General features: G+C 43.0%; 7 protein-coding genes and 1 long non-coding RNA gene across 18 annotated transcripts; 4 read left to right on the forward strand and 4 right to left on the reverse strand.

Annotated features, from left to right (window-relative positions):
* Positions 1 to 21893: 21893 nt before the first annotated feature.
* Positions 21894 to 26860, reverse strand: CDNF (cerebral dopamine neurotrophic factor). The gene is made up of 4 exons (XM_068931193.1): positions 26818 to 26860; positions 25461 to 25600; positions 24393 to 24495; positions 21894 to 22090 (listed from the first exon to the last, which is right to left on the reverse strand). The coding sequence occupies exons 1-4, from the start codon at positions 26858 to 26860 to the stop codon at positions 21894 to 21896; spliced, it is 483 nt and encodes a 160-aa protein (XP_068787294.1).
* Positions 26861 to 27141: 281 nt separating this feature from the next.
* On the reverse strand, positions 27142 to 31658 carry LOC138062087 (uncharacterized). Its single transcript, XR_011136101.1, has 3 exons — positions 31402 to 31658; positions 28979 to 29053; positions 27142 to 27320 (listed from the first exon to the last, which is right to left on the reverse strand). It is a non-coding gene; the product is annotated as an uncharacterized lncRNA (long non-coding RNA).
* Positions 31659 to 31927: 269 nt separating this feature from the next.
* Positions 31928 to 47228, forward strand: HSPA14 (heat shock protein family A (Hsp70) member 14). Of its 2 annotated transcripts, none has more exons than XM_068918135.1 (14): positions 31928 to 32087; positions 32216 to 32296; positions 32383 to 32465; positions 33508 to 33556; positions 34477 to 34570; positions 34687 to 34777; positions 36139 to 36243; positions 37047 to 37208; positions 38256 to 38411; positions 39719 to 39821; positions 42195 to 42410; positions 42832 to 43005; positions 44011 to 44081; positions 46505 to 47228. In XM_068918135.1, exons 1-14 carry the CDS (start codon positions 32031 to 32033, stop codon positions 46581 to 46583), a joined length of 1521 nt encoding a protein of 506 aa, XP_068774236.1. In that variant the 5' UTR covers positions 31928 to 32030; the 3' UTR covers positions 46584 to 47228. The 2 variants fall into 2 exon arrangements, 1 of the variants encoding a protein (XP_068774236.1); XR_011136130.1 differs by having other exon boundaries at positions 31940 to 32087; positions 42881 to 43005.
* Positions 47229 to 48503: 1275 nt separating this feature from the next.
* Positions 48504 to 59831, forward strand: SUV39H2 (SUV39H2 histone lysine methyltransferase). Of its 2 annotated transcripts, XM_068918354.1 has the most exons (7): positions 48504 to 48615; positions 50007 to 50152; positions 51153 to 51824; positions 53713 to 53859; positions 55489 to 55618; positions 56730 to 56845; positions 58851 to 59831. In XM_068918354.1, the coding sequence occupies exons 1-6, from the start codon at positions 48597 to 48599 to the stop codon at positions 56837 to 56839; spliced, it is 1224 nt and encodes a 407-aa protein (XP_068774455.1). In that variant the 5' UTR covers positions 48504 to 48596; the 3' UTR covers positions 56840 to 56845; positions 58851 to 59831. The 2 variants fall into 2 exon arrangements, with proteins under 2 accessions (XP_068774455.1, XP_068774381.1); XM_068918280.1 differs by having other exon boundaries at positions 56730 to 59831.
* Positions 59832 to 61091: 1260 nt separating this feature from the next.
* Positions 61092 to 75611, reverse strand: DCLRE1C (DNA cross-link repair 1C). Its single transcript, XM_068918025.1, has 14 exons — positions 75265 to 75611; positions 74738 to 74789; positions 73145 to 73229; positions 70671 to 70730; positions 69991 to 70046; positions 69268 to 69369; positions 68969 to 69041; positions 68665 to 68805; positions 67935 to 68036; positions 67192 to 67328; positions 66971 to 67025; positions 65358 to 65446; positions 64389 to 64489; positions 61092 to 62560 (listed from the first exon to the last, which is right to left on the reverse strand). The coding sequence occupies exons 1-14, from the start codon at positions 75563 to 75565 to the stop codon at positions 61566 to 61568; spliced, it is 2349 nt and encodes a 782-aa protein (XP_068774126.1). The 5' UTR covers positions 75566 to 75611; the 3' UTR covers positions 61092 to 61565.
* On the forward strand, positions 75542 to 84277 carry MEIG1 (meiosis/spermiogenesis associated 1). Of its 8 annotated transcripts, none has more exons than XM_068918768.1 (6): positions 75542 to 75600; positions 77758 to 77855; positions 78590 to 78722; positions 80633 to 80795; positions 82174 to 82281; positions 83486 to 84277. In XM_068918768.1, the coding sequence occupies exons 3-6, from the start codon at positions 78619 to 78621 to the stop codon at positions 83552 to 83554; spliced, it is 444 nt and encodes a 147-aa protein (XP_068774869.1). In that variant the 5' UTR covers positions 75542 to 75600; positions 77758 to 77855; positions 78590 to 78618; the 3' UTR covers positions 83555 to 84277. The 8 variants fall into 8 exon arrangements, with proteins under 8 accessions (XP_068774869.1, XP_068774792.1, XP_068774954.1 ...); XM_068918691.1 differs by having other exon boundaries at positions 75561 to 75649; XM_068918853.1 differs by having other exon boundaries at positions 75577 to 75649; positions 77765 to 77855.
* A 13149-nt stretch (positions 84278 to 97426) lies between these two features.
* Positions 97427 to 108534, forward strand: TMEM243 (transmembrane protein 243). Its single transcript, XM_068919305.1, has 4 exons — positions 97427 to 97612; positions 105578 to 105628; positions 106988 to 107092; positions 107865 to 108534. Exons 1-4 carry the CDS (start codon positions 97535 to 97537, stop codon positions 107985 to 107987), a joined length of 357 nt encoding a protein of 118 aa, XP_068775406.1. The 5' UTR covers positions 97427 to 97534; the 3' UTR covers positions 107988 to 108534.
* On the reverse strand, positions 108353 to 139138 carry DMTF1 (cyclin D binding myb like transcription factor 1). 2 transcript variants are annotated; one of them, XM_068919132.1, is made up of 17 exons: positions 138922 to 139138; positions 131354 to 131470; positions 130719 to 130838; positions 129645 to 129739; positions 128766 to 128880; positions 126091 to 126167; positions 124503 to 124660; positions 123515 to 123547; positions 122258 to 122367; positions 121274 to 121502; positions 119449 to 119600; positions 117733 to 117948; positions 115925 to 116010; positions 114687 to 114845; positions 113569 to 113955; positions 110602 to 110749; positions 108353 to 109730 (listed from the first exon to the last, which is right to left on the reverse strand). In XM_068919132.1, exons 2-17 carry the CDS (start codon positions 131460 to 131462, stop codon positions 109621 to 109623), a joined length of 2304 nt encoding a protein of 767 aa, XP_068775233.1. In that variant the 5' UTR covers positions 131463 to 131470; positions 138922 to 139138; the 3' UTR covers positions 108353 to 109620. The 2 variants fall into 2 exon arrangements, with proteins under 2 accessions (XP_068775233.1, XP_068775311.1); XM_068919210.1 differs by lacking the exon at positions 129645 to 129739 and having other exon boundaries at positions 138922 to 139077.
* Between the last annotated feature and the right edge of the window lie 1934 nt (positions 139139 to 141072).

A 141072-nucleotide genomic window follows, 5' to 3' on the forward strand; every position in this document is an offset into this window, starting at 1 on the left:
TTCTGCAGGTGCTAAACTCAGCGAGAGCAAAAAACTTAGACTGAGTGCGAACGGGATGCCAGTGATTCCTTACATAGTAGTATCCCAGGACCCTCACGCTCATCCCAAGAATAAGAGGGGTATGAACTCTCCAGTGAACCCGGGCTGTTCTGTGTTGGTGATGAAACTCAAAACCTGTCAAGTTTCATGTGGTCTCCAGTTTCCTAGTGGAGGTTTCAAAGTGCTCTTGTTACATTACCTTGTTTTCAGAAGTACTTTTCATGAAACTTTACAAATTCTCCTCCTTAATCCCCTTTAAATGAGACTCTTGTGACTTCCAAGAACTCCCTGAAAGCTTTACTATTTCTCTTATTATTGTTGGCACACAGGATGTTCATTACTACCAAGAACTGCTGGAATACGTTCCCGAGTGAGACAGGGCATGAAGAAAGCTCGTAGGCTGTCCCTCATCCCTAGTGCATGCAGAAGCTGTCACAGAACAGCAGCTGAAAGCTGCACGACCTGTCTGCAAAAGTAACTCAGCCGATAGAAGCTGAGAAATGAGGGGGTAGGGGCTAGATTTAAAAAAAGAAAAAAAAAAATCTTGTTAAATAGAGGAAACTGCAGAATTTTGACCAGGGTCACATCTGGAGTACTTATGCATCAACCAAAGCAATTTTGCTCTAAAGATGAAAGGGAAGATGGCTGGATGGGGAATCCTGCAGACAAGAGAGGAACGGTGACGGTCTTCAGTGTGTGCAGAGACTTACAAACCTGGAGATAGCAATGCTGTTGGGCAACAGCCAAGCAAAGGAAATCAGGTCTCTTTGATCAGAACTTTCTATTTCTATTAGGAAGATGAATTTTATTTTGTGCATGTGCAGGCCATGATAACAGGAACACTGGTGGAAGTAAAGGAGTTGTGCGTTGGACAGGATGAAAGGCTCCGGGCCGCGCAGTGCCGTTACCTCCGTATTTATGTGGGAGTGAAAAGCAAAGAAAAAATGTAATGAGAAAGTCTGGTTTCATTTAGGTGTTGTTTATACTCAGAGTCAAGAACTCTCAGCCCACACACACTCTTCCCAGACAGCTGCCAGCTAAAGAATAAAGATTAAGAGGAAGAGATGAAGGGAAAACGTTACAGTAGCATATGCTACTAAGAGAGGGTTTGGTGGCAAAGCACAAGGAAGTGGATTCAAAAAAACTGAATCCTGTCCAAGGACTTTCTCAAGCTTCTTGGAGGACTTTGGCCAAGTCACCAAGGCCATAATCTCCTATCTGAATTTGCCAAAGTGTTAACACTTAAATGCCATTTAATTTACGACAACATGTTTTGAGGTGCTGAGCTCTTGCAAATACTGCAGAAGGAAAGGGTGTTAATGGTTCTCTGGCAATCAGAGTGCATAGCTGAGTGCCCAGTTTGAGCACTTTGAAGGGACTAGTCTTACCCTTTGGATTTAATTTGCTTTCATTTGAACTAGAGTCAGTCTGGAGAAAATAAAGGTAGATTTTCCTTGGTGTACTGTAGAGAAGATTGTCTGCATGCAATTTCCACGGTATCATTGATAAAGTGACTGTAATACTCTTCTTCTGAGGGGTGGGGGAAAACGGATTTGTCAAGGTAGTTAAAGGAAACATTTTAGTACCAATTAGTTGCTATCACCAAGTAATGCTAGCCATTTCCTGCTAATTTTTAGCTGTCAAGTAGTTGTAAAAATATTTAACTGCTTCCAAAGTTTTTGAATGTGTACTTGAAACGCATCATTCAGCAGTCGCATGCTCAGGCCTGTGGGATCATCCAGCGTCCAGGGGAGACTTGAATGCAAATACTCTTGGCCGTTTTCCTAAGAGAGCATCAACAGTGCTATGAATCTGGCCCTGTGAACTCCGGATGACTGCGTCCATTGGTGCTGGTAGTACAAAACCATGAGTACGTGCAAGTTTGACTGTAAGAAGTCCCATTATTTTCAACAGGCTGCTCACATTCACCATGTACTTATAATGTTCATTCAGTCCGTGGGGTATAACATCAATGCAGGGCTTCACCTACACACCTACTGGTACGTATCCTGCTCCTCAGCTGTCCTGATCTCTTGCAGTTATATATCTCCATGAAATGAACACTTTTCCTCTGCTGTAAACGTGTGACAAGTTGTGATCAGGTTCTGTTTTACAATGGAGCCGCACGTGTATAAACAGCTGCGCAAAGTGACAAGCAAGGAAGAATCAAGCTCTTGAATCCTCTATGCAATGCATTACTTGAACTCCTCAGATAAACAGCATAGCTACGAATTAGTCATCGAAAGATTCATGGAACAAAGAGTGGACAATAATCTTCTTCTGTGTGGGGAGGGATATTCATGACATTTCTTTCCAGTTTCCTAGATAGCTGCAGTTATAGCTTTGAACTTTGGGATCTGCTGTCCATTATCATCATTTTGCCAATTAAATCAATTCTGATCCTTGGGGAAGTAAGTGTGAATCAATATGGTATTCATAGCCTTTCCACTGACTTCTAAAGACCTGAAATGAGGCTGATTTAGTCAAATCCGCTCTCTCGGTTCTCTAGCCAAATAACTAGCCAGGGAATCAAAAAGAACCAGGAGAGAAAAACCAGGTAAAGTTACACATTCAAAGTCTGAAAGTAGCCATGAGGTCCTCTAATAAGGTCTACACACCCTAAAGGTATGACTGATGTTTATAGGAAATCACGGGTGAGAGCATTTGACTTCACTGAGGCTCCGCAGCTTGCTTCATCAGATGTATGTCTCAAGCTGTCTCATTTAAGATCTCAGCTCCTGAGCTGCTGGAGCTCCAAACAGCTTGAAGGCGGAGAAATGATTCCATGATGCACTGGAAGATATTTGGGTTTCTTTTGTTTCAGGAAAAACAAGACGACCCCTGAAGGTCAGTGGAGTTCCAGTCGGGTGAATGACATTGTTAGTTAGAAAGGATACTAATATGCTTTTGTTAGCATGAAACATTTATTGCAGTCATAGTACTGTTGTTGGTTCAGAAGAATAAAGCCTTCTCCTAAGTTCCCTCCCCAGGAGTTTACTAGTGGATAAAACAGGACTTGGAAATAAAAGAGGGGAACATTTTTAATGTTATAGCTGGGGTGGAGATACTAAGCAAGCAAGTTCCAGTGCATAGTTCTGGCAGTTTTGATTTATGGCCTTGTAAAGACCGATAAAGACCCTCCAGGCAGCACACAAAACACAACAGAATCAATTCATTATATGTCAGCATCAGGACAAAGATGCTACATGTACAGAACTGCACTGACATTTAGTCATCTCTTATTGCCTAGACAATCTCGAAATATTAAAATGATGGTAAGTTATGTATAAACACATTGCTGCCACGAAGAAATTTGTAACCAAACAAGTCTAACTCAATCTCTTCGGTAATTATCTAACTTCTGTTGGGATCATGTTTATATTGAATTTAAGGTTGGCTCCATCTGGAGCAGATGCAGTCTTCTTGTAAAAGTAATAATTGGTCAAATTCGGGATTTGGTTCCATGAATGCAAATCCTTTGTATTCCAAAATGTGTGAGTACATGTCCCAGTGGGGAGGGTCAGCTGGAAGAACTCATCAATTAGAATTTTACTCTGCTATTAGTTGAAAAATGGACTGATCTTCTTCTTGAAAAGGATTATGCTGACAGGTAGACAGCAGGTCTCTTGGTGATGGAAGTTTTTAGAATATTTGTTGCTAGCCCTTTTGCTGATGTCATTTTGAAAATGAAAGAGACAAAACATATGCTTGTTTGATCCTGTTTTCTCATGGCAACATACATACACCGAAACCCCTACAGCACAGAATCACAGAAACGTTGGTTGGAAGGAACCTCTCTAGGCCTCTGGTCCAACCATCTGCTCAAAGGAGGACTGTTGCCGACGCTACCTCAAGTCGGCCGTGACTTTGTCTAGCCAAGTCTTGAAACCCTCCAAGCACAGCACCTCCGTCCCTTCTGGGTGACCTGCTCCTGCTGCACCACCCTCCTGGTGGGAAAGTTTTTCCTAACATCCAACCTCGTTATATCATTTGGCACTACTGAGAAGAGTTTGGCTCCATCTACTCTGTAAATGCCCTTCTAACAGTTTTCAGCTGCTGCTCCTAGTGCTTGTGCCTGTGCCCTGAAGAAGCCCAGCCTCTCTTCACAGGGCATCACAAGTGACACTGCAGAAATGCATTGTGACCTTGATATCACTTACTTTGGCTCCTTGAACTAAATAAGCTTAGGACTAAATTCCTAAGTCCATCCCCAGAAAATGGTCAGCTAGCTGTTCTTCAGAATCTCCTATACAAGACAGAGCCTTCATAGTCAGCCTTCTCTTTTACACTGAAAAAAATTATTGCTCTGCCAGGCAGCTCCAGTTGTTCCTTATATTCTACAGAGGGGCTGTGGGGTGTGGCAACAGGACTGAAATAGTGGTCTACAGAGCCCTTAGTTCTGGTGAGAGCGTTATGACCCAGCCGGGAACCCAGTAGCTCACCTGATTCCATAAATTCTCTTAATTCCAGCAGCTGTATCTATTTCATTAAACCTTTTTCTAACACTTCTTCTACAAGAAGGACAGATATCTTTTCCAAACACGGTGTTATACCTGACCCTGAAGGGGAAGTGAGGAGAGGCAGTCTGTATAAATGTGATTTGGCAGGGAAACTGGTGCAGGAACAAACTACTAAAATAAAAGCTGTGGCATAAAAAAGTTGAGTCACACATGTGGCTTCTGTTCCTCAGCGTTCATCAGGAGGAAAAAAGTATGTAATCTCCAGCTACCTAACCAAGAGAAAATGAGAACAGTGCTATTTGCCTATTACTATTCATGATTTTAATAGTACCAACAGCAAAGTATGCAACATTGTGACCTTCTTATTCATGCGAGAAGCGGAAGTCACTGAGACTGTAGTCAAAACCTTACTATTGCCTCCAAGAACATAAAAGCTAAAATTAAGATGGAAAAAGGGTTCTATAGTCAGTAGTGCCACGGCCTTGAGATACCTGGCTAAAGTACTGCAGAGTACACTCAAGTCAGTGGTAAAAATGCGGCTCGACTTCAGATTTTGGATCGGATCCAAAATAAATCAGCTCCAAAATTGTGAGGATCACAAAAGATAGGAAGAAGTTTATGAAAGAAAAATACTATGAAAGTATTCTTATGCCCAGTATTATAACAAACTTCCCCGAAGGCTTCTGATAATAGTGCAGAAAAGCAATAGCTGTCATATTGTATTATTTAAGTAAGAATAGCCATTACTCCTGTCTTGACTACATTCCGATCAATATAAGATAAATGGTCCTATGGACTTTTTCCCTTTTTTTTGTTCTTTACTTTATTAAAGAGAAGCACTTCTCTTATCTTATTGCATAACAGCTTCTAGAGCACTCACCTTTGGCACGCTGATGATGGACGGTCTGGGGATGTGAGTACAGACTGCAAGAGCATCATGGCTCAGATGGCTCAGCTCGTTAGCAGAAAACCTTGATGACTCTGTAGCAGTAGATGCTGACTGAGCAGCAATATGATTACTAGAATTGCTGTTTGCACGGCTGTGTTTTTCAGAGCTTCTACTAGCTTTGAACGTTTCTTCGCTGGCCTTCTCTCCCTGGTGGCTGATGTCGCCAGCTGCTTTTGCAGATGGCTGCAGACACACTGTTGAGGTCATCTCAGTCTTTTGCTCCTCCATGGCTAAAGGGTTTGCGTTGGGCTGGTCGAAAGAAGTGTTTTCGCGTGCATTTCCGAAGCAGGTGAGCAGGGCTGAACAAGGGAAAGGATGCATCTTGGATGACAGGTTATCGGATCCGCTTAGCCTCCTTTCCACATCAGCATAATAAGCAGACTGCACTCACATCTAGAAGAGAGCAGAAAACGAAAGCCCAAGCATCATGTCATTCCAGCCTTCGTAGAAAGAGCATCCTCCTTCCTGAAGTTGAGAGCGTTCCCAAGTGCGGTACTGCACATTCCCCTCCGCCCTCTGCAGAAGCCAGCCTGTTACCTCCTCACCTCCGCCCACTCCTATTGTCTGGAAGTCAAAGCAGTGCAGACACAAAGAAAATGTTTGCAACAGTTGCATGCTCTTCTTCAGAGCTGTCAGCAGTTAAACAAAGCCCTCACAATACCCCCATAACCACAGCAGGCTATGTTTACGGAAGGAGACGCTACAGCATTAGGCAGTGCTAAGTCAATAGTGCTGTGGCCTCAAGTTACCTGGTGAAAGAGGCAAAAAGATAATGTAGCCTGAGCTCACCAGCCATAATAGCATCAACATGTGTATCAGTGACATCATAACAATAGTATGACTGGCTCCGATTACGCAGCTCAGATATTTATAAGCTGTAAAACCTGAAATCGGTTCTCTCTCTCTGACTTAGATCAAAAATGTACTTTCAAGCTGGGGCTGGGTTGTTCTTTGTTGTTAAGAAGAAAAGTGAGTGGCAGCTTTTGCCAGGGAAGAGAAGATGAGGTCCTGTATGAGCACCCCATGCTCAGGTGCTCAGACGCTCAGAAGTATCTTCGCAGACCTACTCCTTCAGCATGGGCATGCAGGAGCCTGACCCTACAAGTCCTCCTTCTATGCAGGGGAGCAACGGATGATGGATCGCTTGCTCCCCACCACTGATGCATCTTCTCTCCCAACTCCACTCTGAAAGCATCCACTGCTCTTCCTGGCCCTCCACTCTCTGGGGAAAATTAGGGAAATGTTGCACTAAAATTCAGCTGCCATAAGGCGGGTGTAAGGGGAAATGTTTCCTTTTTCGGTGTGCAGCAGCTTGAAGTTGGCTGCTAAAACAAAAATATGTGGGAAGGAAGGAAGGAGGGAGAGTTTGTGGTTAAAGCATCTGCTTCTAGAAAATCTGAGTTCTTTTGTTTGTGTTGCCACAGACTTCCTGTATGATAGTGGAGATGTTATTTGATCTCTATCTCCATCTGTAAAAAAGTAGGAGAGTAATCACTTCTTTTTCCACGCGCTATACATATCCTGTCTCTTTTAAAAAGGTTGTAAACTCTTGAGAGGAAGAGCTTGCTCTTATTTGTTTTTAGACTGCTGGTATAAACAATCTCCAAATTCACATGTGAAATCTACCTGCTAATAGCATCCAAATAAAAATCATGAGTTTCAGTCTTTCTCAACAAGCCCATATTCTTCCATTTACTTTTCTAGGCTGTTTTGCTGTTAGCTTGTTAGATGCTTCATACAGCTGTGCCTTTGATCTTACCGTAAGGCTTGACGTTGAGAAAAATATGATATACTAACCCACATTTCCAGGAACTGATCTACAGAAATTTGAGTATGAAATTCCCACATGCTTCAAATATGGGTTAATATGTCAATTGTCAGTGCCTGAAGTTCCCAGAGCAGCAAAACAATCTCAGGTCCCTCACTGAGCAGGTTGTCTTCACCCATTAACCTGGCCTGCTTTCCTTGCTCCCTTATCACACAACATTAGTTCCAGCTTTTTGAATTAAAGAGCTGATTGCCACTAAAGAGCTGATACTCAGATGCTAACAGAGCTCCTGGAAACCAGCTGCACTAGACACCTACATACAACTGTTGGGAGAGAAATGGGCAGAAATGTGAATCTTGGCATCATGTTTCCATTTGATAACTGCATTTGCGCTGCCCTCTTAGGCGGTACCATTCTCTTTGTACCCTTTCCAAACCAGCACTTTTTGTACGTCAGCTGGTCTAAATGTCTGATGCTTGGTTACGTGAAGGCCCAAAGTGGTCTCCACTTTCAGTTGTATTGTATTTTGAGCTGCAGGGACTCCTGCTGTTTTATATCTTACTCCTTGATTTGTAAATATTACCAGGTGGGGTGAACAGAGTGCAGTCCCTGGAGTGAGATACCTATACTTGGTGACCCAAAAAGACCAAGTCCTGAAAGCTAAAAGTATTAGGAGAGGATCTGATGAGAGGAAAGCAGACAAGGGGGAAAATGTGCCTGCAAACCGGAAATTCTTTAAGAGTATTAACTTCTGACACGCAAAGTATTATAGTCAAGGAAGAGGACGATTTTCGTTGCGGGTGCATCTAGTTTTACTCGTGAGGTGAAAGCGGCAGCATCATCTCAGTATTTCCTTTTAGCGAGTGCTAGGCAACAAAAGACTGTCTGTGCCCATGCGCACAACCCAACTTCCCCCTGTTTTGCACCCACTGGGATGCAAATGGATCTATCTGGAAATGGATCTATTGCAGATGGATCCCTTTTGCACCCATTTGGATGCCACACTCTTCTGCACCGAACTGTAGGTAACTGTAGGCACAGGATTCCGTTTTGGACAGCAGGTAGATAAAAGTTCAATATTTTTTTCTCTTAACTTTCAAGTCACTTCAGTCCTTTACTAGATATGACCTTGGATGTGTCTATCATCTGTTAAGGTCTGTTCCTGTCAAGGTAGATAATAGTACTTATCTATCTCAGAGAAGTAAAACATTAAACAGCGTGAGCTGTTTAAATATTACAGCCCTGGAAGCCTGATAAGATCAATCTCTCATATCAGGGAACTTCAGAAGTCAAGGAAGTAGCCAGGAGTCTGGGTATTACTTGAGTTTTACAGGCATGTGGAGGATACGAGGCTGGCCCTCCACCAAAAAAACAAACTTTCTCATGGGATTTATTCTGCCTCTATTCAGTCTTAGACCTCTGCAGGACAAAGGGCACAGGTAAAATATTTTTAGAAGCTACTGAAATATTCAGAACCTCAGAAGAAGATCAGTTTGAGTCTAGATATAAGCAAAAGTGTGGAAACTTCCTTATTTCTTGTAAAGTAGGTCCCCTATAAGTACATTTCCCTTTACTAATCCTTAGGTTTCATAAACACGTTTGAGATGAATTCGTAAAATCCTTTAGGAGGTTTTTCTGTGTTATCTTATAAACTTAGTTCTACATTTTTGAATGTTTGCACATTGCCCTCTAATTGGGCTAGAGATGGTACTGTTTGGGTACTTGATGTCTTGGCAAATGAGAATATTGATAAAGATCAACATTTTACTCAGATTGTATTAAGCAAGGGAGCTCAGGTATAGATATACGCCAAATCCTGTTCTCACATAAAAGCACACATTTGGTGTTTAGACGCAAATAGTGATTTCCAAGCGATGGACAGCTAAGACTTTGGATGACCTGACACATCTTTAATGACACGGTAAGATGTCCCTGGAATTAAAATAATTATTCCAGCATGTCAGCTAACCAACAAGTTACATTCGATTCTTTCCAGCTCTTTAATTGGCCCTAGGAGCCTTTCTTCAGCTCTTTCTAAGATGCTTGTGAGTTCCTGAGGATACTCATCTACGTGAAGGCTAGCTGCACGAGAGTCATGATCACATAAAGTCCACCATGTAGCATAGGCGCATGTCTGTGTGAAGGGTGTTGTTTTAAAAATAATATGTCTGCCTATATTATCACTAAGTATTGAGGATATTAATTGCCCACTTTCTGTGAAGACCATTGTAGATGCTTTTCGGTCAACAAAAAGGGCTAAATTGTCAATTGTTGTTACTGTAGGAAGAGTCATCAGGACAAGGATAATTAACCTGTGTCTCATCCTGAATTTCAAAAGAACATGAGAAATTGCCATGAGCTGAGCACTACCAAAACAAACTGCTGGTGACATCAAATAGGTGACAGCCACGAGCCACAGCATAGACCAAATCTCCTCACAGCTTGGGGATATTTGGTTTGGGCTTGGGCCCACAGATCTAGCTGACCTTAAAGATGTGATTCAAAGTTTATTTCTCTCAAGTAGATCTCCTTGCACCAATCAATCAAGCGTGCTAATCCCATTTTTATGTGAGCTGAGATGTTATTAGGACAAGTGACAAGACTGGCTTTACTCCTCATGAATTTGTTCATAAATTAATGATGAGCTAAAATGTACTGGCTTAATACCTCAGCAGGCTGGACATTCTGAGTAAATGGAGAAGGTGAATGTCAGCCAACTCTTGACTTGTCTTAAGTATCATTTCTTCAGGAGAAAATTTTCCTTCACGTGGCTTATATTATACTCTCTTCTGAGCAGGAGACGCTGGGTCAGATTTAGCTCGGCATCCCTTGCTTACACCAAGGACTAAATCTAGCTGGTTCTGTTAACTTTGGAGGAGCCGGATTAAAAGCATGTTGTCGTGCTTGCATGTTTATATGTCGCCCCTTCTTTCCCCACCGTTGCGTTCTTACAGTAGTGCTGATTCTCCAAACATCTCCCAACCCAACGTCTGTCTGCTGAGGGCTGTCTGTAGCACGGCGCTCCCCGGCCACTCCTCTTCCTCCTCCTGCTCTGAGTTGCGCTCTTAGGGTGTGCCATCATAGGGAGTCCTAGCCTGCGTCTACCTAGTATTAGGTGTCATTAAAGATAGGTTAGAGGGACCATTAGAGTTATCCAGTTACAGCAGTTCCTGTGTTTCTAGCTGGGAACATCTTACTTACAAGCTAGTTTTAAAAAATGCACAGGACACCTGCTGAGGCTTTGTTTTTACTAATTTTCTGAATTTTACAAATGTTTTGACATTTTAAAAACTGAATTACAAATCTGAGACATGACGAATTCCAACCAACTCTACAGCTCAAGCTGCAAAAAAACGCCCCTTTTTGTCCAAAAAGACCCCGTTCTCTTGGAAATCTAAATTCTGAAAGTCCTGAGCAGACTTGTTTAGTAAGTTCCAAAAATATCATTCCTGAGAGGCCAAGTAAAAACTTCCTTCCTTAGAATACTTAAAATGCAACAGGACTAAACGATCAACTGAAGGTAGGGACGACATATGCCCTCTCCTGGGAAGGGCTGTCATTTTGAGGGGTAATGAAAATGCTTATCTTGAAAAAAGAAGCTGATTTATTGCGGTCCCTGAGTAGCTGGGAAAAAAGCCATTAAAAAGTAAACCCAGCTGGTAAGATCATAGAAGGCTACAGAAGCACTAAATTTAAGTCCTCTTCAACAAATCATGCAGTCCTACTGTAGCATTTCTGAACAAAAACCAGGATGACTCCCAAACAGCTTGATGGATGCATGCAAGCACTCTTAATAACAAAAGAGAGTTTGTGTTCAGATTTTCTATTTTTGGTCAAATAAATATTTATATCAATCCAAATCAAAGTCTTGGGCCTAGGAACCAGATGTTCTTGTAAACCGACTCTTGATTCTGCTGCTGAAACGGGTATAAAAGAGATGATACTGTTTACCTAGCTGTCTTCCAGTGAGGCAGTTTACTTCCCTCAGTGAAGGCTTGTATCTGAAGGCTGCTTTACATATATATATATATTTTTATCATAAGCACTCATAGTTTCTGAGTTGGATTTAGGAGCTTTGTTCTTATAGTGATCTCTGTAAATCCAGCTGCTTACCAGCAACTGAAATGAAATTTCTGTCTGAGCACAAGTTGTCCTTGAGACAAGAGGAGAATCTCTTTTGTCAGTAGTTTAAAGCATTCAAAACCATATTATTGTTTTTAAATGTCTTTTCATGCACTAGTGACCGACTCTTGAAGCTCCCGAGCTTAAAGGACATTTTAATGTAATTGACATTTTGTAACTGATCAGGTTCATTTACTTTCTGCACTTTCTTCAATAACACAACCAGCCTTCACCACTTTATGCGTTTATAGCAATTTTCCATTTTTTACTATCACCCACTAATATTAATACGGTGTGACTGAGACAGCAGTACTTCAGAGCATTGTATAGAAAATAAAATGCTTAACAACAAAATACTTCCTTAGCTTCAATGATTTTATTTCATGAAAAGATTTCTTTTGAATTTACAAAGAAACACGCTAGACTCGGTGCAGCCCTTTTTCTTTTCAAATAACGTAGGCCTCACTCTTGGCTAGTTTTTAGCAATTGCCTCAAAATGCAGGGACCTTCAAGGAATGAAAGAAAGGGCTTTCTCTTGTTTGCAACTTTTCCAGGGTGGGAAAGTATCCTAGGTGCACCTGGCACACATCTCTGGATCCCCACGGCCTGATTCAGTGTCTACTCACTTCACAACAGGTCGTGCCTTGACTCTTGGCAAGCATTGGCTCAGGATCTACAGAAACAAATAGTCCTGCAGAGACTGCCCCTGTCAGTGCAAGGCAGATGGCCCTGGGGCTGGCCTCTGGCCTCCCAGCTGGGTAGAGGGGACTGTGCCACTTGCACAGGTTGGCACAGGGATGCAGCACATTGCCAGGAGCCCTTCCGGAAACGTACATGCTGAAGGCCACTTTCCCAATGGGGAATTTTCTCAAACTGCTCTGACTTCTCTGGCTTCCGCACCATCAGTGCGTGAAAGGGAAATCTCATCCTTTCCGTAGCTGGTCTGCAGCTGTGTTAAATATTCCCAGCAGCAATGGGCAGGCTCCGCTACTGTGTAAACAGAAATGCCGACCAAACTGAATTCGGGGGAATCATCCTCCGGCTGTCCCTACACTGCTCTGCTGGCTGAGCCAAAACACCCTTCCAGTTGCACACCACAGATGGCTAATTAGGACCGTGGCGAGAGGAAACCTGCTCTGCGGCCTTCTCTGCTGGGAATGGGCTCTCCGTTATGCAGAGGATATCCATCACTGCCTCACTCATTTCGCCTTTCCCTCACTTGATAGTATGCAAATACAACCAAATGGGAAGAGCCCGCACGTGTTGCCTCCCTTCGAGAGCTGGGTTATAGCCGGAGAACAGCACAGTGCAGACGGCTACAGCACAATCTGGCCTGCAGGGACTAAGAATCTGGGTGCAGACAGTGCAGAGAAGTGGGGCATGCAAAAGAAGGGAATGATGTCTGGGAGCATCTTCTTCTTGGGGGGCACTGAGGGAGATAGCGTGGAGGACATCAAGGCACTAGCATTTCTCTCTGGAGTTCACTTTAAGGCTGCACCTCTCTGCCTCTCTTCCGCTTTCCTCTTGTTCCTCAATTCCTGATGTCCATCAGAGGTTTTCCTCCGGCAGAAGGGGTTTGTTTCTTCTCTGAAAAACTCCAGTTTTGGAATTCTCCTTGGATTTAGCCTCAGGATCCAGGATTTAGCCTCAGGATCCAGGATTTTTTCTTCTCACTGAACTCTTTTTTTCTGAATCCTACTTATAGTGCCATATCCCCCCTAAAAAATGTCATTAATACTGTTTTAACTTCAAGGCATTGCCACTTATGCAAGACTTACAATAGTCTTTTAATGTTTAACTATGCTAATTACAGCATGACAATTACTTGTCAGTATAAAATGACCCAACCCCTTTGGCTTTGACTGTCCTAAGCCTACCAAGTTTAAGTGGCTAATAGAAGGCTCTGTATCTCAAAGCCATGAGGAACCATACCAGTTACACTGTCTGACATATAGGCTACGAAAAGGCAGTCTGAAAACTCTGAAGTACTTGTATTTCTTTCTTCCCTCACTTACGCTTGAAAAGACATCATCATATAGGATTTAAATCATATATTGTTCTTAGCCTTTTGCATGTCCACTGAACAAAATCTGATCTTCATCTTAACAGAGTAGCGATTGGTAAATAATAAAAGTAGAACTCAATTTTAAAGGACAGTGTAGTGAGATACTTGGAAGATGCATCATTGCATTATTTTTTAATATTTGCCACGGAAACTTTAGGGCATTTTATAGGAACATGACAAAAATGCTAACAATTAATTTATATGAAGAAAAGCACTTTATCTTTTCCCTCTGTATAAAGGAGTCACCTTTCTGGCTTAACATTTTATTAATAAAAGAATCTACCAAAGCTAGTATCATCTCATAAAATGATTACTTTGGTGAATGATCTTTCCTTTTTTTTTTTTTAAGAAGGAGGAGTAGAATTTTGGGACAGTGTATTTTCTAAAAGCTCTAAATAAAAGCCGCATTCATGACGGCCTTGACTGGAGCTGCTTGATCAATCCAAACAGGATCTGCACTCTTTTTCGTACTTTTGATTTCATTTTGGCTATGTCTGCGTACCACTTTGCTTTGCTTATTTTACAGCATTCTTTCATGATACTTGGGAAAATGGATAGCGGTGGCTGCAGCTAGATTCTGTATTTAAGCAAGAAACAAGATTCAGTTCATGGCTGCATAAAATTCATTTCTAGTAGAAACGGGTGACTTACAAACTTCATTCATCTAGTCCAGGAAGTACAGCAATCAACCGTCAGATTGATAGCCTCAATTCCAATAGCAAAACTGGGATACCAATCGCCGGATCCAAATCAGCGTGGGCGACTCGTGGAGCGGGGTGCCCTTCGACACAGTGCTGCCTGCCTGCACGCATATGCAATACAGGCAGTTTCTGACCGACAGACTGTAATACCTGCGTGTATTTACGCAACGCACTTGTTTAACGTTTGCTTACAGTGTCTGAACCAAACACAGATGGTAGAGTTTATCACTGCCTCTCCACAATGGCTCTGCAGGCATTTAGCTGACTCAGTTCCTTGTTTAACCCTCACAGGCAAAAATCCAAAGGCATCATGGTAATATTCATAAAAAGTAATTGTCCAGAACTTTAGATGGTGGTAACAGTAACCAGGCTACACAAGTGTTCATAGATGGTTGTAACTTTTACAGGCATTCAGAAATGTTCCTAAGCATGGATGGCTCCTCACCGCGACACGCTGAATCCTTTCGTAGCTCAGCTTGCAGGACAGCCCGTGACTGAGCTATTGCCATTAACCTCAACACCACTTCCACATTTTAGCTTTCATTCCTTTGATTGAGTTCCATTATTTAGACTTCCTTTTTATCTTCTGAACGAAACAACGGGCACATACACAGCTGGCAGGTGCAGCTTTCCACCACTCAACTTGCATGGGTCGGTTTTGCTGGCTGCAGCTGGCTGCCTGATTAAACAGGCAGGAATTCCCATGTCAGTGCCCAAAATGCATCTAACAGCTGTCTTGCTCTCACAGACTGTTCTGATTTCTATTTAAATGGTTTGAAATAGCTGTTTTCCCCTCACACCCACCCTTCAACTTCACGGCGATGTAATCAGGTCATGATAAAGCACAGTGTGGGTGTGTTTTACTATACCTTCAAGAACAAATATTTGGCATGAACAAAAGTCACTGGCACATTCAAGATACTTCAGGCTTGGAAAATCTGCCCATTTATTTATGTGCCTCAAATATGGAATTAACAGCCAAATTAAAGCAACAGCTTTGTAAATCTTATTGCAGCAAACTGTCTTCTGAAGAGGAGGGGCAGCACCAATCAAGAGTGTGATTTAGATGCGAAAAAGCTGAGTCAAGCAGTTATAAGGTTGTTCAAGGCTGGATGAAGGAGCTGGTACTGCTGTGATTAAAACTCCTGGTTCCCAGAGGCATGCGAAAATGTTAGAATCTCAGATTCCACTTTTAAAATGTTTATCTCCAGCCTGGGGTTGTGAAAGAGAGTCTGAAGGCTTATCCTGGACCTTCTAGCAAGCAAAAAAGATGTTAAACTTAGCTGGCCTGAAAGCTGCCCAGTCCTGGGTCCTCCTACCCTCCTGCTCCTGCCCTCCTCTCCCCAGGATAGTATTTAATTTAGGACAGCTATCAATCAACCTCATAGCTGCATTTTGAGAGGAGTGGTAACTGCCCAAGTTGCGGAGATCCCACGGTGGAAAGACTGAAGGAAAGTATCGTTAGTGTTTCCGAGACAGACACGGATCCCTGCATCAGTACTAACAACGTTTTTCACTTCCGAGGAGTTCTTGGCTCGCTTCAGCACTCAGACCAATGCTCCCTGCTAGAAACTGCTTCACCTATTTTCAGTAGCCTTGAGGGAAGGTCAGATCGCAGCCTGTGTCCTTTTGGCAGAATCCTCCTTTATGGCTCACTTGCCAACAACAGTAACTCGTGCTTCACAACTTCCTCCTTTGCCACTAGCTCTATTATAGGCGGACAAAAGGCCTTCTCCTGTCACGTGGCATTGGGAGAGAGAAGGTTCCTCTTTTGCCAGGATCTATGAACTGGTGGTCTCAGCAGTAGGGAAAAAATGGCTTTTTGGGCTGCTGAGTTTGTTGGCATCAGCAAATGTAGACTCTTACGGAGTGAGACAGATCCAAAACGCTGCAGGCTGATGGCAGCTATTTCTGCACCAGTGAACTGGGTGCGGGAGTCCCACCTGGTACACAAAACGCTTCCACTCCTATATTTTGTCCACAGTGAGTATTTTCCTTCCACCTGATTTTAAAACTGCTACTTAACCATGTATGTGACTTGAGTGCCTTTCTCCCTGATCCATTTTGCACAGGAACCCCCAGCAAGCCATGGGATGATGTAAACAGTTTGTGCTCTGCTGAGTTTATTTGACTCACGACAACTACAACCCCATCCTTACGGGCACACCTGGCTCTGTGGTCACTCCATGGGCAAATGCAGACATGGCTGAGCAAACAAGATATCTTGAATCAAGATCTAAATACCTACCCAATAATAAATACATGTTGTCGGGCACAAGGAAAACTCTGGTACTTTGCAAACCTTAGGCAAACATAATTTAATCCATTTACTGAAACGCTTTGGCAACGAAATACATTTTTACACCTCATCGCAAAATGACAAAGTAGTTTAGGATAGGAAATGCAGAATATCTTATCCGGATGAACCTGGGAGAAAAACGAAGGTACATAGAAAAGTTTCAAGTAAGGTGTGTTTTGCCCCCAAAGTTAATACTCTGCTCTTTTATGAATTCTCAGAGAATCGTGAAAAGCTGGAAGTGCAGAGGAACGTGGATTTACCTTCTATGACAGCACAGATCCAAAAGACAAGGGACATTAACACCCAAAGAGGTCCTTTATTCATTACGGATGTGGAAGGAGTAATGCCTCTCTGAAATTATCGTTACCAGAATGAAGACAGAATTACATGTTTTGGCTGATATTGAACTTCCACTCCATCTCCTCCAAAATGTGACTATCAGAATTATTGTCATGGGGTTGCACTGCCGTTTTTTTGGAAGAGGTGAGCAACAGAGCGCTCACACAGTAGATGGCTGAGCACCATCTCAGCCTTCTTCAGCACAATACCTCCAGGGCATAACCCGGCCACCACCACATGGCCTTCTGCAAAACGGGAGATCTCAATCCTAACTGAAGGTCTTTGATACCACAGCAGAGATTAAGAGCCAGCCACCCTAAACCATAGATTTTAAACACTGGGCCATAAATCTTACTTCTTCTTGCGAATGAGCTGCTGCAAGACAGAACCCACCCAAAGTCGCGTGCCCCTGACCAGATAGTGTAACAGGTACTCCGCTGAACAGGGAAAGGTGGTGGCAAATTTCATCAGGTTGATGGCTGAACTGATAACTGACGCCTCTCTGTAGTTCTGCTCCTCACTTTTCTTTGCTTGAGACTACCCAGGACTGAAAGTTGTGTGTTACACGAAAGACGGCTTCCTTTGTCCCTTTCTCAGAGAGGAGAAAACTGCATTTCTAATTTCCTTTCAGTTCAATAGACAATCTAAAAAGTCACTTGCTCATATTTTCATAACAGTTTTGATATTTTCTAGGCCCAGGTTAGCTTGCTAGATGTGAAAGGATAAAAGACCAGAGGAGACTCCTCATCAGGAGAACAATGTTAAGTAGATTTCAAATGCGGAGCTCCAAGTGAATTCAATGAAACCAAGAGAGAAATGAGTTGCTGCCGAAGTCAACAGAATTACATAAACAGAGACTACAGCTTCAAGGATCCAGATTTTCTGATGGCCCATGATAATGTAACTCCTGACGTCCATAAACTTCCTCTCCCATCTGTGAGATCAGACTGTTGTGTCTGCATATTTATGTTCTTTCTGTCACACAGGAACTGCACTGGTGGACAGACGGATGTAGCCCTCCAGTAAGCTAAGGATAAGCCAGCCAGTTTGTAATAAAAACATAGCACGTTACAGTAAAAACTATTAGATTATTTACCTGCTCATCAGAGCACTTCAACCACTTTTGACAGATTAATTTTCATACAGTTCTGCACTTCCTTGCTTAAAGCAGATGTACCCAAATAACTTACAAATCTATCTATCTATCTATCTATCTATCGTAATCTATCCATCTAGCTATGTTCGTGGCAGGAAATACAGAAAACTTACTGAGAAACCAAACAAAATATATTTGAATCAGTTGCCTCAACACATGCATCTAGAATTGGAAATTCTCAAGGCTGAGACATCCACCCAATGCTGGCAGATGAGACACGGGACTGTGAGGATACGCACACCATTCCAGGGAGCTGGAAGTCAGACAGGATATCTTAAGAGTATCTCAAATGTCACTAGACATGTATGCTCAGGCAAGTGACTCAAATCCAGATTTTCCAGACAACATAAGGCTGCCAAGCTTCATATTTTAGCTTTTAGGTATTTATTGATTTGTAGGACGTTGGCAGTATGCTCATTACTACTGGGAACACAAGCAAGACTCTTTTTTTCCCCCTGCTAGTTATGCTTCAGACATGCACCCTGATTCTCTTCTCATCCCTGTTTCCACTCGTGGATCTCTGCCAATCTCAGTGACTTTGTCCTTGAGTTACACCTAAGAGAAAACAGGATCCTGTTGCTATTTCGTCCATCGTCCCAAGAAACCACAACTGCAAAGCCTGTTTAGTGGGATATTCAGCAGGGACTGCTGCTGTGTCTGATGAAAATTATGGCCTCGCAAACAGGTCATTAACCCAAATGTTCTGACAAACATAAAACGTGCCACGAGTTACTGCTCCACTTTAACTAAATGCAGTCGGAGTCCTTTTTCTATTGCTGTTTAGCGTGAGAATGACCTACAGAAATATCAGCATACTTCAAGGGCTTCCAATGCATGTAAGAGCTGCGTCAAGTATATGAGCTTCTTTCCTGTAACAGTGCACCTCTCTCTGCTCTGCTGCTCTGGCCAGCAGAAGGTAGGTCTCTCGCTTTCCCAGGGATGGGTCAAGTTACTAGGGGAAGGTTTGTTGCTGCCATTAAGGGATCTGCTGCCTGACTAAGGCTTTGGGGCCAGCGCAGGTCCTGCCCATAGAGGCTGAAGCTGTTCCCTGGGATAGGATTGAGGGAATCCCATCCCTTTGCCACCCACACCCTTCGTGGTGTAGGTGCTGGCTGGGCAGCGTAGAAGAGGGTGGAAGATGCCAGTGTCGCTTCTGGTAGGGGTGAAAGGGATTGTGTTGACTCCAGCAGGGATACAGAGGCTTTCTGAGGTAGAAACACAATAAGATAGCACTCTAGTTTCCTTTTATGAGTGGCACCATGACTTTCCACCGATCTTTCTGTGCCTTCCTTTTCTGTACTTAAAATCAAGCAAATACTTTTCTAGATCAGGCTCTGCCTGTGTATCGGTCAAATAACGCCTTTAAACAAGTAAAATGTCCTGGAATAGTGGAGTTTTCTGGTTGTGTTGCCATCCATTGTACAAATCTGTAACCGCAAGGATTTTTAAGAACATCAAAAAAAAAAAAAAGAGAGAGAGAGAGAGAGGCCCAAAGATTTCTCAAACTAGAGTAAGTGAGTTGAGAGCTCAAATTCTATTGAAATCGTTTGAAAACTTCATCTTAGCAGAGTAAAATGAGATAGTGAAGCCCTTGGACATCTACAGGCACTGGAAAAACATAATTTATCAAGGAGGGAACAAATGCGTTCAGAATAGGTCAAAAAAGTGGTAAGCTTTTATTTCCGATAGCTTCTAAAATGAACTAGACAGAGCATTTGTGGCAAGCTGCTGCAATGACAACAAGCTAGCTGTCTAGCTAGCTACTAGAAAAGGTAGGCTAGTTCAATTATTCCCAAAAGTTTATGATCTATCAATTATGGAATAATCCCACACGGGAAATCACAGAAAGAGATCAGACAAGGCACTCGAGAATAGCAAAGAACAATCTGACAATCCTGAAATAGCAAGAGCAATTCACTAAATCAAAAAGGTCCTCCCCTTCCTCAAACTGGTCTGTACTTATGCTATGTATCTGCAGAATATATCAAGTCATCATTCTAACATTTGGAAACTTCTATTTAAATTACAGCATAATATATATTTACGCCATAACAACCCTCCTACCCATTATATGATAATAGATGCAAAGTGAAATACTTTACTTCTGTCCTTGTTCACTACAACTCGATTTTTAAAAACACACTCTCAAGCTGTTTCTTCCAGCACTCTGCCTTCTTCAGTAATGCATAAAGGACAGGGTTATCTGCAGGAATCCTGCCTCCTTCCTTCACTGCTGAGGTGAAAGATGAGTGGCTTTCAGGAAAGCTACGATGCATTTGTAGCCAAGGAGCTGCCTATGGAAGTTGCAGCTGGTGTCAAATACCTCTGTATGAGATTATAATCTGATGTGCTTTCCAGCTGCAGCTGATCAGGGTTTATAGCTAGTGCTTAGCCTACCTTTTTCTGCTTGTCCATGCTCTCCCTACCCTGCCTGGCCAAAGATCATCTCCCCATCTGCTAACAGTTGCACGCACAGATCCTTCCTAGCCCTGGTAATACAACCTCCACAAATAAGATTTTTTGTTAAACTTAAGTTTTTTGATATAGCTGCATTTGGAAGCTGCTACGTGTTTTGTCAAGGGACATCGCACATCACTAACCATCAGCAGACTGGGAACGCATCACTGGAAACCCCCCTCCAACTCCCAGCCATAAACTTAGCACAGCTCGGATGCAGCTTGTACAGTGTGGCCAGAGTGATTTAAAACAGCCTTACATCAATATATATCGTGCTTGTAAATTACAAACTCCAGCAGTGTCAGGCACACTTAGGATCGATGCAGAACTTAATCTCCGCTCCGGTTGCGTATTGATTTAACTACATTGGCTTAAATTCAGATATAGTAAATCAATAGAGCTCCCTAGCATTGACACAAAACTCTGGTTAAAGGTACTTCTATCAGTGCAGCTTGTCCTAAGAAAAAAAAATGTAGCAGGATTAATTTTTTGCCCAGGTCTCCCTGCGGATATGGTTGGACAATCACAAGCAGCTCAGTCAGTTCTTTAAGATATTTGTTAAGTTAGTTAAGACATTTAAGAGAACAATAACATTGTTGAAAGGAAGAACTCTCCAGAAAACGGTGAGAAAACAGCTAAACCCATCCCTGTTTGCTAGTTGCATGAGCATAACTGGGCATGCGAATCCTGCCAGTCTTCTGACAAAGTAAAACAGACTAACTTCACCCATTTTCGCCAGTGGTCTGATGTCAGAGCCAACTGAATTAAGCCGTTATGGGGTTGGGTTTAAATCGTACCACTGCTCGTGGAGAGAACTGGATTCTCTGCCAGTTTCTACCAGAAATGTCTTACTTGGTATGAGGTAGCGAATAAGAAGAAAATCAGAAAAGTGGATGCACAGGAATGGTGGTAATGCGTAGTAAGAGGCAGATCGTTTCCTAGCAACACTTGCTTTAGGCCGGTTAGTTTTGATCAGCGTTCTGTAGCTAATAAGCTGCAATTTTTTATCTGTACTGCCTCTCTCTTATCTACCTGTGCTGAAAGGGAGATTAAAAACATTAGAGAACATAGGATAGTGTCTAACTCTCCTAAACTATCCATCTGAAAGTGAGATATCTGAGTACACCTCCACCACGTTTTGACACTTCCCTATCTCCATCCTCTCATGTGCTCCAGGAATACCCCACGGCTAATTCTGCTCTCAGTATCATCAGTGAGAGACCTTTAATTTCACTGGCAATAGGACAAAGCTCTTAGATTTTACTTCTTTATAGATTTCTTTTGTGTCTTTATTTCACATCATGTCACTAGAGAATAAGCTAAGAGCCACGTTCTGTGCATGTGTGTAAATGTGTGCATGTGTCTTGGCATATTGGGACTGAGGCCTCTGCTCACCTATTGCAATGAAAATAATTAATGAGCCCAGAAACATTAGTAACCCTTTCTGAAGGTGTTTGGAAAATGTCTTGCACCTCTAGGGTGCTACAAAAGCAGCTCCTACTGAAACCTTCAACATTCCCTTTAGACAGCATGTGTGATCAGTACGTGCTGCTTTGTACAGTGTCTGATCTAAGATTTCCGCATGCATGCTTAGGGACCAGCACCTTCATCAGGCTCCCAAGCTCTGTTTTCTCCATGCAGGCTCTGTTCACTTCTCCCCAGCTTGACAGTAACTTCCAAAGCTCAGCCTCTCTCATCTTGGAGAGCTCCACGGATTTTAAGTCCAGTTTCCTTTCTGCAAGGGGAAAGAATGTGAGACATGCTTTACAGAGCACGTAAGTTTTCATGTTGTCCTCAACTCCTCTGCGCTGCCAGAGGGGGAAAAAATCATCCAGTTCATGCAAATGCTGCAGAGGGACTTCTGTAATTTAGGGGGTAGTGGAGTCAGGGACAGCAGTTGCTATGCCGACTGACACAGGCTTGCAGGCTTGTGCCATCCACAGCGATCCATCTGCCACTCAAACTATTTAAAGACAGTGATCAGTGCTTTGCCAGTCTATGATGCCTCTAGAGTTGCTAGCACCAGCTCCTCTGTCTCACTTTTTCCCCCACGCTTAGGGATTTTCATGGCCTTCCTCTCCCCACGAGAAAGAGTGTGGAATGAGTCTACACCAGAGAAACCACACAGGAGAGCGAACCACAAAAAGTGCCCAGGCGTGGGAAAAGCTTGCGCCAGCCCTTGCACTTTGTTAGGACAAGAGAAACAGATCAACCACAAGATACGAAACCATTCAAAATGAGGCTTCTTTCATTCCACGGGACTGTCTGCTCACTTCCGACATTCAGTTTTTATTTGCCATAAAAAACTCTCTGGGTAAGGGGAGAGCAAGCATGTTTTTGACACAGAAAGAAAGCAAGGACTGATTAACTGAAGAGAGAGAAGAGATTTAATTTATTCAAGTTATTTAAAACTCTGCAGTCTTTGTTAACAGCTGCTTACTTGAATAACCAACCTCTCTCCGAAGGATCCAGCACTGCTCCTCCTTCACTGAAGAGCTGGGAAAGTGCCCATCTGCCTGTGTGAGTCATCCAGACTGGCCTGCAACAAAGACTGCTCTGGCTAGGATGAAAATATAAGCCCCAAACTTGTTACTTTTTCTGGCCTATTCCGTAAGCAGATGAGAACAGGGAGGGAGAGAGTACAGAACTATTTATTTCTCTTTCTATTTACATTTAGAAAGGCTAAAGAATTGAAAGAGTCTGTGAGCAGGGACCCAGAGGGATAAATGAATATGAGTAAACACCAAGGCTCCAAAGCCCAACGATTTGCTTTAGAACCTGGACCGACCACATCCGTGCTCACTGAACCGAATATCTGTGTTCTTAAGCTTTTCACAGACGCTTGGCACGGGCGCATGGGCACCCACAGGGCAACTGACTTCAGCAGTGATTTCTGTGCATGCATTACCGGTGCCTCCGCAGTAACAGCACCAAAACATACGGGACAGGGAGCTAATACCAAGGGAAAAGAGCACATTGCTGAGGGGATCCTGAAAAGGGAGGCATGCTTTTAGCACTCTTTGAGGCCCCCGGGAGTGGAGGGCGCACAGGCACCCAAACGTCAGGGGCGTTGACTCCCACAAGCCACTTGCTATGACCATGGAACATCCCGTTCCATGTGGGTAAAACAGTTAACTCCAGTAAAGCAGACAGCGTATTTGCCAGCGATCTGGATAAAAGACGTTGATAACATGTAAACAATGTACCGATAACATGCGAATAGTGGATTCTCCTTTTCTGGCTGAAAAGTGGTTTTGAATGATGTTATAACTATTTCGCGATATTTTGTTTAATTCTGTACCTAAAATAAATCCTGAAGGTAATCTGTGCATTACATCAGTCTGTCATGAACATAATGAATGTGCAATTAAATGAATTAGTGAATAAATTGATACACCAATGAAGCACTGCTCTTTCATTGTAAAGTGCATCATATTGAAAGCAATGAAGATTTTTCAACAGGGAGAAGACAAACAGACCACCTGCGGTTTTAAATTACGGATGAAATTCTTCTCTTTACTCAATCTGTCCTACCAAGACCCATGGTGAATAAGCTCTCTTCAGCACAGGAGTATGGAGGAGGCTGGTCTGCTGAAACCTCTGCTTATAATCTGGCCAGATTGAGTCTCTGTTTCTTTGCACCCTGGGGAACTCCTGTTGATCTGACTGGCATCTTCATTTTTCGCTTTTACTATGATTGTAAATTATTCGTGGCAGAGCTTGTCCTTTTGTTCTGTGGTTGAACAGAACTCAGAGGAATAATGTCCGGGCGTGAGAACAGTGCAGGAAAATCCCCAAATGATAACCTGGGAAAATCAGAAGCTGAAAATTCAGTAAATCTATTTTTGCAATAGGTAGGTCCATGAGAGTGGTGCTGCACCTATCTGTCTCCTCCGCTGGAAGAGACAAGCCAGAATCACATGCAACTGTGTTAAGGTAGCGCTGCACCTGAGCTAACACACTAATTCTCAGCGGCGGCCATTAGCCCAAGCACATCGCTGCACTCATGTGAGCGTGTCCCTTCCGGGCTGCCTTACTCGTGTCCTTGTGGTTGGCTGTGCCCACTGCTGTAAACATATCTAAAGGTTTTCTCAGTGAAGTGCCACAAAAAAGGGTGACCAGCCTCAGCAGCGCATTGACCTTGAGGCAAAAAGGTGCAGAATTCAGAAAACAAAAGCAGAGCAGAGCTAAAGACAGCACAGTTCTCATGTAGGGCAGGATTTCTCCCTTGTGAGATAGCAGAAAGCTCGAGTCTTCCGCAGCAGCTCTTCTGCGAGGGCCCCAGAGATTCCCTTCGAACTCCTCACAAGAAAAACGTCTGCTTATCAGAGCTGGGAGAGGAAGGAAAGTTATTTCTTTCTCCAAAGAGCACTAGGAAAGAAGCGAGGAGTCCCTGCAGCATGACTGATTGACATCAGAGCACGGAGAGATTTTACAACGTAAAGCCTGTGATTGCAAGAAGGTCCTTTGGTAGGATCAGCTGATATACTGCGTCCTAACTGCAAGGACCCTAGGTCTGCCCTGAAACAGAAGTCTCCTTCAGTCTCCAAAAATTTTAGACAACAATGATAGATATTCTCTTATATTCAGTTATCTGGACCCAGATCAATACTACCAGAAGACACAAAAACATTGGGTGCCTGAAATACCTCAGCCCTAAGTTTCCTCTATAAAGGGAAAACAGTGCAGTTGTCTGTTTATAGGCAGTGCAGCCTCCCTCCTCTGCAGCCCTTGCCTCTCCAAGATTTAATCTGGAAAGGTAAAAGGGGATTTCAGTATATCTATTCAGTCCTCAGCTGCTGCACTGCCAACAACTGTGCTAATTTTCCCCTATTGTAACGGGCTGTTTAGGGTCCCAGCCAATGACCAGGGAAGCTGCTGGAAAGAATCCCACTGATTTCAATGGCTGTCTAACAACATGGATCCATATACACTGAAAATTAACTCCAAACTCATTTCATACAGGCCACAGGACTGTCCTCTGTTACTTGTAATTATCAGTTATTATTGTGAACACTGGATTTGAATTAATGCCCAAGAGTGCAGATGGACAGATATTTTTACCTAACAAAAAACCTACCATTTAACTAGGACTTTCTTAGAACAAAAGAGAATGGTTCCAGATGCTGTCCTTTTCCTTTTGCATCCTCACAGCTGCTGACCAGCTCTTTCTCTATGGTGTCCACAGCAAAATCTGAATCTCTTTTTAGTGAACTGTAAAATCTGTCCAAAAATTCTTTACATGCTGCAGCAAGAAAATAAAATCCTTAAGCTGAACAGCAGAAAGCTGCTGGCAAAGCTGCCAAAGGAATGTTAACAAGTTAGCTAAAGACAGGGATCATCAACAATTAAAAAAAAAAAAAAGGCTGCTGTGGAGTTTAAAAAAAGAACTTTAATTTGATCTTTTAGCTTTATAGATAATGGTGGCTCTGTCTGTGGGAAAGGAATTCATTCCGTCAGTTCTGTATGGATGCCATCAAAACTTTTTTTAATAAAAGGAGCTCAAGATATATCGCCACTTTGATCTCAGTTCAATAAAGCCAATCTTAAGAGTTGGTTTTAGCCTGGACCTTTAATTGTGTTTAATCACTTTTCCCAAAAATCAATGTAGTTGACATGATACTGACCGAGACCGGTCAGCAGAGATAAGGAAGAGCTATGGTCTAGCTACATCGTCCAATCACAATCACCTCTAAGGAGGCAACTAATGATTGTAGTTATCCTCACAACACCTTTGGGAGGAAGGGAAAAGGCTACTGTGCTTTCTTTCAGATGAAAAACTCAAGAAACAGTAAAATTACATTACTTGCTCATGATCACACAGTAAATCGCTAACCGAACACAAAATTAACTCCTTGTTTCAAGCTAGCACCCTCCCCCGTAAATCAGATCTTATGCCTAGTATAAGACATCCATCACTAACTGACCTCCTGTTGACCATGACCGATTTTGGTGTAGTCAGCTCTGGGTCACTCATTCAATTCTTAAACTGCTAATTTAGGCGCTGGTCAGTTTTCTATTGAAGTCATGCCACAGAGTGTAAAATTCATCCCAGTTCTCAATGAACACAGGGCTTTCCTCTACAAGTGCAAAAGTGAATTTCATGCGTATATCTCAATGCAACCTGCTTGGAAGGCTCTGGGCGTTCATCATTGCACCCTTTGTAATGTCATAACTTAGGTCTGCATTATTAATGCAAACATTTCATATTTACAAGGCATCTTCCAGCTACAGATCTCAGAACGCTTCCTATCTATTACTACAACCTTTCAACATCCCTGTAAAGTGATTTTGGCATCATTTAGGAGATGGAAAAACTGGAACATGGAGAGGAAAAAGGCCAAAATTTTGAAAGGAAGTTTTTTGAAGCTTTTTCTGTTATTGTTCTTGGGAAAAAGCTCACTTGAATGTATGTTTAAAAGTTCTCAGATTTGACATGAGCAATAAAATTGTTCAGCCAACCATGACCATCATAGATGCGACTAGAGATGCGAGCGCCTAGCATGCTCTACAGCAATTCCCGAAATAGCAATGAGGCTAATGCATATTTCTGATTTTAGTCACTTAAACTGTATGTGCAATTATGTGTAATGCGTGCTTAATCTTACTCTAAAGAAAATCATACCTATTTGACTTTCGTAACGGACTACAAAGCCTTCTCAAAGGTGACTTCTGTGAGTTCGCAATTCTACCGGTATGTCTGCTGTGTCTAATTAGCCATTAGTGCCTCCTTAGCTCTATCAAGAATAATCTGCAGTTGGGAGAATGGAGCCAGAAGAGAATTGTATCAGAGTAACTTGGAACAGGTTGGTTTATTCAGGTCAATGCTGTTTTCAGACTGAGTTAGCGGAAAAAGTCCAAGTCTTTGGCCAGCTCCCTCAGGACACCTCAGTGCGGGTCAGCAGCTCTTCTAGTGAACGATGGTCACTGTCTCATGTACGGGTTGATGTTTTGGTTGTCTCAGGCTGCAAAGCAACAGAATTTTTGCTACTTCATGACTCAGGCTTGTGACACGGAGTGGAATAAAGGATGGGCTATTTTGCCAGTAATCAAAGCTTTTCCAATAAAAGAGAGTAAGAAAATTAACAGTCTTGACTTCCAACTAAGAGCAGATTTTTAATATGCTTTGTGTCATTTAGAATACAAAAATATTTTGAGGTATTCTCTAATAAGCACTCTGGTGTAAGAAAAAAGAAATCTGGCTTCAGCTTTACTGTAAACCTACTGAGCTGCCAAACAGACTCAACGTTGCAGATTTGTAAGGCGCTGCAATTGCATGTTGCATTTATGCCACCTACAGGCAGTAACATCAACCTTTCAGCAGATTTGCCTGCCAGGCTTGCTGAGTACTCTTGGACTGCACTGGGAAAAGACTCCAAAGCAGTCAGCCCAACCCTCTACTCATAAAAAGCACTCAGTTCAGCTTATTAAAACTTAACACAAATATTTAATTAATCTGAGCCACTAATATGAACTTGCCTTTTCCATGTCACTTAGTTACTGGTACAGCGAAGCAATGAGAATACTGAAATCCACTTTTGTCAAGCGTGCTTTGAAATGTGCGGCAAGCCTTATGGCATACTCCGAAAAGGCTTTCATTCTCCACTGAAATCCAGTGCCTTTGGGGGTGATATACAGACAGACCTCCCAACAACACGAGACAGGGAAATGTATTCCTGTGCCCAAAATAAGTGATGCAAAAAATAATGATGATGTAATTACTGCTTGGGATTTAGGCAAGGAGTTTGAGGAGCCTCTTTCTATGCAAAAAAATCCCATGGAAGCTTTTACGAGCATAAGCGATGGGGCGGAAATTGTACATCATTAGGAAGTTAGCACCTCCAATAGGACTGTACAGTCTCATGCTGTCTCAGGGAACCGGCTGCGTTCAAAACCGGGGGGAAGTGCCACCTGGTGGACTGTTGTCCAGATCCCACTGCAGCTGGCTTCTCCCTAGAGCCTATTTACATCCCAAGGCCAGAGAAGATCAAAGGGCATGGTATTGCAACCGCCATCTTTAGCTTCCTTAGAGCTTAATTTCCTCAGAATTAACTCAGAATATGCATGAGATAATTAAAAGAAGTTCTCTTATCCTTCTTCCCTCACCCCAGAGGACATTTAAGAGCATATACTATTTGCTGGACATGAAAAAGTCTTGTTCAACAGACACACTTGCTTGCACTCAAAATACTTAGCAGATGTTACTGCCTTACTTGCAGAAATCTCCACGATTCTCCGGCAGTCACCTTACTTTGGACAGCGTCAGGGGAATCCATTTCTGCATCCAAGCTTCTCAGCTGACTGCGAGCTCTCAGTGCAAAAAAGCTTGAGCTTTTGCACAGGTTCATTTTATACTGTGCTAACAGTTGGTCTTACTGTGGCAAGTCTGGTTTTTGGATTGGCTGAGAGATCTGCCACGGAGTGGGAGAGACTGGGGTGCTCAGAAATCCTGCTTTAGTCTCACTGTGAAGGCTTGTGCTACCAGCCAGTCAGCTGGGAAATATTACTAACAGGTTTCAGCAGAGTACCTGGCTAAATCAGAGGTGGATTTTTGGCAGGGGGAGTTAAGAAATCCCTCTCTGAGCACACCTGAGCATGGTGAGTCTGCTAATGATGTATGTACCTGTGAATGTACAGGTCTCTCATCAGACTGCGGCCACCTCTCTCTCTTGCCTCTGGCTCAAAGGGACGGCTCCTCCTGGAGGTGTAAAGATGTATATGTCAGTTGCCTGAGTCCACACTGCTGCTGGCTTCAGTACTCTGCTCCTCAGCCCTACCCTTAATCAACAGCAAGAACATTAAGGTTTGCACTTACTTACAGAACTGTTATTGCAGGCAGGGCAGCCTTTTACATTTTATTTAGAAGTGGGTTGCTCACTCACGTCTCAGCCAACCCAGACGCAGTGGCAGCTCCAGAGCTTCCCACTAGCTATGGGGCAGACAAGCTCTTCTCGGTCCTAAACAACTACTACTGGCTGCATAAATCAGCTGCCATAATTCTCCGCCAGGGTGTTTCTTGTCTGCTTCCATGCAGGTTTGCTTGAACTTGGAAGGAGTACTAACCGCTTTAGTTAAAATAACCAGAACTTGTTTGTGTCTATCCTGATATGTCCATGGCATTACAATATCTGTAAAACAACCATGCATGCGCATAGCAGAATCATGAAGTAAACGGTGTGCATTTGTGTAGCAGAGACTTTGGCAGTGTGGCCACAAGCGCTTTTTGACACACAAATTACACACGCAGTTTTAGATTCTAATCCCAACACCTGTTTATCAGCAAAAAATGATGCAATTGGAATTAAGATTTCAGGGAAAACATCAGAAAGTTACTCTGGGAGGGTTCTGGTACTAGGGGCTTCTTTTCTCCTTTACCCTCCTAACTTCACTGTCCTCCATCTTAACCTTTGTCAAAGACACCCTCCTCCTTATTGCTTTCTCTCCTGAGATACCCTTCTATAATACTTTCTCCAGTCCCTCCAGGTCTCCCCTGTTCACCTCTACACTTCTTCCCTTGCCATTCCTCTGTCTATAAAGGGAGGCAGGAAAGGAGCTACAATTTGAAAACACTTTAAAGGTACTGTTTTCAGTTGTACAAGGTTTGCCTTTATCAGCCCCGGTATCATCTCACGCACATGGACTCCTCACAATTTGAGCTCCAGCCAGGCTTCCCCTTGGTCAGACTTCAGGCAGCTCAGTTGTTCCCAAAGAGATGGTCCTGTGACTAGAATACTTAGGAAACCCAGGAAAAGTTTTGTGACACAAAATTCCTCTATGACCTAGGTTAACTCCTTTAACCCTTACGTAATCTTCATTTGCTCCTTTAAGCCTTCTGCGTACCATATAAAGCAAGGATAAGGACAATTTTTACTGCTGGTTGATGCAGTAAGTCGGAACCATATTGCATTTAGTCTCCTTACAAAAATGAGAGCCAAATAAGCACCGTGAGTTATTACAGAAGCACTGTGATATTTACAGTGAGAGGGCACAAAAGTTGCGCTTTTTAGTGCAAAGACTCTGCTGTCTTTTAAGGTGCATGGAGAAACTGGCTGCATCCAAAACCTGCTCTCTGAGTGTTCCTCAAAAGGGATCTGTGGGCACGTGTCACTAAAACTGCGCTGGATATTGGTTTGTGACGTCTTTCTTCCGTGCGTTAGCTCAAATATAATAGTTAAAAAAATATTCTCCCACTTTCTTTTCCCAAACTGATTTAAGATCTACTGCTGCTAAGTCCGTTATCTTCCCCTTTTCACTATAGACCCTCTCAGCCTGTTTACCAACTGTGCTTGATTATTGTAATACATATTTGAATATGCCGCATAAAGCCAAAGGCAGAAGTTTTTGTTATTAAATGCAGCCTGTCTATTGTAATATACCTAAACTTGACGTGGGGGGAAGGTAGCCAACTTTCCTTTGCTGTCCCTAAAGCAGGCTGTTGCCTGAAGTACACCTGAGAAACACAAAGGTCCAAGGTTTTCTGGGACCAAAAAGACTACCCCACAACAGCTCTGTGTTCGTCATCAGGCCATGTGAAACGTGAGCAGCCTTCAACACGGCAAAACCGGTTTTGTCTGGAAGAAGTGAGCTCTGTATGATATTAAATTTCTCCAAATCATGACTTGACTTAAAAAGGACATGGGCTGGAAGTCTTTTTTTTTTCTTTCCGTGTAATAACGGTGAGATGGACTTCACCGGTGTCACTGTAGCATAAGAAGATACCGAGCTTTACTTGCAGACACCGGCCATGCACAGTTAAGACTACGGAAAGCTTGACTGGCAACAATTATGATACTTGGATGCAAATATCTACACCTTCTCCATGTGCTTCAGTGTCTGCAAATAACCCGAGAGAGAAAACTTTGGCATAAAGCAACCCCCCACCCCAAAATTACATGCATGAAATAGCTTCATTCACCTTCCTCTCTTTCAATCCCTATTTTCCTAGTGATTGTGTCACCTGGGGTTAAATCAAACGTTTGGAAAAAGAGTCTGACCCTAGCCCCTAGCTAGGCTGAAGTTTTAGTTGCGGTTCCACTTTCGGTTTACCCGTCACCAGCGGCAGGTTTCTGTGACAGAGAGGGGCGGCGACCGCGGCCTCCATCTCCGGTGCGACCCGCAGGCCCAGGGCCGAGGCCCCTGCGGGGCCAGGCAGCAAGCCTCCTACCCTGCCGTCACGCCTGGGGTTTCCGGGGGCTCGCCCGCAAGGGAAAGGGTGTTTGGGGACTGTTTCTAGAAGGAAGTAAAGACATTTGCATTCCTTGCGCACTTTTTTTACACAAGGCCCGATAGGCGCCGCGAGGACCGCGCTCCTAACGGCCGCTACCGCCAAAGCCGCCGCCCCCTCCCGCGGCACCTCTGCCTCGTTACTATGCGCGATGACGCCCGTCTCCTGATTTTTCTGATTGGCCGCTCGGCCGATTGACGACGCTGCCAAGCCGCGCCGAGCGCAGCGGCGCGGAGAAGGGAGGGAGGAGAGGGGGAACAGGAGGGGAACCTTGCGCTTCTCTGTGATTGGTTTGAGTGGGAGGGCGGTGCGGGCTCTGATTGGCGGGCGAGGAGAAGCGGGCAGCGGGATTGGTTCCGTGGGAGGGTAGGGGGGCGCGACCGGAGAGAGGGAGGGCGCCGTGCATTGTGGGGGAGGAGAGGGGGTAGCGCGCGTGGAGCGTGAGGGGTTAATGGCGGCCATCGGCGTCCACCTGGGCGCTACCTGTGCCTGCGCCGCCGTCTACAAGGTGCGGGGCCGGGGGCGGTGGGCCGGGACCGGGACCGGGACCGGGACCGGGACCGGGACCGGGACCGAGGCGGGGTGGGAGCTGGCTGCGGGCTGCGGGCGGCTCACGGGCGGCGCCTCTCTCCTCAGGATGGCCGCGCGGACGTGGTGGCCAACGACGCCGGGGACCGGGTGACTCCCGCCGTGGTGGCGTTCTCGGAAAGCGAGGAGGTGGGTGAGGCGGCCGGCTGCGGCCCTGGCTCGGGGGAGAGGGCAGCTCAGCCCGGCCCTTACCGTCCGCTCTCTCTCTCGTGCAGGTGGTTGGCTTGGCCGCGAAGCAGAGCAGGATCAGAAACGTTTCCAGCACTGTGGTGAAAGTAAAGCAGATCCTTGGGCGAAGGTAAGAGAATAGGTGCGATGTGAGACTCGAGGAGTTTAGTGTTCCCCGTCGAAGCTCGTCAGTGCGATGCGGCTTCAGCACTGGTCTGCTGAAGGTATTTTGTATGGAAGATATTTTATGCTTAAGCAGTAGCGGTTAGGTTAACCTGACTTTGACCGGAGTGTAAGTAAGTATGTTGTTGCTTTAAAACTTACCCTATGTTTCATTACAGGTGTGAAGAGAGGTATAGTATTTTGTACCAGAATTTGCTTCCATATTCAAATTTCAACAGGAATTTAATAATAAGTAGAACATTTGATAGGTGCTTAAGTTCCTTAACTAAAAAAACATGTTTTTTTATCTGCAAATCTTAGTGAGGCTAAAATCAACTCTGGCTAAGTTCATTTAAAATTTGGTATCACAGTTATTACAGTGATGAAATGCAAATGCATCTTGTTATTCTTCAGTTAGGGGACCTGTGACGATTTGCAGTGACAGTTGCAATGACTTTTAAACTAAACTTGGTGGCTCAGGTTTGACAATAGAGATTCCGTAAAACATTTTGGTGGTAATCTAGTTGTATGGTACGGTTCTTTAACTGAAATGAGTTGACTAGAAGCTATCTGTTCTGATGTTTTTCTTAGCATTTTTTTCAGAGCCTTATCTTTCTGCAGTCAGTGGAAGTTTAAAGAGGGTTAGCTTGTTGCTGCCATGTTATTTCGGTCAGTGCAATAAAAGTGATACAAAAATCTTTTATAACTGATTACTGAGGCTAGCATTAAGTTAAAGCAGGGTTTTTTTTCTCCTTTTAATGTTATGTGCTGTTTATCTTAACTTTCAAATATCTATTTCTTTCTTAGTTTGGGGGAAGGAGGTTGAAAGATACCAGCAGTCAGAGCCATTTCTTCTTCTTCTCCTGTATAGATGTATCCATAGTGAGAACAGGAATTTTGGGGGAAGTGTAGTTTCATATACTACAGACTTTACTAGGAACACCAGCGAGATGAATCTTTGAAATTTATTTATAAGGATTTGTTCTGCTGTTCCGAATTTGTCTTGATAGCTCTGGTGACCCACAAGCTGAGAAATACATTACGGAAAGCAAGTGTTCGGTGAGTATGATCTAATTCTTCTTGCTCTCAGAATAGCTTGTATCATTCTGTAGTTGTTTTTTTTTTTTATTGTATTGTTTGTGCCACACCATGCTTGTGTTCTTTAGTGATCAGCTCCCGTTATATGAGGTCTATATGATGCTGTGTAGAACGTGGGTCTGTTTCCACAAGGTGGAAGCTTCGCCATGTCCTGAAATCTCCCATTTTGGCATAGGCCAAAAGAAAAACTATCTGTGTCTCTGGGGCGTTCTCAAAAGGGATGGTGCTTCAATATATTCAGATAATAGCACCGTACTGTTTCTTAGTGCTGGTAGAAGACCCTCAGGGTAGGGCATTTGTGATTGCAAAAGCTTAACCACTCGACTTAATCAAGTTATTTAATTTGGCTAATACTGTGCTCGTTCCTGGAAATCTTCTGGCAAAGCAAGAGAAAAACTACCCTAAATCATACAAAAAGTCACTCTTTCCCTCACGTTCTTTTGAATCTGTAACTATGTGAGTACCACTTAGTAAGTTGTATCCGGGCTTTGACTTATCCCTAAGGGGAATGAGTTTTTTCACTGGTCTTTGACTCTTTGTATTGATAAGCTTATGTAGTCAACTGTTATTGAATATAAGCAAGTAAATACTCTTGCTCTGAAATTTCCTTTTGTACTAAGGAAAACCCCTTAATTGTAAAAGGAGGTCAGGAGCCTTTAACTCCATATCAATGTCACTATCCTATTTACTGGATAATGCAAGATTTCTTTGTGATCTGTCTTTGATAAATGTTTTGGAAGTGTTTATTCCCTAGCGAAATACTAACAGAGAGACTGTAAAGTCCAGTGCTTTTGACTTCAAATGGAAATTAAAGTAAACATTGCTGTTTCATTAATAACCAAATTAGACGTCTTAGGAAAGTGTGTTGGTTTTGCTTACAGATAATTGAGAAGAATGGAAAACTTCACTATGAAATAGATAATAAACTTATTAATCCAGAAGATGTCGCAAAACTCATTTTCAGTAAAATGAAAGGTATATAGTAACTAAAATCATAAGATAATTTGTTTAAAGCTGTCCTCATGTTTTTAAGATGTGGTGTGTTGGTTTTTTGCTTTTAATCAACATATTCTGCCTATGTTTATAAACAGAAACTGCTCAGTCTGCATTGGGTTCAGATGTAAATGACGTTGTTATCACTGTACCATTTGATTTTGGAGAGAATCAGAAAAATGCCCTTGGGTAAGAGGATTAAGATTTTTCTGTTATTTAACATGCCTAAAGCAGACCGGCTGGCAGATCAGCAACGGGAAGTCTCCTGCTGGACTTTGGTTTTCAGCTGTCAGTTGAGAAGTTGGAATGCTCTTTTGAATAGCGAAAATGCAATAATCAGGAAATAAAATCCTGACTCTGAACTCCATAAAGAGTTTACTACTGTGTCATAAGCAGTCAAATTCTGAATCCATTAAAGTGAGAGGGAGTTGTGATAACATCAGAGAGAGAATTTCATTTCAGAAGTATTATCTCTCATGGCCCTTCAGTGTCCTCTTAGGAATGTATGCAGTTTGTCTCTGTCTTCCTCAATGGTTTCCCACCCCTTTACACAGCAAAACTCGCCAACCCAAGTGGCTTTGCATGATATCGTTGAGGACTTTTTTTTTTGGTCAAAGAGGTGATACTGAATACATACAAAGACAGAAATCCTGTTATTGGGTATGTGGTTTCTTGGCCAAGTTTAAGAGAACCTTGCAGGGCAGCATAGGATACCCTGTACTCCTGTTGCTTCTGTTCTTGGAACGTACTCCGGGGGTGTCGGTCGCTCTCCCTTTTCATCAAAAATGACTGAAGTAAAATGAAGTTCTGCTTGGAAGTGCAGCTGCGAAAGTTTCTGCATGTGAAAAGATGAGCAGACTTTTGACATGTCAAAAGTCTAATCTGTGCATAATCAGCAGCATATCTTACTAGTTTCTGGTATTTGGAAGCTGTTAAGAGCCCTCCTGAAATATTGAAGGCATGCGTAGTTAGTCATAGAATGTAAGGGAGCTGGGTATTTGCAATATGTATAATGAATAAAAAAAACCAATTTTTCTAGCATACAAGTATCAAAGTAACTTCAGAATGGAGAAAATGAATTGTAGGACAGTTCCAAAGACACTGAACTTCCAACGCAATGTTTAAAGTAAGCCGTGGCAACTTGAATTGGAAGTAAAAGCATATTTTCCTCACGTAACATCTGATGAAATGACATACCAAACTTTTAATGCCATACACCTGGGAATAAGTTACCACAATTGCTTGGGTGTGGGTTTTTTGACTTTTCTGTTGAGGGGGCTGTTTTTTTAATTTTTTTAAAATGTGTAAGACTGATTGTCAAGGAAAACGCTGATGTATAAGTGCAGAACAGAACCAGCTACTTGAAGAGCAGAGTAGGAACTGAAGTTGTTCACAATTTTTCTTTTCCAGTTGCTTTACAGCTTGATATTAACAAAGTAACCAAGTTCTGAATTGGTGACGTATCTAGTTCTGATGAAGTCTTAATAGTGTGCATAACTCTAATGAAATCATTAAATGCTGTTATGAAATGCTGCTATGCCTTATCACAGGGAAGCAGCTGCGGCTGCTGGATTTAATGTTATGAGGTTAATCCATGAGCCATCTGCAGCTCTCCTGGCTTACGGAATTGGCCAAGATTCACCCACTGGGAAAAGGTAGAATTTTAATACTTAAATTTAAGCTACCATAGTTAAATCCATAGGAGTTTAACAAGTCAAGTTCTATCCTGAGAAATCTTAAATGGGGGGGGGGGGGGGAATGCTGTCTTGCTGTAACAGTAAATATAAAATTAATAATTTGAAGCTCCGTCTTCTCTTTTTTTCTGTAAAGCTGTTTGCCAGTAGCCCATAATGTTTCAAAACCCTTTGTAGTTCTGGTGTTGTTTTTTTAAGATACGTTTGTCTCCAGATTCTGTCTTGCTCTTTCATGAGCAGACTGGCTTCAAGGAAGATGTATCCCTTTACTTGCATAGGTTTAGGTGAAGCTGATTTATAATTGTGGGAGTCCTTGTCATTTTACAGACCATAGAATAACTAAAGCTGAGTTCCTAGACGCAGCAGGTGGACTTGGTTTCCCTAATATGACTATTCAGATAATTTGCAAGGTTTTCAAAATAACAAAGACCACCCACAAGGCAAACAGATGTTTTATTTTTTCTTGGTGTTTTTTTTTACCCTCTTATAATTGCATTGTATGATGTTAAACGTAATATCGAGTACTGATTTGTTTTGTAGGGTAAACATTGGCTACTCTTCCTGTATTTGTATCTTGTCCTTTAGGGAACCTTATAACTTAGTTGCTGGTACCCCAGATGCATTAAATTCAAACAGCCCGAATCAGGTTCTCTTTACAAAGAACTGATCAAAACCTGAAATGTATTACGATGATGATCTTTTGGAAAGACAAAACAAACACAATTGTAGATGGTTTTAATACTCTTTTTTTCCCCCTATGGCAGCAATGTGTTGGTTTATAAACTTGGTGGAACATCACTCTCTATCACAGTCATAGAAGTAAACAGTGGAATATACCGTGTTCTGGCTACAAACACAGATGATAGCATAGGTGGAGTTTGCTTCACAGAGGCTTTAGCGCAACACTTAGCGTCTGAATTTCAGAGGTAGGTTTTGAATTCCAAGTATGTATGTTGTTAGCACACAAACTTCATTGTCTAATGTTCACGTTCAAACAAAAAAAAAAAAAAAAAAGGATGTTACTTTGTTCTGGCAGATCTAGCAGGCTGTCCATGACTGAAATGACTCAGAAATATTAAAGAAACAGTTAGCTGTTGGTGGGAGGGAGGAAGGGGAAAGATGTTGGTTTTGGGTAGGCGTTGTCTGAATTCAGTGCTGGAATTTTTTTTTTTTTTTTTTTTTGGTGCTGTGCTACAAACTTCTGTTTGGAGTGATGCGTGTGACCACTGACTGCATATATCCTTTCAATTAAAAGCTCTCAGGGGGCACGGATTTAGCTTGCTGCTGTGTTTGTGTATTTGTGTGTGTGTGCATGCATGCGCTTGTTGGCATGAAAGACCATGGAGAGGCCTGGGTTATCGTTTCACACTATGATGATGAAAAACAACCAATATATTATAAGTTAGGTTTTCTTGATGACAGTTCTTTTGAGTTTCCTTTGTTAATACAAAGGAATAAGCCTGAAAATATTAGTGTTTTCATATACTTCTAAAGCCTTTAAATATTCTAATCCTCTGAGAGCTGCTTTTTAGAGACTGTTTTGAGGTGGCCAACTGAGTACTATCACACAGTGAGACTTTTTGGACGAAACGTTATTTTGTTAACACGTCTTACGTTCCGTGTTTGATTGCTTACGATAACCTCGGTGGTTACAGATAATTTGCAGCGTTTTCTTGCTGTTTCTTGAGTTACTTACAGGATTCATTCGGAGGAGAAATCTCTCTGTATGAGACTTGAGAAATCTCTGTCTGATAAACACTAGTGTCTGAGTTCACAGGAGTGCCTCTACCCAATGTTCTGTAGTTGAATTTGAAATACTTTTATTTTTCTTGATAAACTTTCAATAGGGCAGTATGGGCAGTACTGAAACGTATGGTGGAAATTGTTCAATAGCTTTAACCTCTTTTTCCTTTCAGAAAGTTAGCATATCACTCAAATGTGTGCTTTCCTGAATACCTTTCTGTTTAACGTAGGTCTTGTAAACATGATATCAGAGGAAATCCCAGAGCCATGATGAAGTTAATGAACAGCGCTGATCTTGCAAAGCACTCGCTATCAACCCTGGGAAGTGCAAACTGTTTTGTAGATTCACTATATGATGGCTTGGATTTTGATTGTAATGTGTCCAGGTAAAACAACTCTGGAAGTTACTTCTCCTATATTGTTTTGTGCTTTAATTTTTTTTCTGCTTCATTTTTAGGTTGTTCAATAAAATTTTACATTGGTGACATTAATTTTAGAAATAACTAGGCTGAAAGAAAGCAAATTTTTGTCTTTTATCTTTGTTTCGTGTTAATGGTTCTGTTATGAGGAAGATCTTCAGTAGTTGGGCAGTAGCACTACACAATGTTGCCATAATGGTTTGAAGATAAACTGAAAAAAGATACAGGGAGGCCCCATGTTTAGAACCTGTTTGATTGAAAGGAGAATCAGTGCTGGAATTATTCAAGGCGCTTTTATTCTCTTAATAGACTTCTTAAAAAGGAAAAGGCTTTTAGTCTCTTTTCACCGAAATGAGCTCCAGAAGAACAGGAGCCGGGGAAACTTTGTCTCTCTTTTTGACAGCTGGGAGTGGAGAAATGCTTTCTGTCTATTTATGGGAGTTCTTTTGTTTATACTGCTGTGTCCTCCTGAAAGCTTTTTCTCTCCTGGGGTGGTCTCTTAATGAAATATTTTGCTGACCTTTAGTTGCTCTTCCAGTCAGCAACTTTGGCAAAATGAAATAGATTTTTTTTTAAAAAAAAAAAATCAGAACTGTGCATGTGTTGTTGCACCAGTTGGATTTGGTGAGATAAGGCACGGTATGTCTGCCGATCCAAGAAGTTCTGCTGTACAACATCTGTTTGGCTCGGCTTGGATTAGGATTCTAGTCCTGTGAACTACAGTGTTGCAGAATTTGATTCTGTGCTCGTGCAGAGTGAAGCTTGTTCTTCAGGCTCTTTCAAGCCTGGAAACATACAAAAGTTATGATTTTTGTATGTTTAAGTAACCTACTCCTGTGTATATGCAGGAGACAATTTGCCTCTGAAAATTCAGCTGGCATGTTTCAGTCTCTGTGTCCCTTTGTGTCAGCTTGAAGCTGATAGAATGGTTCCAGGATTTTTGCTTCTTAATTGTCATGACTTGTATGTGAAAAATGAGTGAGAAGGGGTGTTTTTCTAGAGTGCACTTTAAAAAAAAAAAAAAAAATCAGTCTGCACAGGTGTTAGTAATAGAAGCAATAGTACAGCTATTTTCACAGTAAAATCACTTCTTTGGGATTAATGGTTAAGGGGGAAAAAAGACTTTATCTACTTGAAAAAAAATTTATTTAATGTGAAGATTAGCTAAGGAAGTTAAGTATATTCTAAAAATGATCGTTCTTCCATTTCAAGTGTTTACTCTTCTAGTGGTTGAGACAGTATTTCTTATTTTTATTCTTTTTTTCTTTTTTTAGGGCCAGGTTTGAACTTATTTGTTCTCCACTTTTTAGTAAGTGTATAGAAGCAATTAAAAAACTATTGCAGCAAGTTGGGTTTACAGCAGATGATATTAATAAGGTAATAATGGAAATAATTTTTGTCTCTAGTATGCTTTTTAACTCCACAAGAAAAATTTGAGACCCGTTTTCCTTACGGACTGTAATAAGATTATTTCCCGATGTGTTTAAGCATTTTGGATCGGGTTCAACAAAGTATGTAGGCTCAGGCTCTTAGAGCTCCTGTCCTTGCTTTAATGTCAGTTTTTTGAAGTTAAGCAGAAGTTAGTTTCAGAGTCTGGAGTGTGTTTTGCAGCTACTTATTCACTAAACGATAAAGTATTCATCTGAATTCTGTGTATAACTCGCAGTAGAGCTGAGGATTATTTTCTTCAAGTTCAGTCAGTAGACTTTTTCCTCTACCTTCACTGAGCTTTGGATTGGGTTTGCTGACACTTGTGAAGATATTATTGGACTTGGCCTGTCCTATGAGTTGAACAGATCCCTTAATGTCTGCTTGGCGCCCATGTTCAGCCGCCCTTCGTTTCCCTTGTTAACCTAAAAACTTATGATTTGGCATCGGATGTGTTTATACCTTTTTAAGGAGTAAGGTAGCAAATATCACTTCGTTTCATTCAAATGTCTGCAGCTTGGTACAAGAGTAATTTTATCTCAGCTGCTGTATGCCTGTGTCTGGAAAATAATGCTGTACTGTTGCGTGCGAAATCCACCAGTAGCAAGTATTCTACAGCAAAAGTTAGCCAGCACTTCCAGTGATATGGACTGCCACTTCAGACTCTTAATTACTGTTCACTCTGATTTTTGAATTCTAGAAGTAGACTAGTGAAGTATCCTAGGCCATTGTTCGCAATGTCTTTTGTTTTCTGGTGGCAATACATCAAGTGGCCCACTGTGCCCCCAGGCTTTAATAATCCTGTTAAATAAATGCAACTGTAGTAAAAAACAAGTGAGCCTAACTAATGGTTTCTGAGTTATGCTTTACACGACTAAAACTGGGAGTTAGCTTGATTTCCATATCTGGTTGATCTCGAGTAAGTTACTGTAAGAAATAAAAGGTTTATAAGGGCTCTTTTCCTAAGCAAGAGGACCAAGCAGCACAAAGTCCAGCAGCTGGGTACCAGTGGCGTTCTCAGGGTTTGATACTGAGGCCAAGATTGTTTAATATCTTTATTAAGAACCTGAATGACGGGGTAGTATGCGTTCTCAGCAAGTTTGCAGGCAGTACCAAATTGAGGGAAGCAGTTGTTACACTGGAAGGCTGGGCTGCTATTCAGAGGAACTCAAAAGGTAAGACAAACGGACCGACAGAAGCATCGTGAAGTTCCGTGAGAGGCCAATGTAGAGTCCTGCATTTGGGATGCAGTAATCCCATGCAGCAGGATAGGCTGGGGGTTGATTAGCTAGAAAGCACCTTTTGGAAAAAAAGATCTGGGGCTCTTGGTCAACAAGTTAAAACAAGAGTTGGCAGAGTACTATTGCAGCAAGGAAGGCCAGTTGCCTGCTGGCTTGTAATAAGCGTAGCCAGTAGGTGTAGGAAAGAGATTGTTTCCCTACCTGGCGCTTGATGAGACTGCGTATAGGCTCTGTCCAGTTTGGGGCTTCCTGTAGAAGAAAGGAGACTGACATACTGGAATGAGTCCAGTTGGAGGGCTCCCAGGAGGGTTTGGGGCTGGAGCGTATGGCTTGCAAGGAAAGACCGAGAGAATTGGGGTCTGTTCGGCCTTAAGAAGAGAAGGCTCAGGGAAGATGTTGTTGCCGTCTACCGCTGTATAACGGGAAGGCGTAGGCGAGGCAACACGAGACTCTTCTGAGAAGTACATGATGGAAGGATGGGTGGCAATGGACACAAGTTGCAACATGGAAATTCTAGATAAAAATAAAAGAATTTTTACTGTGTGGGTGGTCAGACTCTGTAACAGGGGCCCAAGGGAGGCTGTGGATTCTCTATCTTCAGAGATAAGGTCCTGGGCCGTTTTTTCTAACTGGGCCTGTCCTGAGCAGGAGGTTGGACTTGACGGACTCTGGAGGTTCCTTCCAAACAAACATGGCTTTATGTTGGATTCCTAGATTTTAAAAATGTCACTTCATCTAGCTGATGCTCCCTATAAGAGGCACTTCATCAATATACTACTTCAAGCTTGCCTTAATTTCAAATGCAGAAAACCCAGAAGTCAACATAACAATTTTTCTAACAGTTACAGATGATAAAATATCCCAGAGCAGTTTGTGCCTCTGTACTGAAAGTTGGAGCGTGTCTCACTTTATAATTCTGAAGAAAGATTTGAAGTCATTGATGCATATTTCCTAGGTAGTTCTGTGTGGTGGGTCTGCTCGAGTGCCAAAGCTACAGCGGCTGACGCATATTTCCTAGGTAGTTCTGTGTGGTGGGTCTGCTCGAATCCCAAAGCTACAGCGGCTGACGCATATTTTCTAGGTAGTTCTGTGTGGTGGGTCTGCTCGAATCCCAAAGCTACAGCAGCTGATCAAAGACATTTTTCCAACTGTGGAGTTGCTGAACTCTATTCCTCCGGATGAAGTAATTCCCATTGGTGCAGCCATAGAGGCAGGAATTCTACTGGGGAAAGAAAATCCCTCTTTAGAAGAGGAAGCACTCTTAATTGAGTGTTCTGCCAAAGATATTCTACTTAAGGTAAGGCTAAAATTGTTTAACTTTTGAACACTTTACTATTGTGATGAATACACAGTACTGCTTCTGTGGTACTGATGTTAGAGGTGTGGTATTGCTAGAGGTGTGGTATTGCTTTAGTATTGGTCTTACAGATAAGTTATCGGTCGGCTCTAAGTGTTGATTTAAGCTTTTCAGAACTGGTAGAGAAACTCCTCTTGACTTCAGTGGGGGTTAGATTTGGTCCTTGCTATGTTACGCTGGCTGGATTGATCATGTATTTATAGTTATTTCAATCTTTGGAATTGCTGTGATGGTAAATAACCTTCAGCAGAAGGTCTGAATCTTGAGGTTTTTATTTTTTTGCATGGCACACTGTTTTATAGCTTCCAGCTCACTGAAGCGTAGAGAAAGGCATGAACTTTTTTTTTTTTTCTTTTTTAAGGGAGTAGACGAGTCAGGGGCTGACAAATTCACAGTGCTATTTCCATCAGGGACACCATTACCAGCTCGAAGGCAGCACACCTTGCGTGCTCCTGGAAGTGCTGCTTCTGTGTGCCTTGAGCTATATGAGTCATTAGGGAAAAGTCCTTTGAATGAAGATGACAAATTTGCACAGGTGAGTATGCACATTCCTATACATTTTTATGCGAATTATTTTTTTTGCAGACCCACCTGATTTCCAAATAAAATAAAACCAAAATTAACCCCACCCCTACCAAACCTCTCGTTGCAAAATTAGAATGACATGCATCTTTTTGGAAGTTATCCTTAAACATACTTTATAGCACGTTTGTGGAAGAATTTAAGCACTCTTTAAAGAAACTTTAACTCTTCCTCTTAAATTTCTGAATGCCTGTCTGGTTTTCACGTATGGCTCTATGGCAGTGCAGCTGATCTGGGATGAAAGTTCATAACCAATCATCTCGGTAGTATGCAGGTCTCCAAAAAGTTTAAAAATAAAATTACTGGAGGTAACGAGGCGGCCAGTGTATGTACTATTATACTTTTTAATAGTCCTAGATTGGACGAGATCTTAGCATTAAATACCACTCTGAAAATCAAGTGTGGTAAGATGAGATAATTAAATCTTCATCTGGCATGAAGGTATTACTGATGAGTCATTCCATTAAGAGAACACAGCTTGCTTTAAACAGTATGATGTACTTAGTTTTCCTTCAGTTCCCCTGACTTATGGAGGCGAGTGCAGGGAACGTGTGGCTGGAAATGGACACCATGCTTGAGGAGAGTTTCACTCCACCGTAGGGTTGCCCAAAGGTCTGTGAGGGGATAGGTCATTGTGCAGTAATTATAAAACTGATCCTAGATAAAGGAGCATGTTCACCTTTTACTCCAGTCCATGAGAGTTGTAGGCTCTCCAGCCATCTTGATAATAGACTCGGAAACATGAAAACAGGTATGTAAATAGCTAAACGCATATAGAATTGCACTACACCTGTATGAAATCCACTAAGGTATGCTAAGGTATGCTTTGATGTTAAATTATTAATAGCAGATGCTAAACAAAATGAATTGTGCACCTTATCACTTGTATTGCTGTTGTCTTTCCGTTAAACTCCTGTGCAAAGATCTAGAGAATTTATATTTTATCTTTTTTTAATAGATTGTGCTCCAGGATTTAGATAAAAAGGAGGATGGTCTACATGATATACTAACTGTCCTCACTATGAAGAGGTACCCAAAATATTTCTTGTTCTGCTCTTGAACTTGCTGTGTGGTGCTTCTGAGATTCTTCCGAGTCTCTCTCTCGCTCTCTTTTTTTTTTTTCTTCATCCTTGTTACAAGAACGTTTAGTTTTACTTTAAGAAATGTCAGCGTTTCGTTGTTGGGCTGTGTCTTCACAGGGACAAATTCTGTAAGAAAGCATGTTTTTCATACAGTAACTTCTGTGCTTTCATTGGTCAACAGTAGCAAAGCCTGAGAAATGCTTTAATTTTCCCCAGAGGACCTTTCCTAACCTGGCCACTCTCTGATTCTGTGATACTGACTAATAAGAAAGGACAACCCTTTTTTGCCTCTCTTAGTTTCTTGACATCTTTATCAGAAAAATTACTGAATGTTTGACTGGAGGTTAAAAGAAAAAAAAAAAAAAAACAAACACAGTGCAACTTTGGATTGACATTAGAGTTATTGGAGATGTGATGCTATGTGCATGAGGTTCTTTACTGGGCTTTTGGGACAAAACTAAAGGCTCTTAAACCAATAAGTTTTTTTGCTAGCCGTAGTTTTAGTAAAAATGGAGTTGAGACATAAATGTCAGTGTTGGCCACAGTCTCCTTTTTGCATCTCTGGAAAACTCATGGCAGAGATGAGTACACTGACACAAAATTCATTGGGACTAGTTTTGCAAACAAGTTCAACAGCTTGATGGGCAGAGAGTTTGATAGTTCATCCATGAAAAACTTAAAAATGGGCAGATAAGTGATAACTACCCAAATCTTAAAGAAACTATTCAGATCAAGTCAGTTGAATTATTACTGATCGTTTACCCATTGGTTCAACTGTTGTCGTCTTCCATTAATGCAGCAACTTGATGGCACTGTTTCGGTGGCATCATCAATTCACAAATAACGTATTCATATAGATGTGGCAGAGCCTTACAGCTTTATTTTACCTCTGGAATTATACAGCTGTCTGTTTTGACTCCTACGGGAATAAAACTTAATGCAGTTGTGTAGAGAACTCTTTAGGTAACTCTTGAACTGCTGAGTAGTTTAACTATGCTTGACAGTAGTCAAGATCTCAAATTCCCTGTGAAGTAGGGGTAAGGAAATTTCTGTGTGTGTGTTGTTTTTGTGGTGGTGGTGGTGTTTTGTTTTTTTTTTTTTTTTAATGTCCACACTCTCGGGAAAAACTGAGGTGGGTTCTGTCTTCATTAGTTGTAATGGATCCATGAAGGACTTCATACATATGCTGCGTTTGTGATGAAAACCTGTGTTCTTACCCTTTTAGAAACAGCATTGTTAAGCATGAGAAACAATGCTGCAGGAAATCATGCTTCCTAAATCTACCTTTTACACTAGATTAAGTGGAGAAGATCTCTTATTTCGCATTTAAAAACAAGAAAGAGAAAGTTATTTGAAGGGATTTCTCTGGACCTGCTTAGGCCTTAATAGTAGGGGTTGGATCATTTGGAATAAAATTTCACTTTCTGCTACCTTCATACATTACTTAGACTAAGTAGTTAAAACATTTGGTGGTCTTCTGAGGATTGCCATGAAGTTCACATCACTTTTCTAAATAAGAAAGTTTTCTAGATGTTGCTAAGATACTACTTGCTGTTTGAGTACACAATACTTTTTTTTTTGTTGTTCTTGACTACCAGATGTATTAATGCTCTATTCATAGACTTCACCAGAAATACCTTGTTAGTCATACAGAGGTTTGCACTTAAGCTGTGTTTTCCTTGTCAACCTTTATATAAGCAACTGTATATTGCAGAGAACTTGCAGTATGTTAAAGGGTTTTTTTGATAGTATTTAGGTTAAAAGCTCAGTGAAGAGTTCACTGGAAACCATCATCTATTTCTCCTAAATCTTAGGCATGACTACTTCATATTATGTCTAGATGAAGTAGGATTTGATGCTACCTCCAATTCTTTGACTTAAAATTGATGCTTTCTTCTTTAAAGCTTGCTTGTTATTTAAAAGAATATTTCTGCTTTTCTAAAGGAGAACTGTCATGCTTTCAGAAGACCTCTTTATCTGTTGGTTGCTGTTACTCAGAGTTTCCAAGATAGATATTTTGAATGATGTTACTACATATCTGTTTACAAACTCCTATTAAAGGAACTTAGTTACAATACAATAAACATATAAATATGTAATCATGTTCCAGAGTCTCTTCCATTATGAAGAAGACAGAAGCTTTAATGGAGAGCAAGAAGTGCATATCTAACTACTCAGCACAGTAAACTAAACTTCATAAATCAATTTAATCTGTGGTGAAGCTTGTTCTCCACTGGTTTGTGATGTTACTCTTTTTTTCTCTTCGTCTGCATGAAGAATATCGCTGTTAATCCTCTCTGAAACATGCAGTAACATATTAATAAGATGTATGTTGCGATAGTCCTAAACGTACCTTTTTATTTTATCTAGGGATGGGTCCTTGCATGTTACCTGCACAGATCAAGATACAGGAAAATGTGAAGTCATCACTGTTGAAGTGGCATCATAGTCCCATTTGAAAGGAAGCATTTTTCTGAGCTGTTTTTGTCTCTTGTTGGCTTGTCCTCCAAAGTGATGACTATCTCTCAAGTGTCTTTAATTATTCGTAGAAGACTGTAATAAACTGAAGTAAAACCTTAGTTTGCCACCAAGTCTGTTTGGAGTGGGAAATACAGAATGTTGATCTAGACATGCAGACAGATGAGCGTTGAATTATCGGCAGCACTTTTTTTTAAGAAAAATAAAAAAAGGTCCAAAAGGCAAATCGTCAGGGCTATGATTCAGGAACAAGCATATTACATAATCTGTAATATTTGTGATTTGATTCGAAAAGGATTTTTCTGTAGACTAAGCAAGACCTATACCCATGTGACCAGTATATTTGCAGTTTCGACAGCAAAACAAGAACTAACAAAAAGCAGTCTTGTAAGTATCTACTCTCAAACAACTGTACCAGATTGTACTAAAATCCTGTATAGCCTTGAAAAGGTTACCTGGAACCCCAGAGGTGATGCCCATTTGAGCTGGGCTCTTGAGAATTGGATTTTTCTGTGGAACTATTGTAAGACGTTTTTGTGATGCTACCTGAAAAATGTGTTTAAGGGGTATATGTGCTTATTTATGTGTTGTTAATAAAATACTTTTTTATACAGTTGCTGACATATTGTGGCACTCTTCTAATTTCTAGCCAGACAAATTGATATATGTAGTGACTTATAAACTGATAGCCTTTTTTTCATTTTAGGTGCAGGATTAATAAAAAGGAGATGGAGCAGGCCAGTGTACTTACAGGATGTGGGGATCTCAGCCTAATGTGTAGGTAACAGGGACATCAGTTAAATCTGCCATAGGACCATGTGTTATCTTGCCAAATATTTAATATATATTAAATTACCTTACAATTAAGAGGCATAAGCAGACACCAGAGAAGGGGATGCCAGTTTGGGATTTAGGAGACTTGGATCCAATTATCTGCTCTTCTATAGATTTCAAATGCTTAAATCTTCTCTTTCTCAGTTATGCATCCTAGAAAATGTATTGTAGTATTCTTTCTCCCTCTCAAAAGAATTAGATTCTATAATAGCAGAGTTATAAAACTTAGTGCACTCCAAACGTGTTTTATCAGATGAAACACCGGAAGTGTAAGGCTGTCTTAACTAAGGTGCTGTGTAAGTTCTGCCTCCCCTGGCTCTGCTGCTTTGATCCCTTTAAAAACAGGTAAACAGTTCGGGAACTCCTGTGTGAAAACTTGTAAACGGAGGCTTGGGAAAGCCCATGTCTTGTGCCTTGCGGCAGGGAAGCCCTACAGCCCTTACCCAGAAATGGGTGCACTTTTCTTCGCTGTGACAGAAATCCAAGTGAAGAGACACTTGGCGCTAACTAGCGTCCAGACGTACATCCCGTCAGCCTGTTTTGCTCTATGTAACTTTTAATGGTACAAATTCAGGGGGGTTGTGGGATTTTGAAAGGTATGTTAAGAGCAAGAACCTCTTCCGAGACCTGAATTGTGAGGAGAGCCTAAGTAAGGCTTCCCTCGGCTTTTCTGTCTCGCAGCTCTGCCTTTCCGCCTGCTGCTGCGGTGCCCTCAGCTTCGGGGGCTCTCTACACCGCTTCCTTCCCTGTGGGGAAGGCCGGGTGCTGACGGGGGGAGCGGCCAGAAAGGGAGCCTCAGCCGGAGGAGGGGTTCGGGCAGCTAGAAGGGGGCCGCAGCCCTTCCCTCCCTTCCCCTCAGGCCAGGCGGGGAAGGGGCCGGGCCGGGCCGGGGGTGCCGCCCGCCGCCTCACAACGGCGGCAGCGCCGCTGCCAGCCGGGGCGGCCGTTACCGCCGCTTGCCGCCAAAGCCCCTCGGTCGCCGCGGGGGCGGGGCGAGCCGCGCGCGTGCGCGCTGGCACGGCGGCGCCACTCCCGCCCCACAGCCCGGCCGCCCCGCGCCGCGCCCCGCCCTTTTCCGGCGGGGGCGGAGCCGCGCGCGGGCCCTCGACCCGCGCCTCGCGCCTCCGGCCTGAGCGCGGCCCCCTCCAAGATGGAGGGCTGGCGAGGAGGTGAGGTGGCGCCGGCCGCCGCGGCGACTCGGCCCGTGGCGGGGGCTGGGGTTGGGGCCGGGGCCGCTCGGAGCGCCTCTCCCGAGCCTTTCCCCCTCACCCTCCTCCTCCTCCTTCTTCTCCTCCTCCTCCTCACGCTGGGCGGGTCGAGAGGGAGGGCGAAGGGAGGCCTCCCGTCCGCCCTCAGGGACGGGGGAGCCGCCGCCGGCCCGCCCCCCCTTCCCCCCCCCCCGGCGGGGCTCCGTGAGGACGGTTCCCCCCCCCCCCGCCGCCGCCGCCGCCTCAGCGCGGCCGGCCGGGGTGGGGGCCCGGCGCCTTGGCGGGCTCTGCCCGGTGCGGCGAGGGGCTGAGCGTGGGGGCGGGGAGGGGGCCGGTGCCTGAGGTAGATCGGGATGGGGATGGCGGGGGGGGGGGGGAAAGGCAGGGAGAGGAGCGGGGGGGCGCCCGGGGCCGCTGCCGGCGGGGGGTGGGGGAGGAGGAGGGCGTCTAGGGGAGCGCCTGGGGCCACCGCCGCCCCCTCGGCGGCTTCCCAAAGTTTTGGCGGCGCGCCGCGGAGGCGGACTGCTTGCCGGGGAGGCGGGGGGCGGCCGCGCCGGCCCTTTCCCGGCAGCGGTTGGGAGCCGGGGCCGCGATAAGGCTCGGCGGGAAGCGGGGGGAGCGGTGCCGCCTGCGGGCCTTTCCTGGTGCCGCCCGGGAGCTGACGCAGGAGAGCGGCCGCCGCGCTAGTCACCTTGGCTCCGCCGCAGCGTGTGGCTCCGGCCCTAAACTTCATCTAACACCCACCTCCCCCTTCCCACCCCCAGCAGTGTTTTCTCGATTCTCGCACGACTTGGCACTCTTCCGTAGTCGCTCGGTAGTCTGTGGAGCGTAGCGTCCCTTTAAATCTTCCTACCTGACAAGACATCGGCGATCCTTCTCGAAGAGTGCTTTGGATCTGTCTTGCTCATCCAGTCACCATGGTTGCATCGCAAGTGCTTGGTTTCCCCTTGGCTAACTGCACATACCCGCGGTCTTGCGAAAGAATGAAGGTTTCTTTGTAGTTCAGTTCTGGGATGCTTCATAGGCAAATTACTTAATTCTTAGTATAGTTTTCACTCGTGAAGGGCTGCTGCAGCGTCTGCCCTCTAAAAGGTTTTGTTGCTACTAATAAATATACATGTTGTCACGTGGAATGAAGGTTCAGGTAGGGAGTCACTGACCTGTTTCACTTTCTGCACTACAGTAGGATTAAGTTTGACTTTCTGAAACGCTGTAGTTGTGAAAAAGACTTATGGACTGCTATTACAAATGATAATCTGGGGACTTTGGGATAAGGCAAAAAATCAAGTGCATAATGATTTCAATTTAGCTGAGACATTAAATAGGATTCTTTACCAATTTTCTTATTGTAGCTTGGTATGTGCCATGTCTAGCTTCACTTGAGACCCTCCAAGAATTATGTAGGAAGGAAAATCTCAGATGTAAATCCATTGGAATCACCAACAGGAATCTAAAGAGTTATGAGGTGGAATATTTGTGTGACTACAAGGTAGACGAGGTAAGAGAAATCCAGACCAATTTGATCACTCTTTCAGCTGAAGTTTGGAAGCAAGCAAAAGGTAGTTTTGCTGATGATATAAAGTTGTAGGCTCTTAGGACAAAGCTCTCACTGACATCAAACAAAATATCTTTTTAACTTTGAACTGTAAACAGAAAGTGGTATACTTACCACTTTCAATATGTTGAAGGAAGGTCTTTTTTGAAACGATGGAGATGTTGGAATAAAAAAATGTTACACCCTTATGTATCCGGAGGTAAAGGAAAATGCTGATGCCTTTAGGTTGTAGCTTGGTATCTATTATGCTTCTCCTTTGTTTGCAGGTAACAGTCTGTTTTTCTCTTGAATGTTGTTCTTTGAAGAGTCAGGGCCATGTGCTGCAACTGGGTTTGTTTGGCTTGATCTTGCCAGTGAAATTCAGTTTCAGGATTTGGCCTTGTTACAGTTACTACAGTTACTTGGTCTTTTTTTAAAAAAGTACAAAATGTATGCCTGTTGACTGTAAATACAGTGTTAAGTGTTTTGAATAGCTTGTTCCTTTAGGATGATGGTTGATATAACAAAGAGGGGGCTGGGGTTTTTTGAGATTTGTTGGGTAAGTTTAGATTTTCTTTTCTGTATGTGATGTCACTGTATTCTGCTTGTGCATACAAGATACGCAACTTAATGTAACTGCTTTAACAAGCTAGCCTCCTGCTGGTGTAACATTGGTGATTTGAGTTCTTCTTTCCAGCTGTGTTTTTTTTTTTTTTTTTTGCCCCTAGAGGTGATACGCAGAGTATGCAAAGTTGTGCCATCTGTTAACTTGCAAATGGAAAACTTGGTTTTCTTTTACCTTTCTCCCCAATCCTAACTGTTATGGGGAAATCAAGACCTTCTTCAGTGTTTGCCATTACTTAACTCCAGTGACTCTTTTGTATTTGTCTGTATGCTCTCTGATGCTAGATTTCAGTAGATTGTCTGAGTTTGGCTAAATCTGTATGTGTTTCTGTATTTCAAGGGCACAGAATACTATCTTGTCAAATGGAAAGGATGGCCAGAATCTTCAAATACTTGGGAACCTTTGAAAAATCTGAAATGCCCATTGCTTCTTCAAAACTTTCTCAGTGACAAGAATGAATATTTATCTCGAGTAAAAGAAGGCAAAGCACTGAAAGTGAAAAACCATGTTAAAGCTTTGAAACCTGCAGTTGCAGATTACATTGTAAAGAAGGCTAAGCAAAGAATAGCTCTGCAGAGATGGAAAGAAGAACTCAACAGGAAAAAGAATCATAAAGGAATGATTCTTGTGGAGAACACTGTGGATCTTGAAGGCCCCCCTTTAGACTTCTACTACATTAACGAGTATAAACCTGCTCCGGGAATAAATGTAATAAATGGAATAACAACTGGCTGTGAATGCTCAGACTGCCCTGCTGAGAAATGCTGTCCAAAAGAGGCTGGATTTCTTTTGGCTTACAATAAACGAAAGAAGTTGAAAATCCAGCCCGGCTTGCCAATTTATGAATGCAATTCATATTGTAGGTGTGGTCCTGACTGCCCTAATAGGATAGTACAGAAAGGTACACCATATTCTCTCTGCATCTTCAGAACTAACAATGGCCGTGGTTGGGGAGTCAAAACTCTCCAGAAAATTAAAACCAACAGTTTTGTGATGGAGTATGTTGGAGAGGTATGTATTTACCTCATATGGATAAATTATTTGTAATGGAAGAAATAGGAAAATAGCTTGATAAGCTTCCTCCCTGTTCTAACGCTTCTTGGCTTTTGCTATATAACAGATAAGTATATTTTTGAGTGCCGGGGTACACTAAACGGATATTGAAGTTGGCGGTAAAATTGTATTGTGTTGCTCAAAAGCTCCTCCGTTCCAGAGCAATTGTAAAAGGTTGAACATGAAGAGGATACTGTTGCTGAAGGATTATTTTAGCTGTGGTCCCTGACAGTATTTTTAAAGACAAATCCTTCTTTTCTTTTCATATCAGTTGTAGTCTTTATCCTTTCTGATCATCAACTTGGATTATTGTAGCTTTTGCTTCCAGGGCCCTTTCAATACTGAACGCTTCCCAGGCACAGTTGCTGTCATACCCTCCACCTAGTCTATCGGACCATTTTTTGTTTTGTGTGAACTTCTAAAATAGTAATTCCAAATATATTTGTTACTTTTGATGAACATCGGGAGCAAGACTTAGAATATGGACATGAGAAGTAAAGTTCTGTTTGAAATTGTGTGAGATAAAGTAAACGGATTGTTCTTGAGATTTTTGTACTGTGCTGTGTTATCTGGTTTAACCTCTGCTCTGCTTCAGGGGTCTTGCATCAGTAGCTCCTGGCAACCTTTCTGATTCCATCTATTGTATTTCTGCCCCATCATCTGCCTTGCTACTAAGGCCAGTCCAAATAATTTCTTTTGTCCTTTCCTACTGTACTTACTATCAACTTTACTCTATTTCATGCATGTTTCCTGTCTCGAACCTTCTGACTTGTCGTATTCATACCCTTTTTTATAAAATCTTGCAAACATGCAAGCGAAGTTACTCAGAATATCTCCAGTGACGATTTAATGCAGACGCATGGTTAAGTTATTTTATTGCTTAAAGCAAAGAGTGTATATGTACCCTCACACCTGAGTGTACTGATTCCCTACAGGCAAATAAGTTTGCAAATCCGGTTTGTCAGAAGGATTTAAGAGATTTCTCTTTTTGTGAAATTTTACTATATGTCGTATCGCTCTTGTTGCCAAATCGGGATTTCTTTGCTGAGTCTGCAGAGCCGAATACACTTGAAGTAACAGGCTGCAGATAAAGTTGCTTGAGCTGTTGCTTCTGTCAAAAGTGACTAGTTCTTTTGCTTCTTTGGAGAGCTTCTAGATTGCTCCTGTATGCTAGTATACGCTAGCCTAATTGCATAGCTCTAGCTTTGTGCAGTGGTTGTATCTGTCTAAGTTGTTGTGAAATCAGGAATTCCACAGTGGCGTTAAGGGTTTCCATTACAGTAAAACAGCAGGAAGAGATGCTTCTAGGGAGAGAAGAGATGAGTGCAGGATGATAAACGTGACTGAGTTGCTGAGATGGATATATGTTATATTTTCATCTGTACAAAGGGGGAGAGAGAGAGAGATGAAACTTTTTTTTTTTTTTTTTTTTTAAAGTAATCAGGCTTTTGGGGGTCTAAATGAAAAATTATGTGGATAGAAACTTCAAGTAGAAACAATTGATTGTACGTTTCATCACTAAACACTTAACAGACGGTAGTGGTATTTTTTCCCTGAGACAAGGTAGTACCGTGCATCATGGGCAATTATGAACAGGATATAGGCAAATTATGTCCAAAGCAGTCTTAGTTACTAACTAATTAGTTTAACTAGCTGTATTTGTGCATTCTTTATTCATTGTAGACAGAACACTATCTTATCAAAACAGTGAATGTGCTGGGTCTTTTTACTAAATAAAAGTAAGATTTTTCCATCTCAACTGTGATTTTTTTTTGTTTGTTTTAATTAAGTAATAGTTAATAATATGATACAGTTTTTTCTTTTTTTTTCTTTTTTTCTTTTTTAGGTGATTACAAGTGAGGAAGCAGAGAGACGAGGCCAGCTTTATGACAACCAGGGAAATACATACTTGTTTGATTTGGACTATGACTCAGATGAATTTACAGTAGATGCAGCTCGATATGGGAATGTGTCCCACTTTGTGAATCACAGTGTAAGACCATGTTTTGTATACTAAGAACTTGGGGAATTATTCTAATTGCACCAGAAACAACATCTCCTATTATAAATATTTTCTTATCATAATCACAGCTTTTTCCGGAGTAATTTATTTCGTGCCAACGCAGTTCAGTTAGTTAAATAATACAATATAATGCAATGCATAGACTGGAACGCTTGCCCTTTACTCAGAGTCAGAGTAAGACAACTGATGACAAAATGTGCAAATGACAGGTTACCTGAACTGGACAGCTGGTAGGACTGGAATTGTCACTGAATTTCCAGCACATCAGGTACTGGTTCTAGATAACCAAAATGGTTTTTTCTTTTTAAAGTGACTGAAAGGCCTAATGTAGGAAAAATATTTAATAAAATCAGTAAAGGGGCAAAGATGATAGGAACCGTTGGATTCTTTGTGACTAGGTGGAGCGAGGATTATTAAATGTCAACCGTCAAAAATTGGGAAGGGAAAGAACATTTTCTTTCTTTTCTTTGATATTTTTCACCTGTAGATACCATTCCCCCCGTCCACTACCAAATCTAAACTTGGCAGAGAATTTGGAAGTAAGTTCTAAACAGGATATTTTTATAATATTTTATGTCCTATTCCACTGTTATACCTAAGACAAGAAGGCTGAACTGCATTTATAGAGTGAATTATAATAACTCTGAGTTCAGGAATGATTTACTTCTTACTGATTTAGTGTTTGTGACGCATACAATTGATGTTCAACAAATACAGTAAATTCATGTGTTTTCTTCATATTTGGGAGCTGCTGACAAAATTCATATTTTATGTAGGCTTGTTAAGGAGAAAGCTGAGAAAGAGTTTTAGCTAATCCCAATTGCTCTTCACTTTTGAGAGTTGAACCAAAGTAGTCTTGTGCCTGAGCATAAAGTTAGAAGTCACGTTTCATGCCTGATTTTCTAAAATGGGATATTCAGCGTTACTAAAGAGCAAAAAAGGGAGTGCTTAAGAGTTTTACAGACTATCTCAGTGACTACTGACTTTTGGCACTTAATCTAGAAAAAGTGAAGTAGTAGTGTTTAGTCCTGCTTAAGCGTGCTTGACCCCCTCCGCCCTGCCCTAGCACATAACTCAAAAGCTGAGCAGACTGGCAATTAAAAATAGAAATTTACCCATAGTATTAATTATTTCTGACCTGGAAGTAACACTTAAACCTAAATACAGAATAGTGAATGTATGTGCCATGAAACTATGTCGTGTACCTGTTCTTTCACCTTTAATTCTTCTGTGGGTTTTGTTAGTACAACTTACCTCTGAGTGTAGCTTAAATAACTTTAAATTTTGTCATCTTTTTTTGCCATGCTTCAAAGTTAAATTTTTTAGTAGGCTGTTGCATGTTAACGTAGCCTATGTACAGCGTAAAGGTTACTTCTTTAAAAGAACTCTACTTGAAAATGTGAATGCTCTGTTAAGGCTGTTTACAAGAATGTAATTTGTTAATTTCAGAAGATAACTTGATTTCAAATTTTTCTCACTGAGAGAATAACGAGTGGTTCCTTTCCTTTGACCATGTTTGCACAACAAGTTTCCACTGCTTTTTTGCATATCTGAAGTGTTTCTTTTTTAACAGAAACTACATTAATTTTTGCCTTACAGTGTGATCCAAATCTTCAGGTGTTCAATGTGTTTATTGATAACCTTGATCTGCGTCTTCCTCGAATAGCACTGTTTTCTACAAGAACCATCAAAGCTGGAGAAGAGCTAACCTTTGATTATCAGATGAAGGGTCTGTAGATCTTTAAAAAAATTTTTTTGTGGGAAATGTGGTTTACTCGCTGATTTTGTTGCAGCCTGATACCAGTGCATTAGGTCAGGCACTGCGTTTTGCTAATGCGACTATGAAGAGCAAAAATTATCTCATTGACTTGTAGCGCAGACAGAGCAAACAGAAGATTTTGTGTGTTCCCTGCCTCTGGTACATTATGTCCTTCAGCATTCCTAGCTCAGAGCAAGCTATTGTGGTTGGTAACTCTTGACAAGGCAGCTTATTTTGAAGATTTGTGACAGGGATGCTCAAAAGAATGGTTAGAACAAAAACGTGTTTGGATATCATTTTAAAAAACTTTCCAAGTAATCTACTTAGATGTAACTGCTGGTAACAGTTACAAAGAAAACAGCGTCGAGATCTGAGGTGGATGGTAGGTTTGTGTTTGTATTCTAGTGTTTGTGGGCCTCAGCTGTGGATGTAGGTGCAGGTATATGGACCTTCCCTCCTCCTTTTTAAAGTCTGCAATTGTTTTGCTGGGTTGAATACGTTGGACATTACGCAGAGAATTCAGGAAATGAATTTTTGTAAAATATTACTAGCTCTTGGATAATTGATCTTCTGTTCAGGATTTCCTTCTTTTTTTTTTTTTTTTCTCCCCAATATAAAATAAAATTCTGAAGTCTTGCTGACGGTGATTTTCTTTGAGTCAAACTTTGCTGTTGTGGCTAAGTGATGGTATGCAATGCATTGCGTGCCCAGCAATTTAGTTTGTGTGCAAATACTGACAGATTGATCATATTTAAATCTCTCCTTAAAACTCCTCTTTTTTGTGGTATCTGTGACACTAATGTTCAAGGCAGGCTGCAGTCTCAGCTGATCATTATGGATACGGACCTGAGAGTGCAAGGCCCAAGTTCTTTGAGCTTTTGATTCTGATATGTGTGTTAGGTGTTGTATAAATAAGGAGTTGTAACATGAATGTCATTAGAATTTGTGTTTAGGTTCACACACAGTTCTTTGAAGAACTGGGTTGGTAGAAAGCCTTTGCCTGTCTTGGATGCATTGCATGCTTTCAGTTGTGGTTTTTGTTTGTTTTTTAAGCTTCCTTGTTTGCATTTGTCTGTCACAGGTTCAATAGATCTGACTTCAGACTCCACTGATGGTCTTAGCCCCTCGAGAAAGAGGATCAGAACTGTCTGTAAATGCGGAGCGGTGTGTTGCAGAGGCTATCTCAACTGAGTGCTGGTATCCAAAGTCACAAATATGTTGTTCTCTTTTAAATGGATTTTAAGAAGACTGTTCTCTCGCACGTCCTTTAGAGTATTTTTACATCTAATGCAAACGAGTACAATGAAAACAAGGCATTACATTTGTATTTGAAATGGCATTGGCCAAAGAAAGCTAGTGTTACAGGCAAATACGAAACTGAGAACATGAATTACAAGCTGATTTTTCTAGCACGGTTATTAAGGAAGCAGTAAAACGTATGCTAAGAGAACTCTTTAAGATGTATCTTGATTGCAATATTGAGTGTGAGCTTACAGCCCTAGGCCTCTTAGGAGCTGATTTCAATGGGATGAAGGGATGTTACATGCTTTGTATACCTTGAAAAGACAAGACTGAAGGCATTGTATTCAAGTCCTAAATCATAGCCAACAGTCCTCTTGCCTTTTTTTTTTTTTTTTTTTTTTTGCTGTTTAAATGAAAAGCTTCAAGGATTAGCAATAACAGTTATGGCACCGTGGTAAAGGATTAAGGACAGCCGTCAGACTTTGTCTAGATGAAGGTTTACAGGAATACAGATTTTAGAATGTCCATGGAACTCCACACAATAAAGTAATTGGCATTAGTAGATTCTGGATGTAAGATCAGGGTCACAAAACAAACGTTTTTAGTTGATGTGATGTTATTTAGAAGTTTGACAAATAAAATTCTTATGTTCTAATTTTTAGTTAGGATGCTATGGAAAGTCTGCAATTCTACAGAGAATTTGTAAATATCAGATTACTGGTAGCAACATATGCTGTTTGTTTTCATTGTATAAATTTGGCAGTCATTGCTGAAACAAATTACTAGTTACAGTTTGGAAATAGATAACAAAAGAATAGGGAAAGCAGCCCCATTGTTTAACAAAGCTGATGCATTACGGAGATATACTCAGTTATCTGTTTAGGTACAGAAATATCCTGGGAAGTGATTTGTATTCGCAACTGTTTTTGATTAAGTTTTTACATACTGTGACTTTTTTTATCTAGCGACAGATTTTTAAGATATTAGGCCTCTCTTTTCTTGTTGCAAAAATGTTAACTTCAGTGAAGTTAGACTAGGGGTGAGTTTACCTACTTGTTGTAGACATTTGTCAGATGTTTTTGAATGTAAAGGCTGAGAAATATACTTTCCTTCAGCTGCTTGAATCTTTTTTTCTGATCATCTTAAAGTTGTGTTGATTTATTGATAACGTATGCTAAGTTTTGCTTGGCTTCAAAAACACTGAAGAACAGTTGAGTTAGGTTATGAGTAGAGTTACAGCCGTGGTCCATACTCCAGGGATGATATAAGTATTTTATGCTCACGGATTAAAAGCTTGTAAGACTTGCATACCACTCACAAATCATGTAAATGTTGATAGGGTCAGGCAGAATAATGTTGCTCCATAAATGGATGCTAGCTATGTATCATAGGTCAGCTAGTTACCTTTATAAGGTACACAGCTGTTGGCTCAGGTGAATGAAGTCAAGTACCTAGCATATAACAATTTACTTTAATTTGTTAGAAAATGCCTTAAATTCTGTGTTAATTACTAGCACTCCATCAAGAGTGTTTACAAGAATAATAGAGGTTGTTTGTTGATTAAGAGGCATGGTTACATTTGCACTGAAGATCTGGCCCTTCGGCAGAAAGTGAAATTTTATATGCTACTAGACAAAATCAGTTTCACAGTTGGGATGATGAGTGAGGGCCATTGGAAGTGCTTTGTAAGTTTTGTAATCTGCAGAGAGATACACATTGAAATAGATACTTTATATTGTTTAATGAATAGGAGAAAGCTTGCCTAGATTTAAAGGTATCTGACGTTACCAGGCTTGCCTGTATCCACACTTTGATATCAATGCTGAATCTAAACAATTTTTATCGTATCATGTCTCTAACAATCTTTTATAAAGCTTAAATGGAATGTGGAGCTTTAATGTTAACAAACTCTAGACAAACTTGTATCATTTGGAGTCATTAGGTTTTCTCTTGCATGTAGCCCGATTCAGCGATGCATTCCACGTGGATGGAATCTGTGATCTCCAGCTCCTTAATCTGTTGCAGATCTGCAGCCTTTCCTGTTGGTTTAGGATTGCAAGAGTGGCTGTGGAAAGAAACAGATTCCTTGCCAAATCAGTTTCTGTGGCCTCTCCTGGACAAGATGACTTAGGGGTGATTTGACTCTCATTTGTTTATGCCCACACCCAGTTTGACTTAAAAATCACAAGTAAATACATTTTAAAAGACAAACTTTTACTAGTTGTACTTGAGTTTAATGCCTGCCTTTTCTCAAGGCAGTAAATGTTATCACCAGCATTGAAATAATACTGCTGTTCTTTAAGGATATGTATGTTACCTCTTTGTGCGATAAATAAAGGACCTTTAACTTAGACCTTGGGAGGTAACAGTATTTTGTATTTATTTGAAGTAAACCCATGGATCCAGTTTCTAATTTAGAACCTTGAACAGTATTTTATGTTTACAGTGCATTTCAGTTTGCCATCTGTGAATTAGCTGAATGGGACACTGTGTCACTTTTAAAACTCCTTTTGAGTTCAGGGGAAAAATTGCCAAATTGGAAAAGGAGAAAAAACTACTTTCAATTTCTTAAGGAGCCTAAATCAGCCTAGCTTCTGCCTTTGTTTTGCTCTGTGGTCTGTTAGCTTCATCATGGCCACCAGTTCAGTTGTGTAAATGCACTTCTCAGTGACTGGTAACTTGTAATCTGTCCTCTGGCTGGTTTTTTTTTTTTAGGTAGCAGAACTAATGCTGCAAGGTCATTTGTAAGAAAAGCTATTATGTATTTATTTAATCTCAAAGTTAAGTCAATCTTTTAGTTATTTTCTAATGTATGTTTTAGGACTGTATACATTAGAATATGCAGTTTGTAAGCTCAGGAATATTTTCTTTTCATATTGTTTGATCTCTAGTATTGCTATCTTCCTATAGTTTTTGATAAAATAAATTAAATTTAGTTTTTCTTCTGTTGTTGTCATTCTTAAAAATCGGCCAGAATTAACTGTAGATGAAGTAGTAGAATTTACTTTAAAACTGCACCCTGTTACTACATGCCTGTACCCAAGTTCTGTAGCACTATAAAGCCTGAAGTTTAGCAGATGGCGTGAGTAAGTCAGTCACGTGTTTCCTATTCAGTTTAGGCTGCTAAGAGCTGGTATAAATTCTCATTGATTTTGTCTAAAGCAGATTGGGTTCTGTTAAATTTAACCACTCTGTAAACTCAGCCCTAAACTTAAACGTATTACAAAGCTAAGGAAGCAAGCCAACAGAAGAAATTCTGCTCTGTATGTTCTTACACAGCAGAGGTAGTTAAAAGAGCAATTACAATCACATAAGCCTGCTTAAAAATATATATATGTATATTGACAGATCCAAATTATATTTAAAAAAGAAGCCCAGAACACAGAAAAAGTGGGTAAAAGGTAAGTTATTATTATTAAAGATAATTTTTTCATTGATCTCTTTTTACGACACTGTTCCCAGTAGCAGAATGCTGGCTGGTTTAACATTCACATTTCACTAAAGATGGTGTAAAAAATAAAACATGCACAGAGAAGAGCTGTAATACTAAAAGTCTTTTTTAATTCTTTGGGACTTAAGACCTCATGGATGGGAAACGTCAAAGATTTTCAGAGAGGACTTTTACTGTTTCTGCATTGTCACAGCTACTGAAACTTAACAAAAATCTGAAGTTACATTTACATTTCAGAAGCTAGGCACGTTGGCAAAAAGTTAATTACCAAGGCAAATGTGGATGGAGAATCTAGTGTCTTGATTTAAAGAAAGAAAATCTGAACATGGTTTAGTTCGGTGAAGTCAATGGGATGCTGCAGAGGAGTCAAACCTGGGTAACACAAGAGATCCTTGAGTAACAGGTTAACTTCTGTTACTATGACTTAGCCTCCTAAGCAGGCTACTTGTGGTAGCTTTTGAGCCACAATCCCATGGAATTTTATTTTTAAATAGTTTCAAAAGACAGTTTGGAACAAATGAAAACACCAAGGACCTAATGACACGTTCTTTACAATGAGTCAGAGAGATAAAAATCATAGACATTGGATTATTTTATCTTGTTAAGATGTTAAATTGGGTGACAACACCTGCTCAGATTAAAGAGCGACCACTTGAAAAGAAGAGTCTGATTTTAAAAAAAGTTTTTTGCTCAGTAATTCTCTAATCTATTCTGCCGTTTTTTATAAAAAAAATAAAGTGAAAACTCAGATTTCATACAGCTGAAGTGTAACTACTGTATTATTTGCATGACCATTCATGAAAGGTAGCACATTTTTTTCCCCACCGTTAAAAATGACACTTTATTAAAGCTTGAGATCACACATATCTATACAAAGAAGGCAAACTCTTAGAGCTTACCATTTAAAAAGGAAGAAAAACCACTAAATTTCATTTAGTGTTCCAGTCTTAGTTTTGTTTCGTCTAATTTCTGTCTGCTTATGCTCCTAGAGAACTGAACTGTATGAGGTAGAAGGCTTTTATAGTCCCTTTTAGGAATCCTTTTTGATATTTCATGGAGGGAAAAAGAACAGGCTGCAACTGTCTGTCTGGTAGCAGTACATGTCTGAAGAATTGCATAATTAGTGTGCAAGAAAATATTTAGCACTAAAGATAAGAATATTTGGGGAGGTGAAAGAACAATTTTCAGCATTTATTTTCATGATGTAATCACTTAAACCTGTCTTCAGAAGAGATTTTTTTCATTCAGTATGTTTTCACCTGCTGCTAGCTTCCTATATAAACAGTGCAGTTTATCTGGCTGAGGTAATTCAGCATCAGGAGTCAATGGAATTTCAAAGTCAGAGGAGCTCTGAGAGTCTTTCTTCAGCTCTAGATCAGGAGTCCTGGAATTGTCATTTACTTCAAACAGCATGTCTTGAATTTGAGCACTGCCAGTTTCTGCATCTTTCTCACGGTCTCTGCTTTTCAAGTCACGGACAACATCATATGCGGAAGATCTGTTTTGCCCCATTGGCTTCCACCTACTGTTTTCAGCCTGATTATCTTTGGTGGTCTCATGCAATATGGAAACTCCTGTTCTGCTCCCACCTTTGCTGAAGCAGCTGAAGTCAGAGGCATTTCTCTCTTGGGAGGTAATGAGTACTGTGTCCATCTGGCTATCCCAGCCCTGGCTCCCCTGCTCTGATATGTGCGTTGACTGAGAAGAATTTTGGGAGGAGATGTGTGTGGAGTCACTCACTCCATCCGAATCACTGAAGAGTGACTGGGACCCACCAGCATCTGCTGAAGATGGGAAGTTGTCCTCGTTTTCCGAGCTTTCATCTATTTTGTTACGCTTAAAAAAGGCGTCCCAGCAGGGCAAGTGTGCATTAGACTCCTGTTGGTCACCAGTTACACCAGAGGTCAAGTCGGAGTGTTTTTTTCCACTGGAGTTTGATGCAGATGTGGCATCTGGCTCATGGAAAAGAGCTTCCGCTGTGTTTTTTTCAGATTCTTCTTCACCCTCATCTTCATCATCATCATCATCATTTGATTCCTCACAATCCATGAAGTCTACCTTGAGAGAGGTGTATGTTGCGGTTGCTTTGTAATTTTCTGTGTTCTCGTTGTTTCCTTCTGCATTTTCACATGTTGTCTTAAATGGCCTGCTCTTTGCCTGCTGTTTTGGAATCTTAGGCCTTGCAGAAGTTAGTTCTGTATCAAAGAGATCATCTTCATCTGTCAAGAGAAGAATCAAATCAATCACACTAAGAACAGTTACTCCAAATAATTTAGCAGAGATCTGAGAACAGTGTTTTTTAATAAAAATTCCTTTTTTCCTAAAGAAAGGAAAGAGTTCTTTACTCCAGGTGGAGGCTTAGCAGAACATTACAAAGTTTACCGTACAAAAGATCCATTTCAGTAGTGTTCGCCTTGGCTTGTCTAGCACTATGCTTTACAAGGGAAGCTGCTAGTTGTCACCTTCCGTATAAGCTAGAGCAATTATTTCTACCATTTTGGTTTGTATTACTCAAACAACGTAGCTGGTACCTGTCAAGAGTCTTCATTGATCAGAGGCATAATTGAGTTTTGAGTTTCAGCATTCTGCCGGAGCAGATATACAGATAAAGAGAAGCCTTCTACATAATGACCTTCAGAATCATCTTGATTATTCAATAATTATTTTGTAGGATCAGACCCCAAACAGGGATTTAAAAAAATGAGTTGCAGATACTGTTTAAAGAAAGGGGGCTTCATATTAGCAAAATGAAGGGTTTCTTTTCTCTTGTCTACAACTCCTGTCACAATGTCCAATGTTACTTGTATTGGGAGAAGCAGACACTTTTAATCAAAGCAGTAGTGGAATCTCTGGAGGTGTCAAATGACCGGGGAGTTCTTGTTCCTGAAAAAGCTAACCTCATTCCTTCCATGTTTTGAATAAAGGTCGACTCAAACAGAACAAAGAGTCAGATGGATAAGCTGACAAAGCAGGCATCCCTACCTCTGGCCTTCATATGCATGGTGCAGAGTAGATGTGGCCCTGGTGGACAGTGATCTGGCTTAAGTTAATCAGACCTCTGTCATGTTCTGCCTGGACTACATCAGCCTTGCTCGCTTGGCACTTCAGGAACAGCTGCAGAGAATGCAGTACGCCCAAAGTGGCCTTCTATTTCCTGAGTAGCTTTCCAGAGGCTACAGAATTTATTGACCATCCTAGATGAATAAAAAGCTACTAGGTGCTAAAAAGCCAGTTGTTTGGGATAAATGAAGTAGAGCAATTCCACTGGCATACTACTCTGTCCCCCCACCACACGTTATGTGATACAGGAAAAGTTAGTTCTGTTTGTTAGGAACAACTTTACTAGGGATGGTCTCGGGCTGCGGAATGGAGTTTCTCTAGAAGCTTAAAGGGATATCAAGCATTAAGCATGTATTAAGATCACACACTTGTTAGACTCCAGTCCAAGGCAGACATAGGAAGGCCAGTGTCTGTTGTGTGTGTTCCTTAATGCACTATTGAAAGTCACTCAGAAACCATAGTGATAATGATGGAAGAGGCCCTTGAGAAAGCCCCTACAGAACAATTTGTACCACCTTGTACTTGCCAGAGTAGTAGTTAAGGGGCAGTAACAAAGACTGCATTCACTGTAAGTTGACAGCATAGTTTGCAGTTCACTAGTAAGTGAACTGTTAACACTGTATGAGTTAACACTGGGATCATTTTTAAAGCAAAGCATGTCATCAGACCCAACCACCTCAGAACAGCCACAGATCACTTCAGTGCAAGTCAGCTACTGTTTCAGGTTTTATCTGAATTACACAATTAGACCTCCATCATCCTCGTGAAAACTACATTAATTTCATTTATATTTCTCTTTTCTAACTGTATTTCTTCTGTTGCTCTATACACAGATGTACTAGCGAGCACCACTGCTTTGGGGATTTGTTTATGAAGGGTGGCTTGCCTGCTCTCTGCTTAGTCTCAGGACATTCAGTCAAGGAACAGCGGCACCAGAAAGTTCATGAAAGGTTTTGTCACAAAACTTGGCTCCTAAAGAACTTTTACCTGTGTCAGATAAGTCTGCTTTGTGGACTCTCTTCAGTGTTCCTAAGGGCTTGTATTTGGGTTCCATGTTTCTTCGGTATGATCTACATAATGGCTTTAACCTGAGAGGAACACGAAAGCAGTATTTAGAGCTCAGCAGATACGTTTTCAGGACCAAAAGTAAACCTTTTCACTTGATCCAGGTATACTGCTTCATGCCTTTCATAAGCACTGCAGCAAGCTGCAAATTTGCAGGACTGCTGCAAATGCAGCAAGCGCTGAGGAAAAACTCAGCAAAGAATTAAGAGTTTAGCCAGTTTAAAGGTAGTAATCTGTCATTTACCTTAAAGCAAGCATCATTTTAGTCCCTTGCTTGGGGGAGACAAGATGACAGGGATCCAAATATTTGGTTTTAAATCAGCAATAGTGAAGCATTTCTTTCCTTATTAATAAAGAAAGGAGGAAAAAAAAGGCAAAGAATCAAGTCCTCGTTTTGTTTGGACCCTGTGTGACCACTACTCTTCTGCACTCCATAAGGGCAATTTCTAAGCTGCCAACCTCTGCAGCAGGACAAGAGTACAGGTCTTTGTGATATGATATCAGGGTGCTTGTATAGAGGCTAAGAGTTCAAGTCCCCAGAGAAACTTTGTTTAAGAGAAACTTCCCAGAGGTAGCAATGACATAGCAGCAGGTAACAGAATAAAGAAAACAGGATACACATGCAGACAATACGCAAATATAAATGCTTTTCTGATAATTATATGTGTATGGAATAGAAACTCTCAGACTTAATACAACATACAAATGCTCTTCAGAAAGCTGAAGTTTGCAGAAGGACTGAATATAGAAAGAATGAGACTGAATGAATTAGCAGAGGAAAAGTAAACCAAAAGGCATGGGCCTGCTTGAGAAGCTGAGATTCAGGAGAGAAGTTGCCTCGATAGTAACAGAGGTTAGATCACCTCCATTCACCAGCCAGCTGCCACTTACATTTCAATAACTTTGTCTTCCGTCAGACCCACTGGCAATACGTTGGGATACACGTTCACAGGACAGATATAGCTCAAGAAATCCTTAATCTAAATTGAAGAAAAACAGAAGCGGTTCAACAAATTACGCCAACAGTTAATGATTCCAGTTAATGGCAGCACTGATGAAAGCACAGATTGAGTACTCCAGCTGTCTCATGTAAAGACCGATACAACCCACGAGCTAAACGCTATCAGAGTGAATAGCCTTGTAATAAGGCAACAGGTCGGAAAAGGACGCTGAGAACTCGGTCTCACCTAACTGTCCCGTGGCAATATCAACTACACAAACCATCAATACCTTTGAAAGAAAAGGTCAGACAAGCCCACGATGGTGACTCCTACATGTTCCTAGGGAACACGATCCAGTCCTTGCTGCTGTAGATCTTTTCCCTAATATTAAATCTGCATTTTTCTTAGTGGACTAGTTGCCAGTTGTGCAGATTGGAGTATTCCCTTCCTCTTTGCTCTAGCCCTACATATTTAAAGGCTTTTTTCAAGTTTCCTTTCAGTCCTCTATAAAAAGACCATATCACAAAAAACATCACTTGCCCAAGCCTTTCTTGCTCTCACTGTGGTATTTTGGATGCTCTCTAGATCACAAATTTCTTGAAGAACTGTGTCCAGTTTTTGGCACTCCACTCCAAACGAGGCTTTATCAGTGTTGCGAGTTGAACATACTTGCATGTTTGCAGGCTTTACTCCTATCTATAAACACCAATAGGACTCGTCCATTTTTTGCATGAGGAGGTACGACTCCCTTACTCACGATATACTATAGTCCCCATATTCTGCCAGCAGAGCTGCCATATTGTAGGTACTACTTCTTAGAACTTCCATTTAAAATTCTGCAAGGCAAGGCAGAGGAAATCAAAATCATTAACTGGGTATCTTAATAGCATGAGCATCTTCCCAGGGCTCTGAATAGCCTCAATTTTGTATGCGCAATGCTCTGCGACAGGCTGATGGTCAGCACTCATCTAGTTTCATTTCAACTTAAGTTTCTGATGAGAGACAAGTGTTCTAAGAACTGGATCAAGTTACATTAAATGAAGATGTGTGGTCCCGGAGAGGGTGCTGCAATGAACCATTTAATTCTAATACAGCAAGAGGAGTAACAGTGGCCACTAGGATGCAGAAAAATTCTATCGGAATGTGCAGGCACGGGAGAGAAGACAAACCAACCCAAAACTGAGTCACAGCAGATAAACAATGTAATGAAAGCCCAGACTCCAAGCTTTACAAGTATACTACAGTTACACAGTGTTCTAACATACACAGGCAGTCAAATAACTGTAGCAGTAACCTGTACTTACAGCAAAGGGAACAAACAAAATAGGTCTGTAATCCTGCCCTACCTCAACATGTTCTTCTGCAGCTATATTAAAACAATGCCAGTTTTGGCACATCCCTGTCTTCAGCATCCACAACTTCCTATGCCCTTATGTCTCATTACTGACAAGATTTTTTTTTTTTTTTTAAATTTGACAAATCACATCACTCACTCCAAAATGTTCAAAACTACTTTAAATTTTTTGTTTGTCACTGTCTGCTCAGTAATACAAGTTTACAAACCTCGCTGTATGAAGAGTGAAAAGAGAAACAAGCTCTGTAGGAACTCTCTCCAGTCCTAAAAAAAAAGGGGGAAACACAAAAATTAGGTAATCTGTCTTCATGCTCAGTTAATAGGCAAGCACAAACTACTCTCACATAGTCCATTTTGAGTCTCAGTTATAAAACACTGAGGCAAGATACACACCTGAAATAACAGATTTCCACATGGCCCAAATGCTCACCTCACTATTACATTGTTTTTTTTGGTCCTTTCTCCAAACCACATAGTGGAGGGTTTGATGCTAATTATGTGCAAGGGAGTTCCATTCTGGGAAGTTATTCCACACGGCAGTCGGTTCCCTCGAAAATAGTCATCATCCTGTCAAATGAAAAGGGAAAGCTAGTGGCAATCCTGACTTTTTTTTTTTTGGTCAGAAATTAAGCACCATATCAAGCCAGACCAATTTCTCACCCATCTTCCAACTCTTTCGAAACATCATCTCTTTGCTGATGCCTCTTACTTCCATAGTGTAGCTGATAAAGCAAATCGATCATCAAGAGCTACATCCCTATGTGCCATCTCCAGTTCTACTTGTGCTCCTCCGAATTGAAGCATTCAGCTTCCTAAGTGTCCTGGGAAGGGAAGGTCATAAACTACCAGCATGCTATCTGCCTGGCTGCAGGAGGCATCACACAGGCTGCTTTAGATGCATTTAAATGGATAACATCTGACCCATCTAATCCCCTTTTCATCATCTCACTTCATATCACAGTAAAATTTTCAAGTTTCAAATATAATTGTTTCTAGCATAAGCTAATGTCTTTTTTTCCCTTTAGCCCACTAAAATTCTCACTCTCTTTTGCATTAAGCCACCATTTGGCTCAAGTCTCCTTGAGCAGAGAGGGGCTTTAGGAACAACGGCGCGGAAATATTAGCATCTACAACTAGTCTTTCATAGCAGAGGCTCTGCAAAACAATACCCACCCGAGGATGTCGACAGGCATGAATTTGAGTGTTTCGATCTGTAGTAACATGGTAGAGGATTTCTGGCATGTTTTTGAACATGTCGAGTTTGTTCACATGCACCTAGAAAAAGGCAGTGTTTATTCTTAATTAGCTTGATGTATTTGCCAAACTGCAGCTATACTAACTATAGAGATGTGATTTTGCCCTCAACAAATATCGGCAAACAGTTAAACAATTACTAACAGTAACAATGTCCAAGTAGAGAAGTGTTAGCCAAAGGTGTCTTTGATACTTATAACAAGCAGAACATACCTCCTGTGCTACAGACGAATGAGGTTTCAAACACAGTCCGAAGTTATCTGCTAGCTAGTAATGTCACATGTAACTGAGAAGGCTTTTTTTCCCCCCCCCCTCCCCCCCTTACTCTGGTGGGGCAGTTTACCATTCCCAATGCCTCTGAGTAGCAAGATGGCGCCCAAGATGTAAGGGAGAGAGGTAAACACTGAGCTTGAAAAATGGGGATTAATTAACTTCTGCCTGCAGAACCCAGATGTTCCAGTAGATGACAGGGACTGAAACCAACTAGTTAACTCATTCCTGAGCACAACTGTAGCTTTTTAAGAACAGTTAATGAAAGCGTGCACGCCTTTCACATACCACAGTCCTCTGAACAGGCATTTCCAGCTTAATGACTGGACACAATCATTATTCAGGGTCTGTTTTAAAACAACAATTACGGAAGCGTTACCTTGATTCCAAGTTCCTCACTGAGGTTTATGAATAAATATTCATATCCATAGGCAGCTTTGCAATTCAGCCACACAACATGATAGCGACTCAGTGTGGTCCAGCTTCGCACTAATTCTAAGATCCCATTTAAACACTCCTCCTAAAAGGATGAGGAAACATCGTGAATATGTCATTGAAGATACTTCTGAAGCGCTGGGATTCAGTAATGTAAAATGGCACTGCATGCAAGATTTACCTAACAACAGGTTGGTTAATTATCAGTGGCTTTAGGAGGCTTCCTCTCACAGCTGATTTAGACTTACCCTGCTTGGTATATGGTAAAATTTGGGATCACAAAAAGTGGTGTCCAAATACACACTCTGGATGTCTCTTACTCTGAAAGAGAGAAATATAAAGTCAGAGCAAGTAGTGTATCACACCATTAAGCTACGCTCCATCCTCTCTCTTCAAAAGGAGAGAATGCTTCCTCTTTACTTACACAGAGCAAGTCAAAAGGGGCTTTTAACTGCTGTGTCATCTTAACTGCAAATTTATTTCTAAAACCCATCAACAGCAAAGCCTCACAAGAATCTGAATTAAAATATAGATCTTTCTGTGATACCTGGTCCCTGAATGCAAAAGCTCCATTCTGGCTGCTTCTCCTTTTGCAAGCCTGAAATCCCCTGTATACAGCACCGTGCCATTTTCACCTTGGAACAAAAACCTACAAACAGAAACGCTCCAGTCAAACTCCTCGACGTAAACATCCGGTTTTGATGCAAGTTTGTTACTTTACTTAGAGAAGTCTATGTGAATAGCAGGTTTCGGAGAAAGTGCACGGCAGCAGAAATACTAGGCTCAATTTTGTCCTAGAGTAATTTCAGATAAACGCAATGATTCCGACTGTTATGTCTGGGACATGACCTATCTTCCAACTCTGACCAGCCTACACATAAAAACCTCAGAGGTTCTGCCTGCAAGGGCGGCCCAGCTATTGCAGCCACGGGAATCCAACAGGCATCTGTACCATGAAGTCGGACAACTTATTTTAATGTCATGCTTAAGAACGGGAGAGCTTGCTTTTAAACCCAGGTTTGCAGGTCGTTTTGAAGTACAGCTGCAGTCAAGAAAGTTGCTATTCAGAGGCATTGGGAATGGTAACCTGCCCCACCAGGGTAACAAATAACTTCTGTCTGGACAGATCCCAGATAGCACAGTGGTTTTCTAACACTGACCAAAGCTGGAGGATGCTGTCATAGTAGTATTATTTCTAAGTAAGAACTTTAAATTCACTAGCTTTTCCTAGCTTCCCAGCAGAGACATTCGGAGCATTGAAAGGACGTACATGACCGACCCTGGGCAGTGACCAGCTGGTAGAAGTGTCACCTCTATATCTTCTTTCTGGAAGAGATGGGTTAGCATTATTTTCACACTGTAATGAGCACTGCTGGCATTTTCACTGATAGAGTCAGAGCAACGCATTACTCCCCGCAGCCTCCTCTGGCATTTAGCATTGCTTCTGGAGGGAGGAGACGGTCTCGTCACATTGCAACAAGTGCTGAAAATCAGCCACCATCCTGTCATGCCAAGACAGCTGGCTGAATACTGTATGGGTGCTCACGAGTGCCATTCAGCCAGAAGACAGTCCTATTTCCCTGCTTCCTGGGTGAACAACCATCACAGAAAGAATCTTGGAATACTTTTTGCCTGGAGATGCTCTACAGGACAAAGTCTTGCACTTAAAGCTAGTTAAGATAAGCCAGAAAAAACACCTATTTCCCTTGTGATTTGTCACCTGTAAGATGAAGATCCCTAATACAATGGAAAAATGTGAGCCAAAAAAAAAAAAAAAACCACCACCACACGAAACAGTGATCATAAGAAGAACAGAATGAAGAAGACGAGGAATTCCTGTGGCTACACGCTGGAGAAAAAGGGGAAATGCAGACGTTCTGTTTCTCATGCTCCTTTTAAACACTATTACTGTCCATTAAAAATATATGAATATTGCTTGTAACTGATTACCTCACCAGATGTTTCATCTTCTAAAGAAATCTGAGTGGGAGTTTCAACTTCCAATGTAACCTGTAACAAAACGAATAAACGCATCACAGGACATACTGAACATTTTGTTTCATATTTATGGCTGAGTATTCATTACGCAGACATCTTTAGCACCCACTGTGGCTAATGCTAAGCCTGTAAAATTAAGCCCATTTCCCTGTACTAAGTCATGCATTTCCATTAAAAAGAGTTGATGTCTAAAAATGAAATGGGAAAACCCCGATTAAGGTGCTCATGCCTAAAAAAGGCAAGTGTTGGACCCTAACACAGCTCAGGTTGGCTTTCTCTGGCTGGATCACATACCTTATTTTTGGATGAGTACAAAGGCTAAGACATGCTGTTCCCACAACACACCAATGGATTTGCTAGGACAGGTCTCTGTCCTGCTATAGCACAACTTCCCCTCACTCTTCCCAGTTACTGCTGCACGCTTGTGCCTTCAGCTGCTGTTAATGACAAGTCACATGTAGCAGGAATTTCTGGGTTTTTTGTAGAAAAGCTATGGACAGCAATTAATCCTGTTTTGCTTCATCCTCTACTAAAATCTAGAGACCTTGAACACAGATGCTCTGTGGCCTTCTGCAAGGTTAATGCTGTTCAGCAGGCTCCTCTCCCCTCTTGGCTTTTCTCTTTGTTTCAGCCACTATTTATATGCAATTCTCCTGCCAAAAAAGCCAAAGTGGAAGGAAAGACTCCTGTCAAAGACTGCTGTCATCACCCTTCTAGCTGTAACCTCCAGCTTCTCATCTGAGCAGTCTGCTCAGCATTTGGGGCTTTACTGCACTAGATGGATTCATAAGACACCACATCCCAAATTTCTGGGCAGCTGTAAGCATTCCTTTCACCTGGTACACGCACAAGCCTGTAACATTTGGTGTCTCTGCCAGAAACCACAGTATCAGTCACACAACTATCAAATTCCTTCCTCACTCCAAAACAGATACACATGTCAAAAAGCATTTTATACTAAGAATTCAAACCAATAGCAAGAGGGTTTTTTTTTTTCTTTTTTCTTTCTTTCCCCCGCCCCCCCAAACATCAATACTAGCTTCATCATCTGCAGCTTCTTTTGGGGGGAAGCTGAATGAACTCACGAGGCTGATCTTAATTCCATGCACTCAATGTGCTCTTAAGTGCTTCTACATTTTAGATGGTACCTTGAAAAACTTCAGAGTCTCTTCCCAGATACAGAGCCTCTCAAACAGGAAATCTAGGACTAACACTGCCTACCTTCCCTTTACTGCTCATACAAACTCCTACTAGCTTGAACACAGACCCTCTCACAGGGCCTCTTCTTCTAGGTCAAGCTTAACAGATACTGGAAGCAAACAGATACAAGCTTCAAAAACAAAAAAGAAATCCCACCCTTTACACTCCCTAGGAGCATAACGCATTCCTAATGCTTGCTCAGAGTACCTTTACGGAGCCCAGGATCACTTTAATTCCCCTAAATCATGAAATCTTTCAGTCTCTAAAGGCTTCATATATAGCCAATTACCTTCTTCCTCATCCAGCTTCAAAATTAAACCTCATATGGAGAAGTGCCCTAGTTCTCTTTCTTCCTACCCAGACTTACCCCATGTATGAGCACCTCCCAGCTCCCCCTCCTACGAGTTTCTCTGGTATGGAGCTCAAGACCCACCACTACCACCTCTTTAAGGAGACTCCAGGCCGTAACTCTCCAAAGAAAACAGGCTTCCGCCTGCCTAAAGTCCTTCTCGTCCTTCTCAAGCTTCCATTTGGCTAGAAGGATTTAAAGCCTTCTCCTGTCCTTGTTTGGGAATACAGAAAAACCCTTACATCATCTGAGGATGTAAGTGCATACTCAAGATGTGAGACGAATCACACTCAGTGTCAAATCTGCATCTGCAAAAGGGAGCAGATAACTAACCACAAGTCACACCTATACAATATGACCACTAATCCCTTGAAATTTGGCTCCAAACAGAGGAAATCGAGTAATTAGGTTCTTGAATGACTTCACATCACCAACACGTTTTAATGTGAGATAATTCGTTCTCCAAAATTCACAAGGGAAATAATATTATTAGAAGATTATACTCCCTGAGTAACGCAAGACTGTTAATGAAGCAAAGGAGAAGTGAAATAACAACAGGAGCAAAAAGATACGAGCAACACAAGGAAACGAAGGAAGAATACAAATGAATCAAGGCAGAGTTATACAGATAACAGTACATTTAAAGCTGAAGTTGAGAGAAAAGGATTAATTTTGTAGAAGGAAAAGTAAGACCAGATGGTAAACCAGTGAACCAATCTCACACAGCAAGGGAAGACATAGTGATGTCTGAATTTAACCTCTGAAACACCATGTCAATACCAGCAACAACATTTAAACATTTCTGAGGAGGGGAAAGTTTCCTCCTCTTGAAAATCATGACTTGGAAAGTTTTAATTAAAAAGAATTTAAAACTTACAATGCGGTTCTCCCAAAACTTGTATTTTGAGCTAGTCAACAGCAATTCCTTAGTTACTGGCGAGCAGTATAAGTTAACTTTCAAGCTGTGAGAAGACAAGAAAACAAACGAGTGTTTTTTTTAAAGTAGAGGCAGACAGCAATCAGTAGCAGGGAGCAATCAGCACAGGTACTCCAGACCCCTCTCTCATTGGAAGAAGCCTGCAGGATACAAAGTCTGCAGGAACTGTTTTGCCCCAACCTGAAGATGTGAAAGTCAAGGTGAGTTGCTCCACCATCTGCAGGCTCCTCTTCAACACGGTAGATCCAAAGACTTACCTATATGTACCTGTGCATGTACATTTTTGTACAGAATTAAAGTACACAACAGGCAGTCACATGCACATACATCTTTGCTCACTTGCTTCCTCTTCAAGGTGTGTTTCAGATGCGTATGTTTTCCCTGCAGTAGACGTTGGGGAGAGGAGATGCTCTGCTGACTGCTAACTATGAAGCTCCAGCCTTTACCCAGTGTGCAAGGAGGTCGGACGGGCAAAGAGAGATGCCCTGCCTGCATTTGAGAAAATCCAGCATCTACTCTAGCAAATTAAACAGTGCCTGGGGAAACACCCAGGCACTCAGTTTTCTGTAAACTGAGTGGGTAGACCACCCCCAAGGGCACTTTCGGTCCATACCAACTGACACTCTTCCCGAGAGCTCATGGTTTCATCAGCTGGATCACCCTATGGGCCAGTCCCAACAGACATCGGCATGTAGACACCTGCTTCCGAGACCAAGAGACATTAAGTCCTCCCCCCATGCAATGAGTAAAGCACTAGACACCTCCCCATCCCTAGGGAGCAGTCAGGGGCAGGAGCACGTGGGAGGCGGTCATCGGCCTTGCTCAGGTGCCTGCTGCCCATCCCGCGTGATGCAGCCCGTCGCGGTTTTCAACGTCAAGCTTTCCAGGTACGAACCGCGGCACGAGTCACACCATCTTCAGTGACGGAAGGCGCTGAGGATTTTCAGCGGGAACCGAATGAAAACCTTCACTGGTTTGGCTTTTCCGAACGGCTGAATGAAACGGGCGGTTTGAAGCTGGGCGAGCGGGTGGCCGTTTCACCACAGGGGCTCCTCCCTTGTAGCTGTGAGGACGGGCTGCTCTTCTCAGCGACAGCAGAAGGCAAGCCGGGGCTCAACGCAGGACGAGTCGGGATCCCGAGCCGGCCCTGCCCCGGCTCGACGTTTGGCTTCTCACCCACCTTCAGCCGAGGGCACGCACGCCCCGGGCCCCAGGCCGCGGCTGCCGTCGCCTGCCCAGTCCTGCACGCGCTAACCTCCAGGCCGACGCGGTTTAGCCGCCGGACTGACGATGCCCCGCACGGTTCGGCCAAAAGGTGCCCGAGCCGGAGGGACGGCGCCGAGGAAGAGCAAGCTCCCAGCCAGCGGGCACCACAGAGCGGGCGGGAGCAGCACACACCCCGCCGCCAGGCGGGCGGCAACGTTCGCCAGTAGCCACCGCCTGTCCGAGGGAGCCTCCGGAGCCGGCCTGCTCCAGGGCCCCTGCTCAGGGCAGGCCCGATCGCGCCCCGCCCGGACCCGCGGCCGCCGGTACCTGCTCTCCAGCCTCCTCTTCAGGGCGGGCGCCCGCAGCCCCTTCATGTGATCTAGGCGGAAAGCGGCGCGGCCGTCAGGCGGAGCGGCCCCCCCCCCCCCTCCCGCCGGCTGCGGCCGGGGCCGGGGGGCGGTCGCCATGGGGACGGGCGGGGGAGAGGGGGGACGGTCGCCATGGGGACGGGCGGGGGGGGCGGTCGCCATGGGGACGGGCGGGGGGGGGGGAGACGGTCGCCATGGGGACGGGCGGGGGGGGGGAAGGTCGCCATGGGGACGGGAAGGGGGGGGGAAGGTCGCCATGGGGACGGGAGGAGGAGGGGGGGGAGACGGTCGCCATGGGGACGGGAGGAGGAGGGGGGGGTTGGTCGCCATGGGGACGGGCGGAGGGGGGGGTTGGTCGCCATGGGGACGGGAGGAGGGGGGGGGATGGTCGCCATGGGGACGGGAGGAGGGGGGGATGGTCGCCATGGGGACGGGAGGAGGGGGGGATGGTCGCCATGGGGACGGGAGGAGGGGGGCGGGGCTCACCCTTGTGGCAGTGCGAGAGGAAGTAGGCGCGCGCGCGCAGGTTGTGGCGGTCGAAGCGGTCGATGGACACCCAGGGGTACTCGCGCACGCGACCGCCGAACCGGCTCATGATGATGGCGGCGCCACTGCCGCTGCCACGGCCCCGCCCGCTGCCGGCGCTTGCGTCACGCCGCATGAGGGGGGGGGGTGTTCTTAAAGCGGCAACGGCCGGAGGGTGGTGGTTGCCTGGCAACGCGGGACAGCGGCCGTTGGTCTCCCCGCAGTGCGGCCCGGGCTGCTTCGGCTGCGGAGGGGGCCGCATCCCCGGGCGGGCCCGTCCGGCCGCCTCGGGCGGAGGTGGCTGCTGCGAGGCGCCCTTGGGGCGCCGCTGCTCTCTGTGGGCCCGGTGCGGCGGCCGCTCTGCTCGGGCGGCGAGGGGCGGCCCCGCTCCGGGAGCCGCGTGGTGGATGGGGCGCGGAGCCGGGGCCACCACGACGGGGCAGGGCCTGGGGGTCGCGGTGGTGTGAGGATGGGGACAGGGCCACCACGGTGGGGCAGGACCTGGGGGTCCTGGTTGTGTGCGGCTGGGGACAGGGCCACCACGGTGGGGCAGGGCCTCGGGGTCGTGGTCTTGGAAGTCGGGGCAGCATCAGGGCCACCTCATTGGGGCAGGGATTGGGGGTCGTGGAGGTGGGGCCAGTGTCAGGACCACCACAGTGGGGCAGGGGCTGGAGATCGTGGTCGTGGAGGTGGGGCCAGTGTCAGGACCACCACAGTGGGGCAGGGGCTGGAGATCGTGGTCGTGGAGGTGGGGCCAGTGTCAGGACCACCACAGTGGGGCAGGGGCTGGAGATCGTGGTCGTGGAGGTGGGGCCAATGTCAGGACCACCACAGTGGGGCAGGGGCTGGAGATCGTGGTCGTGGAGGTGGGGCCAGTGTCAAGACCACCACAGTGGGGCAGGGGCTGGAGATCGTGGTCGTGGAGGTGGGGCCAGTGTCAGGACCACCACAGTGGGGCAGGGGCTGGAGATCGTGGTCGTGGAGGTGGGGCCAGTGTCAGGACCACCACAGTGGGGCAGGGGCTGGAGATCGTGGTCGTGGAGGTGGGGCCAGTGTCAGGACCACCACAGTGGGGCAGGGGCTGGAGATCGTGGTCGTGGAGGTGGGGCCAGTGTCAGGACCACCACAGTGGGGCAGGGGCTGGAGATCGTGGTCGTGGAGGTGGGGCCAATGTCAGGACCACCACAGTGGGGCAGGGGCTGGAGATCGTGGTCGTGGAGGTGGGGCCAGTGTCAAGACCACCACAGTGGGGCAGGGGCTGGAGATCGTGGTCGTGGAGGTGGGGCCAGTGTCAGGACCACCACAGTGGGGCAGGGGCTGGAGATCGTGGTCGTGGAGGTGGGGCCAGTGTCAAGACCACCACAGTGGGGTAGGGGCTGGGGGTTGTGGTCGTGGAGGTGGGACCGGCGTCAGGGCCACCACCATGGGGCAGGGGCTGGGGATCGTGGAGGTGGGGCCAGTGTCAGGGCCACCACAGTGGGGCAGGGGCTGGAAACCCAGCCCTGACAGTGGGGCCAGGGTTGGACTTGCCGCTGTGGGGTAGGGGCTGGGGGTTGTGGTCACAGTGATGGGGTTGGGGTGGTTGTCATGGTGGTGGTCCTGAGGTCATGGTGATGGTCCTGGGGATTGGGGCAAGGTTTGGGGGTTGTGGTCATGATGGTGGTCTGGATGTTGGGGTTGCGGCTGAGATGGTAGCAGGCCTGGAAGTTGTCATGGGATTAGGGCAGAGGCTATGGGGACGCGGGATGAGGACATGATCTTGGTGAGAGGGCAGAAGCTGGGGCTTATTGCAGTAGGACAGGAGCAGGCAGTCATAGTGAGGAGGCTGGAGTCAGGGTTGCAGTCATGATGGTGGGCTGGGCATTGATGTCACGGTGGTGAAGCTGAGGATAATGGTCGTGGTGGAGGGGTAGGGACTCGGGCTTGTGGTCATGGCCACGTTTGTACTGGGACAGTGCCTCCTCTCGCAGCTCCAGCCTAGGGCTGTCGGAGCTGGGGAGACTCCTGCTGCCATTCTTAGCTCTGCCTCTGCGCACCCTGTGTTTGTGAGGGACACGGTAAGGCCGTAGTGTTGCCTTCTTCCTGTCTGAAGGCTCTGCACATAGAAAGGGGAGAACATTCCTGTTATACGTTCTTTCTTTCATGGGTCTTTAAAACAACCCTTGTTTATGTGAGGCTGGGCAGGAACGGCAGTGGTTGGGTTTTGGCTGGCTAGTAAGCCTGCCTGCCCTTAACCTGTAGGCTCTTCAGGACTTGCCCTTCTTAGGATGTCATTGCTGGGGCAACGGGAGCCGTGCTCCTTCTTGGTCTATAGGCACCACTAATCTCTATGTGAGAGCAAGGCAAGACATTGTATTCTGGGCAGGTTGTTTTGTCTCTCTGCTGTTGGTGGTGAGTGTTTAAGCAGAGTCCTATTTTGTAGAAAACATGCTCTTTTCCTTTGTGAATTTTAAGGAAACAGGAGTGGGGAAAGAAGATAAAGAGAAGCAGCATTGTGGGACAGCTGATTTGGTGAGACAGGAATGTTGCACCATTTCAAGAACTTGAAATAAGTAAGTAGTGAGCTGCTTCTAGTTGCTCAGCTCTTGGGGGTGCTTATTATGGTTAGAGGGAAGCCAAATTTGGAACACTTCAGGATTCAGAGTTCTCCTGTCCCAGTCCATAGGTGCAGGCTGCTGCTTTTCCCTTTCCAGCAAGTAGCCAGGCTGAGTATGTATTCCCAGTAGGTACACAAACACACACACACTGCACACATGGCTGGCCACCCAGACCAACAGAGACTGAAAGCAGTGCCTTTACCAGCACCCGCCTAAACACAAACAGCACTCGCATAAACATGCATAACACAGACGGTTGACACTATTCTCCCTCTCCAGCTGATTAGGACTGAGTTTCCCTAGTGAACCATGCTCCCGCTCACTCTCTTGATTCACATACCTCCACATCCATGAATCTGTTGAATATTAGTATGGGCTTCAAGTCTGGCTAATACCTATGCCCAGATCCCTTATCCATGCACCACCACCTCAGACGTTCTGTTATTTCAGATGCTGGTTTCTTCCTACTCACTAGGCTAGTCCAGCTTGAGGTTTGCTAGTGAAGCATACGTATGCACACAGAATAGAGAGCACCCTCATACAGAATATAGGTAGGCAGTTTATATATATATATATAATATATAGTTTAAATAGTGCATGAAAATATCAGCATGGCTACTTTAATATTTCAAGGCACTAAGCTGGCATTTTAAATATGTGACCTTTATTTTACATATATTTTTGGGCAGGAACGCCTGTGTACAGGCCATCTGAATTAATGGTCAGTCAGGAACTGCCAGGCATATCTAGATGGATTGAAGGAGCACATTCATTAGATGAATTCAGTACATCCTGTACAGAAGTACATAACCCTAGTAACATGTAAGTTGCCATAAGACGCTTACAAAGTCATAGTAGTTTAGCATTTATTAAGATCTAATGTTACTACTACTAATTATTAGTTTACTAGTAGTTTTTCAGTCTGTCTTGAGTCCCAGGTTGACAACAGTCTTCATATGCTGTAGACTTTTTTTATATGAAGAATTCTATAATAGTTACAAGAGGGTTCTTTGCAGCAAGGGAGGAAAAAACAATATTGAGGCAAATCCCTTCAAGACTGCACTATTTATAGTACAGATGTATGCTAAACATACTAGTTTGCACATGACACCTCATAACTGGGTGGGAAAACGACCTTTTTAGTCAATGGCTGCTTTCAATTACAAAATGCCAGTAAGACTGCAGAGCCTGGTAAAAAGAAGATTTGGAGGACAGAACTGCAAGAAACAGTTGAGTGTTGCCAGAAGAGAGCCTTCATGTGCATCTTTTTTATTATCTTTAATAAAGTATATGTGGTAAGAGAGGAAAGGCCCTTTTTTTTTTTTGTTTCCTAATGGCTCTTATGTTAGACAAAAGGGGCAGACCTCTGCTGTTTCCATGTTACGATAAAAGTAATTCCTGATATCATTTTTCCCAATGTATTGTATGCTAGAGTATAATTTCTTTTCTGCCCTTAAAACAAACTAAAAGCATTTATGCATTTGATAAGACATAAACATTCAACTTTTCAAGCTCTCAATTGCTGTAGGAACTTTCCAAGTAAGGAATTTTACCTGAGCACAGAATTTGGAGGCAACTTAAGTGGGGGGAGGAAGACTGTGTTCATTCCCTTAATACAAAATCTAGAAGCCTTTTTTCCCTTTCTGGGAGATACCTTTTCTAGTTACTGAGCTGAAGCTTGGTGACACTACATAACTAGAAGAGGACTCATTTCCGATCATACTGGCAAGATAACATAGCATTTTGTGTATTTTCCTTGCTGAAGCGATTCAAAGTTTAATTTTTAGCAGCAGAGTAAGATATGCTCAACTGAAATTCAGATATGAGATAAAAGACAACAGATTTATGTTTTTTGGAAGTATGGTTCAGATCCATCCCTAGTGTGTTTCCATCGACTTCTCGGAATGTTTTTTTAATTGTTTTATTCTTTCGCAGTTTGGATTTTATCTGTGACTGAACTAGTCCTAGTTCTGCTCTGGTTCAGGTTTAGCAATTGATTAACTTATTTACCATTTCTTAGCATGTTTGAACAAAATCACATGGGGCTTTATGCAGGGAGAAGGAGTATAGAGGAAGTCAGTACAGATTCTTGAATGGACAAACGTAGACTAAGACGAGTTTTGGTAGATCGTGCGCCTTTCTTCCTTAGCTCTGTCCAACATAATTCTTGAGAGCTCTTCCTTGTCCTCTCCACTGTTGCCATGTGCATGTGCCTGGCAGTACATTTCCATCTTTCCTTTTCCATCCTGAGTGTTTGCTGTTCTTCAGTAGCAGCCCAGTTCTTCCTTTTGTGCCCAGTTTGGCTTCCTGTCAGTAGGAAGGAAAAGAAACTCGATGAGCTGCCTACCCCAAGGAGTCAAGAGAAGGGGCAGTAAATCGGAGATGTGAAATTAAAAAAAAAAAAAAAAAAAAAAGAAACCTCTCTCTATATTTTTAATGCATCGCTCTGCTGAAATGAATTTTAGGCAACATAAAGTGGCAAAACTATGATAATAGTTTCTGTTTCTACAAATAGAAGTACAGGTGGCTTGGGTTTGTTTGAGATCAGCTAGTGCATTTAATCTGTTTCTAACTTCTTATAATGTGTTTTGGGGTTTTATCTCAGCCTTTGAGGGAAGGTATTATTGTGCTATCTGTACTTTCCTTACTCTATTTTTCAATTTTGATCTGCCCATTTGTATCTGACCTGAACAAAATGGTTTGCTACTTCATTTTGAAAAATCTAATTTCAGGAAAAAGTCTGAAACTTCTGGAGTCATGGCTAGAGCTGACATCAAACCAAAATCTATATGTCATGCCAAAAAATGGTCAGATGAGGTAGAGAACTTGTACAGATTTCAGCAAGCCGGATACAGAGATGAAGTTGAATATAAGCAAGTAAAGCAAGTTGATATGGTAAGATTTAGAATTCTGCAGGGGTTATTACTTTAAAACTTCTTTGTTTTGTGCTAAGTGATTAAATAAACTTGGAAGTACCTCTTATTTCCTTTCTTTTAAGCTGGTTTCTGATACATATTCTCCCCAAATTTGACTTGAATTCTTCAGCTATTAACTGTGCAGAGTAGCTTGTTTCACAGAAATGAAAAGGAAACACTAGCCAACCTGTGTTTTTGTTCCCTCTCTGGCTTCTACATTTAGAAGCATTATATATATTTCTTTGAGTGGATGTAGCTGCCATCTGAAAGAATAATTCAGTGCTGAGGAAAGGAATATATAAGAGGAAGTTTTCTATAAACTTTCCCTGTTACTTTGCCGACAGACCTGATAAGAAGGTGGTTCAGTATCCAGGGACTCAGTCCTGCTGTCCTGTCTCATTGCTACTAACTTCAATTTTACAACTGAATTGTGGGGTAGCGTAATTTGACTTTATGTAACCTCAGAATTTGGCTTCTATTGAAACTGCCCACAATAAAAACATCTGATGCAGGTTGTGGTAAAGGGCGTTGTTGTGTAGTTCATTTCCCAAACCAACATTTAGTCTCTCAAATCCACCTTTAAAAGATCTTAGCATCTTGTGCACATGGGTGCAGTATTCCTAAGAAAATCACTCCTTATCTAATTAACTTAAAACAGTAACATGTACATGTGCAAAATAAGATGCAGTTAATTCTTTTGTCTTGGGCTTAGGTACCACAGTAAAGGCTGTAGCGCAAAACCTTTTAACAGTGCAAAAGGAAATCCGGTAGTTAGAGTGGTAGAGTAAGTCTGGTTAAGATTTATGGCAGGCTGTAAACTCTGACTGATACATAGTTAAGGAACAAGTTAAGGAACACCACTTATTCTAGGTAAAAATTAGCCTGAGTTGTGTTCAAACTTCCCAGGATCGCTTTATTTTTCCCAGGCTGCTAATGAAATGCATGATGTGTACATTTTCCTGATGAGAGAATCCTGAAGAAACCTTTAAATGTCAGTCAGTCTTTTACAAGTGGAATCGTCTAGCTTCTCAAATTACTGAAAAACTGATGTTTTATTCCAACACAGCATATTTTAAAAGCTTTGACTAGTCCACTTCTAAATGACTCAAGTCTATTAGATAGTCTTAGGTCCTTATTTCTAGACTTTTCTGATCACAGTGTTTTATACTAGACAAGGAAACTGGTTTCTGACATCTTGCTCTTAATCTTTATTAAAAGTTAATTAAATTAATAGTAAAGCAGTGTTCAGATGCAAATGAAGTTGTTCCATGGAAGTATATGCTGTATATATAATACACAAACGTAATTCAGTGTGAGCATGTTCAGGTGAATGTATATCCTTTTTATTCTATTCCTAGGTAGAGTGTTGGCCAGAAACTGGATTTGTTAAGAAACTTCAGAGAAGGGACAATACTTTCTATTATTACAATAAGCAAAGAGAATGTGAAGACAGAGAAGTCCATAAAGTAAAAATTTATGTGTATTAGCCTTCTTATTGTTCTAATTTGTTTGTGTTCATTTTTGTAAATCTGTGTGTCAGTTAGGCAAATCTCATTTACTTAAAATTTCTATCTGACTTGCCCTACTTTTAAGTATAGGTGTCATTCTTGGATAGAACAGGGAAGATGGGAAATCTAAAGAGAATTTTGGAACTCTGGACAAGGAGATTTCTGTTTATTCCTGTTATAACCTAGAGTTATATCATCCCTCATTTTCCTAGTTGCAGAGAATGTTTTGGCATCTAAAAAATGGAAAAATGGCAAATGAGCATCATATACTTGGCTTAACTGTATGTAAGGTCCATTATAATTAGAGGCATTCATCTTTATTCAAAACAATGTAATTTTGTTGACGCTGGCTAATATCAGCCACAGTCTCTTGGAATAGCTGAGGGTTATGACGCTACAGAGGGCCCAACTCAGGCCAAAGTCTAATTCAGACACAGGCAAAGAGTTTATGAGAGGATGCTGAACAATCAAGTAGCGAGGACCAGTGCTGAGCTGCAGATTTAAAAGTTGGTTATTGTGATGGTAACAGTCATAATAAAATTGTCTTTCTGAGCAATAGGTAAGGTATTCCCAAAAGTATTTTTTTTAAGATGTAAGTATTAATAACTTGAGGAGGAAGTACTTGTTGACTTGGTAGCATATGCCTTTTCTTGGGGGGGGGGGGGGGGGGAAGTATGGAGTTACATATGGCGGGATCAAGGCGTATGGAGCTGCAAGAAGAACTTGAGAAACAACCTGAGTAAGATTTAAGGTTAGGTAAGCTACACAAATGATGCGTGGTACTCCTGGGCAGGATGCATCTCATCTGACTTCAGATATTACATTGCTGACCTCTATACCTGAGCATGTGTTATGGTCTGAAAGGTTAAAGTTTTGAATGCTGCATAGGAATATATGGGTGACCTCCATACGACCCTGGTCAAGCAAGACAGGCTTCCCGCCACACTGCTTTAAAATCATAGATGGAGAGATACCCTGTGCTTGTGGCAGCTGCTGCTGTCAATCAAAAGAAGGTTCTGGAATATTCAAATGAAGGATCAAAAATTAATCCAATCAAAGCCAGAATTCAAAACAGGACCAACCACAAACGTAGCTGATGGCTGCGTGCACAGGGTGTCTTGGGCACAAAAGCAGCAGTGCCCAAAGCTTTGGCTTCTTTTAGAAAACTACTGAAATCACAAAGATCCACGTGCCAGGAGTGGAGAAGCTGAGCGGCCTTCTTCAAGGTTAGAAGGTTAGATCAAGGCTCTTTCTCTATCTGAAGACCTGCCGGACCATCTGACGCTGAAGCAGCAGGCCACTGCCGAAGCGGAGGAGCAACATCTCTGGAACACCTGCCCTGCCCCTAGGCTCGGGACGCTGGGTCCTCTTGTACTCAGGATCCTTCAAGTCATCGTGGACACATAAGCTATTATGGTGTTAAGCCGGGAACTGGCACACCCGCCGGTGTGGCCGGGTACAGTACGGTCCTGTACTGCGCTGAGACAGCTATAGGCGGGGTTCTGTTAAGGACTTTGCCTTATCAACTGGTGCCGCTTCACACGACATCGGGGTACCCTTCCTATATTCCTGTTCTATATTCCCTGTTAGTTCATTTGTGTTACTTACTTGAAGCTTCATGTACGTATTTGTAAATAGTTTAATATATTACATTGTTTGTATTGTGTTGTATTGTTAATTAAAAAGTGTTATAAATAAGAGTTGTAAATCGTTCGTAAATGTAAGAATTCCTATACTGCCACCCGAACCTATCCTTTGGTTCAAACCTGTTTCGGTCAAATAAAGAACTTTCTTGTGAAGGAGAGTAACGTTTTTCCTCCGGTGTGGCCGCCCGGCAAACCTGGACTGTGACAGCGTGTCATTTAGATACCCTTTGTTCTGAATGGAGAGAAGTTGGTCCTTCTGGGCACAACTCACTTCTTCTGAATGTAGAACGTGTAACTGTGCCAGCAGCTCTGCAAAAGCTGTTCCCGTGGATGCTCTGGGACACCTGATAAATGAGAGGTATCATACTAACCTTTCATTCATTAGGGAATTTAAGTATAATACTTCAGGATGCCAAAAGTCTTTAGATGATTGACCTGTAGAGCAGACTACTATCGTCTAAACCAGTAGATGTGTTCATGATAGTTGCACAAAATGGTTATTAATATCTCCTGTTTCTAGACTGCAAAGCAAAGGGTTGTCTAAAGCACGTTTTGGACATGGATTAGGATGCAGCATGCAAATGTTGTATACAGCAATGTACATTTGACTATATTACGGATAGTCATCTTTCATTTGAACCTAAGATGCTGACCAATTTAAGATGCCAAATAGAGGACTCGCAACTCTTAAGTCTAAATAAGAATTCAGAATATTCAGTATGCAGAAGATGCCATTGTAATCAGGTAAAGATGATCTAGGCACCTTGTTTAGACTAGTTTGAAATTTCTAGCCTAAACTTATATTTGTTGTATTATTAGATAAATGACTGGAAGGTGCTCAGAAGCAAGAGTGAAGTTACTCTGTTCCATGAAGATCTTAATGTTATGTAAATAAATAGTAACTAACTGCAGTGATGGGGGGGGAAGCATTGCTACAGTAAATTTCACTTCAGCGTTTCGTTATGATTTCTCTTTTGGAGTACTTCTTTCTGTGTTTTTTAGGACCTACTTCAGAGAAGACTCTTTGAATGCTTTGAAAACAAACAATGTGAACATAACAATTATAAAGATAATCCATCTTTTTTTCTCACTTTAAGGTAGTGGATCTCACTTTTTTCAGTTCATAAATTCCTAAGCAGAACTCTTCTAGTGGACGTGAAGAAACTTCCATCTGTACAGATGAACAGTATAGCCGATTAAAATGTATTGAGAGTCAAGCAGTTATCGCTACTGACACACACAGAATAACTAACATTAAAGAACAGGAATTAAAACTGCAGGTAACTTTTTTTAAGCTGAACATTATTTTTAAACACGGACTTCTTAAATTGAAACACGTGCCAAAGATTCCTGGCTTCTCCCATTTTACCTCACTAAACCTAAATGTTTTTGCGGTACTGTTGGATGTTGTCTCTCTTGCATTGTCTTAAAACAACGAGCGTGTATTTCATACACCCGCTGGGGTTTCTTCGTGTTGAGCAAGTAGCATGGGAATTCATGTTTCACTTCTGAAATGCTGATTTTGTATGAGTTGGCAGATTCTTCTAGCTGTGAGAGAATGAGTTATCTAGATTTTATTACTAACATTTTTCAGTGTGTTAAGTGTGCTAAGAGGCTGAATCTCACTGTCATTTAAAAGATTAGTGGGGTGAATAGGAACAAACATTTTTGGAATCAGTGCTGAGGACCAGGTTACAGACAGCCTCTCTCAGCCCTGATGTTATCTGAGAGTTCACTCACTTCAAGGCAAAAAAGCAGGTTTTATAGTGTCAGTGACAGCTCAAGTTTGTCATAACTATCTATCTTTTCCCATCCCGTTTGTATCCATGTTTCACTCCAATATTTAATATAGTATATTTGGACATTTGCTTGGGCTATTCTTCCTCCAGTGGACTTTGCATTTAGCTGTGCTTACTGAAGCATGAAGCTGTCACTTGAGCGCTAAGTGTTCCTCTGTTACTGATATGTTGGATGTTGACTCTTTCAGTCAAAAAGCAGTCAAAAATTTGTAATGCATCAGAACTTTCTTTTATTTGATAAATCTGTAACTGAAATATCTTGTCTATTACCTCTGTTTTGGTAAGCATGTTGAAAACTAAGTTTACTTGCATCTTAAATTAAGGTCACTGAAGTTCTGAAAGCAGATCGGAAGTAAGCAATCTAGAGAAGCTATGCTTTACTGTCAGGGTGACACAAGAGTTCACGTGAGTTATCAAGATAAATAGCTTGCAATGCCATTACAAAAACTGGTAAGTACTTTTCATACTGAACTTTAGTAACTATAAACACATTAAAAAAAGCAACTATCCGCATATGAAAACTGGTAAAACAAACTTTCCCGAGACCTTTCTTTTCCGACTTTATTTGCCAGTTACAAGTTAAACGGCAAGGGTGCAAGCTCTCTGAATTAATCTAGTTGTATTGAGAAACAGAGACTGCATTGATGTGTGCTGTGAGCTGCGTTTTCAGTGTTTTCAGCCTTTACTGGAATTCATTATGCAACAGTCTGAAAGTGGTACTAAATGAAGTTATGTGATTGCATTACAGCCACAGCAGCTCAAAGTACCACACAAAATGATAGTATAAGCACTTTAATTCTCACTCTGGTACCTGAGCGGACAATTATCTTTCCAGCTCTGAAAGCATTTGAAGAACCTGAAATCTTGTGGTTTTCAACCATGGTTCCTTTGTTTCCAAGTGTTGAAAACGATTGCGGCCGGCTTCAAATTCATCAGTGACAACTTTGTAACACAACGACTGACGTCACTGGTCCTCGCATTGGCTGATCCAAGTGAAGTCTGTGTGAAAGCAGCTTGAATCACTGTTGTGTTTTCTTCAAGGGTTCTGCCATGTTACCATTGCTCTATTGCACTGTTACTGGTAGGAGCTGCTCAGCTAGCAGTCTGCCTCTTTGTGCTGAGCACTTGATGGCAAGTTGTAACTACTGAATAATATTCTTTTTCTTAGCTCTCAAGGCTTTGCATTTGCTTTCTTAAGTAATGGATCCAGTGAGAGGGACAGCACAATCAAGAACAGCATTCAGTAGGATGACTGGTGAAGGTGTAGTGTTGGGGGAGTTCTAGGCTGGCACACAAGAAAATCCTGCAATGTAAACTTGGTCAAATGTTACCATTTTTATGGATGCTCTGTTCAGCTGGTATAAATACATGTGTCTTGGTGTTGGGATGCAGCATCTTTACTGGTTAGTGGGTTTTGTGTCTTTTTTTCAATAAGCCCCAATAATTTTACATATTGCTATCCCTGCTTGCAAGATAGCAGTAGGATATTGCTTATAAAGAAGATGCTGTTCCACCAAGGGGACTATATAATAGTTGCATGCTGAATTTGAATGGTTTTCCTCTAAATCTCAAACAGTTAGCCATGTAGGAGAACAAGGGTGTTTAATATTAGGGCTGTGAAGTGAATGGCCAAGCTGTTAAAGATGTTATGGGTGCCACTGAATCCTGCAGACTCCGGGCCTGGAAGTTTCTCCTTCCTGGCTCCAAGAACCCGCCCCAGTGTGCCTGGGGACCCAGGTAGTCTCTCCATCCCAGGCCGATGGATGCGGCTGCCCTTCCCTGTGCTCATGTGGTCAGTATCAGTAGCAAGGCTGAGTGTGTACTCAGGAGAGGTGCGTGCACACAACGCTAATACAGCTGGCCCCTCCGGCTCCTGCAGGCAGAGCACTGCCTTTAGCAGCACTCGCATAAACAACACCACTCATGTAAATGTAAGTATGGACAGTCCAGTCCCATTGGACAATCCATCCAATGTTGGGATGCCTGTGGGGAAAAGCTGACAGTGGGCTGTGGCTGCTAGGAGCTATGTGCCTGGGATGCTGTGTGTGTATTTCCATGGACTCTTTGGAAATGGTCAGGTCTCAGTACAATGGCTGAAAATCACTGTTTTGAGGAGATACTCATTACAAAACATGAAATGTCTCTGTGGCAGCCCATCACTTATACCTTGACTCTCAATGAGTGAGAAAAATCTAGAGCTCTAGCTGCAGCCACAAATACAGATATTTATTTAAAAGGTTGGATTAGTATTTTTTTCAGACCAGAGCAATGTTTCCAATGGAGAAAGAATTATGCATCTAGATCTATGAATTTAGAAGACATTCAGAAGAGATATTAATCAATAATATGTACAGTGCACACAGATTATTGAAAATGTAGGGCAAAAGAAATAGATGAAATAGAAGCTCAGTCATGCTAAAGATAGAAGACATTAAAATGGCATTAGGGATCATAATTTAGGAGTGAGTTCTCTGTTTGCAATTTTACCACTTGCATCTGTCAGATAGAAAAAAAACCAGAAAAATATTCGTAATTCCTGCTTTTTTTCTATTTCAGAATGAAGTAGGAGATTCTATCCATCCCATGCTGGATGAAATAACTTGCCATCTGTAACTGAGGAGCGCGTGAGGCATTACTTGCTAAATATAAACACTTTCCACTCAGAAGTCCAGGGTGATGTATGCTCAGGGAATTAAGACCAGTAGTTGAAGAGCTCTCCTATTCACTAATTTTAGATCTTAAATTTTGGAAAACTGGAGATTCGCCAGAGGTTTTATGGAGAGTCAACTTCGTTCCAGTAGGTAAAAGGCAAAAGAATGGTATAGAAATAGGTTTTGTTTCTGGAACATCTCATTTTACCTCCTGAGGACTAAGACAATTTCTGACCAAAACCATGAGACTCAGCCTAGAGGTACCCAAGTAAAAGCAGTGGCTTGTGCTGTGCAAGGTGCCAGCAGAGCACTTAATGCCTCTTGTGTGGGAGGGAGCGCTCTGAAGCTGCAAAATCCCTACATTTTTAATAAGATAATAGCTCCCTTGCATAGATGAGATTTTAATGACCTGCTTTTCAGGTCGGAGGTTGTAGCTGCAGCACTTTTTCAGTTAGGCACCTCATAGAGTTTAACCAGAAGAAGAAAGAAGTGAGTGGTCCACAGCAGAGATCACTGAAAAATGCCATGGCAAGGATGCGGCACCAAAAGTAAGACCATATACTGCTAATTAGGAAGGACAAAGAAGGAGAGATTTTTCTTTCCTGTTTGTCCCACTGCGGAAGGCTTAAGTGACAAGGGAAAAAACTGCACCCTGCAAAATCAGGAGGTGGTAACGTTGTTCTACGTCTCTTTCTGTGATTTACTGAAAGTAGCTTTTTTTTTTCTTCTTTACAAAATACATGACAATCCAGATTTCGCCTAAAGCGGGTGTGAGGTTCTTCCCGCTCTCTCTAGGCTGACAAGCTATGCAGCCCGTTCTGAAAGTTCAGCAGATGATCGGGCAGGTTTAGCTGCTGTCTGCACCTGTGTCACTGATTCAGTTGCTCAAAGGCTCCCTACACAGAAATGACTCCTGACAGTTAACAGTGTCTTTTCCCCTCTACCCTTAGAAGGGGTGTTTTGAAGAAGGGCTCACCAGTACACGCTTGTTTACCTAAAGCTTGCCTAATTCAAGGCTGCCACTAAACTGAAGAGACTCTCTGAATGTTGCTAAGGTGCTTATACACTTACCAGACGCTAAGAAGGGAATTTTTTTTTCTTTTTTTTAAGAAAGTTTAATTGCTGTGAAGATTTTTTTTCTCAAAAAAAAAAAAACCCTTGAGATTCCTCTAAATCTTCTTTTATCAAATGCTATGACTTTCAGTTGAGATTTTGGGGCATGAAGGAGCAGATAGGAAAGCTTTTGTGATACATTAAATGAGGTAATGTAAAAGAGAATCCGCGATCCCATGAAACTCAAACCCTTGGCAAACCTGTAGGAGAAACAAGGTTATAATGAGTAAGTCCAACAATTTATCCGTGACTCTGAACATTTCAACTTCTTTATCTCTCATCTGATCTCAAAGATTAAAACACAAATATAGAAAAAGTAAAATAAAATAGTTCTATGGTAGTACTTAAAAACTGCTATCTACATTTTCCAGGCTATGAGGGAGGAGATGGACTGAAGTTGTGTACTGAATATGCGAGCTCATGTCTCCCTCTGCTGACTGTCCCACGGCTATCTGAAACTTTTCCTTTATTTCAAATGATAGGAAGTTGTGATTTTTCCCCCTCTGGTACTGTGCTAACATTTCTCTTTTACACCCCGATCCATGACCGTAATGTCCATTTGTAGGAGGTGCTCGTTGCTGCCAGCTCCTCGTGTCACCTCAGCAGGTCTGGCCACCCCAGGGCTTATGCGTGCTATTTTAACACTGCCTCTTCTCCCAGGTGGCAATCTGCCCTTTGTGTCTGGCTGCTAGCTGATTTTTCCCTTAACTGCAAAATAATGCATAAATCCTTGTTTAAAGGAAAATCTCCAAAAACTGTAAGGGACAGGCTCAGGGCTGCTGAGAGAAGGGAGCGAGGTTAGAGAGAAGGTTACAGATGGGCTGTGCTCGAAGTATTTCTGCTGAATTTTGGGTTTGCCCTTTTCAGTGTCAAGATACCTGTAACTCCTCTTGGTATCAGTTTAAAAACCTTTCAGTCTTCACAGGCAGCTACTAAGTAAAACTAATTCTGGGAATTATGAAATGCAAAGGTTTGGGTTTCTGTTCTGTTTTCCCAAGTAGCCTCATGAAACCCTGGTTCCTCTCAGGGCTTTTTCGGCTGGCTCCTGACACTGCACTTTCCCTTCAGCTCTGCTAACCCCATATCTCTTCCTCCGTGTTGAACCGCTTTGCTCTAATGGGAAGGGCCAAGGAGGACTGATGCAGGCTGAGGGTGGTCGCCACTGGCTGAGGATGCCGCAGACACCAGAGGACACCAGCTCTCTGGCCAGCACAGCACCAGGACAGCACCTAGCGGAGCCCATCCCCAGGGCGCAAGCAATTTGAGAAGCGTACAGCTTTAGTGCTGCTGGGATTCGTTGGAAAAACTCATGCCCCCAGCTCTTGTTGGGGATACAAGCAATGCTAGAGGCCCTTGAGGTAGTTTTCCCGCTGGTGGTCTGCTGTGGGAGGTGACTCCTATGGACAGAGATGAACTATAATTCCTTCAGGAACAATAGAGTGGAATCTCAGTGCCACAATCATCTCATCCTTTTTTTTTTTTTTTTCCTTCCAGAGCATTTCCTCAGTTTGGCAGTAGTTTGGTGATTTGTTAGGACAGAGATGAGTTTAACGTCCATTGTCGTGAGGTGTATTTGTTCATCAGGTTCCCTTTGGACTTAAACAAGAAGGGGAAAATAGTACCTGGGGCCTCCAGGAATTTCTGGTTGCTAAAGCTTTGTTAGAAAGCTCAAATGAAAGCCTTTTCCTTTTGGAAAAAGCATGCCAAGTAGACTACCCAGAGAGCCATGGTGCTGGGAGCTGAAGGCTGATTTAATGGTGCCAAACCAATTATCAGGCTGTAATCATTACAGGCAACACTGAGAAGCTGCAAATGCTATGGGGAAGGAAGTAGGAGAGCAGTGGCTGCTGTTGTTGGAGCTGGAATGGAGATAAATTGCAGCACTAGAAAACCAGTGCTAAAAGAGAGGTACAAGATAAATTGATGCATTAGAAACCCCAGCACATTATATCACTTGAAAGGACGTGCAGAACAACAGGGAGCTGTGTCAGTGCAAAGCTACAGACAGTACTGTCCGTGCAGATGAGTTACGGACCTCCACCTTGGGACTCCACCATCTAGCTAGCTGATGAACTATGGAGGCAGTGGCATCTATGACAATGATGGGATATAGCCTTGGGCTATATTAAAATTTTCGTATATGTGCTGAGTTAAATCTTCATCCAGAGTAACTGAAAAGACACTTGCTGGCCTTTAGAATAAATAAAATATTAGACAGGAGACTATATATTTTCTTATGAATCTATGGTGCTGATGTTCCAAAGCTCTTTGCAATTTATGAGTTAAAACTACTACCTGGAAACAATGCCAGAACTATTTTTCAGAAAGGAGAGCTCAAGCTTAGTATGTAAACCTGGGAACTGCTTCAACACTTGAACGCAGCCAGTTTTGATAAAAGTGTACTAATCAAGAACAAGGGAAACTGAATCTAACCTGATCAGAACAAACCTGTGTGATGTTAAACCATCTAAGATTTCTTTATAAACTATATTGTCCATAAAAAGCAGGTAGATTTGTATTTATGATCATAAGAGCTCATCTGATTTTCTCTGAAGATTATTTATTTTAAATTGTAGAAAGTGGTGAGTCAGTGCTATGGAGCATCAAACTTGTGGCAGTAATGAAAGCTCTTGTGTCGAACCTGATGCATGTGAGCAGCTTGTCTTTATTCTCAGACAATATCGCTTGATTCAGATTTTGCAAAGAACATTGGGATGGGAAAGAGAACAAATTGCTAAGCAAATGTGGAAAGTCATGTTATCACTTATTGAATTGTATTGGGTAGTAAGGATGGTTGGATCCCTTCCACTTTGAAAAGAAGAGTCTTCTGTCAGAAGACTGAACCAACAGCTCTGTTGTGTGACTTGGCCCACTGGTTAGCGTCAGTGGAGACACAGTGTGCTGATACCCTGCGCATCCCCGTTGCTCTACACATCACTGCCCAACCAAGACAGCATATCCATTTGGAAGATTTATGGCAGTTGTGTTGAGGGTGAGACAGGCCTTTTGAGCACTAACATAAACGTTAAGGTAGGGAGGTCTTTAACCACATGTGCCAGGACTAGAGTCATGGTCTCGTTTTCCAAGGGCGATTTCAAAAGTCGGACAAACTCTGAAATAGGAGCTCAGTGGACAGCATGGAGATAAAACCAAAAACACACCAAATCCTGCACTCTTATTCATGTACTGCGTGTAAGTCCTCTTGATGTCAAGCAGGGTTTGTTCTTTGAGCTCTGACTGCAGGAAAGGGACCAAAGCAATTGCATTAAACTGCAGTAGATGGAATAGTATCTGCCACCACAGCTCTGCCTGAAAGCCGGCTCTCCTTTGACCGACTGAAATCTTCCAGTTTGAACAGGATACTACAGGTGCACCATTCATACCTATTTGTTCTTGTGCCAACACAAAACATCTCATTCCCTAGCATTCACCACTTCACACGTCGCATATAAAAACAGCAGTATCCCTTCTCGGCCTCACTTTTGCAATGCTGACCAAGCCAAGCGCTTCAGCCTTCTCTTGTAAGACAGGCCTTGCCTTGTCCTGGTCATCCTACCAGCCTCTCAACCTATTTCAGAACAAAACAGTCTATTCTGAACCTGAGTGACCAGAACAATGTATTCCAGATGGGATCTCACTGATAACTTGTAGAGTGGCAGCAATTCTTCCTTTTCTCCTGTGAAAAGTCCTCACTGCGAATCATATTTGCGTCTGCCTTTGTTATATCCTATTGGCTTATGAATATCCTATGACTGACCCTCAAAGCTTCCCCCTCCTTTCCAGTTTCTACCAGAGGAATTTGCTGCTTAGGGCAGGAATTCCTTTTAGTCTCTATGTGTGTGATGGGTCTTGATATCCATGTGTTGATCTGTCTACTGTTATCACATTATAGTCTTAAATGAATAACTTCTCAAAAAAAATCTTTAGGCTCTTAACTTATTTTTTCCCTTCCCTGGTGACTATTGCTACAAAGAGTCACTCAATACTAACCTCCAAAGGAATTCACTGACATCATGCACTGAAAGAGAGAAAGAAACTTGTGAATTGGACCGTGTGTAGAAACCAGCAGCCTCACTCTCAGATACTTTTCCGCTGTGCCACATCGTCGCTCAGAAGAAGCAGACCGGCTCCCACAGGACCTCTCTTACCGAATGATCTAAATGTGAGTTCTGTTGAGCAGGAGGACACAGCAAAATGAAATTCATCATTTGCTGAACAAGTGTTGTCATCCACTGAAAGAGACACACAATTTATCGAATCATTTGTATCATGAAACCAGACACTTGGCTGAGCCAACCGCCATATCAGCTATGTCGTCTATTGAGCCTAATACATTAGTGGCTCGATCAGATCCTCATTCATCAGGCCTGAGTTGCTGCCTACTAATTGAATGTGTCACTTAGTAAAGCATTTTGATATCCAATCAAGTGGTCCAGGTGGGGAGTGCAGAGGGAAGTTAAGTGAGGGCATTCAGAACTGAGATATTACAGCAAACCATGGGCTGCCTAACTCCTCTGTTCTGATCTCAGCACGGATGCCTGAACATTTGGGTTGTCCTCTTCAAGCTGCTGTTTGGGTCAGTCATGGCCCATGCTGTCCTTACCATGTTTTGGTTTTTACCATCGTGGCTTTCTCCGATCTCGTGGCCCATGGCAGCGTTTCCAAGAAGTGCTTTTGCAGTGGGCGTGGGACCACAGGCAGGGATAAATTCCTCTCTTCTTACTCCTAATCAATCTAAAAAGTATCTTGAATACCAGAATCCTAGAGCTTCAGGTGCTGGAGACACTGATGAGAAGTAAGGGAGGAAGCAATAAAGTAGGAGCTTTTGTCGGTTTGTGTCCTAAAGAAGCTGAAGCACAGCTTAGCAGCTCAGCCAGAACTGTAAAAGGGTTGTAAACTGAACTACACAAGTGAAACCACTGGCGAAACAACAGGTAAATGGTTTCATTAGTCTGATAAAACTCAAATACTGCAGAGTGTATTTTTGAGTGCCATTGACTGGCATCTTCACCTTATCTATTAACTATCTATATACGCTATATTTGTTCAAGTATCAGTGTGCATTTTTCCTCACCTTTTCCCTCTGTTTTGCACCTATTCTTAATTATTTGTAATTAGTATTTTGTTCTTGAAGGAGGTTGTGCCCATTTGTCACTTTGAGCCATATCTCGAAGCATAAATACAGTACATGGCCAAGGGCACTCACGCAATAGCTCTCCTCCAACAGTGCAGCGCTTCCCTGGGTCAAGCCAGACCATATGCAACTCTCCATGTTTCCTGCAAGCTGCCATGCACCCTTCTCATCAGTTTTTTAGTTGGAAGCAAGGTAACTCTTCAGATCAGCTCCTTCAACTCTGGAGACCATTGGCGCTCTTGGGTAACGGAGAAGAAGGGTTTGAAGGTGTTCTAGAGGTGACCGGGGAGCTCAGCAGTGCTCCCAAGTTTGAGTTTTCTCAATTTCTCCAGCTCTTAGATACCTGGAGGAGGTCTCCGTGCTTCTGAACGCAATGCCCTCACATTGTGTGTGTCGGGCCTCGGAGGCGCTCACAGGCCCCACTTCAGCCCAACCCCGGGGCCATTAGTCCCTGTCTCACAACGCCGCAGCAGGGCTGGGCTCCAGCCCTGCCACGGCCCTGCGCCTGCCCAAGGCCGGTGATCCGTATCCCCACCCAAGCTTTTTGGATGTGGACCATGTGTAGAAGTAGCCTGCAGTGTTAATAAGAAGCTGTGCTAGCCAGCGGGTTCAGCAGCACCTTGCAGAGCCGTGCTGCCTGCACAATGTGGAGATTCAGGCAAGGCACAGAAGCAAAAATGGTCATTGAAGAAGGGGCCTCTTGCAAAGCATGTTTGAATGTAAATACTCTGAAATCAGCTTCAAACACACAACAGATGGACCCAAAGTAAGGAAAAGTGTCGTCGTTGTTTCATTGCCAAACTTCCAAGAGTTTTATTTCCCGGCAATGAAATTGCAGAGTATTTTGTTTTGGGGGCGGGGGGAGAGGTTGGCTGTTAGCCCCTCAAATATTGGCTCCTTATCTGTAGGCCAGACCCTGTGGCCTGACTGGACTATGCAATTTGGTGCATAACCAAAATCACACGGCCCCAGGGACAGCTTTGTGTTTTCTTCTGGGTCTCGGATTGTGCTGTGCAGCAGTGGTAATGTGTATTAGATGTCAGATGGCTGCATCGACCTCTTGCACAGCAGGAAAGGAACAAAGCAGCTGCAGAACAAGGAGAAAGGGGGGGAAAACCCTGCCATCAGGTCTCTAAGTGCATGCTTGCAGCACAGACTCAGCTCAGTCTAGGCAGAGCCAGAGACAGCTGGGGATTACATCCAAGTGCTTCATAACGACTGTAAAACTAATATTTCTGTAGAGCTATACTAACTCCAGAGCACTTGTGCGTCAGTAAGTCACACTTTTCTCCGCATGGGAATTTTTTGAGTGGATCAAAAGCACCTGAAGATTGTCTCCACTGAGTCTCAAAACCCTTCTTCACCAAACAGGGAGCGTGCGAGCAAACGCCGCAGCGGCACAGGAGGCGTTTACGACTTTCCTCCCAGTACTTTGGCTCAGGAAAAAAAGTCAAGCTCAGAGAAAGCCTTGCTTGAACTTAGTTTCTTTTATCTTTGAAGTGGCAGTGCTTTGGTCTTCAAACGCGCTGACCACAAGTGGCTGAAGTGGAGCCACCGATCAAACGCGCCGGCAGTCCCGGGTGCCGACCACAGGTCCTGAGTGCCAGCCACGGCTCCTGGGTGCCGACCACGGCCCCTGGGTGCCGACCATGGGTCCTGGGTGCCGACCACGGCCCCTGGGTGCCGACCACGGCTCCTGGGTGCTGACCACGGCCCCTCGGCCGCGTGCTGCAAGAGAGGCGACGTGTGTCACTGGACTGATCAGGCCATCTTTGGCGTTGTGATTGGGGGCTTAAGGTTCGATCTTTGATGACTGGGCTTTTTTCTTCTCTTTTTTTTTTCTTTTCATTTTGTCTATGGAGCTGGCCTTTAAAATCTTTTTCTGCCCAGTACGAAGGAAATATCCATGTTATTGTTACAAATTTCCAGCAATATTTAGTGGAGTCTGCAGGAAACCCCCTGGGAACTTCTGGAGACCCAGGGAGAGAAAGAACAACGGTTTGGAGACAACAGAAGAGCGGTTGAGATGAGAAATAAAATCTCCCCTGTGAGCCACAGCATTCAGTGCCTCTTACTTGTTTTATTTTTTTCCTCCTAAAATGCACTTGGAGAAGTGTTGTAGCCATGGGGGAGGGCGGGGGGATCTAGGGATATCCATGAGGAAATACATTTCACGTGAGCAGTTGATATAGTTGGCCAAAAAAAAAAAAAAAAAGGCCAAAATTTAAACAGGCGTCGCTGCGCGCAAACCCTTCCGCAGCCCTGAAAGAGAAGCAGGCAAGCTTCCGGCCGAATGCAGGTAGGGGATGCTCGGACTGAACGCCGCTTTGTGAATCTGGGGGCGGGGGGGGGGGGGGGGAGAAGAAGAAGAAGAAGAAAAAAAAAAACTTTGGCTAATACAGGCGGCAAAAATATTTTTACTGTCCCAAATCTCCGCCCTCGGCTGATAATCCCCCATGCTGCCTCCCCCCCGGTTTTGCGACCGTAAAATAGGTGACTGGGGGAGACACTGCCGGCATCAAATGTTTAATAATGCTAATGATGATGAGGAGGATGATGATGAAGAAGTTGGGGGCTTTTCCCAAAAGCAGCGGCGGCGGGGAAGGCGCGGGGCCGGCATGAAGTTTTGCAGCCCGCAGCGGGCGCCCCGCGGGGGGGGGGAGAGCGCGGCGGGTTGCGCACAGGCGCGCTGCGCGCCCGGAGGGGCCGCGCGGGGCCGCGCTGCGCTGCGCCGCGGGGCCGGGCGGCGGCGGCGGCGGAGGGGCCGGGCCGGGCCGGGCCGGGCCGGGGGCGCAGCAGGATGAGGGCGCGTCCCCCGCGGGCTCCCCGCCGGCGGCCTGAGCGCCCCCCGCCGCCGCCGCCGCCGCCATGGAGGGCTTCGCCGGGCGCAGCTACGGCACCGGCGCGCTGGACAACCGGCCGCTCTTCGGCGAGACCTCGGCCCGGGTAAGGGCGGCCCCGCGGCGGGTGCGGGTGGTTTTTAGAAAAGGGTTAAAAAAAAAACAAACCAAACAAAAAACACCCCGAAAGGAGGAGGGGGGAGGGGAAAAAAAAAAAAAAAAGGATCCTTAAGAAGAAAAAAAATCTCACCGCCCAAAAGAAAAAACGGCAAAGCCTCCCCCACCCGCAAATAACCCCCCACCTAAATTAAAAAAAAAAAAAGATTCCCCCCCCTCAAAGCCCTCCCCAGAATAATAAGCTCTGCGCCCTCCCCCAATTCCCTGCCAAAATACCACCCTACGCAGAAGGACCCCCAAGCAGTCCCCTCCGGTAAAGGGAATAGAAAGGACCCTGCCTGCAAGCAGAGATACCCCAAATTAAAAGTCGTCCTCCCCCCCCCCCCCCCCGCCCCTGGCCAAACAAACCCAAGTTTTCACCAAATCAAAATAAACATAATCCCCCTTCCCCGAAAAGAAAGGGACCCCCCAACAACAACAACAACAACAACCCCCCCCCCAAGGAAAATTAAAAAGCAGAAACTCCCCCGAAACAATCACACGCCCCCCTCGCCAAACGAAGAGGAAACAAAAAGCCCCCCAAAACCTCCAAAGAACAGAGATGAACCCCCCCCCCACCACCACCTCCCTGGGGCAGCATGATGCACCCCCAGCCATGGGGCCGGGTGGGAGGGAGCGCGGCCGCAGAGCCTGCGCCCCCCTGCACCCCGCTGCGCCCTGCTGCACCCCCCTGCACCTGCTGCACCCCATTGCACCCCCCTGCACCCCCCTGCACCCTGCTGCACCCCATTGCACCCCGCTGCGCCCCGCTGCACCCCCCTGCATCCCCCTGCACCCTGCTGCACCCCGCTGCACCCCTGCCTGGAGCGCGGCTCGGGGCGGCCGCTGCGCAGAGCCGGGAGGGGGCTCCTGCTGTGCCTGCCTTTGTGGCAATATCATTATCGTTATTATTACTATTACATTTTTCTCACGGCGGTGGCCCACGCGCGGCAGTGGCAGCTCCCCAGGTGCCAGTGCCCGAGCGAGCCGGCCGGCTGGCCCCTGCGGTTTCCCCGTGGGAAGCTGGCAGGACTCGCCGGCTCGGCTGGGGAGGGGGCGTTCGCCGCCGGGGCCGGGCAGCCGTCACAGCCGTCACAACAGGGGCCGCGCAGCGTGTTACGGCAGCGAGCCGCTTCCAGCCGGGTAAAGGTGGATATTGTCTTGGTTTTGTCCCTTGGTAGCGCTTCAGAAAGAGTAATGAATATGTATGTGTGTGTATCTGTGTGTGTGTGTGTGTGTGTGTATGTATGTATTTGGGAAGATGCAGGTGGAATTTGACTGAAATAATTCACAAACGTGCGTGAAATTAGTCATCCCGCCTGCCCAAATACTTGGGAATGCTTCAAGGACGATCGTGGTTTTTGTTTCGTCGAAAACTGTAAACCGATATTTCAAAGTTAGCAATGAACGTTAGGAAAAGTGCTTTTTAAAGTATGCCGAGAGCAAAAACGTTTTGGGTTGAGTGAGATGCTGAGGTAGGACCCCAGCACGTCCTGTTGCAGGTTGGTGGTTTGAAAAGCTGATGGGGCTTGGTGTTGCAACGGAGACGGTGCTCGCGCTGTTCCTGGCCAAGATCTGCTCGATGGACTCCCTCTCTAGGAGTGAAAGGAAAAAAAAAAATAGTAGGTAGCACTTCCCTGCGTTCAGTGTTTGCTTATCGCTCAGGTTAGAGATGATCTCTGAGGTTTTTCTCATTTAGATGTTAACTCAATGTTTCTGGTTAGTCTTTCTGTAAAAAATGTTGCTGGTATTATGGTGTACAAGCCACCAGCCAAATTTTAGAGGAAAAAAAGAACAATATGGGATATGAGGAGACATCCAGGCTGGGAACGGGATCCCTGTCTAGATGCTTGGGACCTCTCCGAGGACGACAAATGATGGACAAAAGAGATGATGTCGCTACTTGCTGTTCCAAAACTCTCCTCACAATGTAGGGCTTGGCTGCTTCAGGTGTTGGGAGGACATGCCAGCACATGGAGGCAAAACCCCACGCGTGGCAGTGTCCCCCGGCCCTGCTGTCCCCCCATCAAGAAGCACCTGCCCCGACAGCAAGCTCTGGCTGTGGAGAGAGGTTCGCTGGAGCTCTGCGCTGGGCAGGGTTCCCGGGGGATGGTCCTTGGTCCGATTTTGGGAAGCCTTGTGGAGGATGATGTTCTGGGCGGAAGGACCCCAGTTCTGAAGTGACCAAGGTCGAAAGAGATGGAGAAATGGGGGAGCTCTCTAGTATCCTCTGGTGTTTCTGAAGGTCCTGTCTGTGTAATTTATTGCTCATTGTCGCTAACGCGGACCAGGAGGACCTGTGTCCAAGCAGAAGAGTGCATCCTGAGTAATACCTGGAGGTAGCCTCCATGTCATTCCTAGAGCTATCTAACTCTTTTCCATGCAGTGCCTTTAAGACAGGAGAGACAGGAGAGGTCTCCAGTTGTACTTAATCACACAAGTCACATGGAAGGTGCTGGGCATCTTACCCACAGCTGAAAGTGATTGCCACTTTTCCAGGTAGGGAGCTGAGCTGCTGCCAGAACTGCTGGGGATTTTGCAGGGGAATCGAGCGCTTGCAGTAGGCTGCTGTGTCCGCTCCGTCCTTCCCTGGTGCAGAGATGTCTGTCGTTACTCTCACTCGACTGGGTGACCTCTCCCTGCTGAGCCATGGCAGCAGTACCAGCAGGGTGATGTTCACAGACCAGCAGGTCTCTAGGGAGACGTGAGTGTCTGTACGCAGGTGTCCTCTTCTCCTAAGGAGAGTTGGAGTCCAGGCAACCATGCCATCTGGTAGAAGACTCTGCTTTTACATATCTGCAAGGGATGGCCAAGGCAAAGCAGAGAGAGTCCTTCCTGCTCAGCATAAGCTGCATGGAAGAGCACAAGGCTGCAGTGGAACACAAGAACAAAACCGATGTGGTGTCTGCTGGCTGCTTCGTGCGGCTCTGCTTCCTCTCGCTGAGACTGTGTCCTGTGTAGTTGCTTTCTGCAACCTATGGTTTCCCCAGGTGGCTGGACCAGAGTGCAACCTTCGGTGCCAATTCATCAGGATCTACTGGGGAGAAAGTTCTTAAGCCCAAAATACATGGCTAGAGACTGGAGATGGACGTAGAGAGAGAGGAGCTGCAAAGGAGGTTTTGGCTGATCTAATAGGCAACTGTCCTGGCATCTTGCTAGCTTAACTACTTGGTCTCCCTTTATTTATAAGAAAAATTTTAAGAAGAGTTGGAAGAAAGATGCCCAACAGCTTTGCAGGCAGGTATCTTGCAAGAATGTATAGTGGTGTTGTTAGAAATTTTGGTAAGTGGGTGATGGAGGCTGGTGTCTTGAGTTGGTCTGGTCTGGAGCTGCCTTTCGATGCTGAATGGGAGGGCCCTAGGGAAGGGGGGATAGCTGGCTTTGAAATGAAGATACGAGGCTTTTCTTCTTTCTTTTTTTTTTTTTTTTTCCCCTCCCCTGAGGTAGCAGAGAAAGGAAATGCAGTAGAGGGATGCATAAGCACAGTGACATGGTCAGTGCGAGCAGCTTGGAAAGGGACCTTGGCAGGGGGATTTTGCATAGAAATGGATGGGTCAGATGGCTTTTATCAGAGCTAGGGAGATGGATGCTGCTCCATGGCAACATGAGAGGGTCAGAGCTGCAACAGGGGCGTTTTTGGGCTAGCTAGTTGGGTAGGAAGGATGATCTCCTGGAGATCTTACGGAGAAGGAAGTTCGGGAAGTTTAGACATAGATGGGCCAAGCCTAACTGTTCAGCCAGAGCCCTCTTTTTTGTGTGCCTTTCTAGGTCCTGTAGCAAAAATGATATAGCTACTTCAAGAGGGAGAAAAAGGACTTCCCTCTGCCTCGTGCTTTCTCCCCTGCCACCTTGTATTTTTTCCTTCTACTGCTCCGGTGGGCTCCAAGGACTTGTGTCTCAAAGACATGCCGTTCCCTGTTCCCTGCCAGCTTGGACTGGGCTGTGGTGGGGGGTGTCTGTGTATTGCAGTACAGCCCCTATCAATGCAAAGAGATGTAAATTCAGCCTTGGTTACTATGGATGCAATGCTGGAAACAACTGGGTGTGAGACAATGCAAAACGAAAGCACCAGTGATAATGTGACACATAGGAGACAAAGCATCACAGATGCGAAATTTCTCAAGAAAGCCAAGTGAAAAGTAGAAACCGCTTGGATTCGCCCATGACAAGGGCATTTAAATATAGCCGGGTGGGTGTTAATTACTGTAATCTGAAAGCAAAATGCAATAAAAAGAGTGGCTGAGTGCAAGATGGGAGTGAAGAACCATTGAGGACATAGCAGGAATTCCTCTTGTTTTGCAGCTGGGATCCTGGCCAGGGAGGCCATGCACATGGCTCCTCCAGTGTATAACACATATGCATACACATGCCATTGTCCATGTCCATGTCGTTCCATGTAGTATAATCTGGCAATAAATTAATATATCCCCTATGACTGCAACGGCCTGGGGTCTCACTGTGATTGCTGCTGGTGTGGAATTGCTGGTGTAACATACACAAATGTGCCCTCCATCCTCTCCAGTGCTATAGCGAGAAAACACTGAAGTTATCCACCCGCCGGGGAACCAAGTCTGTCCCCTCCCTCCTGGCCTTGGCTCCTGACCCGAAGCTGCTCGACTTTGGGTTGGCATCGTTCCTGCCGGGTCGCGGCAGCAGCTAGCTTGACGTTGCAGCCGCCTCCGTTGCTTGGTACCTTCTGCAGCTGCGGTCGGAGCGCTTCCCGGGTCGTCTCTGTGGTCACCGAGCGGTTCCTGAGTCGCGCGGCAGAGATTCCTTGCACGCTGGGCTTTTCTGAGCCGGGTGCTGCACCTCTCTGTGGTTGAGTGTAAAGCAGTCGTGTCACTGTCTGGGTCCTCTCCTGGGAGTGCAGACCCGGAGCTGTCCGGGCTCCAACGCTGGTATCACTTCTCCCAACCTCCTGGAGAATAACTCGAAGGATGTAGTGCACTAAGCCGAAGAGGGAAAAAGAGTAAAACTGTCGCTGTCATGTGCAAGGTGCAGTCTATGCTGCAGAAAGTGACAGCATGTGGATACAGTCCTGCCTCGGTTCCCCTGTTGCTCAAGGCAATCTCAACCAGATCCCGAAGGATCTAGGATGGTGCCCAGCTTGGTGCCTTCTCGATCCCATCTCCCTCCCTCAGGAGCAGCTGGAGAGGGGCCTCCCTCACGCAGCAGCCCTGCGTTGCAACCCCGGCGTCTCCAGTTCCTGAACGTCCTTTCCAGCGTGAGACGAGCAGGCAGAAAACCCGTTCCAAAGGGGAGCCGCCACAACACCGAAACGCGGAAATCCTTGGTTGTCTGGCACAGTTCACTGCACCTTAGGGATCCGGGATCTCTGTAAGTGGATCAGGTGCTATTAGACTATATCATGAGTTAGTTTTCATGTGCAAATGGCTTAAGCTGGCACAGGTGACCTTCTAGCAGGGCCTGCTGGTGTGGCAGGCAGGCTTGCAGGCTGAGTTTTTTGTGTGTTTATTTTTCTTCTTTTTTTTTACAATAACAGTTATAATAATAAGGAAACACGAAGTAATCCTTTAGGAAAGCCCTGCCTGAACCAGCTGTGCTGAATCCAAGACATCTCGGTTTGCTGGCCTCTCTCCTTGACCTGGGACCGGCTCTCGAGCGAGGCGCTTTGGGGCGCGCGGCAGCCTGCTGGCAGGGCGCTGCCTATTTCTGCCGTTTTCTTATGTTGCTCATAAGAAACTCTGCTCGTTGCAACCTATTTCTGTGCGTTTTAATGTGGCTGCGAGTTTCTCCCTGGGCGGGATCGCGTTGTCGGGCAGGACGCGGAGGTGAAAGGCTGCGTCAGCCCCAATCCCCTTAGCCGTCTCGGCTGCTGCTTAGGTATTTTTAACCTTTTTAACCTGGGCTAAGCTGCCAGGAGCTGAAGTGTCACCGGGCGCCGGGGAGCGCAGCCTCGGATCAGCGAGCCGAGCCTGGGATTTCAGGATCAGTTGCTCTAAGCTCGAGATCCTGAAATACCTCGTCCTGCTGAGGGTATTTTTGGACCGTTTTGGCAACCGGGGGGTTTAGCCAAGGGGACGCAGCGCGCGGGGAAGGAGGAGCCCTGGGGCTTGCAGCACGCTGGGTACTGGCCCGTTGGCGGGTTGTTTGCTTTAAGCAGCTGATGATTTGGGGGTCCAGGCTGCGTGGGCTCTAGAGGAGTCCGACTCCATCATTTTTTTCCCACAGGACAGTCTTTTTGCTCTCCGACAAATTTGTCGTAGTATCCCAGAATTGTCATCCCCAAATATTTAGTTAATTAGGAGAAACCTAATGATACATGACTTTATTTGCAATATAATCTATCCACATATGATCATGCATCAATCTCTCCCAGCCCCTCTGGGGAGACCGTGCTGTGATTTTATGTTTATTCGTATAGTTTTGTAGGACGCTTGGCTATTTCTGCTTTGCAGCTGGCAGCTCGGCTTCACGTCCCCTTTCTCCTAGCCTGCTCTTCTAACCTTTTCTCCCTGGGGAATGACGAGGAGACAAGTAATCCAGCTGCTGACCCCTTGCTGCCTCTTTCATCACCAAGGAGTGGAGCCCAAATGCAAACTCCCTCCCTAAAACCATCTCAGCCAGGGTCTGCAGGGCAGGAGCCGAACGCAAAGCGTCCTCCTGGGGCTTCCTCAGGTGGGGGCTTCCAAAACGAAAAGCTGCAAGGGGGAAAAGGGTGCGAGTCTGGCGGAGGGCAAGCTGTGTGTCGCTGCACATCTCTTTTGCTCTACCTGTTTTATTTGGGAAGCAAACAATCTCAGGTGTTAAACCCAACTGTTTGCAACGCTGTCCTACTTCAGTGATGGATGTTTAAACTCAGAGCAGCACCATTAAGAGAGGGGTGGGGGCAGATGTCCTAGCAATAACGCGAATATTTTCTTTTTGCCTAAGTCATTTAGTTAGAGGTCCTACAGAAAGTGTTGTTAGGAAGGCCCAAACTCTCAACTGCGCTCCTTATTATAAAGATTTAAAAGTAGACCACTGGTAGGTGGTCTTAAAATGCGCTTATGGTGTGCCAGGTTTGTGCATATGCTTACATGCTGAATAAATATTTGGGTTAAAATAGCCACAGGAGCGTAAAGAAACTCTCTTAAAAGTCACTTGCACGACTACTGGATCCTACTCAGTGCCTTAATTGCGACTATGCTGAGCTTAATCCTTCTGGCTGTGGTTACTGGCCCATGCGGTGCAAGGGGAACGGGTTATTCCAGCTGCCCTCCTGCGCCGCAGCGGTTGTTCCAGCTTTCTTGGGCTTTCGTCCGTGGTCTGGGCACAATTCTCTGCGTTTGGATCCCAAACTAATTCACAGATTGGGGAAAAATCAGACAGGTTACTCGAAAGAAAAGTACTGGCTGGGTCCTGGAAGGCCGTGTTCCTTCTGCGTCCCCGCGTGCCTTGGGGGCAGTGGTGGAGGGTCCTGCTGGGCAGGAGGGGCCCTGGGTTGCTTCCTGCTCTTTTTCCAGAGAGGGCATCTGTACATGGCTCTCAGTGACCGTTTCCCAGGCCCCTCAGTCATGCTGTCATGTATTACAGCCCCCTCCCATCCCTGCTGTGACATGGGCCTTATCTGGCGTGTGATTCTGGTGCCGGGTCAGCGTCTTGAGTGGAGGACACCAAGTGAGACCTCGCTTGCTTAGCCAATTGCAAGCTAACAACCCTGTTGCTGCTGCACAAGAGAGAGACGCAGGTCTGATTTGGCCCATACAGCCTCCCCAAGGTCCGTGGAGGTAGCAGAAGGGAAGCCTGGCTTTGTGGCAGAGCTCAACAAAACTGAAATGCTGCTGCTTGATGAGCACGTGCCTTGGGTGATACAGGTCCTGATTTGTTCAGTCCTGTACATGTTGCAGGTTTGCTTGTCTGTTTTATGGGTTTTTTACAAGGCCTGTGTATAATTCTCTTCTCTCTTCTGCAGGACAGGATCATCAATTTAGTCGTCGGCGGCCTGACATCCTTGCTGCTTGTAGTAAGTATCCCACATCATACCCTGTATTTCTTGTCTCCCTTAGATGACAAAATCAGAGATCCTCCTGTCATGGCACTGCAGAACGTCTACTGACTAAACAGTGTAGTTTGGGGCTCTGGTAGTCACTGGCCTATTTGTCATTTGAAACCCTTTGACAATAGGGGAAGGAGAATACCTTTCTTCAAGCCATTTTATCTTCTTCCGCTTTTTAAGATGTAGCTCTTTACTCTACAATAAAAGGCCCCAAGTCCCTGGGCAGACTGTATTTTCGGCTGAACATAAGACCGAGTGAGATGAGTCCTTTCGACCACTGCTGCTTGTCCTATCCTTGATTTTTTGTGTGGAAATTTTCAATTAAATGCTTATGGCTGGACGCAACACAACCGATCAGGTTTTGCCAATGTAACGTTGTAGGGCTGATTATGCTGCAGGAATGCCAGCAGGTAGGTGAGGACCTGAGCTTAAGTCCATGCTGTACCTAGGTACTGAGACCTTTCCTGGACAAAGTGCCTAAACCCAGGAGAGTTGGTTTGCGTCTCTTTCCCTCTACGTACAGATTTATATATGAGCTTTTCCTAAGTCACTTGTCACTTCATCTCAAACTATACTTTCCCCTAGTTTTAAAGACAAGCCCCACCATCAGGGATGGAGATTTTCAGTTTTGCAGTGCATGGTGGTACCAGCAGCTGCTGAGATCCGCAACCCGGGCATGCGTTAGGGAGAGCAAAGATGGAGGGAATCCTGCCGTCACGTGGCAAGCTTGACTGAAGTGACGCCTTGTACGTGGTCAATGTACACTCCTGTGCCTGCTGCCAAGAACAGCTGGCAACACACACTTCACAGGATTGGCGAGGGAGAGGAATCTATCTTCTGAGTAGTCTTTCATCCTGGATCGTCACTGGCAAGATCTTTGGCATGAAAAATTAAAATAAAAGAATCATTTCTCTTTGGATGGATTAGCATGGCTTTCTGGGTAGTTGGAGAACAGCTGCCAGAAACAAGACTATTTAGCTTGGTAATGAAGCGTTAAGCATTCTTTTTTTCCTGAGTTTTGGCAAAGTCACTTTCCTCTAGAATTTTACGTTTCACTCCACTACTTCATGTTTTGGGAGTTAAATGCCATCCAGTTAATTTGGTGCTGGGTGCCTCTTTCCCTGGCAACTGCTCAGACTGCCCATTTCCTGCCCAGGGCTGCTGGGGCTGTGTGCTGGGCACAGGAGGGGTGGGTGGGTGGGTGTGTGCATGCAGCGCTGTACGCAAGAGCTGTGGCACTCACTTGAGTGGTTGTGGAGGGCCTCTTCTCTTAACAGATCTCAGGGCAGGAGAGATCAAAGCGTTTCTTTTTTTTCCTCCATGCAGGTCACTCTAATCAGTGCTTTTATCTTCCCGCAACTACCTCCAAAACCTGTGAATATATTTTTTGCTTTCTGCATCTCCTTGTGTTGCATTTCTGCTGGCATACTTGTAAGTACCACCACCTCTACCACGCAGTCTTTTGAATGTGTGACTGAATCTGACAGTCTGCCTTATCGCTCTATGGCTTCATGTCAGTAAATTTATTTGAAACACCCTGTTTGTGAAAGTTTGTCCCTGATTTTGCTCACTAGATCTAGTCCTCCCTTTCTTGGAGGCGGAATCATGAGCTGCCATCTCCAAAGAAGTCAACTGCAAATGTGTCTTTGTTTTCCTGGTGTACAGTGTGACCAGGTGCTACTGGAAAAGGCAAATGACCAAAGTGCCTATGAGAGAAATGAAATAGAACAAGTCTCTTGGGGTTGCAAGAAATCCCCACGATTAACACAGGATAGTTTTGAGAATTAGGCAACCAGATAGCAGAGCAATGAGATGGGAAATACAGCAGTGATTCATCCTGCAGAAGACTGGTGGTAGCTCAAAAGACTTGAACTTGAAGTGGTGGGGCAAGCCCAAGCGCTTGCAAAGTCCCTGAGCTATCATGCACAGGGAGATGGAGTGGCAGGAAATAAGAGCAGGTGACAGTTCACCTGGGTACTAGGTTGAGGTGGAGCGGTAAAACACGTTGCTGCAGTCTTGTTGGTATAGTCCACAAGCATGCTAAAAAAACATAGATGGCATGCCTTAATTTTCAAAGGAACTTTGCTGGTTGCTACACCTAATTTCTCCAGTCAGATTAAGCAGGGCTGTTTTATGGGGGGGAGGGGGAAGCTCTAGCAGTTTCTGGCATTTTTAAGTAATGCAAACTTATTCCCTCTTCTAGATCTACTGGTATCGACAAGGAGACCTGGAACCTAAATTCAGGAACTTAATTTACTACATACTATTTTCTATTGTCATGTTATGTATATGTGCCAACCTGTACTTCCATGAAGTGGGTAAATGACTGACATTGCTGGGTATTCCCAATGATGCTACTGTATCAGACTGCTCTCAGCTCGGCCTGAGAAACTTAATGGAAGACGATCAGCCTGAGAGAAAAGCAGCGGGTTGTGCAAGAATAAACCAGTACATGATTTTCATGTAAATGTATATGTAATGTCCCTCTTGTTAGGGAGAATTATTGCCGTAAGACATGACATTCTGCTTTTTTTTGAAGAGCTACTGTTGCACTTAATGAACATTCCAGTTGTACCGATGTTTCAGAATGGCACAAGCTTTTTCATTTTGGAAAAAACTGCATTTTTTTTATTACTGTACAAGTAAACTGCAGCCCTGCAAGGTTCTGTAGCAGTATAAATAAACGGCATCTTACAGTTACATAAGACAAATACTCTTTATTTTGTTTAAACTGAATATACAATTATTTCTGTTCCCTAGGCAACCATTTGAAACTACAACTTATTTTTCACATTAACAAAACCACAGACTGGAAAAGACCAACTCTGATTATGAAGAGCTAATTACAGAAATAAATAAAATAATTTATACATGAGCCTTTAGTTTCTATAGTTTTTTTCTCTTGAACCCTAGCAAACAGGCTGCTCAGCCTAGTGTCTGTTTCAACCCTTGAACGTAGGGATTAATTTTTCCTTTGCCTTAAGCCCCCTACGCCCGAGTTCTCATAGAGCTATATCTCCAAGACCAGGCCACCTCCACAACACCCTCCCCCCCCCTATCTAGCAACTTGCTGCATAATTCACCTCTAGAGAGGTGGCTGGTAGTGTAACGTAAACAGCGAGACAGACAAGTGTTTCCATCTTACTTGCCAAAACCTTCAAAAGTTACAAGCTTTTGGGGGGATGCTGCCGGGTCCTAGTAGCTTCCCTTTCTCACAGACCTTCCCTTTTTATTCCGCTTGCTGTAGTGATGAAACTAAAAAAAAAAAAAAAGTTAGACTTTTCACAACTATTGTTTCTGAACTGTATCCATTGCCAGCAACGGACTCTTCAGGAACAAGCAGAACAGAAAAATCCCATAAGCATCTGTGACTTGAGTCCTATGGTGTAGAAGTACTGATGAACCAGATGAGATGGGAATAGAGACCATTTCTTCATGATGCTGCTCGTGCTCCCTGAAGTCTTTGATGGAATACATTTCTTCCTGAAATGTAACAGTCCCTTACTCCATACGTTACAAGAGTCAGTAAGTGCAGAAATCCTCACCCATTCTTCATGAAACATGTGCAAACTAATTCTTGCTGCGGCACTAAGAGGCTACGGTCCACAATCCTTGGCTTCTGTCCAGTTTTCAAGATAGGCAGTTCAGCACACTAGTAACAAAGTCTGATCAAAAGTTGACCATGTGGCTCCTAGCAGTAAGCACTGCAACAGAGATTCTTTGAAACACGGAAACGCCTTGGCTGAAAAGTAGTAAACCGGGCGTCAGTTGGCTGCTCTGTAACCCTTTCCAAGTGAGGTAAATAGCCTGAGCAGAAAAAGTGCGCTGTAGTCATTTCAAATGGTAAATCTTTGTTTAAGGACATGGACTGACTGCTTTCTTTGGAAACGTGGCACAAGGTTGTTACTAATTCACAATGAGAGCACGGTCAATAGAAAAATGGACATAATTACTGTTTCTCAGTGGCAGCTCACTAAATCCTCAACATCCTTTGAATCCTCCGAGTCAGGACTGCCCAATGATGAACCAATAATGTGCGACCCATCTCCATGATGCTGTAGGATGGGATCTGCCAAGAGATGCAGTACATTAGAACTCCTTATTTATTGTGCCGTTGAAATAATATTCTGTCCTTGAAACAGATTCCGTCCCGTTGAAACAAATTTCTGTCTTTTGACAAGACAGAAAACGCCGTCTGAGCTTTGAACCAATTTTAAGCCACGTTACACGAGCTAGTCAGTTCTCAATTATCAGTTTCAAGATAAGCCTTGAGTAATATATAGATGCAACCAGCGTGATTTAAATTTGGATCCAGCAGGTCTTACTAGCTAGGGCTCAATGCTGACCCTCAGATAGCTCTGCAGTGAGATCCTTCCTCCACAAAGGAATATTTATTTAGGTGCATCACTGGAAGAATACATCTGTGCTGCTTCCAAGGCTGGGCTGGCTCTTGGCATTTGGGAAGTGTTGCACAAGCTAACAAACCTTTCCAGATGAGTGCTGTGCAAACACCTCCCCCAGGAAAACCCAGCCCTTCATCTAAGATAACAAGCAATCAGTTGCACTTCTGATGCCTTTGGTCTTCTCTCAGATGAGAAACAAATTTAGTTCAAGCACCAGCCAGGAAGAAACGCACATTAAACAGAGTTACTCATTAGCCTGTGTATACCAATTCTAGGCTCAATGATAAGGGAAGCCGCTCAGTGACAACGCTGCTGCTGTTCTAACGCTTTTCCCGTGAGGTTAAGCTGCGTTCAGACTAATTTTCTTCTACTGAAGTAAGTGGGGTAACCAGCTTGCTTACAAAGTTTCACAGTAATTACATGGAAAGCAGTTTAAGAGAAAGCAAGGATCTATAAACTGGTGTCTACAGGAACTCAGAACTGCCACACTGAATTAATCCTGTCTCCAGCGTCAACTATATAAAAGGACCATCCTACCTGTTAGGGTTGTCAGGGGCAAGACTGATTCGCTGTCTATATCGTCCGATGTCTGGATGAAACCATGAGAAGAAGGAACAATAAGGACAGTCTCATCATCTATTGTAGGCTGATCAACTTGTTCTTCTATTGTTGGAGAACCCAGGTCCTGAACAATAGAAAACAGAAGGACAGGACATGAAAGGTACATTCTTGGTAGCACAGACAGGAAAACCTGCTTTGGCCAGCCATACTCCATAACAAGCAACAGACTGCCTGGATGAATTTTATTTCATTAAATTGACACGCCAACACCTGAGTTAGCTACCCTAGCACTGCTATGGCATGTTTCATCCTAGTGTAGGCAGCTAAAAAATGAGATGCCCTGAGAGCAGTATGAGGGCACATGGAGAGGAAAAGGAGAGGCGGCAGAGTGGTGATAAAACATTACTTTAAGTAAAATATTCTGTCTATAGAAAGTAATAATTAATCTTTTCCCTTACTTACTATTTAGATGATCTGACATACTGAACCAACACCTTTATAGTACTTACCAGCTCCACAATTGCTATAGCTTTAACCTGAACTTCATATATGAGTTTCACTACTCCTGCTTCTCTATTAAGTTTTAACTACTGGACCCGCAGCTCAAGAGACCAATTTTAATTGCTCTGCTTTGTCCTGTGAGTCACTGATATAGAGTGGCGCCGAACTTTTTAGCTGAACCTCACTAGGTCAGAAAATTAGCAACACGCTGATTCCCTCCAGGTTCAAGCTGTCAATGTCCCCGCTCTTCCACAGCTGCTGCTGCCTGCTCTTTCTAGGCTCTGGTAGTGCTGACACTGAAAAGGGAGTAACACATCTGGCTTACTCAGTGTCACAGCACACTCCTGTGGACTCCTGGCTCTGGGAACGCAGTGGAAAGACACCCTGGCTAATCCTGCCAAAACAGGCACAGATATTTGAATTCCAGTTTTTTTGTGTATAATGCTTATGGTTTGTTCATGCATCAGGAACCACCGATGCAGAACGCTAGCAACCGTAGCTGACAGGGTGAATGTAGCTGGATTTATCTCAGTTTTCAGAGGTAGGGGGAAGTGTTTTAGAGCGATAACAGCCCCCTGTGTTCAGGACAATCCTGAAGTTCCAGCCAGTTTCAGGAGAACTTGCTTACCTGTATATTTTCACAGTGTACTTTTTGTAAAGAAAGCTGCATGGTAACATTACCTTTCTCTGGTGCTGCTGAAGAGCAGGAATTCATTACCTGCGCTGCAACTCAGAGATTTAAACTTAGTCCAAGGGTGTACCCATTCATGCAAGGCACAGTACGCTCAACCAGAAAAAGCAGCTTTTCTGCAGAGAGCTCAGCTGGACCTGCCCACGATAAGCAGTGTGTCGCAAGGCTTGAAACTGGGGAAAGGAGGCACGAAAAACTAAAAAAGCCATTGTGGCAAATGGGCACCTCTCCCAGCCAGAAATAATCTGCAGCACGATTGCCTTCTTCCCACTACCCACACCCACAACGACAATACAATATTGACAAGTGCATAAAGATAACACTGACTTAGAGAGAGTAAAATTTAGAGAGGTTTTTTAGAGTAGCTTTTTACTTAGAATCACTCTGATAGTTCTTTCCTGAAATTTAAACGTGTCAAACTTGAATCCAACTAGAAGAATAAAGCAAATGAGAATTTCAAGTCCAGTTTGCTTTTTTGTACAGAAATAAATTTTAATACCTCTCTATACACTGTTAGCCATAAGTAACTTCTATCAAGTTCAATTAGAAACTGTGTTTATAGCACAAACGTACAGATTCCTGCTTGAGAAGCTGAAATTTTGAACTGAAAGCTGACGGGCTGCCTCAACCATCACAAATTTTATCACAATTGTGTAAACTACAAGACAAGAAAGAGGAAAATGGAAGAAGAATCCTCAGCTTTGGATGTATGCAGGATACAGACACTTCTGTAGTAGCAGACTGTTAAGGCATACAAAGATCCTCCTCTTAATAAGAGCACAATGAATATGCAGTGCCTCTCTATTTACCTTTGCAAAGACAAAGCCTAACAAAGTTCAAGCATATTAATAGCGTATTTTTTTTCCAGAGTGGTTTACAGCAACTGTAAAACGTATCATTTCGAGAAGAGGAGGGGACATCTGAATCTACTTCATCTCTTTTTGCAGTCTAACCTAACCCAGCTTTTAAGGAAAAGATATTTCACACCAAAGAGAGTGTCTTATTTTTAATGCTCCTATTTTCTTTGTCTTATTCATTACTATAGTTCCAGCAACTGTAAGACGGAGGAATTTAGTATAAACAATCCAAATGCCTGAATTAATGTGGATAACCTCGTATCTGCTACTGTAGTGCTGGAGCCGACGAAAACTGAGGCCAGAGAGAGCCATGGCTTATATGCTTTTCATTTCAATTTAACAAATATTTAACTGGTCTACTTTGCTTAATAAAAGTCCTCAAAAATGAAAGCTGGGATGCACCTAAAGACAGGTTATTAGATTCATAGAGCACGAGTGAAATACTGTACCTAACCTTCCTTGCTCTGTAAAGTACACATGTTGGGCAATTTTACACCAGGTTTAAAGCAACAGCGTCAAACAGTAATCAGATGAATTCCACTGTTAGGTGCCATTTCTACTCCCACAGCCACCTGATCACACAGATATATATTTTCCACAGTCAGCAGGCAATGCAGTCTGAGCAGTGAAGCAACTCCCCAGCTAGCGAGCGGCTTCAGATCAAGCCAAGTCTAAACTTTGTTCCAAATTAAAGCCCATCCCTTCCACACCCATATAACATTAATGAAATGGAAGGACAGAGCATCTGAACAAAACGCGCTTAGAGCTACGACATGCATTAAATCACTGACATATTCATATTAATAGCTGGACATGAAGGTTCAGAGAGACAATGAAATCATTCTCTCTCCATGCAGAGAAGAGGAAAATTTCAGGTATCACACACTTCCTTACCTCAGTGACATAAGTGCTGGTTAAATCAGTGTGAGAATCCTCCCCTTGTTTCAGGCTGGCCTCTGAAATCTCCTCTTCAGTTCTTACCATAACTCCATCCATGAGTTCATTGCTATTCCTGCCACTAAATTTGGAGGCATCATCTTCATTGTAGGCTGACTGCTCTTCATCACTCAGCTTGGACTGGTGGATATCATCTGGGAAACTATTTGCTTCTAAGGTATCGGGAGGATCTGTCAAGTCAGCTGACTGAATGTCTGAATCAACAGTAAGTTCTGCCTGAGTGACAGAGGAGGAGATATCTTCAGCAGCAACGGTGCGGATTATGACACTTGGCGTGTGGCACTGCACTGTGACATTGTCACCTGTATTTAACAAGTGTTCTGGCTGTAAGCAGTATTTGGAAAAAGAAAAAAAAAAAATCTCAGAGACTTTCCTCTAAGTATCTTAAATCTTTCAACAAAGAAAGCAACTGAATTCAATGAAGTCGTTATTAAGTGTAATTTAAAGGCTTACATACACAGTACAGCAGCCCAGATCATCTTTTGACCTTTCATGGAATTAAATAACGAATTTGAGGACTGGCTTTAACTGCTCTATAATTTACAAATAAATATGTACTGTGAAACAGAGGCTAACTGTTCAGATGAGGAGGACTGCCCTAGATTCAAAAGGTCAGAGCTTTCCTTTTCTGAATTTTGAACACATGTGTTATGCAATCTTCAATTTGCTTCCCTTTCCCTCCCTCCAACTGTCACTACTATACGAATTTTGTGAGGACCAACACACATTTGCGAGAGTAACGGGAAACAGCAGGAAAAAGTAGTATTTCGTTTTGCCAGGGCTAGCCAGTAGGTGGAGACATCACATTTAGCCAGAGTAAGAACTATCCAAGCTAACATGTTCCCAAGCAACACGAAGTTGCTTTTAAAAAATAATAGTAAAAAAAGAAATTCTCACTCTTCAGTGAGAATTCTAAGTGGTCAAAGTAACATTGTTATGACTTAAGAACCTTTTCACAACCCTAATATGTACAAGGTAAGCAGGGCCCTGCATTATTAACGTTACTTACACCCCACCCCAAATATACGTCTTTTTTTGCTGCTCAAAATACATACAGATAAGGCATGAACTATGATCTGCTCTGGGGAGGCTGGAGCGGCAGCAGCTGTTAGGGTCATGGTAGGACTAGTTGTCAGTGTTAAAGGAAGGCCTTGGCTTGAGCTTGTCTGTAGTAAGTATGTACCTGGCGTTCCAGTGGGCTGGAGATGGAAGGACTACAAAAGAGAATACAAGTTTAATACCCAAACGTACCGCCTTCCTGGGTCACAGTTAGCACTCACAACATGCTTATTTACAGGAAAATCTACAGCAAACTCCTTACATACACAACATTCACTAGCATAACTGTAAACCCCCTGGAAAAAACCCCAAATCCTACTGCACTGATTGCTGCACTAAACTCAAGAAGTAGAGAGAAACTCATTTACAGCTCTACGTTACCGAAACAAGTATTAAGGCTGAGTCATGCATGTTGTATAACAGCAGGTAAGAAAGTTAAAGGAAAAAATTACTGTTAAATTGCGAGAGGGAGGAAAAAAAAAAAAAAAAAAGCTTTTCTCAGCTCTTACAGAGGAACGACTTTACAGTGAAGTAAAAGCTGGTCACAACCACAACATTCCCATGAAATACAGTAACCGTTAACTCAGAGTTAAAATCAACTCTGGCTCGCCAGAGAGGGGAGGGCATGAAACAGATTCTGCTGAGCTCCAGTGATGCTCTTAGTGGAACCTGAACTGGGCCCAAAGGAAAGAATTAGACAGAAGATGCAGCAGGGAAAAGGGGAGGGAGAGGGAGAGAGAGAGTGAGCGCCCTATCTTCACGGCTGTTGTTCTCACTAAAAGACTGAAGGCCAGATATGCCACTCTTGCTAGTGAGTAAAGATAGGGCCCTAACAATCCAACATGCAACACTAAACCTACTATTAAGATGAAAGAGAGACTGTGCTATTAATTACAGTACAATGCAACTGAGGAGAATCTTTACTTAGTGGAATCTTGTTCTAGCTCTGTTATGTTAAATTTCAACCAAAGAGACAAAGAAAGCATACAGGAAAATTTCATCACGTTAAGACAGATTTAAAGCACTTAGCTGTAATTCGCATTTTACTCCACAGCCCTACACGTTTAGAAATAGACTTTGCTCTAAACTGTTAAGTTTTAGACCAGTTAATTCTCCCCTCTTTCAATCTCTGCATGAAGAAAAATTGGGCAGTGGGGAAAACACAGTTCCATAGACTAAGAAGTCGCTGTGCTTAAAAGTACACAGTGACAAATACCAGTTCTCTGTTACTTACTGGAAGAATCTCAAAAGTCTGCAGCGTTCCACTGTTTAGTGTTATTGTCTCAGAGTCAACAGTAGCAGCAGGGGAATCAGTTGAGGCTGCAAGAGGAGGGAGAACAGAAAAAGAACGTAGGTAAAGCAAAACGTTTCAGCCCATAACGTACTGTAATTGCTACACAGCAGGGTATTGTTACTTCCAGTAATAATAATAATAAGAAGAAAACTGGCAGCAATCCTAGTTACAAGGCTCTCTAATTTGTACCTAAGACACAACAGTATTTAAAGAAAGCATTCTTCAATCCAGATGAGCAAAAGAAAAAGTATAGTTTAACTGCCCAGGGACACAAGCAAATTTAAGTTAAAGAAGTAATTAGATCTCATGTGATCTAATTATTTAACATTTGGAATGAGATGTGAAAGAGATTCCAGTTAAACTATATCCTTTGACTCACGTATCACTTGTTTTAAACTAGTGTCAGGTTTAATGTTGCTGTGCTTCCTGCTGCCTTCTGTTTTTCTTTATTTTTGTTTTGTACTTTTTCTGCCCTCCAAAGCGTGTTCGCGACTGATGAAACACCAGGTGCCCCCCAAGATGTTTGCTTATACTCTGTGGTGCCGCTGCAGTGTATAAAAGCTCTAAATACTCTTACTACAGGTGTGTGATTACGTATTCACTGCTATTAATTCTAAAGGTAACTAAGAACAGCATTAAAGATGGTTTAAGTATCAGACATTTCAAGATCACAGCTCGTACCCCAGGCTTTAAAAGATATCAAAAAACCTCTTCAGAGCCATTATTATGATTTCTACTTACTCTTGGGGCGGGAAAAATCAGGAAGTTCCAGGAAGCTGGAGGTAAATTAATATTTTGCCTGGGATTATCCAATAATTCCATAAATACTGAAGGGGCAAGAAACCTAAGTGACCACAGTAGCACTGTAAGCACTGGAAACTTGGCAATCTCAGAATACGTTGCTTCAAAAGTAGAATAATTTTGGTATCTAAGAATACATAAGCTCTGATTTTGAGGGTTTTTTTTTTGTTTTTTTTTTATTGTAGTGGCACAGTCAAAGCTTCCCTCTGCAGACTCCCCTGGCATCCAGTAGCAGATAGCTGTGAAGTGTAGCCTCTCTCTTACCTAACCATTTACGTTCATAAAGCAGGAATTATGCATCTGAAACCTTGAGCCTTCTATAGGCTCAAGGTTAGCTATATGGTTATAGGTTATAGCTATAGGTTAGCTCTTATGGGATAGGGAAACAAAAGACGCAAAGTTCAATTTGATTACACAAACAGGAGTTCTTTAGGAAAGCAGACTGAAAAAAGGGAAAAGCATCCAGTAACTACGTGCTTGACAGGCAGACACAGAAGCAAGTGACGTTACAGAATAACCATTACAGGACTCAATTCCCACAAGACTAAGAGTTACAGAACGCCAGTAGATCTTGTCTGCTCACCAAAAACCTGTAGCTTTGACAAAGCTGGGTTGAAAGTATGAGACTACTGATGTATTACTACAGATAAAAAGGTTTGTGACTTAGTATTGCACGACATTCTAGTTAAGAAACATACCAGGTGAGATTAAGAAGGCACTTAATAATAGGCTAGCGTAACGTAATTACAAACAGAAGATTGTTTACCAGGCGCCTTTCTAGTCCGACTTTGGAAGAATCTGTTCGTGGCCTCTCTAACACTTTGTCATCAGCAAGACTGAAGCACTAACTTTTCCTAACAAAATTCACAAGTGACAAACAATGCAGAAGGGTAGGCAAAGCTTTAGGTTTCACTAAGGATAGTAATTCATGTCTTTCAACTACTTACAGACATGCGTAATCTGGACAGGAATTTGCAAAGCTGTCACAGGGCTTGGTGCGTTGCCTGCATTCTCCTCTAGGCGAGCCACTCGAATCTGAACATGCTGAACCCCCGAACTGGAATTAGTGTTTGGTAATCCACTTCCAGACTTGTTCTCCGAAAGCTGGTGCCCTGGATTGTTTTTTTGGTTCTCATGAAGTTGTTTAAGACCCTTTATTAGCACTGAGAGAAAGAATAATCATTCTAAACCATGCTGAAGAAGGGCATTTGAAACGCTAAGTGTGAGATTTATTCAAGACGAGAACAAAAAATAATCCTTCTGTATTTGGAACCCGAGCAATTAATTTATAGGTATTTCAAACAGAAATGCAGAGCACACATAAAACACATTTACTGTCAATTATCTGGGTGAACTTGATTTTCCTCAAGAAACCTAGACACTTTAGGATGCTTGGGAAAAATGGAAAGCTGATATAATTTTCAACATCTCTAAAAACACGTACAGTATCTTCCTAAGTTACAGTCAAGCCTCAGTATCACTAGTTACATAGTGTTGCAATCAGAAATAAAACCTCTAATCTCGCAAAAGATGGAAGCAGTTTTGTTGAAGAGGTTGAGAGAAGTGTAACTGGAAATAGGGAGCAAGAGACAGAATGAATCTCACGACGACTGCGCTGCAATTCTCCATCTGCTCATGAAGTGGCTGACGGCTCCAACAAAACCACCCACTTTTCACCATCACCACTGCGGTCCCATTGAGGGAGCAGTGTGTATACAAGGTTGCAAAAGCGCAGGCCTCTGCTCTTCTAGCATTCAATTCGGGGAACTGCTTAACATCTCCCACTCCTGACAGCATGGGCGTTTTGTCTGGGGAACGGGAGTAGATCCTGTTGATTCAGTGGTGTATTTCTATTATCAATTATTCGGCGGAAGAGCTCTCTGTTTATATCGTTTATACCGTACTGAGCCTAACAGGACTACTCTCTCAACTGCAGCCTCCAGGCATTACTAATACATAACCACCGCTGATGACCACAGCAGAAGCGTCCATTAAATTATAACTTTCATTATGACATACGACTCTTCTCTGGGCTCTTTTTTTCCTCTTCCCAAGACAGAGAAAAGAAGACTGAAGGAAAGGTCATGGAGACTGAAATACCCTTTGGCTCAGGCATTAGGCTTTCTGAGCCAGAAATGAGAACTATTAGAGAGATGTGAGGACGTTTATACTCCATTTCTTCCCCTCCTCTCCATTGTGCAGCCAGTGATAGAACTGGGTTCTGTCTACAAGTAAAAATCAGCACCTCAAACAGATTACATTTTAATATTTTAAAGGTAACGGATCTAACCTGAGGTGATATTGTTAGGCTGCAGATACATATCCTCTTCCAGCTGAAGAGGTCACTGCCCTCCATACCAAAGATCATCATCATCCGAGATCTGCCAGCTGAGCTGCTTATATACACGCTCTCACCTCAGCCAAAATGAGGGGAGTTGACAAAATCTGTTTCAGTTGTACTGTTGGCTTGTTTTGACTGAAACACCTAAGGACTGCTTGTAGGAGCAACTCAGCCAGCAGATCCAAGGGGCCAGTAACTTCCAGCAAGGGAGCAATGCCCTCTTTCGCCAGCAATGCTGTAGGTAGACAACAAAATGCAGCCTTATTCCTTTGACATTTGCGAAGGGGGCTTTCAGAAGGGAAACGCGCAACTAGTACGTTACCAGGGAATGAAACATCTTTGTGGTTTGCAATCTGTCTTTTAATGGTCCACCATTTACTCCGAAGCCACTGCGGTGAGCGGACGCTACTCCATCCTTCAGCTAGTAAATCCCAATTGATGTCATTTTCATCAGAAACTTCAAGTTCCGCTATCCTGACAGGATATAGAAAGCATTTATCTGTTAGAGACTACCCTCCAGACTGGAAAGGGTGTTGCACATTTCTGGTCTTGTCACAGTAGCAGAGGCAAAGTGGCATGCTACTGAGTAGTCCACCAGAGCTCATGATTCGACACAGGCTTCCAAGGCTCCACGCTGCCAGAGGTCAAGCAGAATCATAAACAACAGAAGATGGACTAGACCTGTTAGATCATCCAGTCCATCTCCTTGCCATGCAGGATTTATTCTTCTTATTACACATACATTAGGGCTTTGACTAGACTGCTGCTAAGCATTCCAAATGATGGTACTTGCAACTTATTTCTTTGAAAAACCATTCCCCAAACATCTCCAAGGCAGGAAATACTTCTTGAGATTCACGCTCAACTTTCACTTAATTAATTTCACGTTAAGATATTTAAGTTACTTCTGTTTTCTCCTAAATAACACTCATCCATCCTTAACATGGATTTTTGCCTCCTCTCAGAGGCTTCTTAGCCAAAGCAATAGCAACACAATATTAAACCGTTCCTCATAAATCAATCCCACCAGGCTCTCCAGGTCAGGGACAGGCTTCACACAATTTTGGCAGATGTCACGCGCACATTGGATCAGAATCTGTTTTAATTAGTTTTTGAATTGATAAATATCTCTGAATTGCCTCCAGCTCATCTGTACCTGGAGCATATGAAAGAGATGTGTGCAGTGAGAAGGGAAAAGATTTTTTGTGAAAGTTAAAAAAAAGTGCTCTCCACAAACCAAGCAATAGCACTGAATACTCTTGCTAGACTGAAAAAAATAAAAAAGCTACCGAAAAAAACCCTAATGGATGAGTTAAGGATAACTAGACAGACCAAAACAAATTCTATTTGCATAGAAAAATTAAGAATTATAACCAGCACATTCTGAAACAGACAATCAAGTTTCTCATTTTGATTTCAAGTCACACAGCTTCAGTAAATCAGTGAACAGTGCTCTGCAAATAATATTTAGATTCCCTATGTGTCTTGGCTTTTTATTCCCACCCAAAACTATCAATCCATAAAAATCCCCTGGCTAAAAAGTCTGAGTTAAAGGCATTCGAAACGGAAGGAGGACTGGAGAGATCAAAAGATTTCCCAAGAGTTACCGAGCTTTTCACTACCAGGTTGCTAGATCAAACGTAGCATCAAAGGTCCTGAAATCCAATCAGTGTTTGGTGGCCTACGCGAAATTAATTTGCAGTCTCAGTTTAGTTCTTTGTAGACAGATGTCTACATCACAGAAACCGCCACCACACTTGACCCTTGTTGGTCATCTCAGCAGAGAGGCCAAGGACTGAATGGGCAGGGAGACTGAACTACCCTCCAGTTTAGGGTTAAAGCGCATTGGTGGGGCAATGTGTGGGGAGCTTGCACGGTCGCTGCCTGTGCTGTACCTGTTCTGTGGAATAAAGAAGACTTCAGTCTCCAGGGCTTTCAATCTGACACCTTTCACGAGCACTAAAATTCACTAAAAAAACAAAAAACAAAAAATATGTTCAATAATAAATCTCTGGGAACTGTAAACACAGCAGTGATTTTCGGAGGGTTCTGGTTTTTAGTGTCTAAGAAACCAGCAAATGGGACCCCAGCGGAATCCTGCTAGCGTCACGTATTATGATCCTTCTAAAATAATTAAAATAACAAACCTCAATATCAGATTTATTTCATCTTCCTTGGTCCACTCAGTTCCCCCACTTTGTTTCCAGTTGAGATAGTTGAGCCACTTAGAGCGACACTGCTTTTCAGAGCGTGTTCCAACCCGTTCTGCTACGGCAGCCCACGATACACCTTGTGTGACAATGTCACCTGGTTCTGTGCTAGTTAGCTCATGCACTACTTCTGCTAGTCTTTTTTCTTCTTCTTCTGTCCACTTTCCTGAAAGAGAGAAAAGCTCTCCAAGTTAACCAACAGCAGATGCTACCCGCAGATCTGACCCGTAACGCGTGAACAGACATTTATCTTCGTTGCCAAACGCTTTATTCAAAATGAAAGTATTAACTTGTGCAGAAGATACAACCGTTTTAACTAACAATTTACATTATGTTCACCCTTGCTTAACAGATGCATCATGCTGTTGTTCTGCTGTCAAGTTCCTTCCTCTTCTCGATGAACAAATCCACACAGAACTTACTGGCCAAAATACTGACCAAAGTAAACTGGCCCAAGCTACCTCAGCTATATTATGTGAAGTAAATTAACCATGTAAAAGTTCAGTTTACTGTAATTACATCAGGTCTGACTAAATTTTTCTTTCATTGGAACACATACATTTCAAAATAAATAATACTTTACTCCTAAAGTGAAGCTGTCTCCTAACTGACACTTCCATAAACAGTATTTGTCTATTAGCATTCAATGCAAGAAGTAGTGCTTTTTAATCCATCTCAATAAAATATGTTCCAGTAGCATTATCATATGATGGATAACGGACTGCAAAATTAAACTGTGTTTTCTGATCTTTAAGAAAGGAAAATGACAAACCTCATACACATGCGTTTTAAAAACATTCCCAGATTTCACATCCTAAGTTGCTCAGTTCAGTCACACCTCTCTGAAAACACCACTGACAAAGGCAAAGGTGACACAGTTTTAACTAGAATAGCTATTACTGACACTAGCATTTACCTCACCTGTGTTGCAAGTGTCCTTCATCAATCTACATCGGTCTTTTACAGATGAAGCACTTCTCCCCAGTGCAGCTCCTATCGTGGCCCAATCATTACCATGCTTTATTCTCAGCCTAAATGAAAACAGGCTCATTAGCATTATATCCTTTATGAGATTACCAAAGAACCAATTACTCTCTAACAGAAACAGGACACGTGCAGTTTACAGGCTAAACGATAGAGGAGTCACTGTGATACTACAGTATGCTTAATGTATTTTCTGTTATCACTGCTGATTTTTCCATTCATTTCAGAAAGCCCTTTGGGCTGGCCAAGTCTCGGGATGTTCATTTCTAAAATGCGTATAACAACATATGTCTTGCAGGAGTGTTGTAAGGCTTAACTACTGTGTTAAATACAATAAAAAGATTTAGACAGAAATGTAACACCCATTCTACACAAGTTCCTCAAGGATTTTCAGGTGGTATACAGCTTACTTGAGAAACCAAAACAATGCTTGATGAAAACACAGGCATCCTACAATTCAAATGAAATAAAACACTGTACAATCATGTCCATAATACTATTATTTTCCTCCTACACATGATATAAGGTTCTTAACATATTGACTCATGATCTTTTTATTATGACACATCTGGAACAACAGGCATCTTGCAAGTCACACAAACTTCAGCTACACTGATAGCCAAACAAATCCATCAAAATAACATAATACACTGTTTTTTCTCCAGTCTAACACAATTTCTGCAAATGAGTCAAACCAGGAAAGCTGCAAGGGGACATAAAACTTGCAGCCCCTGCCTTGATCTGGCAGGTTCATAAGTGAAATCAAAGAGCCTTATCGGCGGCCTACAGATCTCTCATATTTCACAGGGGAAACGCTGCCCTTGACCTGCAACTCTTTAGAAATAGCCTTTGCTCAGGTTTTCTAAAGAAAGTGGGCTTCTGTTTTTCACAAACACATGAGCTTGACTGTGCTTGTAAAAACCTGAAGCATAGCTGGTTTCAATAGAAGGCTTGTTTAAAAGCTCTGTCGTATGTCGTTTAAGACCTGAATTCATACTATCATATAAAAAACTGATCAGAAAGTAATTTAATGTCTCTTCCGATTAATTTAAAATTACCACTATTTTCCGATAGTGGTAATTTCTCGAGTTTACCTGTGCCTTTTCAGTGATTTTGTATAACAAAACCTGTAAAAACTATCCAAGCTGTTAAACAGAACGTTGGTACCATGATCTAGTTAATAAAAAGACTTACTCTTTAAGCTTTTCAATTTCCTCAGGTGTATACCTAAGCAAAAGGTAAATAAAAATACACTATTTTATATAAAAAGCATACAGCACAAATATTTCTGTTTTATTAACCACAATGTACATATTTATTTACCATAAACAATTAAGGAACTTCAACTATACAAAAAAACTGACTGTATGCTTGCAAAGAACGCAAAGAACAAATTCTATTTTTCCTGTTAATGCATGTCGAAAGTCATCTGGTCTAAGGTTCTTCCTATTTTACCAGCAAGATTCCCCATCCTCCGTGAACTTGCTCCCTTGCTCCTAAGAACATGATTAGAATTTAGGAGATTACTCTCTTAAATAAACAACTCTTTTTTTCCCCTCCTACCTCAAGTTTGCAATCACCATAAGGCCGAATTTGCATTAAAAAAAAAAAATTAGCATTGAGATGACATTTTTAACCATCGAGAATCTTGAAAAACTATAACCCAATATCCTCATCACCATTTCTAGATGGCACCATACCCACTGCTTTACACATGGAGAAACCAAGGGCACAGAGATTAAGAGCAATTAGCTGAAGGTCACAGTTCTAGAAACAAACTAGACTTCAGCAGATAGCCAGGCTTTTCTCAAAACCTTCTAATCACATCAGAAACCCCTCTGCAAACTGCTTGCCTTAAAAGGCAAGCACAACTATTATCAGGGCTGATCAAGCCTTGATCCTGTGCTGAATCATAACAGATCAGTTCCTGTAGGCTATTAACCCTCGTTTAAGCAGCCTGGAGTTCTAGTGCTTCTCCAGAACTGCTGTCTTGCAATTCTGAATAAATGACATCACAGGCAGAGAAAGCCATTTCTTAGCAGAATTCACCAGAGGTCAGTTATGAGCGGGAAGAGCTAGGTCTGCTTGGCTAGAATCCTCTGTCTCGCACATAATGTGTCAAACATTAAATACATGCCCTACTCATACCAATAAAACCATGCAGCATTAGAGGTTGTCATACTTTCCCACATGGTTTCTGTCATCATACATGCGAAGAACTCTTCTATACACAGCAAAGAGAGGCCGATTCAAACCCCAAGCTATTGTCCGGTAGAAATCTTTTCTTTCATCTTTTGACATTTCAAATATAATTTCAGTGGCATCTTTTATTCCACGGGCCTAGAGGGAAGTATTTAAAAAAAATAATAAAAAAAAAATCTTAGATAGAATCTCCTAGAAATCAAGATGCAGAATATTTAACAACTGCAGTCCAGCACACCATTATGCAACTTTCTTTGCATTTCAAATACTACAATCCAAAATTTCAACTAATTTATGGTTTTAATTACATCGAATACAGAGCCCTGAACATTAAGTTCCTTACACTGAAGTCCAAGTATACACGGAAGCTCTAACTTCCATCCATGTTTACAAGCAATTTCAAAAGTGTACTTTGTGGTCAAAAGTTGAGTGAGATTTAAATATATTTACTTTGGTGTCATTAGCCTGGGGTTATACAATGGAAAGTTGTGAGACAGTTCTATATCAATGTATTACATAATTGCTTGCTCTTCAGGTGAAAACATTTTTTCCAGCTAAACGACTCTTCTGTTCTGATGGAAACCCAAAGCAAATTTGATTAAAAAAAAAAAAAAAAACACCGGAGTAAGTATAAAAGGAAAGCTTTAGTTTAATTTCAGCACAGTAAAAAGCACTACACTATTCAAAGCAGTAAAACTCCAAAAGACAAGAAAGCAGATAAATGGGAAAATGTGATAAATTTTGACAATTTCTGTACTAGTCAAGAGTCAGTAGTAACCTTAGAAAAGTTATCTAGCTAGCCTAATAAAGTCTATCTAGATTAAAAAAAAAAAGCACTATCCGTGCATGATTTTGTGGCAGAAATTCTAATACGCGTGCGGACAGGCATGTATGTTTCCACAACTAATGCTGACAATTTTGCATGTACACTAACGAAGGCTGAATTCGGGGCAGGTTTTTTTTTTTTTTTTTTTTTTTTTAAAGATGAAGGATGGTGAACCTGTAATATCCAGGCTGTATTTTCAGCTGTAAGCCTACTATATCAGAAGTAAATATGACTTGTGGGCATTTATCACTGTAAGCATGTTAAATGCATGCCTATTTCTGCACTAAACTCTGACACTGACACACAAAGGGGAAGAAAGCAGATACAGGAATCCTCTTAGTGTAGTGAACAAATGCAGGCATTAATACACTGGCAAAGGAGTTTGGAAGTTGCATTCAATTTTTTGCATGGAAAAGCGGCTCTACCCCCAACCTTCTTCTCCTGCCTTCACCACAAATTTTATGAGTGATGTATATTCAGGAAGAGAGTTTAAACCTCTTGAGCATCCTGGTGTGTAATTTTAGAATGGGTTATATCAGTACACAAATTAAGAGCAGTGTTACATCCAGTAGAATCTTAAATCCTTTGCGCGGTTACAATTATCTTATGAACAGGTAACGACTATTTGTACTATGAACTGTCCAGAATCACTTATTTGCACATTCTGGGAACAACTACAGAAAGTTTCTAGCAGGAGCTGCATAACCACTCCAACTGGCAGATAACGTACTCTAACGCATACCTTTAAATAACGTTCAATGTTACTCATCAAAATGTCAATTTCTTCCTTCGACCACATCCCTTGCTTCCACTTATGGCCTTAAAATAGAAATGACAAACTAATTACCACAGTGAAGGTCGGCAAAACGGAAGAAATCAGAAAACATGAACAACTTGTTATTGCAATTAACAAAGAAAAGGGAGTAGTAATTTTAGCTACTTAAACGAACTAGAATTAATTCAAAACAGATGCTATTTCAGAACCGATGAACAATTCTCCATAACTGCCAACTTCAAATATTTAAATAATGCGAGTCAGACCCCTCCTCAAAACCATCAGTTTTTTTTAAGGCAGAACACTAATTTCTCTATGTGCTGTCAAGCCACATTTTCAGGCTTTCTCTTCAGCCATAAAGACTAGAAAATTTCTCTTTACACTGACGGCCAAAATTTTCACGTGCTCAAAGGATTCCAGAAGCTGGGACTTAAGAAGTAAATGTGATTCATAAACGTTACCTGACAAATTAGCAACATGATGGAGTTCTCTTATACACCTTATCTTTTCCCAACCCTCAAGTGCAGCCTACTGTAAGTGCTTTTCACAGAGGTAACTGTTCTACCTAGTGTACGCCGACAAACTGGGCCCTCTCTTTCTCTCTCTTGTATTGGCAATAGTGCCCAGTGGTCACAGTCAAGAGAAAGACTGATGCTCAGTGTTTTATTTCCCAAAGAAAAGTGACAAATCAACAAAGACAAACCTTATGTTTCATCTCTGACTACGCCCTTAGTAACTTCAATGCTTTAAAGCTTTAACAGCTTTAAAAGCAAAAACAATCAACTTTTATTCAAAAAGAAAACCTGGGGTCTGAGACAATATTATTATAACCTGCTCGCGGATCTTGAAAAAAGGATTCCTATCAGCTGGAGACTACCATCAAAATGATGAGTTCTTGCCAACAAGTGCCACACTCCTAGCAACTGTAAAAGGAAATACATACTGGGATTCCTCCACAGCTGATCTCTGACAGAGCACAGACACCCCAAGAAAGGTGCAGTTAGTATGGTTTCTTATGTATTTTTCTAGGCATGTTTAAATGGAAAGGTCTTCCCAGTATTCATCTCTCAATTACAATCACTAGATTTAGCACTCTCATTCACTCACAACTGTAAATGCCACTCGTGGTTTATGATCACTTAATACGCCCATGAGATGACTGCAGAAGGAACACACACAGCGAGTTTCTAATATGTTTCAATAAGACACATACATCAAACAGGCCACCAATTCACATGCAAACAGTCATTTCTCTGCCAAGCCACCAGTGCGTGCTCCTTCAGGGACAGCTGAGAACGTGTAGCTCCCAACCAACAGACTGAAGCCCTTTGCCAGTGCCTTCCGAAAAGATTGTAACGTCCCTGCTGCCTCTCACCCTAAAGCAAGCCAGCTGCAGCAAAAGGGTTTCTCTCGCTTACTCTACCCTAGTTGCCTCAGTGCTGCAGTGCAAAGGGATGGATGTCTTTGCTGTTCTACTTCTCCCCCACTCCCTGGACTGAACAAAGGGCTTAGAAGCTCATACGAAGGATGGAGAAAACAGGGGGAAATTACTGCCTATTAAAAGCAACTGTGCACACTTGGCATCAGTGAGTGAAATGGACACACAAAATTGTTCAGCAACCTTCGTCTGCATTTCCCATATCCAATGCCCAGACCCTGCATGCCTCGCGAATTTTTTCACCGACAGCAGCACACTCGGTCCTCTGGAGTAGAACTGACTGGGCAAGAGAGAACTTGCTTCCGGACGGGAAAACCATTTTTTCCTCAAGCTTTCTAATTAAAAAGGGTCTTGTTTTGTACTGATCGAGAGAGATTTTCAGTTTTATTGTCCTTCAAAAACAGGTAAGGTCAGGATAAGAAAAACAGCTGAGAGACTGAGGAAACTGAAGAGACAAGAACTCTTCATTTGAAACCAAGCTGTTTCCACATGTTTAGAAAGGCACTCCACCTTCCCCTGGGAGGAAAAGAAAAAAAAAGCTTGACAATTCAGTGGCTACTACATGACTGCACAGATACACTTTGAAAGGGAGGAATGCTGAGGGGGTGGTAGTTTTAATAGTAGCAGTGATTATTTCAGTAGACTCTGGTCTGCATAATCCCAGCTCTTTCTGAGCCAACTCCACTGCAGAAACTGTTTAGCATGAATCACAAGAACAGCAGCTGGACTAATAAGCCCCATCTAGAGGAAAGATTCATTAATCTGAGCATAGATTCATTCTTTCACGGTGTGCTCCCCTCCAGTTGGACCTTCCTCGCACCCAACTAGATCAAAAGATCAAGACTGTTAGATCAAGTGGAGCAAAGGTAAAACTGTCTGCACCATCTGCGCAGACATATCAAGTATGACAGTTCTCCACCATGGCCACTGGAATCACTGTCACCACTGGAAATACTATGCCCCCCTCATTCTCTCCAAGCGTATCTGGAGTTCCAAATTTTGCCTTGCATACAAAATGTCACAGTGATGACAAGGACTTAACATATTAGATCTCTTACTAGTTTTAGATCCCGTCTCTTCAAATATTTTCACTAAAACAGCCAGACCAGAGATTACTTTATGCATCCTCCAAAATATTCTCTGAGGCATCTGGAACAGCTTACCTTTTAAGCAGTGTAGGAGAATTTCATTTTAAGTATCCTACCTTTATTTGTTAGGGAATCCTTATCTTCTTTGGTTGTGAACCAGGCTTGACTAACAGCTGACACTTCTTCATTGCCCATTGGGGAAATTTCATCCAGCTGTTCATTCTGAAGAATCTTGAAGAGACCATTAAACCTAATCAGTTTAGTCAGATCTTCAGTTCATTCTCACACCTTGCATTTCATATGAAGATATAATTTGAAGGAAAAGGAATCCATCACATCCAGTCACCTGGCTAACTGCTGAAAAACTGTCACTTTTATAGAAATGACATTACAAGTACATCCTCCTTTCTCGAAAGACATGAGTAAGATTTAGCATCTTAACACACAGATGTTCTGAGAATCAATCAGATAACGTTTGTTCATCCTGTTTAAAATAGAGTGAACACCAAGTGTCTCACTGACTTCAGCGGAAAGAGGACTGTGTTCAGTACCTCCAAGATAGAACTTGAAACAGAAAACCCACAAGAAGAACAGAAGGTAACTATTAGGACTGTTGACAAGGAAAAGCACATTTAGACCTGTTATAAAGCTTAACTTGTAATCAAAGAACTACAGAAATAACAGATAAACTTCTCCAATTTCTGTGCAGATCATTACAGAGCAAATAACGAGCCTTGGAGGGTTAACCTATTACTGTTTACTGTCTCACTCTTTGGGCAGGACATTACACTACAAATTGCCTCTTTCACTTAAAAAATGATTCAATTGCACTTTTATAGAACGATATTTACAAAAAGGACCTGTGTTCAAATACATCAGTTTCATACTAAAAATATTCACATTCATTTAAGGAGCCCTTTCTGTTTATTTCTCTTTTTGTAAAAATTCAAATAAAACTATATGTCAAATAGGTCAGTTCTGAAGTTTTATTGTACCTGAATCTGAGTAACAGTTCCTTCATTAATCTCATCTTCAGCTACCTCAGTGGTAGCAGTCATGGTCACCTCAAAGCTCTGATCATTTTCTGAAACTTCAAAATGGGTAAGTTAGTTGTATACCTTACTCTTAGAACATTTGTTATGAATGGCATAGGTTTTATAAATTGCTGTCTTTGCAGTGAAAATCCTTAGAGTGATCTTGCTTGGTGTTTGTTTATTGACATGGTAGAATCACCAGCTGATTACCAATAGTTGCTCTTCATAACAGTTTACGTAAGTTTTAAAACATCTTTACTTTTGACTAAGAGCTAATGTGAAATACGCAACAACAAAAAAAAAGACTCTTAGTTGATGCCAACAGTACTGTATTAAACGCTGCTTTTCTAGCCCTATTTTCATTATTCTCCAATTATTAAACTTTCAAACCTTTTGGCAGCATTCTCATTCCCTCTTTTTTTTCTTTTCCAACCTCAATATGTAATTCCTTTACTTCTAAAGAGTTTCTGTTAGCTTCCACCAAATAAACAGCCACTCTAGGTGTTGTAAGTAGATATTTTAACTTGCTAGATCTGTTTGAGAAACTATACTGAGCCATACATAATATTCAGTGAACTTCCTAAATCTCAATTTCACCACTCAGCCTACCCTTGGTACTACAGCAATCCATACCTTAAAAAGACCATGTGTTTGCAACAGAGATATGTTTTTTCCTCAGTATTTTAAAACATGGAACTATACTGTTTGATCATTAAAAAATTAATCTCACAAGCTCTTTGCAAGAGTACAGCATTTACTTTTTTGCTCGTTCGCCTAGCTTTCAACTTGCACAGAGCACCTTTGCCTGCAGACCTTTCTTTGAGACAGGTTTATTTCACCAGCATTGCACAGAAATAGATTGCTGCAAAAACATTTAAGGCTCATGAGAGATAAGAGGTGCTGCATAAATTTAAGGTACCAACAAAATTTTAAAATAAAACATGCAAAATACTGAATGTGATCAAAAGACCCCACTTTTCACCTTTACCAACAAAAACATTTGCTTCAAGAGCACGCAGACTTACAACAACTTACTTGGAACTGCAACAACAGAAATGCATGGAGTGGAGTCATCAAGACTCTGATCATCCTCTGACAAGCAAAGCCTCTTGTGTGGAGGTTCAGCGCTGTCTTCAGAGTCTATTTCTTCAGCTTCTAAAAACAAGAACATCTGCAGGTCACTTTCTGTTAACAAAGAGGAGCTCTTGAAATAAATCTAGCAACAATGACCATAACAAAAGGCAGAAGCAAAAGCGATAGGCTGGTTCAGGGCTTTACTACTGCTCGGGACCTAAGCATAAATTATGGACAGTAACAGTTCATGTGCTTTCTTCAAGGTATATATATTAAAAAAAAAAAACCTCATAGAAAACATAAATGCTACCCCCAATCCACTAACCTTTCCAACTTATCTCTCTGCCATGTCAACAAATACCTTAAGTCTGCACAAACTTGGGTATGTGCTCAGTTCTAAGAGCCCATTTCCACTGAAGTATATCAGGATAGCGATATCCTTAAAGCTAGGCAGGTACAGAATAAACCCCAGCTCAAAAAGCAGATCGAATCCAAATATTTCATCTAATTTGGAGAGAAGCAGCAGAGACAAGGAAGTACAATAGCTGGATCACTGAAAAGAGATGAAAAAAATGATACGAAATACAACTGTGTACCATTTTGAGGGCAATGAAGTATAAGGTTCCCTTCAGTGTCCTGGGTCAAAGTCACAGAGTTCACGGTTTCTACTGTCACTGTGTCAGACTCTTCTTCAACTGTGCTCATACTCAAACCTGAAAGAGTAATACACAAATTATTTTCCTTAGTCAGGCTGCCACTCTGATTGTCCATAATGCTGTTTCCTTTATCTCAAACAATGAGTATAAACTCTCAAACAGATTGATGAATCTCTATTCCGCTCTTTCCCATCAGCAATTCCAGCGCTTAAGAAGTTTAGCCGCCATTACTTTTCCTGCATACTTACGCATCACGTAGAGTAACGTCAAATAGTATCAAAGGTACTTCTCCAGCCAAAAATAGTACCTAAAGGCCCCCATATAAGAGCATTTGCCATCTTCATGGGGCAGAAGTCACCCAAGAGTATGGAAAGGATCTTTTGTAAGTAAATTCAAGCCAACTATTACAAGTTGAGAGTATAAAAAGAAAGGACCTTGTGGGTGATGCAATAAATTTTCCAGCCTGCATAGATTATTTCTTGCAGTACATTTTGTACTGCTTTGTCCAATTTTAGCATTTCAGCAATTAGGCTTCCAGTGGACTCCCGTTAAGAGACTCGCTGTGCCAAGTAGTTCAGGAGGACAGCATCGGGATCAGCCAAGGCTGGCAGATAAAAAACGGTTGCAGGTAGTGAGAGATCACTGTACGCTCCAACACATTTGCCTGTCAGTCAGAATGTATTTCTAGTCGTTGGAATTCACCCTATTGCTTCTCTTTATGCCCCTTAAGTTATCTCTGCCGTCTTACCCGTTGGACCCTCTTCACACCGCAGGCTTCGGTCGTTGCTTTTCCTAATTAAATATGTTCTTATGTATAAACAACTGCTTCTGCTGCATTTCTCCATTCACTCCCTCTTTATCCCACACTTGAGTGCCTCAAATTAATGCTCTAGCTGCAGATGCATAAAATTACTACCGAGAGACATAGCAGCATCCCTCATACACAATACAGTCTGAAACAGGCTGCACAATTTTACACTGACTGCTGCACCTATGTAAATACTGTAAGCACGTTATTAATGTGCTGCTCTTGTCTCTTATTACTGATTCTCTACTCTGTGCTTAATCTTCTGCTTTACATTATTTTTACAAACTTATGCTATGATTCTGTCAGTGTTTCTAAATTCTCTAAATCTTCTCATATTATTTGTCTCTTTAGTATTTGTAAGACTTCTCATTCGATAATTTTCCCATTATATAACCTTCTAAAGCCAGTCAGGACTGAGAAATATTTTTGTAATGTTATCCTGTTCATAGCTGCACTGTTTATGGATTGCTAAATTTCAAAGTTTTCTTCTTCTTCTTCCTGTATAATTAACCTGCAAACGCTATTTTTTTTTAACCATTGAAATAACACGAGCAACAGAAAAGCTGAGTGCAAGCAGTCACCAGTATAAAAAATTACTTGGAAAATAAGTTAACTGAGGTAAGCAGTATACACCACGGTCAGTGAGCTAGTGCAACGTTTCTAATTATCTCACTTCCACCATACAAACACTATGAAGAAACCCAAAGCATTACTCGATCATTAGAATTTCGATTTTAACTAGCAACGTTACTAATTTTGAAAAACGGTCTGAATCCCTCAAACACAAAGAACGTAAGTTTTGCTGCGGCAGAGGATAAATGAAATCACATCTATCTAAATTATTCAGAAGCTTTGCAAAGATCTCATGACTTCTGAGCACTCGGGTTTGGTGGGTCTGCCTGTGGCAGAGCTTTGTAAGAAGAAAATATCACCTAGAAAGTATCACCTATTTCTCCTTTAAATTCTTCCTAGTCTTTTTCTGTGGTTTTTGATACATCAATAATAGAAAAAAAATTTATAACTTTTATTTTAAAGTCAAGGTATTACCATCAACAATTTTAACTTGTAGCTCAAAAAATCATGGATAAGAGCTTTTAAGAATCACAACTATATTATAATCTTCCATGTAGCAGGTAGGGATATCCATATGCCCATCCATTCACACAGGGAATTTAAAACCCCTGTTTTAAATCACATGTGTAATGTTAACAATACTGCCTTGGCAGGAAATGATTTCATTTCTAATTAGCAAATGTGTTCTTTGCTATCGAGGATTCCTAGCAAGAGCAGTATTTTCTTGGTAAGATAAAGACTACTGACAGTCTTTCAATAAAATTACTTATCATCTCTCAAGCCTGATGAAGCTTTGAGCTTTCGTTGAGCGCATACAGTGACTCATTCCTATAATGAAGTGATATGACCCTTCTGAATATGTCAACAATTGCAGATCATGTTAACATCTTAAATCACAGGGTCCTCAAACTTACTTTAATCATCTGTCATCAGTAACAGTTCCTTGCCACATGCAAGTGTCGGAGGAAACGACCTTCTTGTGATTCATCTGCTCACGAGCTTTAGAGCCTCTGCCCTATCTATTCTTTACTAGTAACACTTTCCTACTATCCTTCACTAGTATCTGCTGCATGACTATAGTACTGATTTTAAAGAAGCAGAAGAGGCATCCTTAACTTTCTCTAAAGGGGAAGAAAAACTTAAACCATTATAGTTACATGAGCAGACTGCAATTTCTTCAACCTAATTCTGAGCTGTTCAATTCTGAGCTGTTTAATTTTTTGGGAGTTACCAAATTGGACAGTTCTGGAGGACAAACAGAAATAGAAAAGATTCTCCTCTTCAGGTTTTTCACATGCACTTTCTGGATAACTTTTATTGTGAGGAACATGCAGTGAATTCCCAGCAAAGTTACTTGAAATGCCAGGGATTATTCCTCTTTAATTATATACGAACAGCTGTTGATAAAACTTTTTTCTCTCACAATATCCTGAAAGCACCTATGTTATCTCTTACCACTATGAAAGCTTGAAAGACATGAGATTTACTTTCATAAAGCAAGTTATGTCAATCACAAACTTCAGCTAAAGCATATTTTTACCTGTCTAGAAGCAGAGGAAACTATAGTACCTTCAACAGCAGAAGATGCAGAACATGCAGAACAGCATTCTTTCTTTTATGGAAAGAATCCTGAAAACTGAAAGACAGATAAAACTGACAGGACGATAACAAAGTTGGACATTTCTTTCATCAGTTACTCGGGACTTGTTGAGAATTAGAGGAACGTGCTTACAGGAGTAGGTTTCCAAGTCAAAACCACAGAGTAATTGGGCTTATCTGTTTTGTATTCTCTCCCTCGCTGGTTCTCCATGTTAAGAGAGAGATGGATACAGCACAGGAAGGGTCCATACTTCCAAACCTGAACTGTCCATGGAAGAGAAAAAAAAAGAGATATGCCATGCTCAGCGCATAGCTGCTACACCGTCACTTCCGTACAAAAGCGGCTATAACAGGACTCTAAATTATGTGATAATAAAAGGCAGCGCATCCAACAACCGCGCTGATCCTTCTGATCAAGTGAAAAATCTCTACAGACGCCTGCTTGAGATCACAGCTACTCCTTCTAAAGCGCCAAAAACTGTGCACGGCACATTCTCCAAGGAACGGAGTTTTCCAAAGAAGGAAGCACTCCTCAGTGTGACTCCTGGACTGAGCAGGATTTCGTAACTTTTTGCCAACCTCCCAAGAACAGTTTATCCCAATGCTGAGATGAAGTAACAGATAAGAGCCAACACTAAGTGCAGGCTCTCCAAAAAAGACAACTTTGCTCTATGCCAGACATTTGAGACTTAGCATATTTTAAGTTTTCTGAGTTAAGGTAATAATCACGACCAAGCCTCGACAAAAACTGAACAAGAGCCAAGTCCTTGACTTCAGTGGAAAAATTTCCATCAACTTTTAACGGGTGTGGAGCGGACCTGAGTCGAAAACTCTGACTGCAAAATACAAGAAGAGCCAGGTCAAAGCCAAATGCATATTTTGGACATTACTTTTTACTCGTTAAACTACAAAAATATAAGGAAAACAGAGAAACACAGAAACTTACTCTTTCAAGACACAGAGACTGGGACAAGAGCCCTAACCCATGAAGAGATGAATTAGTGACTGAATGGTGAGAGCAAAGGAAAAAAAATATCTCGAATTACTGTTGTGGTTACTTCTGCTTGACTATGAAACAATCTCCAGATCCTATGAAGATTGCTGCTTTCCACTTGAGTAACGATGGAACTACCACGTACGATGGAGAACCATCATAGACGATACGTAACGGAGTCGCCTGAAGCTTAGCGCGAGCGCAGCGAAGAATGCAAAGTGCTGCCGCAGGAGACAACACCCTCTAACGCAGGCTTCTTCGAGACTGACTGCAGGGACACTGTACTTGCTGGATGTCCTTGATTTATCACGGGATGACAGCCGAAGCCACGCTAAACGATGCTGTACCACTGCAAAGGTCTTTCCGTACGTGCCATGCAAGTCCCATTTATTACAAACACCTGCACGTTCACCACCCATCCGCTACTGAAGAAGTTACCTACACAAACTAAACGTTGGCCTTTAGCTCTTAATTATTGAAAGTTACGATATGAATAGTCTCTCCTTTGCCAAAATGTCACCTTCTCATGAATTCACTGAAAATAAGTGTTTGTTTTTGAAAATGTATTGTTTTCTGTTTGAAACAAAAAGGTTACTCCTTTCATTCTAAATACAAGCCCCAAAACATTTCTAGTCCTAGACGCAAACACAGGCTCTAGAAATACAAGCCTACTACTAACGACGTTACAATCTGAAGGAGAGCGTTAGCTTGTGGGGGAAGGGAACTCGCTGCTGGATGCACTGTGGATGCGTATTACAAAAATGCAGTAAAGACTGCATGTCAGTAGCTTGAAAAATTATGTACATTTAATATGGACTTCTTGCATTGCTAAATTTTTGGGTGTATTTACCAACTTAGCCAGATCCAACTTTTTCAAAGAGTTAATTACAATTTTAGAGAGGTTTCTGCGCGCAACCTAACAGATATTGAAATATTTTGCCCACGAGTATCATCAATATGCAATTCCAATATACATTTTCCAGCTATCCACCAAAGCCCCATAATATAGCAGTTCTTATCTGTTTTGGGAAACATGCAGCAGACTGAGGCAAAAAACAACAAAGTTGTTTTTACACTAAGCTACAAAAAAAAGGAACATTTTCATATAAAATTCTTCCAAATCTAAATCACAGGAGGATGAGCTCAAATGTTCTGTGGGCTGCAAGAGATTAAATAGCAGTTCTATACACTAAGAAATATTAGTTTTCCCCTTGCAAGTAGAATTCTATCATAATTCCTAGTTATTAACAGAACGTCTTGTCTAGTCTTCTGTGGACTGCTTTAAATCTTTTAAAATTTCTACACGCAACTGTACTAAAGGTTGTGTTCCCCGCACTTGGCAGAAAGTTGAAGTGCACTTCACTAGATTCTGTAAAAAGCAAAAACTGAAGTTTATCGAAGGCTACCAGCTATTAAAACAGGAAAAATCTCAGCGGAAGCACTGGGATTTCACCGCATTTTTTCCAAGACTAACACAATGGAAACAAGGTGATTACATGACCTCATACACCTTGTAATTGAAGAAGCCCAAAATGTTTAGTGTATTCCATACCTCATTTCTTCAAGTCAACACTTAAGCCAAAATCAGGAGTTTTTAACAACTCAGTGCCAACTGGCTTATGTTATTATTTAACAAAACACCTTCTTGCCACATCAGGTGAGTTTGATTCAAATCTAAAAATCATCACAAAGGAATTGTCTTGAACACCTGCAAAGACGGATGTGAGAAGGGGACCAACTCGGACAGATTTCAAACAAAACGACCCAAAGACCGGAGTTCAATATATACAAAGATTTATTAAACTCTTATCGGTATGAGATTATAGGCCCGTAAGAACAGTTACAGATCTCAGGCGGAAGGTTTTAGCTGTGGATAAAATCTTGATAAGACTGATTGTACTTAAGTATATAAAAGAAAACCTATTTACGTGTAGTTTCATTGTAAGCATTCCAATTACCTCTTCACCTTTATAACAACAGGCAGAAATTTAGCATGCAATAAAATATGAACAGTTGATTGTTATCCTAATCGTAAAAGGCATAAGACTGATAAATCCACAGCTCTGCTGCTTTTTGATGAACGCAGAATTAACTCTCGTAAACGTGAAGGGGATTATCATAAACAGTAAGACACAGCATAGACACATGGTGAGTATTTTGAAGGTCTTTATGTCTTATAAGTACACTTTTTGTAATTTTTATTGGTTAAGATGAAATCGGTATTTTAGAGGCACTCTAATTAAGGAGCTTTATTTAACGTTCAGTCTCGTGGGTAAACCATCAAACGTTATACGAAAACTTCCAGTACGTGTCTAAGAAAAGCAAGCACCAAGTTGTTGCCGTTACTATGATCATCTGCATCGATGGAGGCTGGAGTTGTAACGGGATGTTTCCACCTCATTATGAAGGCTACATCATCTGCTTTTCTAAGATGGTTTTACCTACGCTGTCAAGAAACCTAACGCCAGAGCAGCGCTGGCAAACAAAAAGCATTTTCCAGATTACTTCAACCCTTAACTTCAGTGTCCAGGCCGGACTGAATAAAGACCACTACGAATAAGTGCATACAAACACTATCTGTCAGGTAAAGAGATGCTGCGTTAAGGCATAACCTTGCATTTCTCAAAAAAATAGTCCGTAGTAGCGTAACGTGCTTCACCATGCCCTCGTGCATAACCAAGAGACCTCAAAAAAAACAGAAAAGAAAAGAAATCCTTCATTGTGGTAAAGCACTGAGCACACCTCTGGCACAGAAAAGCCAGGTACTGCTCTTAGATGAAACCCCTGCCCTTGGCAGAGTTGTACGTTGAGGAATTCGCTTAAAAAACAATGTCCCGAGCCACCGCAAATCACAACCCTGACCAGAAAAAAAAAGAAACCAAAAACAAAACAGATAAAAGCCACAAGCTAAGGACACCCCGACCACAAACCCAGAGAAAGAGAGCTTTAAACGTGCTCACGCAGGTGGCCTTTTATTACCGACATCCAAGCCGGGGGGGGGGGGGGGCGTGAAGGGGGGCTCGAACAAAAATAGCGTCCCCCCAAACACAGAAACCGCGGTTTGGGAGCTTCCAGGTTTTCCCCCGCCGATGGCCTCAGGCTGCGCAGCGCTCCGAGGCGCGCCAGCCCCCGCGGAGCAGGCGCCCACCTGGCCGCAGCGCAGCGGGGCCCTGCGCACCCTGCCTGCCCCGGCCGCCCGCGCTGCCCCCCGGCGGCGCGGGAAGGGCCCCGCAGGCCGCGGCCCCCCGCTGCCCCCCGGCCGCCAGCGCCGCCATTTGGTCCCGGGCTGGCGCCGCCGCCGCCATTTTCCCCTCCTGGCGGCGGCGCTGGCCGAAGCCGCTGCCAGCGCCGCTGCCGGCCCGGCCCGACGCGGCGCAGCGCGGCCCAGCTGGGCCCGGCCGCGGCTGAGGCGCGGTGCCGGCCACGGCCGCCGGCCACGGCCGCCTCCCTCTCGCAGCCCCCTCAGCCCGCGCCGCCGCCCCGCGCCGCCGGCCGCTCCCGGCCCTGGCAGCCCGCAGGTCCCCGCGCACTTACTTCCTGTTTTGGGTCCGGGCACTTGAGAAACCAGGATGGAGACTCCGAAGTACCAGGATGGAGGCGCCGAGCGGCAGCGAGCGGCGAGTGGGGGAGGAGGAGGCGGAGACGGAGGCAGCGGCGGGGCCGGGCGCGGGCAGGCAGCCAGCGAAGCCCGCCGGAAGGGCCGCGCCGCCCGCCGCGCCTTCCGCCCCGCCGCCGCGCCACAAAGCGCACGGCGCCCGGCCCGGCCCGGCCCGGCCCGCCGCGCCACAAAGCGCACGGCCCCGGCCCCCCGATTTCCAGAAAAAAGCCTCAACCTTCAGCGTAAATAAGCAAAACCCTTAGGTGCTGCTTTGTCTCGGCCCTCGGCGGGAGGCCGCTGTTGATGCAGATGTGACCCAGAGCAGGTTTTTGGCCCCCCAAGCCAGGCTAGGCCCCTGTCTGCGCGAAGGGGAATTTCTCCTTCCTTTCCCCAAAGGTTTCTCTGTGGTCACAACACGCGCTGGGAAACAGAAACGCTGCGCTCCTGCTCAGTCAGAGGGGCTCGCGCGGACTTTCCCCCTGCAGGAACGGGGTAAATGAGGGCTCGCTCCGCAGGAAGGACCCAGAGCGTCCCGGCGCCTCAGTCTCCATCCGCTGCCAGGGTTTTCCCCTGTAATACGTTCGCTCAACTTATACCACAAAGTCCCTTTTTGTCTTTGTTTTCCCTTATACAGTGGATCTTCCATCATATCCTCCCCCACACCTTCCCAGACCAGCTTTAAAATACGCCCTTGTCGTCACTTATTAAGTGCTATGTTTTTGTGTTGTCTGCGTTACAGAGGTGCCACTGGTGGAAGCAAAACCTGCACATGGAGAAAGCTCCGTGGAAACGCCTGAAGGGAGGATTTGGGTTGTAACCGTTAAAGCTTCCCACTAAAGCTTCCCAGGTTTTCTCAGGCATTCTCTTAAGACGGTAAACATCTGCAAACAGCTTTTCTTTTCACAGGCTGTAGCGATCCGAAAGCGTTTGCCATTTTTTCCGCATTAAAAATGACATTTTAATGTGAAACGTGAAAAGTTCTGGCTGTAATTCTCAATGCCAGGTCAAATCCTTTAGGAATCCTTCAGTAAAAATTGGCGAGACTTTTATCTGTATTGCCCAAATGCATTTACAAAAAAGATTGCTCTGCATGTTAAAAAGGCAGTGCGAGAAGCTTTTATCAATCAGTGCAATGCTGCAGGGCTTGGGAGGTATTGGGAAACGTGCTGCCCTCTCAGCCCCTTTGCCGTCATTGGGAAATTTCACCCAAGTTTAGCCAAGCTGAAGGCTTCTAAAAATTGCTGTTCATTTATTCCCAGGAGAGACATACAGAATTTGTTCACCAGGCGGGACTGAGTTGCCGTAAACATACGGTGCCTTTTAACATGTTAAAACCTTAAGGTTTTGGAGACATGTGCATGGGACTGGTCAGTATGACCTGGAGGAGATCTGTGTGCACAGAGGTATTTGAGCTGTAAAACAAAAGTGTAGAGGTTTGTAATTGGGGCGAGGAAACAGAGGGGCTAAGGCTCAAATGTGGAGATGAGATAGGTTAGGGAAGGGACGTTGGATGTAAAATTACAGTGCTGAAAGAATGGAGACTGAATGTGTAGCTGAGACAAGGAGAAAGTAGCTAGAACAAGGAGCTGAAGGCAAACTTTGCAGCGTTTGTTTTGTTCAAAGTATGCTTTCATTTACTCTGTTTGGTGTCTGTATACTTGGTCTTTCTGCAAATCAGACCTCAGGGATCTCCAATTCCGCATGAGAAAATGAGGAACACACAATAGTTGACTTCCAGGAAAGAGTTTGTTTTAAATGCCTGGTAGCCCTTTAAACTCCGTGGCCAAAGTAGAGGTACAATCCACTTTTCCAGGGTTGCCTACGTCTTCTTAATTCACCAGCCTGGCTTCTCTTGCAGCTTCCTGATTTTTTTGTTTCATGCTTTCCAATTTCTGCAGCAAATGAAGCAAGGATCCTACACGTGCCCTTTTTGCAATACATCGCTACTTTTTTTTTTTTTTTAAGGAGACTGTGATCTTGCTGTAAAGGAACAGGATATCATTTGGTTGCCCGGTACCAAAATGAATCATCAGAAGGCTGAGTTCAGATTGTAAAGGAAACAATGGTTCTGATGGTTCTTATATGTC

This window comes from Struthio camelus, chromosome 1, assembly GCF_040807025.1.
Source record: "Struthio camelus isolate bStrCam1 chromosome 1, bStrCam1.hap1, whole genome shotgun sequence".
Lineage (NCBI taxonomy): Eukaryota > Metazoa > Chordata > Aves > Struthioniformes > Struthionidae > Struthio > Struthio camelus.

Coding starts and splice junctions, on each gene's coding strand:
- CDNF (XM_068931193.1), bottom strand. CDS start 26,860: ATGCTAGGCGCTCGCATCTCTAGTCGCATCTATGATGGTCATG. Junction 25,601..26,817: donor TCGCATCTATGATGGTCATG/GTTGGCTGAACA, acceptor TTCTTGCTGCAG/CATGTAAAGAATTTTTGGAC. Junction 22,091..24,392: donor AGCCAACCACAAGGACACGA/GTAAGGCAGCCC, acceptor TTCCCCTTGCAG/AAAGGAAACTGGACTTAAAA.
- HSPA14 (XM_068918135.1), top strand. CDS start 32,031: ATGGCGGCCATCGGCGTCCACCTGGGCGCTACCTGTGCCTGCGCCGCC. Junction 32,466..33,507: donor AAGCAGATCCTTGGGCGAAG/GTAAGAGAATAG, acceptor TTGTCTTGATAG/CTCTGGTGACCCACAAGCTG. Junction 34,571..34,686: donor CATTTTCAGTAAAATGAAAG/GTATATAGTAAC, acceptor GTTTATAAACAG/AAACTGCTCAGTCTGCATTG.
- SUV39H2 (XM_068918280.1), top strand. Junction 51,825..53,712: donor TGATGGAGTATGTTGGAGAG/GTATGTATTTAC, acceptor TTTCTTTTTTAG/GTGATTACAAGTGAGGAAGC. Junction 55,619..56,729: donor CTTTGATTATCAGATGAAGG/GTCTGTAGATCT, acceptor TGTCTGTCACAG/GTTCAATAGATCTGACTTCA.
- DCLRE1C (XM_068918025.1), bottom strand. CDS start 75,565: ATGCGGCCCCCTCCGCAGCCGAAGCAGCCCGGGCCGCACTGCGGGGAG. Junction 68,037..68,664: donor GTGAGGAACTTGGAATCAAG/GTAACGCTTCCG, acceptor GCCTTTTTCTAG/GTGCATGTGAACAAACTCGA. Junction 62,561..64,388: donor AGCAGACTTATCTGACACAG/GTAAAAGTTCTT, acceptor TTCTCTTGACAG/ATGAAGATGATCTCTTTGAT.
- MEIG1 (XM_068918768.1), top strand. CDS start 78,619: ATGGTCAGTCAGGAACTGCCAGGCATATCTAGATGGATTGAAGGAGCA. Junction 80,796..82,173: donor AAGTAAAGCAAGTTGATATG/GTAAGATTTAGA, acceptor TTCTATTCCTAG/GTAGAGTGTTGGCCAGAAAC. Junction 82,282..83,485: donor AAGACAGAGAAGTCCATAAA/GTAAAAATTTAT, acceptor GGCTTCTTTTAG/AAAACTACTGAAATCACAAA.
- TMEM243 (XM_068919305.1), top strand. CDS start 97,535: ATGGAGGGCTTCGCCGGGCGCAGCTACGGCACCGGCGCGCTGGACAAC. Junction 105,629..106,987: donor TGACATCCTTGCTGCTTGTA/GTAAGTATCCCA, acceptor TCCTCCATGCAG/GTCACTCTAATCAGTGCTTT. Junction 107,093..107,864: donor GCATTTCTGCTGGCATACTT/GTAAGTACCACC, acceptor TCCCTCTTCTAG/ATCTACTGGTATCGACAAGG.
- DMTF1 (XM_068919132.1), bottom strand. CDS start 131,462: ATGAGCACAGTTGAAGAAGAGTCTGACACAGTGACAGTAGAAACCGTG. Junction 130,839..131,353: donor ACTTCATTGCCCTCAAAATG/GTACACAGTTGT, acceptor TCTTGTTTTTAG/AAGCTGAAGAAATAGACTCT. Junction 122,368..123,514: donor GAAATTGAAAAGCTTAAAGA/GTAAGTCTTTTT, acceptor GTTTTCATTTAG/GCTGAGAATAAAGCATGGTA.